The 141,141-nt window shown below is 30.7% G+C and overlaps 12 protein-coding genes across 21 annotated transcripts in view; 5 read left to right on the forward strand and 7 right to left on the reverse strand.

The window, feature by feature from the left end:
* Positions 1–14,536: 14,536 nt before the first annotated feature.
* Positions 14,537–19,509, forward strand: LOC100809539 (uncharacterized). Of its 6 annotated transcripts, none has more exons than XR_001388232.3 (6): positions 14,537–14,792; positions 15,684–16,124; positions 16,501–17,114; positions 17,949–18,161; positions 18,849–18,935; positions 19,118–19,509. XR_001388232.3 is itself a non-coding variant. In XM_014775391.3 (4 exons), exons 2-4 carry the CDS (start codon positions 15,723–15,725, stop codon positions 18,007–18,009), a joined length of 1,077 nt encoding a protein of 358 aa, XP_014630877.1. In that variant the 5' UTR covers positions 14,537–14,792; positions 15,684–15,722; the 3' UTR covers positions 18,010–19,509. The 6 variants fall into 6 exon arrangements, 2 of the variants coding, with proteins under 2 accessions (XP_014630877.1, XP_014630876.1); XR_001388233.3 differs by having other exon boundaries at positions 17,949–18,060; positions 18,707–18,935; XR_001388234.3 differs by having other exon boundaries at positions 17,949–18,060.
* A 6,930-nt stretch (positions 19,510–26,439) lies between these two features.
* LOC100775843 (cytochrome P450 734A1) lies at positions 26,440–29,815 on the reverse strand. The gene is made up of 5 exons (XM_003524483.5): positions 29,265–29,815; positions 28,087–28,310; positions 27,742–27,983; positions 27,274–27,661; positions 26,440–27,200 (listed from the first exon to the last, which is right to left on the reverse strand). The coding sequence occupies exons 1-5, from the start codon at positions 29,539–29,541 to the stop codon at positions 26,772–26,774; spliced, it is 1,560 nt and encodes a 519-aa protein (XP_003524531.1). The 5' UTR covers positions 29,542–29,815; the 3' UTR covers positions 26,440–26,771.
* Positions 29,816–45,635: 15,820 nt separating this feature from the next.
* Positions 45,636–47,745, reverse strand: LOC100775298 (GTP-binding nuclear protein Ran-1-like). The gene is made up of 8 exons (NM_001253990.2): positions 47,731–47,745; positions 47,547–47,616; positions 47,364–47,420; positions 47,106–47,223; positions 46,328–46,417; positions 46,049–46,228; positions 45,881–45,958; positions 45,636–45,762 (listed from the first exon to the last, which is right to left on the reverse strand). The coding sequence occupies exons 1-8, from the start codon at positions 47,731–47,733 to the stop codon at positions 45,693–45,695; spliced, it is 666 nt and encodes a 221-aa protein (NP_001240919.1). The 5' UTR covers positions 47,734–47,745; the 3' UTR covers positions 45,636–45,692.
* A 5,046-nt stretch (positions 47,746–52,791) lies between these two features.
* Positions 52,792–55,102, forward strand: LOC100820016 (uncharacterized). The gene is made up of 4 exons (XM_003524481.5): positions 52,792–52,945; positions 53,015–53,097; positions 53,177–53,267; positions 54,812–55,102. The coding sequence occupies exons 1-4, from the start codon at positions 52,917–52,919 to the stop codon at positions 54,840–54,842; spliced, it is 234 nt and encodes a 77-aa protein (XP_003524529.1). The 5' UTR covers positions 52,792–52,916; the 3' UTR covers positions 54,843–55,102.
* A 2,066-nt stretch (positions 55,103–57,168) lies between these two features.
* On the reverse strand, positions 57,169–57,851 carry LOC100306235 (uncharacterized). Its single transcript, NM_001248875.3, has one exon. The coding sequence runs from the start codon at positions 57,785–57,787 to the stop codon at positions 57,416–57,418; it is 372 nt and encodes a 123-aa protein (NP_001235804.1). The 5' UTR covers positions 57,788–57,851; the 3' UTR covers positions 57,169–57,415.
* A 20,617-nt stretch (positions 57,852–78,468) lies between these two features.
* Positions 78,469–85,395, forward strand: LOC100819491 (potassium channel AKT1). The gene is made up of 11 exons (XM_003524480.5): positions 78,469–78,769; positions 79,813–80,178; positions 80,267–80,324; positions 80,416–80,733; positions 80,817–81,062; positions 81,168–81,266; positions 81,409–81,441; positions 81,528–81,713; positions 82,245–82,439; positions 82,541–82,616; positions 84,311–85,395. Exons 1-11 carry the CDS (start codon positions 78,606–78,608, stop codon positions 85,249–85,251), a joined length of 2,682 nt encoding a protein of 893 aa, XP_003524528.2. The 5' UTR covers positions 78,469–78,605; the 3' UTR covers positions 85,252–85,395.
* Positions 85,396–86,299: 904 nt separating this feature from the next.
* Positions 86,300–90,868, reverse strand: LOC100818950 (C4HC3-type ring finger domain-containing protein). Of its 2 annotated transcripts, none has more exons than NM_001361508.1 (7): positions 90,669–90,868; positions 90,340–90,541; positions 89,306–89,391; positions 89,072–89,218; positions 87,682–87,805; positions 86,754–87,040; positions 86,300–86,625 (listed from the first exon to the last, which is right to left on the reverse strand). In NM_001361508.1, the coding sequence occupies exons 2-7, from the start codon at positions 90,530–90,532 to the stop codon at positions 86,533–86,535; spliced, it is 930 nt and encodes a 309-aa protein (NP_001348437.1). In that variant the 5' UTR covers positions 90,533–90,541; positions 90,669–90,868; the 3' UTR covers positions 86,300–86,532. The 2 variants fall into 2 exon arrangements, with proteins under 2 accessions (NP_001348437.1, NP_001241911.2); NM_001254982.3 differs by having other exon boundaries at positions 90,340–90,576.
* A 2,114-nt stretch (positions 90,869–92,982) lies between these two features.
* Positions 92,983–93,942, reverse strand: LOC100306194 (uncharacterized). Its single transcript, NM_001248298.2, is given in 3 exon segments — positions 92,983–93,231; positions 93,384–93,684; positions 93,808–93,942. Coding segments are annotated over 3 exon segments (435 nt in total). The 5' UTR covers positions 93,935–93,942; the 3' UTR covers positions 92,983–93,224.
* Positions 93,943–97,961: 4,019 nt separating this feature from the next.
* Positions 97,962–104,337, forward strand: LOC100818422 (serine-threonine kinase receptor-associated protein). The gene is made up of 7 exons (XM_003524478.5): positions 97,962–98,588; positions 98,932–99,067; positions 99,645–99,726; positions 103,035–103,210; positions 103,414–103,551; positions 103,634–103,773; positions 103,849–104,337. Exons 1-7 carry the CDS (start codon positions 98,471–98,473, stop codon positions 104,115–104,117), a joined length of 1,059 nt encoding a protein of 352 aa, XP_003524526.1. The 5' UTR covers positions 97,962–98,470; the 3' UTR covers positions 104,118–104,337.
* A 7,388-nt stretch (positions 104,338–111,725) lies between these two features.
* LOC100817884 (3-ketoacyl-CoA synthase 11) lies at positions 111,726–114,989 on the reverse strand. Its single transcript, XM_003524477.5, has 2 exons — positions 114,653–114,989; positions 111,726–113,971 (listed from the first exon to the last, which is right to left on the reverse strand). Exon 2 carries the CDS (start codon positions 113,963–113,965, stop codon positions 112,433–112,435), a length of 1,533 nt encoding a protein of 510 aa, XP_003524525.1. The 5' UTR covers positions 113,966–113,971; positions 114,653–114,989; the 3' UTR covers positions 111,726–112,432.
* A 13,278-nt stretch (positions 114,990–128,267) lies between these two features.
* Positions 128,268–128,814, forward strand: LOC100500399 (uncharacterized). Its single transcript, NM_001364525.1, has one exon. The coding sequence runs from the start codon at positions 128,358–128,360 to the stop codon at positions 128,568–128,570; it is 213 nt and encodes a 70-aa protein (NP_001351454.1). The 5' UTR covers positions 128,268–128,357; the 3' UTR covers positions 128,571–128,814.
* Positions 128,815–133,292: 4,478 nt separating this feature from the next.
* LOC100808457 (protein argonaute PNH1) overlaps positions 133,293–141,141 on the reverse strand; it is an 18,065-nt gene continuing 10,216 nt past the window's right edge. The window contains exons 1-23 of one of the 4 annotated variants that reach the window (XM_041015845.1): positions 140,759–141,135; positions 139,997–140,281; positions 139,651–139,859; positions 139,362–139,508; positions 138,982–139,115; positions 138,716–138,825; positions 138,234–138,340; positions 138,005–138,143; positions 137,801–137,917; positions 137,463–137,570; positions 137,299–137,370; positions 137,066–137,188; positions 136,742–136,901; positions 136,302–136,423; positions 136,010–136,147; positions 135,798–135,940; positions 135,404–135,466; positions 135,185–135,248; positions 134,973–135,108; positions 134,557–134,630; positions 134,259–134,353; positions 134,143–134,174; positions 133,295–133,877 (exon numbers count right to left, since the gene is read on the reverse strand). In XM_041015845.1, the coding sequence (XP_040871779.1) occupies positions 133,711–133,877; positions 134,143–134,174; positions 134,259–134,353; positions 134,557–134,630; positions 134,973–135,108; positions 135,185–135,248; positions 135,404–135,466; positions 135,798–135,940; positions 136,010–136,147; positions 136,302–136,423; positions 136,742–136,901; positions 137,066–137,188; positions 137,299–137,370; positions 137,463–137,570; positions 137,801–137,917; positions 138,005–138,143; positions 138,234–138,340; positions 138,716–138,825; positions 138,982–139,115; positions 139,362–139,508; positions 139,651–139,859; positions 139,997–140,263 (2,727 nt within the window). In that variant the 5' untranslated portion in view covers positions 140,264–140,281; positions 140,759–141,135 and the 3' untranslated portion in view covers positions 133,295–133,710. Of the gene's footprint in view, positions 133,878–134,142; positions 134,175–134,258; positions 134,354–134,556; positions 134,631–134,972; positions 135,109–135,184; positions 135,249–135,403; positions 135,467–135,797; positions 135,941–136,009; positions 136,148–136,301; positions 136,424–136,741; positions 136,902–137,065; positions 137,189–137,298; positions 137,371–137,462; positions 137,571–137,800; positions 137,918–138,004; positions 138,144–138,233; positions 138,341–138,715; positions 138,826–138,981; positions 139,116–139,361; positions 139,509–139,650; positions 139,860–139,996; positions 141,136–141,141 lie in introns of those variants that run through there. The other 3 variants (XM_041015848.1, XM_041015844.1, XM_041015847.1) reach the window with 3 other exon arrangements.

The following is a 141,141-nucleotide window of genomic DNA, read 5'->3' on the forward strand; positions in this document are numbered from 1 at the left end:
AGTGAGTTCCTGCTTGATCTTAAGATGGCAGAAGATGACTTGCCAATACATCATCACTCTGTGTCCGATGTTAGCAAGAATGATAAGCCACCTGCACAGAAAGCCATTCATCTCATACCTCTTGTCCTCATCTTTTCTGGTTTTATTCTTTGGATTTTCTCTCATCAGTGACCACATGTACCGAAACGGGGGGAAAGGAGAGAATTATATGAACAAGTTCAATTTTAGCTCTTATTTCTTAATTCTTATGTTTTTCATTGACAAAAAGGTTGTTTATGGATAAGATCGATCACGGTCATGTATGTTACGTATTACTTTATATATACCCAAGGAAGGAAATTTTCATTGGTTTTCATCAAGATTATATGATTTTTATATATATCATTGTCTTACTTAATCATGGTGGTGTGAAATATGATTGATAAATAATTTAAGTATATAATTTGAAGTTTAATTTTCAAGCTTGTATGCATAGAAAAACATTTGTTAGAAAAAATAAATAAATCCTAGTATCTCTATATGTGAATTCACTAAAAAAAATCTTTTATTTAAAAACTTCCCGTTCAAAAAAGAGATAATAAAATGTAAAAGATGCGCTTCAATTCATGTGAGAAAAATCATTAGGTTATTATGCCTCTGTCTCAATATTGTGTCTTACATTTAGATTAGTACTCTTAAAATCATTTGATATGTGTGACTAGCAATCCCAAATGAACCCTGTTTAGCGACCCAACCAAATCATAGTTCCATTAAAATTCTCATAACAATACCTTTCACTCTAAAACTTATTGTGTTAGTTGAATTTTGGATAGAATTAGAGAGTTAATTTATTGGATTGATTTTGAAGAGAAAAAATAGATCGATCTTGTAGATTCTTTTTATTTTGTTATCTAATCGATTTAGTTCTAAATTTAAATCCAATTCAATCAAATCTAACATAAAGTATTTTATATTTGGCTGATTTTTAGTTTTTCTTTTCCTTAGAAAAAATATAATAAATAAATTTTATTGTCCATTTCATATTTTTTACATTGGTTTTCTAATATAAAACACAAATTATTATAATAAAGAAAAGCATATGGAATCAAAACAATTTCAAGTTAATAAAATTAATAAATTTATACATACAATAAAATAATTAGATATATAGAAAGCAAACAAATATTGTAATTTCATAAGTGTATATATATATATATATAAGTATGAATAACTTATTAATTTCATAAATAAATAACTTTATACACATTTATATAAATTCAGACATGGACTGAATTATATTGACTTTTAAATGGGGTGGAAATTAGATCCTAATAAAGGATATTTTTTCATTTGCAGTTTATTTTTTATGGTCTACATTAAATTAAATCAGTTTATGAATGTATCTAGATGTGGGCGGGGGGGGGGGGGGGGTATTGAGGAATTAAATGAGAATTTGTTTAGCGTGGAGAAGAATAAAAGCAAAAAAATAGTAATAAATTTGTATTAAAAATTGATCCATAAATATTTTAACCTCATTTTTTTTGGGTATATTTTAACCTCGTTGTGAATTGATTACATTTGAAACTACATTATTTTAGGACAAAATTTAGCTACATTTTTACATGGGGGTTTAATGTTAATTTTTTAATAAAACATACATTATGTACAATTGCTACACGTGTTAGATTTTTCTTAATGAACGGTCACACTTGTTGCATTTTTATTGGCAAATAAAATAAAACATATATCTGATTTTTTTTAATGTTTTACCTGCTAGATTCGAACTCATTTTCTTATGAAATTGACTTATGACAATTATCATATGGACCAAGACAATCAATAACAAAATATATTTGTGTAACTCTATATTTTAGTGCTTTCTTCTATCTTTATTAGTGGTGTGTTTGAAACCCAAATGCACTAGTTTAGGTTTTATGCCTATTAAGAATTGTTGAAGCTGATAAGTGGACCGAACCCTCAATGTAGCATGCGCGTTCCAGGGCGTTGTAATACTAAAACATCATTTTGGCCCACCAGCCTCACATAAGATGGAGCTTCCCCAGGCATGATGATATTCAATACTTAATATATATATATATATATTCTGCATTTTAATTTGTACAAAGTAATTGTTGGCTATCCTTTAAAAAAAAATGGGATTTCTTAGCAATTGAATATAAATTGCGTTCCAAAATATAGAAATGATGCTTTGCTCGGAACAAAAAGGAAAATGCTCTGCGGTTTGTTTCTTCTGTGGTTCAGGATTATAACTGAATGTGATAAAAAAAAAAACAAATTGGATAAGTGAACATCAATAATGATGAAAAAAATAGAACTAAAAAGGCGAAGAAATATCAAAACAAAAAAGATAAAAAAGAAAATGATGCCACAATCAAAACTGGATTGATAAGTCGAAGGAAAATTTATCAAAAAAGGTATTTTTTGTAAGAATAATTTTTTTAACTCAATAATAAAAGAAGAGAATTCTCTCGTATAACACAGGCCAATACCAAACTTCATGCAAAACTCTTTACAAAATATTTAAAATGTTATTTATATTAACTAACAAGTTCCATTTGACAAATAGATCTTTAAGTTAAACACAAAATTGTATAAAAATAAAAAGTCACACAAAACTCTAATCTCCTGTTTCACTCCAATGTTGCATGACGTCTCTCTCTTTTTTTCTTTTTTTTCTTTTTTTCTAAACATCTATCAGAATGACAATGTAAAGATTAAACATGGGTGAAAATCAAATCAAAGCCATGATCTTCATATAATCATATTTGTTGCCCTTACAATATAATAATAAGATTTTGTTGCCCCCTCTGCAATGGAAACTGGTCATAGAAAAAACCAAAGAGGCTTGACAAATTATAGGTCTAGGAATTTGAGCCTGCAGGTGATGGGATTGAGAAGTAGATAATGTCATTCTCTTTCAAACAATTTGTGACGGTCTCTTTTGTCTGAATTACAGCTATAATCCACTAATTTACAAGTTCCTTTCTTTATCGTATTATCAGCCTATCCGGTTGGTTTAATTTTGTGTATATTCATTTGATTTGTTTATCTAATGAATGATGTTTTCATCTGTATCGATCGAGTTAATGGATTAGTTAACAATAATAATAATAAACTTAAATGTATTTTTACAATTCATGTAATATATTTATTTTATGCGGCTTTTAGTCTTCATAAAAAGAATTATGATTTTAGTCCGTGTAAAATTTTATTTAACGTATCGGCAATTTATTGAATAATAGACTTAACATTTTTTAAATAAGAAGAATTAAAATAAATATATTCCAAGAGAGGCCAATATCAAAAGCTTTTAATTTTATAAGTACTATGATATTTTATAGGAATTAAAAGCATAAAATTAAATGAGTATATTATAGAGACTAAAATCATTTTTTAACAAGAATAAAAACTAAAATCATAAAAAAAAATTTATAGAGACTAAAAGTATAAAACGGGAATATTATAAGGACTAAATACCATATTTAACCCGGAAAATATTAAAAGCTTAAAAATTATAAATAATGATGAAAATTAAAAAAAATTATATAAAACTAATGAAAATATTAAAAAAATCATGAATTTATGAAATAGTAAAATTTAAAAGAAAAAAATTATTTATATCACTTAAGCATTAAATAAAACAAAAAAATTAATATCTCTAACTTATTATACAAGAAATTATAAATATTTAAATATTAAGAAAGAGATTAATATATACTAAACACCAAGTAGTGATTATTCAAATACTTAATAATCTTAATCCACATCAAATAGTTTCAAGTATATAAAAGTATTTAAAATTATAAATAATTAATAATATTAAGAAAAAAGTATTTGTTTCACAAGTTGATCCTTTTAAGCAATGCCTTGTTCAATCTAATCTTGAACACATTGCATTCCAACACATTACCACAAAGCATCTTATAAAATTATAAAATTGACTTAATGATTGAGAAGATGATTGAAGAAAAAAGAACAAAAGAAAGATCGTTTGAATCTTTTTATTAACATTTTAACAAAAAATAATAACTAACCTTGTTTGATAAAAATGACTTTCCAATCTTCCTATAAAATGACATTCCATTCTTATCCGAAATTTAAAGAAAAAAAAAATACAACATAAAATGATTTATACCATATGATGCTTGTACTCTGTACAACCAATTGACTTTCATGAATCTATTATCTAAGTAAGCTCGTGAAAAATAAATAGTTATTTTATGTAATTTATAGGCTAAAATACTAATTATATATATATATAAACTAGCTAATGAGAGTTTCTATGGTGTTCCAATAATTTGGGGTTGATATTGTTAATTTTTTAACCATTAAGTTACATCTCATATTCTCATTAATTATTTTTTTTATTTTTTCAAATTAGTTATTGATTATTATTTTTAGAATTTTAAAATTTCAACTTTTTTAAATTAAAAAATATGATTAAAGATAGTTTTAGAAGTCCAAACCCTAAAATCATTTTAATTAGTTTCAATACTTTTTATTAAAAAATATTTTAGGATTTAGGTTTAAAAACTTATTATTTTTTCTTGAGCATAGGTTTTATAAAAAGTGTTAAAAGTAATTAAAAATATTTTAGACTTCAAAGTTATCTTTACTCATATTTTCTAATTTAAAAAAATTGTAATTTTAAAACTTTAAAAATAATGATCCAGGACTAATTTGAAAAAAAAACAAAATAATTAATGAAATAATCACATATAATTTGATTAGTTAAAAAACTAACCATATCAAAACTTCTCTAATTGGGGATACCATAGAAACTCTCGTAACCAAGTGGTCCCTTATATTGTTTGGCAATGACCGTAGTCTTTCCATTATATAAGTAACTGCAATTATCAATCATAAATTGTGAAATACTAATTTTAACTTAATGGTTTTGGCACTTAAAATTATAATTTTAGAGCCTAAAATATTAATTAAATACAGTATAAACGATTTAGATTCTAATTCTATAAAACCGGATTTAAAATTGAAATTATAATTTTAATATATGAACTAAATAAGACAATTAGAATTAGAATGTACTCTAGTTTCAATTCCTAAAGCTTTCAACTCCAATTCCATGTGCCAAAAGGGCCTCATTCTATTTCTACTTTTTATGTTTTTTCTTTATTTTTAAAATGCACATATCTTTAACGTACACTTTACTTTTAATTGAAAAGAAGACAGCAACATATGCTACACATTGAAACTTCTATTTTCATGTGTTAACCCAAAACTGAATATTGCCTTAGAAAGAAATGCACACCAAACGTTGTTTGTCCCAATTCCAAGGAACGCTGCTTCGGTCTAGCTAGATCAGTAATATGTTTGGTTTAATCAGCATTAAAATTTATTATATTTACAACTTTTGTTCTTTCCTTATAAATGTGGCCATGAACAGAAATGAATTCTTAAGTTGGATTCCGGTTGAAGAAATGCGTTGGAGCTGGAAATGGAATGAAACAGAACAGGCTGAGGGGTGTAAGCAACTTCACGGGTTTGGTTGTCTTGTTTTACAAGTTGTGTGATTGTGATATAGGCCAACCACAACATAATAAGCATGCTGAGCAAAGTAACTGAATTATTTGTGTAAGCAAAGGTGTTAGGTTTAAGCATAAGACATATTTTTTTAGTTTTTACGTGCTTGAATAATATTTTTTTATTATATTATTGATGTAGAATATTTATCGATTTTACTGATGATTAACTTTCATTAGAGAATCTAGCCGATCACATTTAATGAAATTCTCATCTCTTAATTATGTCTTCTTTTTTATCTACAAACTCAAAATTCTATTTTTTTTTAGGGAAATCTAATTTATTACTCCTCATATCAATAACTTATATGCAGTAAAAGAAATAATATGATATAGTCATATTACAGAAATAAAACATATTTTTTTATTAGATATAATTAGTGGATTATACAACTAATTTTATATAATAAATTCTTATTTGATAAAAATTATATCTTTCTTTTTCTAATATCATATTACTCAATAACACAAGAAAATCCAAATTATATACGCCACAGATACGTACTTTTAAAATTGAGAAATAAATTGTGTAAAACAATTATTAAAATTATACTTTGTGTATGCATGAACGTATGAGTGTCTATGTACGAAGTAAAAGAGTTATTGTTTATCTGAAAATGAAAAGAAAATAATATTAAAAGTTAACTATACATATATACTTAAAATTTATATATTATTAAAGTTTAAATTATTTTTACATTTTAATGTTAATCATTTATGTAAGATTTAATAATTCAAATTTACTCTCGTGTCTCTATTGTGTTGTATAAAAATTGTTTTATTCCATATAATTTTTTATTCAAAGTGATATTAGATTTGATTTTTTTAGCAAGATTTTAAATGGATGTCTTATGAATGAAAAAATATAATTAAAAAGAGATATGTTATTGGTCTACTAAATCTAAATTTTTTTACAAAAACCAATAATAAGCCAAACTGATAAATATTTGACGTCTATATTGTATTATGTTAACCCAAAAAATAAAATAGTTTTCTTCACTTGTATTGTCTTTATTATTTAAAAGGTTTGATCCATGGAGCTACTCTGCTATGGAGAAAATCTTAGGTGGGATAAGAGGATTGGGATTTTGTAGGTACCATATTACATACCGACCTGAAATGTATGGACAGAAAAACCAGCGAAGGAATAGCAACAAAATGTTCGTCAGGGAAGTGTATTTGGCTTGTGGATGGTGGTGGGGACTAGACACGAGGAGAAACCCTTGGTTTGAATGAAACAGTACCTCAAAATATATATGCAATAATTAAGAACCTTTTCATTGAGAAGAATTTCTTGATCTAACAAAATTATTTTTGTCGGGTATGTTTACCAAATTTCTCTTTCAGAATTGGATTGCTTATATAATGAAAGGCTAGCTCATAAAAATGCATAGTCACCTCAAAAAATTTAGTTTGTTAAGAATAGAATTTAGGTGTAATACTTTAAATGCTTGTGTTATTATTTTCTAGTTAAAACTGAAATATTATCTTAATAACTTTCTCATGAAAAATCAATATTAAAGGTTAATATTTTTTAGCCCTTTATGATTGCAGGACCTGCAATTGTTGTGAGTGGGGAGAATCCTAGTAGTTCATGTGAATTGGTTGAAGTTGTGCACGAAATTACTAGTAAGTACTAATTGATAAAAAAAAAAAGTAAATTTCAATAACAAAACATCTTACTTTTTTAATTCAGTGTATTTTTTATTTGATAAATTTAAGGCCCATTTTTTTTAAAAAAAAAATATTAGCTTTAGCTTTTACTCTTATGTTTTTAAAAGATTTTATTTCTTTGTTAATATGTTCTTAATTTGAGAGAAACGAGAGAAATTATGCTCCCCCCTTTAAGTAAAAACTTGGGTCCAAGTATTGTGATAAAATAAATGTAGTTGCTGGGAAAACCTCCATTAAAGATGATCTTATTAGGTTTTTCAACAAAAAAATAATAATTAGTAAAGTTGATTAAACAATATACATAAATTATTATAAACTCTTTGATACATAAGTTTAATTCTTATGAATAAAAAATTCAAACACCGACTTTAAATTAATGCCACTAATTTATTTAGGTTAAATAATATTAGTTTCTGTTTTTTTAAAATAATTTTCCCACTTCAAATCATCAATTATTGTTTAAAAATGAATGAAATTATCTAAAAATAAAGCATAATAAACATATTAGATTAATACAAATCAACGGTGATGCCATGTTACTGTTTTTATTTGAACTTAATGATCATTCTACTATTAGTGATTTAACTTTTATGTAAGCAAAAGATCTATTGAAACAATAGTTATAATTTATAAATCATTTGAAACAAAATAAATGCTAAAGGTGTCTACTTAAAGAAAATAAATAAATTTTAGAGGAGTTGTGTTTTTTTCTTATTTATTTTTTATCTATAAGAATCAAATACAAGTATCATGAGTATTTTTTATATACTTTATTTTCTTAATCACTTATCTTTTAATCTATTTTTTATTTTTATTTCTAAATTAAATTTCAATAACTTTTTCAAAAATATTAATATTTAAAAATACCATTATATCACGGTATAAGTTATTTTTATAAATTGGAAAATATAATTTATATATTCAAATATATTTATTTATTATCAATTTTCATTACAATCTAATTTATAAATTTAAAATATTTATTTATTATGAATTTTAAATATAATATAACTTATATATTCAAAAATATTTTTTTATTATAAATTTAGTCATATAAAAATAAATATTTATCCTATACATTACACAAGTTAAAATACTATAATCGAAAAATAAAAATTCCTTTCCTCAAACGTTTCTGATAAACCTTTTTCACCGTTAAAAAAAGTTTAAATTGACCATATTTTCATGAAATTAATAGAAAAGACAACGTCTATCTTTTTTATTGTCCATTAAGTATAAACGTTGTAAGGTACAAAAGAAAAATTCGTTATGGAGAGTATTTTGTATATTATAAAGTTAAAATATGATTTTCAAATACATTCTAAATTATTACAGTATTACTCTTCACAATATAGTAGTATTTCTTAATAATTTTAAATACAATACATGTTTTGAACTAGACTAGATAAATACCACTTAATCACAGTTATCCTAAAAAGAAATGAGAAAAATGTTTTTAGTTCCGGAGAAAAATAATTCCTTTAAAATATATTTTTAAAATAATAAATCAAAGTCAACCCATTTAATTTGTAAATGGTCAAATTGATTACTCGTTTTTCATTTTTTGTGAAAATTTGATCACTCGGTATGTATTATGTAGAGAACGGCATAGGTTATTTTCAATTTTTTAAATTTAATTGTTTATAATTTGTATTATACTTACTCTTAAATTTATATTTTGCACATTTTATTCAAATTAGAAAGTATAATCATAAATGCACGGGATATTTTTTTTTTGACAGAGATGCATGGGATACTAAGTATAAGCTTAAACATGTTTTTAATGAAAACGTATACGTAGTAGGATAGTTATATATATATAAAAACTTAATGTCTTGGGATTGGTTGGACTGTTGGGAACATTTGACTATGAATGACTTGTAAGAGATTGTAAGTTGAAACTTATATGCTGTGATTAAAAAAAGTAAATTTAAAGTGCATAGATGGTGTAATTATTTTAATTTCAATTAGATTGAAGAAATATATCAATCAAACTTATATTAATAAGGTTTCACATAATTGGTTGAAAATTGGATTTTTTTAAAACATACTAATATATTAACAGGAGTTCGATTTCTTGACCATATATATTAAGACTTTGAGACAAAATTTATTTCATTGATCTTTATCCCTCAAGAAATAGGTATTATGGTTTTTTACTATAAAAATACTTTACTTTTAAAAGAAGAAAAAATCAAATTTATTATATAAATTAACTCAAATATGTTTAATTATACTACTAAAACAAATAAATTGATCGTAGTAAAAATCTTATAGAAAAATATAAGGTGTCAATAGAAATTGACACATTTGGTTGAGTCTTCTGCTCACATTAACTATGGTATGTGTTTGATTCTTAAATTTTACCTATTGATATGCAATATGTAAATTTCAATATAAATTCTTGTTGAGATTTGTTGTATATCCTACTAAACACAATCATAATAATTGATGATATGTGGATATCGAGTTTACACAACAAATTAGAATTATAAATTTAGTCATGTTAAATTAATTTGATTTTATGTTGGGGGATGAACTCTATAAAAATGGTTAATCTTAGAAGTATAACTTCTCAAAATTGTGACTGAATTTATTTTACATTTGTTAAGGACCTCTACCATCTTGGATTGCACCTCAAATCATGGTGAATAAGTAGTATCACCAATATGCACATTACTATGGAGTATGGGATATTATGTGAGTTCTTCCACCACAATCAAGATACATAAACCTGGGGAAGGCTTTTAGATTAGGGTATTCACATGTTAGGATGAGTTTTGTTAAACTCATGATCTAACATAATCAAAATTGTATGGATTGAATTTGTCTCATTTTTTGTGAAACCTAACTCAAACCAACATGTTTACAAACAAGTTGGTTTAGATTGAGTCCATCATGTCTAGACATTTAGATTCATTTTTAAATTTTTAAATTTAAAGTTAAAATAAGGATACAAAAGTAAATCATGAAAATTACCATGAAACTTATGTAATACTTTTGTCACTTACAAAATCACTAATGTTTGATTTTTTTTAATTTAAAAAATAGATATGCATATATGTAAATAATAATAATTTTAATAGCATGTCACATCAAAAAGTTAAAATGGGATACAAGATAAGTGTAAGCCCACATCTTAGTATTCACCCTACCTCATACCAACACTTACATATATGTATGTGTAGAAAAATACACATATGTATATGTATGTGTGTGAGCATATAAAATAAAAATAAACTTTACAGAGATTTAATAAATATTTTTTTTATCCTATAACACTCAAACACCACTTTTATTGTGGCTGCATTAAACATGACTGTATACTAAGTTGTGGCAAAACCTATGTAACAAGCGCTACAAATTATTACATTGAAGATGCACTATTGTCCCATCAAACTTTGAAATTTATAATTTTTTTTATTACATATATTTATTGTAATGTTTTATATTTATGCATATATATTTTAATAGGTAATATTTGAATAATACTTTAATTAAATTACAAATATATTTTTAATTAATATATTTCTATTATTTTTTTCATAGTTAATTATGGTGAGAGTAAAAAGATGAGCTCCAATACAATGATTGAGTTCGTGATCAATTAATCATGGGCTCAAATTTAAAAAATGTGTCTTTGCATATACAAGATGATGATTGGTTCTAAGCTTAATCAAGTCACGGCTTCTTCATGAGAGTTGTACATAAATATTTTTTTATAATAATGTGTTTTGACATTTCGTCGTTGTTTGGGTTATATCTCTAGTTATAAATTGATGCTAAGGCTAGCATAAGTATGAAAATGGTCATTTTTGCTACTAGGGAAAATTTCTCAAAGAAATCTAACCCTTCAACATATATGCAATCCTTAATGACCACTAAGGATTTATACCTCTTGATATTATCATTTGTCTTTGTTTTAATTTTTTTACACCAATCTACTCTTAGAGGCTTCAACTCTTGTTGACAAATCAAGGGCCTTGAGTTCCTTTTGCATTGCATCAACACAACATCTACGATTACAAGCTTCCTTATAGTTGTTTGGTTCCTTTTTGGAGAAGATGGATAATGCATAAGACTAGTGAGAAGTTGAGAGCCTACATTAGCTTACATATCTAAAATTCGATTTGTGATGTTGTTGGACACTACACTACATTGGTAGTTTAGTAAGTGAGATGTTTTTTTTTTACCCAATTAGACATCTTGGTCAACTAAGTAGCTTCTTCATCCACGAGATGACCATATTAAATGTCCCATGTTGTAAAGTCCTAACACTTATGATTAACCGTGAGCAGGAACAAGTCCAAAGACATAATAAAAGGGGATAAAAAACTTTCTTCTTTTCTAATTATTTAAATGTCTAACTTTTAATAAGTAATAATTTTTATAAAAAAATATTTAGTATTTTCAAACATAAAAATGAAACTAATTTTTATTTTAAATGTTAATAACCTTAATAATTATCATAAAAATAATAAACACAATTAGTATTACACAACTTTATTCTAGTTATCATCTTTAACTATTACAGTAATAATAACAAACATAACTAATTTGATCGTAATTTTACATGAACTAACCTTAATAATTATTATAGTTATTATAATAATAACATAAATAATTAATTTTATATTAACTAACTTAAAAATATATATTTATGTATATGAGAAGTGCCAAAGGAGGGAGACTCGAGCCCCCAGCCCGCCCCCGTGGAGTGAATCCATGTTTGGATCTTGTAATCACTTTCGTAAAGTACTTTATGAAGATTATTAGTAGGATCAAAATCTTGATCCAAGTATTCCCATTTATGAGAAGTTGTTGTCCTTTCTTCACATGGGTACACTAATAACAAAATCAAATGTTTATGGAATACAAGAGTTCCTTTTTGTCAAGATCATAGGCAACCCAACCTTTAACTTTAGGCCTATGACCCAAGTAGATGCATTTCCTGAACATATTACTAAATTTATTCCTTTATGCATGTAGACAAAAATTAAACACAAAAAGCTAAACACCCTTAACTTTTTGAAATATAGGTTTGATCCATGCATGGGAGTATAAGGAATTATGCTCTAGGATAGATGTGTTCCATACATTTCAAATATTCGATCTCCCTAATACTTAGTTGAAAGTAAAGAACAAATTTGGCCAACACAATGTACACTTTCATACATCCTTTTTTACTTGCTCGTTTGCAGCAATGACATCAAGGATTTGTATTCCTCTCAAGTAAGTGTTGCAATACTTGAGGATAATTACTTTTTATCACCTCTAATCTTTGACTTGCAATCTACTTATTCATTCCCCACATTGTTTGCTACGAAATCACTACCCTTATATATAGAACCAAGTTGAAAACCATGCTTATGATAGCATGTCTCCATCGTGTGTCCCAATGTCCCACAATAGGTGCATACTTTTTCCTTAGAACTACCTTTACCTTCATGTTGAACCTTTTCCCATATAAGTATAAGATTTTCTTCGAAAGTGTGCACAACCTCCTGTTTTTAATTGCTAGACTAGGCAATAAGTTCACGATGAGAATTTATAACTGCATAACTCCAAAATTCTCATTAATTCCCATAAGAAACCTTATCATATAATATTGTTTCTTGAATTTTATGGAACTCCTTGATGTATCACAAGTACAACTTAATAAGCATGTGCACTGAGGTATATGTCTGTATATCTCAAACTTTTCCCATAGAACCTTCAACTCTATACAAGTAGTTAGTGATTGGCATCACATTCTACTTGAAAGCATATATTAATTTCCTATTGCAATTCTCTAATTAACACTCGATATCCTTTTGAGACTCAATCCTTTTAAGTTTTTCTACACTTTTGATGTGTGTTCCATATACATGAGTCTCTCCATGAAAACACCATTTGATAGGTGCAAGATATTCTATCCTTTCACTACTCCTATCATTCTAAAAAATCAAGAGAAAAGATAAACATAAACATTTTCGAATTTTCACTGATACTTCAAGAGAGTGCAAACTTTACAATATATAATAACCGTAATGGATGACAACCATATACTTGTCATCATCTAATATTTTAGAAAAATAAAACTAATATTAAAAGGACAATATTAAAGATCACCTATTTGTGTCTTTCTAGACCCATCCTATCAACCTATCAATTTCAAAACTAAATTTACAATCCAGAAACAAACAAAATTGTTGGACTTATCATACATTTCATAACTTAGCCAAAGTCATCTAATATCTTAATGTTTTCGTCAAGAAATAACCTTTTGTGCTTTGTGATCAAAGCTCTCTTCATCGATCTGGTTCATGAGTAATAGTTACTTCCATTGAACGAAGGGTTAACAAGAATCGTCGTTGGTCTTTCTTCTGGGTGCACCAGAACCATTGTTGAAAAATTGTTGTTGTAGTGGGCAGTACCATTGTTGGTTCCTCTCGAGCTACCATCATCGTTGTTGCTAGGCATGACATGGAAGATGTGCAATAGAGATCTATGAATGAGTTCTAATACCATATTATTAAACCAACAAAATAGAAAATGAAGAATAAAGAAGACTCAAGAAAGAACAAGTTTATCCAATCTGAATATTAATGACATAATTACAAATCATGCTCAGGAACTTAACTCGATACTATTAATTAAGTTAAAATAATTTCAGTGTTTAGTGTTCTCTTTATATCTGAAATTATATCTTAGATTTATCCGAAAAAAATAAAATTATAAATAAAGAATTATGTGTGAACAATAACATATAATTTGCGTCGAAGGAATGAAATTTTCATGATAGGAATCTTTTTCCGGATGTCAAAAACATTTATATTTATTTCTATCAAATATCAATAAAGATATTGGCATAGTACTTAGTAGTCAGTACCGTCTAATTTCTTCTCTAAATAAACATTTCTTTTGCAATGTTTGAATTCCTTTCAAAATGGCAAAGTAATAATAACAATAATCTTGCACACTTAGGTCAAACTACACTCACACCATTAATGTAAAATTAGCCCCTCAAATAATGTCGGTATTATGAAGTAGTAGTATTTTCTTATCCCATAATCACGTTTGAAATTTCTATACCCTTTATTTTTAGTTTTTTATTCCTTGAAAATCTGCATCGATAAACCCAAATAGAGGATTTTAGTTTAAAAACAAACAAATGGAGAATGTTAGTAGAGAAAAAGATAAAGATAGAGACATAGAGTCAGTTCGGTATTCTTTTAGAGTTAAAATATGAAATTAAAAAACAAATAAGGGAATAATAATTATGAAATTGAGCAACAGAAAGAAATTAAGGGAAGAAAGAAGATGCATGACACAAGGAATGTTTACAATAAGATGTAACAGTTAATTCCCACCTCAACAAGCTATTCTTGGGCAGTTGGCAGCTTGGCAATGAAAATTCCTTAATTAAAAAATAAATTAAAATGGATTTTAATTTATAGGAAACACACAATAAATATGATAATTTTACAAATAAAAACAAAAAGGAAAAATTCTACAACAACCGTAATCACAATAACAAGGAGGAAGAGAGAGTGAAAATCACAGAGACGAAAAGATCGTCTTCTGAATCGAAACAAGGTCAGTGAATTTTCTTCTCTTCCCTTCTTACAATTTCCTCCTCCCGTTTTCATCTACTAATTCACTTTCTCTGCATAATTAATGGGTTATTAATATTGCTTAATTTTTTCTCAATGAGCTTTCAATTTCAAATTTCTGCACGATTTGTTGTTGCCGAGGAAACAGAGGGAAGGGAAACAGAATCAGAATTCTTCTCTGTGGTTCTGTTATTGCCCGATTTAGTATTATTATTGAGTTTTATTATTTTTCTTCAGAAAATAAATAAAATTTAGAGAAAACGAGAGAGATAACAGAATATCAAAAAGAAAGAACCTTGAAACTCAGCAAATCACTGCACACTCGATCGGTTTTAGCATTTGAATGAGATGAAAATCGGTTTAACGGCATTTGTTCTACTTCTAATCAATTGGACTTTGTCGTGACTGATTGGTCTGTTTCTCCTTCTGTTTGTGCGTTTTTATTTTAAATTTTACTGTTATGTATCGTCGTCTATTTTGAACATAAACTTGCAAGGAGTTCTGTATTTAGCTTTGTTTGGCCTCAGCTTCGTGTTTTTTTTCCTGATCAAAATTTTCTTACTTTATGATTGGCTCAAAATTGGTTTTTTTTTTTCGATTTTAAAAGTCAAGATCTAAATTAATTCGATGTAAGAGTTTCAGATTAATTTTTTTTGTTGATTCTGTAACCAGTTATCTGTTTATACGTTATTATGTTCTATTTATTGATTGCTATCACCATCCATTCCGTGGTTTCTACATGTTGAGATGATGGGATGCTTTTAAATTTTAATCCTTTTCCTGTTCTTTTCTGATTCTGAGCTGCTGGCAAGTATGCTATTTTTAATTTTTTTTTGTCATGTTTTTTATTTTGATTTTTGTTATTGAACAACAGGTGTTCAGGTTGAAATTTTAGAGTAATATACTTGCAATCATGAGATTTAAGAAAGGGAATAAGGTGGAAGTGTTAAGCAAAGTTGAGGTGCCGTGTGGCTCCTGGCTATATGCAGAGATCATTTGTGGTAATGGCCACCACTATACTGTGAAATATGATGGATATGAAAGTGATGCTGGTGAGGCAATTGTGGAACAGGTGTCCAGGAAAGACATAAGGCCGTGTCCGCCTGCACTTGAACTCACAGATAATTGGAATTCAGGTGATGTTGTAGAGGTCTTCCAGAATTTCTCATGGAAGATGGCTACAGTTTTGAAGGTTTTTGGGAAAAACCACATTTTGGTCAGGCTACTTGGATCTTCTTTGGAATTTCAAGTGAGCAAATTTGACATTCGGGTGAGACAGTCTTGGCAAGATGACAAGTGGATTATAGTTGGAAAGGTACTTTTATTCTACCTTGTGAATTTTTGTTTCATCTTCTTTAGCAATTGCCTAGTTCTGTTGGCTGTAGACGTGGATACTGTTACACATCATCTGTTGAGTTGGTTTTAACTTTTGATTGAGCTTTTGAAATTTCATTCATTCAGCATATCGAGTTTGCTAAAATAACTAATCAAAGTTTAAAAAATTTGGGATTTGCTTTTTCTTGTTATACTTTCAATATTACCAGTTTCTTACTTTCATATTTTCTACAGTTTTCCTGTTTTCTTTTTGTTTTAATTAGCTTTCATGAATTTTTCTTTGTACTATTTTTTTTATGTCTGGATCCTCTGCTGTTTTATGGTTGTATAATTATTTATCCTTCTCCCATCTTCAGGGTTCTTCCAGCCATGAAAACAGAAAACGTTCTAGCGCCCAACTTCAGAAGATGTATACAAAGACAAAACTGTCAGGTTCCGCTTACTATCGTCCTGAAAAGAAAAAACTGAGTATTCTGGAATCCAAACTCGTTTCTTTTAAAACATTGAAACGAGGAAGCAATTCACAAGTTGACGCATATGCTAAGCCTCCCCCAAAGTTTAGAGCACGTGAAAATGAAGGCAGATGTCACAGAGCAAGACTTAGAAATCCACCCACACCACTCAAACAGGTACAGGGTGTCAGTTTTCCAAGAGAAGTGATCGCTGAAGAATGCATACCTGCTTCTGTAAACAACAGAAAAACTGGGATTTCTAATATGGTTGACATGGAGAGGAGGAAACAGACAGGAGAAAACTTAGAATCAAATCATGCTTATAGTGTTACATGCTCTGTTGGTAGTTGTAGTATCACTAGCAGGAATTCCTATAAATCGCAATTTCCTGTATATGCAGGTCCTTTTGATGATGTAGACAGTTCATTTAGTGATGCTGAGTCTGTCTGCCAGAGGAGTGATGAGGAAGGGAATTGTTCCCCTCCTACACAAGAGGAATTGGCGGCAGAAATTCATAGGTTAGAGTTGCATGCCTATCATTGTACAATTGAGGCATTGCATGCATCAGGACCCTTAAGTTGGGAACAGGAAGCATTAATGACAAACCTCCGTCTTTCGCTCCACATATCAAACGATGAACACTTAATGGAGCTAAGAAATTTGATTTCTTCTGAAAACAGCATTCCTTTCAGATGACAGGAATTTTTTTCCTCTTCAATTTAATACTTTTTCCCTAGGATAGAGTTTCGGAATAGTTTGATCTCAGCCTCATTCAACTGTAAGAAGAAAGATGAAATATTTCGGTCCTTCATTTATGTTTTATGACTTAGTGATATAGTTTGATGTGAATGTACATGCTAAACTTCGTAAATAAGTGATCATTTCTGAACTCTTGTTAATCAGTTCATCTATGATATATCCTCTTAATTTCCATTAGGCTTGTTCTGGTAGACATTCTATACCAGGATCTTTCTGAAACCTTTGTTACATTCTAGATTTTGCAGACACTTGTAAGACATGATCTGATTACTGAGATTTGAAATTAAGTGGTATACTAAAATGCTGGTTTATATTGAGGCTCAAAAACTAACATGATTTATGGGACTTGTGTTTGCATAATTTGTTGATATTTTATGCTGATTTTAAAAGATTGTTTTGCATTAATTTCATAGCTCTTTAATTAGAACAGATAAAGAATCTTTTGTTTGCTTTCTAAAATGGTACATACAATGATACAAGCAATGTCATATAGGAGACATACCTTGTGTAATACTTGTCTCTGTTCTCCATAATTTGGAAGTATAAACAAAGTCATTTGCATTTACTAGTAATGCTTCCCCTGCATTTTCCAGGGCTGAGAAGGAGGCATATAGGTGTTGCTTCCAGATTTCTACAGATTCTTTCTTGCTCTAGACAAGGGATGGCTTTTCTAGTGTGGCCCTTGATAAGCCAACACATCCATAGGTTTGTGGAGTTCTCGCATTCTTCCATTTCAGGCCACCTGTGAGCCTCAGATATCTGTTTTGCGGAGGAATGCATGCTCAGAGTCTTGTAGCTACAATATGGTGACTTGATATGTGAATGTCTAATTGATAATTTCACCTTATTAGCTTATTCAATTGTGATATCTTCTGCATGCTGATGCATGGCTCACTATCAATGTGTTGCTAATGAAATGATCACTGATATTTTCTTTGCACACATACAAAGGTTGTTTACATGTCAAAGCCTAGCTAATGGTAAAAATGTTGAATGTCCAACTTTGGAATGTTAATTTAATTATAACTAGAGGGTAGAAGAAGCTTGCACTAGGTATGAATTTAATTGGCCATTTTCTGTATAACTGAACAACTGATGACCACATATATTAACTAATTAACTAATAGTAACATCATTAAGCTGCCTGAATGCTTAAAGAAGCATCTGTTTTTCAGACAATTTTAACAGAACCTTAGAACCCAATGCAGTAGACATTGCAGCTGAAAAGACTTTAGTTTCTGATGAGGATACCTAACTATGGAAAGTATTCACTTTCTTCCAAACTATTAGCAACACCTCATGCTAGTTTACAATTTGTGATATTTATTGATTGATTGGATTAACCTTTCAGATCATCCAGTACCTGCCATGACTGCTTTGAACAATGCTGTTCCAGTACTTGTGCATTTACTACTTTACAAGTTACGTGAACATTGTTTTCAATTTTATGGTTGTAAGCTTACACATGAAAGTTGTCATTGCTTTGTGGCTAGTGAATCAATGCTCAGCAATGATCAATAGCACAAGGTCCAAATGGCTCTTGGAAGAACATGGCCACATTAAAGCCGAAATGACACAAGGTATGGTCATCCACGGAATATACGTTTTATCCATATATTCCCCAATTCCAAGCTTTGAACCAAACATAAGTAAATAGATTTTATGCTCTTTATCGGCATGTTATACTTCTTTTTCTGATTGAGAATCTTATTAATCCTTATTTCAACTGTTATCGGTGTTCTTTACATCACCATGTCTCTAGAGCTGGAGACCTTGGATATCAGTTTTGGATGGCCAAATATCTTTCAGTTGGTCAAAGATATGTGCGTGTTCTGTGAAACTTTTTGGCTTCAGTCTGATGTTTAATCGATGTGGAATCCGGTGCTCATTTGAAGCATGTTCCTCGCATGTCAAAACCCTGGTCTTGAAAAGCTGAATAGCTTGCTTAACTTATGATTTTTTTTCCCTTCCATTGTTAGTACATGTTTAGTTTGACATTTACGACCTTTAAACCCTGGGCTAGTCTGTTTCATTTCACTCATTTTATCAAAATCTCTTAATTATCTGGTGCAATATGTGAAAGTTTGTGTAAATGGCACAGCTTAGCCTGACTAAACTTTTGATAATCAAGGTCTTATAAACTTTTATGCCTCAGTACAATAGCTTTTCTTGTGTTAGTGTGCGTGTGTTACTGTTGACTATCTTTAACTGATAGTATTTCATAATGCAAACGCAAAGGTACAATATTGAAAGAAAAAAAAAAAAAAGAGGTTCCTGATATACATTTGGATGGAAATTCTTCGTATGCTTTCGACTGAGGTGAACTGCCAGTTATCTAAACTCTAAATATACTAATTTTATGCTGCATGGAAGATTATAAAAATTTGCATCCTATTGTTTCTCATTTTTTAAAGCCGTTTTCCTTTCTTTTTTTAACACAACAAAAAATGGTTTGATAAAATTAGTTTTTGAAAACAATTTTCAGAACTAAAATATATTTTTTAGTTTTTAAAATTAAAAAACATATATTTCTAAGTTAGTTTTCTCTTTGAATTTAATAGGCATGCACTAATGTAAAAGTTTATATATGAACCAATCAATTCTTTTTCTTTACCTCTATTTTTTAAAAAATAGTTTTTGAAAATTCTTAAAAACTAATTTTTAAAACTTAAAAAACAAAGTCAAACACATTGAGTCCAACATTTTAGGAAACAGATAACAGTCAAATTCTATGGGAACAACAGACAGTTTTTCCTACTCGCCTAAGGAGAAATGTCCATAATTGAATCCACTTCTATGGAAAAGGCGACAGTTTTCCTCCCAATACTTGGACGATTTATATATGACAATGTTCGACATTTTTTAAAATAAAATCTTCAGACTGATATTATATCAAATTTAAACGATTTTATCAATACTGAAAATTAATAATGTCAAATAAGAAGTCTTATATACTTCCTCGATTGCAACAACAAAAAAGAAAATACTGACAATGCACCATGTCGAGGGCATAGTATGCTATCGCTGCGTCTATTACAATTATCTCATCAAAACCATGCTCATTGTATGGTTATTTTCAATTGTTACTGTTTTGGTGGTCTTGCTCCTAAAACTAAAAGTTTATCAGAAGATAAGCGACCCAATCCTAACCGTGTTCCTGCAACTTTTTTTAGTGGACCAATATCCTACGAAAAAGAAAGTGGGTTTGGGCCATGCCAAGTGGCCCTGGACCCCTGGTGGACCTTCGGACCCCAAAGTCTTGGACCTGACATTTATTAGGTTTTAAATAAAATTGTCACATGGACCCAAAAATAAATCTGATCCATAACAAAACAAAATTGTCCTTTTCTTTCTAAGTATTGATCAAATAAATAACTTCTTCATATTTGGAGGACATATTTAGATAAGAGATGTTTTATATTTGGAGTTCTTGACATTTACTCGTCCATTTGCATAGTTGCTTGACCTGTTTCTGTTTCCTGGTGCTGCTACACTAAATTTTCATTCAATCTATACTAATCGTGTTTAAAGAGGCACTCCAAAAACGAATCACGTATTAGACAATTCATTTAGTACTAAAATATTACAGTTGCTTCTTAAAATTAAACTCCAATCTCCAAAATTATTTTGGAGTTTAAATGTATGATGAAAACCTAAAAATCGTTTTGGGTATCAAAAGTAATCACTGACCAAGTGGCCTCTCTGAAAAATAGAGAGAAAAAACTTGTGGTTTGTGTGTGTAACTTTGTGATTGTGAGTGATGACTATCCTTCATAATTTCTTATTTTTTTAGATATAGATTGTCATTTTTATTAAATTTTATAGTACAACAAAGACATTCGAAAAGTCATCTTAAAAATCGATTCATAAGGGGGTGCCTACCCAACTATATAAGCACTTCTCAAGTTTGTTAAACATTCTCAACAATTTTATTGAAAAGCAAATGTTTTATAATTTCAATAGTACTAAATTCAAAAAATAAATTGAATTGTACTATTTAACATTTGACACGAACTTTACCCGATTATCAATCATAACGGATGCGACATGGTTTGGCCTAGAAGACGGGGATACCTGCTTTGATGAGAATGGCATAAATGTTTGGATAAATGACTGAAACTGAACCTATGCTTAAAATCTGGATGTGCGCAATAATGTATTTGTTGCTCATCTTTGGTGGGTGCTAACGGGACTTGAGATTTGATTTGATGATTGGGGGCTTCTGGCTCTGAAAGTTTTGGTAGAAAGTGACCCACTTATCAAATTTTTTGGTACGACAAAGCTTAACTAGGGAAGATAGGCAGATTATTAGAAATATTACAAAATCATGATTGTCCCAAAATTGAGAAACTCCTTCAACCATTGCTATAAGGTTAACGGGTCACGCAATTGCATGTTGATCAGATGACAACATTTTGACCATTTGTAATATTTGTAGTCTACATTTATTTCGGTAGTCTAAATATTTCTTGTACAATGAAATTTACGTAAAAATTATTTTTACCAATAAAAAATATATTATGTTTTTTCTCTCTATTATGATAAATGTGAAATTTTAATTTCTTGATATTTTATACTCGACCTCAGTTGTTGTTTTTTTTAATTTTTAGTTATTATAATAATTTTAATTGGTGAAATATCCAAATGCAACTGCAATAAGAGAATTCTACCAATTAGTTTTGATGGGATTGCTTAACTCTATTTTTACTTGGGGTAAGTAGACAACTCCTTAGGATAAAATTTAGAGTTTAGGGTTTGAAGGGTACAAAAGTTTAAAGTTTGATTAAATTTAAAAGATTTTATAGCATGCACAATTAAAATGGCAAAGATCTTGAAAATTGGGTAAAATATAATATATTGATTCCGTAAGTCTTTAAAAATATATTTTTTAGTGAAGTTCACAAATATTCTTCATTCTAATCGAATTAGGTTATTAATACAATTTTATATTTTAAATAAAAATTTAAAATATGTATACAAAGAAAGATCACTGCACGTTTTATATCACTATTATGTTTGAATTATAAAAAAAATGCTTTAAAAGATGACTACAGGACATCACAAGTGAGCTTGTCACCAGTATCACCAACAAAGCTTAATGTGAATTGTGAAACTGTCATTCCTTTAGGCAGGGCCATTTTAAGATTTTCTTTTTACAGCCAGTAATCGTGTATGCAATGTTGCTTATCAAATGCTCTATGATTGAGTTCTGGATATTTTTATCCAAAAAAAAAAGAGAATGAGTTCCACATTTCTTCTAAGACCCTTATAGAAAGAGTTGACGGATAGGAAACCTACAAATGAGTTGTGCATTAATGTGGCTCCACCAAATCCTCTACCATTGTCTCATATGCTTCCTTCATGATTGGTATTCCCATGTGATGCTGCCTCTCTCTCTCGTTATGAGAGAAAGAGAATGAAGCCTACAAGTTTTGAGTTAGCATTTTAGGATCACTCTCACCCTCAACATCTGTACATCACATGAATATGTATTTTCTGAACACCAAAGTTAATTGTGAGAAATAATATGGGACAGGTCTTTTCATATATTGGCCCCAATATACACCCCCATTTCAAACATGAGGCGCTGTTGAGGTTGAGCAACTTCTGAGTGTTATTACCACCTTGCCCTTATATATATCTTGCTTAAAAGAAGAATAAAAATGTAAACAGAAAAAGAATCAATGACATATATGTTTGATTGTACGTAATTTGTTAATGACGACATATTTATCCATCTATTGCTGTGCTGCCTTCAATTCTGTTTTTTCATTGAGAATTTACATCAAGACTCTGAATTCATGTAACATATATATAAACATTTTAAAAAGTCTTATTCTTGGATTAAATATTGTATTCCGTTGCCATAGTTTTTTTTACCAAAGGTCTTAATAATTTACATCTTATTCCCATTACATATCATAAAAAAAATATAAATGTCTTTTTTTTCTTCATTAAATACAAATGTCTTTCCCTCACTATTTTGGAGTTATGGCAGGCAGATGTACCTAATCCATGAATACTACTGAAAGGAATTCTTGATTCCCATTTCTTGGTACTAGCAGGTAATTTAATTAAGGGATGGAAGATCTCTCTGCAAAATTGATGCACTCACTGAGATATTGATCCTAAGGCAAGGTTAAATGGAGAGAGGGTGGCTTGCTTCATGAGACATAAAATTTTGGCAATCATCTTAAAGAAGAGCATTGCTATTGCAATTTGGTTATTGGTACATGACAGACCGACAAGGTGTAATTAAACAAGGGCAGACATTAGCCAGCTCAATTGCTTTGGCATCAGTGCCTAATTAGGGGACATTCAGGATTAATTTAGTACAGTTTTTCTTATAATTGCAAAAATACTGTGCTTACCAGTGCCCATAGATCTTGAGCATTTACTTGGGATTTTAAAAATATTCTCTAATTTTTGGCAGAGAAGCAAAATAGTTATGAAACAGCAGGTTAGGTTTACTAAAATAACATGAGCTGTCCATTTACTAAAATAAAAAATTATATTATTGAGTGCCACCTGGTACTAGTATCCCCCCATTAAGAGCAAACACTCATGAATAATAATGGAGTTTTTATTTTTATTTTTTGGGGGGTACGTACTGAAGACAAGCATTGATTCAAGTGCAAATTTCGATACATATATAAAGTACTACTAGAAAGTAAAAGTAGAAACATAAATTTCAAAGCCATGCAGAGCTAAAATTTAATTGGAATGTAGATTTTGTCATTTAGCAAACCATAGGGGGACACTGCTTAGATGTTAACGCGGAAGAATGCTCAGACAAAGCACAAATTAACGAACAGAAGCCTCCAGCAATATAGAACCGATAAAATTAGTTCGCAGATTACTAGGACTATTAATGAGAGCGATGCTATAAATAATAGAACAAATATTGTACTATTAGTATAAAAAATATATATATATCAGTACGTGAAACATTAGTTTCTTGTTTTATGCAATTGGTATGCTCAAGGCGTAATCTGCGATTCCCATGATTCATAGCAAAAGCGTACTTGGATTATCATCCACAGCAACACAGTAGCATAGCTTATATAGAATGCCAAATCATGATATAAAAACAATATAACAAGAGCAACGGTAGTAGTGCTAATTATATTGACACAATTTTCAAGATTAACACAAGAGAGAGAGGGGAATAAATGACTTGCAATAAGCTCTAGGAGTGTAGGTGTACAATTTTTGCAATTGAAAGTTAAGGACATACAAGGTAATTATGCAATGGGGCCACATGCTGCATGGCATGCTTTGGTTGCTTTAATAAAAGCTAAAAAAAAAAAAGAAAACTCAAATTAGAGGACAAGAAGATTTCCCCTAACCACATGCATCTTGGGGACCAGCAAATACTGATAAATTAGAATTCTTTCCCCCCCACTCCACGGAAGGGGATCAGAAGATCCCAAAAAGCAGTACACAAGGTGTTGCTCTAAATCTTACTTCTTACTAAATTACAACTCAAATGCCGCAAATTCCATAAAAGAACACCAATAAACAATGTGCTGCATGCTGGATTATGGTCCCCTTTGCTTCAAAAGAACATTTTATGTCTTAAAAGTACTAGTTCTTACTTTAAATCCTGCAGGTAACAGAAATCTTACTCTTCTGCATGGCCCTGCAAACAGCACTATATAATAAATACAAGGAAGCTACTAGGGAGGCAAGCAAGGCAACGAGTTTCTCCTAAACTATATATCATTTAATAAACAATCAAAAAATAAGTCAGAAAGTCCAAATACGTCCTTATCCTAATTCTTCATTATGTGCTTCATGCTAGTGACTTGTATTTTTTTTTTTATTTATTCTTCTTGTCCATCATTTAAATCTATCTAATAATTTGGATTTTTTTGGGAAAAAAAAATCAACAGTTGGGTTTATCTTAACTATTATTTGCCAACACATTAGAAACAACGTTAACATGTACTACCAAACTGCGTGGTGCTGGGAAACGGGGGTTGCACAAATGACAAGTGTAAAGCGAATAAACAATGGGATGAGAAGGAACTTAGAAACCCAACAACTATGGGATTTCGGAATCTTACCTGTATAGCATTTACTCTTAATTCAAGAAAGCTTCAATTTGCTATACTACCACTCCATGCAATAAGAAAGGGATATTATGACATGTCTTTCTTGGAAAGTGAAGAACAGTAGAGTTCAGTGCCTAACAATAGTCATGAGTTTTGTTCTAGAAGTCGGCAAACTACATCTATGGAGATTGCAAAAGTGCAGAGGGCATTGAAAAGCTCATGATTCTTCATCATGGAGGGTGAGATTATGAATAAAATCTTAACCAATGCTTCTTCTTTGGGGTCAACCGTTGATAAAGATTTATTGGTCTTGATGTCAGTGGCAGATAGTATTTGTTTAGAAATTCGGTTTCCAATGTTCCTTCATCTACTTCCTAGCTACTATATAAATATAACCATACCTTCTCGTTGCCTGCCATGAAGCTTTTTTTTTTTACCCTTTTGTCCCTACAAATTAAATCCATTCTAGAAAAAAAAAATTGATAAAATGTGTGATCGATCTCTTTTGATATCATGTGCTAAAATAATTATCTTTATTTGTTGTGTAATATCCAACGCGAACCACCATGTATTATTTGTCAGCAATAGTCACCAATTATATTTACTAATTAACACCTTGCATCAAATTGCTTCTTTCACTGAATAAGGCGAATATAGATTGCAGTTTACAAGTTCATGGTGGAGTTAAGTGTGACAGGGGAGCCTGGTTATTAAGTTCCAAAACTTTTCCAATTTCTGGAAATTAAATGAAAAGATAAATTATGTTGTCTCAAATGTAAGTTGCTAAAAAAAAATAGTTATATTTAATGATCTTCTATTCATTTGTCTTGTTAGAAAAAGTTTGGCGTGTGCCTCGTGATTGTGCTGCGTTTGGATAGAGGTAATGAAAAGATGAGTTATTTATTTTGGAGGTACAGGTTACTGACGATATATAACTTGAAAAATTAGAGACAAGAAGGGAAATAAAATTGAAATAAGAAAACCCTCCTAATAAAACAAAAGAGCAGGGGATTAAAAATAAAGAATTGAAAAACAAAATGCGTCAATTAATTAACCACTCAATATTTTTTTTTTCTTGTTTTTTCTAACCCGTGACCCTTCCCAAGGGGTCCTTCATGGGGTACACAATTCTGTACTTCTCACGATCAGTTATATAATGTAAAGGTCGAGATATTGTAACGGAAGAATTCCATTTCTTACAAATGAAATGATAAGAGATATTTGAATATATAGTACAGATAGAGGGTACAGATAGAGGGAGAGGATTAAAAAAAAGAAGAAAGAAAGCAATGGTTAGAGTGAACAAAGAGGGCAAAAAATGCATTAGAAATATAGACAAGTGAAGAGTTAGGCATATAGTTAGTGGATGAGTTGGAAAATGATAGGTGCGCCGTACTGAGGGTAGAGAAGCATGAGGACGGTTGGGGCGTGCTGATAAGTAGGGGCCAAGCAGAAAGTAAAACGCTGGAGTATGATTGCAAGGGCGAGTTTGGTTTGTAGCAGCGCCAGGTTTTGTCCGATGCATGTCCGCACACCTACTCCAAACGGTATGAAGCCCAATGGATGCTTGCCCGCTCTTGACACCCCTTCTCTGAACCGCCCCGGATTGAACTCGTTCGCATCCTTCCCCCATATCGCTTGATCGTGATGAACGGCCAGGATTGGAATCAGCAGCTCCGTCCCTCCTGGTATCTTGTATCCCCCCAAATCCACGTCCGCTTTCGCCCTTCTTATCGTCGCGATCGTCGGCGGGTACAGTCTTAACGACTCGTTCACTATCATGCTCAGCTGCACCAGATCATTTCCCCATTTAAAATTTGAAAAAAGACATATTTGAATATTTGCGTTTGCGTTTGCTTACCGTCCTTAGCTTTGCAACATGGTCTTTGGTGGGGTGGTCACGTGATCCGCACACCTTGAGAACCTCCTCACGTGCCCGCACCTGCCAGTGTGGGTGCATAGCAAGGAGAATGGTCGTCCACGTCAGCAGGTTGGATGTGGTCTGTTTGCCTGCAAAGAAAAAGCTCTTGCACTCTTCCACCATGTCATCCACTGTGACATTGGACATGTTCATGTTCATGTTCGATGCCTGAATCATTAGTCCCAACAAATCCTTTGGCCCTTTTTCTTTTTCCTCCACCCCACACCCTTTCTCATTCTCTCTCCGTCGTGAGATCAGCTTCACCAGCGATTTCTTAATCTCCTTCTCCAATTTCCAAGATCTTATATTCCTCCTTGTGGGAAAGAATCTATGTATATTCCAAATGTTTCTTTTCTTAATCAACACACCCTTGGAAATCAAATGAAAATGCGATTATTGATCAATTACCTGTAACCTGGGATGAATACTTTTTGGAAAGCATCGGCGGCCAAGTCCATTTGTTGGGCCTGTAATCGGAAAATGGCTTTGCCATCTTCGTAGCTGCTTCCAAACGCGGTCCTCGTAATGACATCTTCTGTTAGGCTTTGAAACCACTCCGAAACTTCGATTTCTACCTCGCCCTTCTCACCCATTGCCGACCACTTTTCCAGCATCTCTACCACGCTTGTTGCCATCACCGGTACCAGCAACTAATTAAATAACCATAACACCAAATCTTAATTATTTATTTATTTATATATATACCATAATAATAATAATAATCAAAATGGGGGTGGGGTTCGAGTTATTTACTTTGAGATTTTCCATGTGAAAAGTGGGAGAGATAATTTTTCTGTGGTGAGCCCATTTTTCTCCTTTGAGGCTAAGGAGCCCATCACCTTCTAGCTGCTTCACAAGTGGTGGAGCTTCGTTTTTCTCGTAAAATTCTGACTTGGATGTGAAGATTTCCCGGATGAGGTCTGGCTCAGAGACGGTGAGACGAACAGTGGGTCCAAACCAAACTAGGAATGTTGCACCTGGAGATCAAATATTAATTAGTCGTGAGTGTAGCACTAATATTAAAATTTGTTGTATTGATAAAGAAATTAAGAGTGAGGTGAAAGATGCAAGTAGGAAGCACAGTCCCGCTCCCGCAAGTAGTAAGTGTCAAGTTTGCAAAAGAGGGAAGGAGCAGGAAACATCACAGCCATTAGTTTAGTGTAGACCCTACAGCACAGAGACATTGAGAGAGATAACATAGGAGATGGGAAGAAGACAAGTCAATTTTTTTATTTTTTTTAAAACGGTTACCAATCATATACAACAACATTGTCACATTTCAATTCCTCCCAAGGAGGACAATGGAAAACAGATGGCAACTCCGCAATGCCTTCAAAGTGCACTTCAAATCATACAAATTATGACTGTTTACATTTGAGAGTACTTAATCATTTTAATAATAAAAAGAACAAGTTAAGAATATGGACAATATTTGTATTACTGACATCCTTACAGAGCACACAGTCAGTTGTCTGATTGCAATATTACACATCAAGCTGAAGCCTTGTTGGATTTTGAGGCAAGGATTATTAATTCAAGGAGGGTAGTGAAGAAAAAAAGAAAAAAAGGAGGTGGAGCTAGCGTCCCAACTTGGAACTTCAACATCATGCATCAAACAGCTAGGAAGTAGTAACTGATGAGAAAAAGAAAAGCCTGAAAAGTTGCAAAAAGAAGCACCCTAACTCCGGAGGCTTGAAAAGTCTTAAATTCTGATGGAAGTAACAAAGAGCTTGCAAAAAGAAACATCATCATCATGATGGCACTGAAGAGCACCAACTTTAATGATGATGAAGAGGACTGTTCGTTTAGAGATAGATAATAAAATGGTATAATATGAAATACATTTGTTTGTTGGTTTTGAAATTAAGAAAAGGAAGCTAGAAGGAATTGTATATATTATTATATATTATGTGAAGAATGGATGAATGTACCATAAATTTTCTTCCAGTGATGGTAGAAGGAAAGGACTCTGGGGAGAATGTTATGGGAGAAAGGCATAGGTTGAGAAGAGGCCTTCAACATCATGCCGACAAGTTCCTTAACGTTTCCAATGAAGAAACGATAAGGGGGGCCTCTGATCCCTTGCTTGGAGAAATGGCCTTCAATTTTTCTGGGTCGCCACCAGAGCAAGACAGTGAGCTTGAGGAGGAAGAGAAGGAGCATGAAGGTAAAAGAGAGAAGCTTGAGGGAGGAGAAGAGTTCCTCCATATATGAAGTTGTTGTATGTATGTCTTAGTAGTAGTTAAGAAGAGGGAAAATCTTGCTTTGCTTGGTTTCGATCTCCTTTCCTTGGTGTGGACACAAAACAACACAACAGAGAGAGAGAGAGAGAGAGAGAGAGACAGTGTTGCAGAGAGAGCAGGGTTTGGGTTGGGTTCTTATCTGCTTTGTTATGTTGGTTGTTAGTGGCTTGGCTTTTTAATACTAGAAAGAAGGACATGGACAAAGAGAGAGAAAGAGGAGTTAACCAAGGCCAACGGCGTAGGGGCCGCCACTGGAATTCTAAGGGTCAACGAATGTGAACCTTATTTAAAACATAACAAGACGATGTTACCCTTCTCTTTTGGATTTTACTAGTATTCACATATATATCCATCCCTTATTTATGTACATCTTTTCTTCTTTTTACACCCTATTTTTTTATACAAGCTTAACTCACACCTTTTCTTTTAAATTTATATGAAAGTCTAAAAAGATTTATATTATTAACTAATAAAAATTATAATCAATATCAATATCACTTTTAAGATGATTATTATAAAAATAAAAAATTATCTTATATTTCTTTAGTTTAGATTATAGATATCTTTTATTAGAGACAATTTTAATCGAATCAGATAGAATTATTTTAAATCATAAAATTCTTCTAATATTTAATATAGTTACATATTCAACACTCAAATTAAATATTCACATGCTTGGTCTTAAATTATATTCACTCCCTTTTATATATATATATATGTGTATATTTATGTCATTAGTGTACAATATGTGTATGTGAGAGAGACAACAAGCCTTAAAACTTAATGAGTGTTTATAGAGATATTTATTAATTATTCATTAATAAAATTTTCATATCGATAACAGGAATCAAACTCTTGTTCTTGTGGGATATGAGTTCCTTCTTTAAGTAACCTTTATTGATTGGACGTGTGTGCGTGTAGTATTTTTTAAAATAGGAGTTTCTAATATTTTATATCTCATTCTTTTTGTCTTTAAAGTATTTACTATTTTTTTTTTACTTTTTTCTACTAAGGTAGGATTTGATTATTTTTATCCTTTTACTAAGGTAGATTTTCTTATTGTTACTCTTTATTGGTAGTGAAAAATAACAAGTTTTTCTATTTATTACTATTATTATCATTATTGGATATTTTTATATTATACTATTTGTTTTAACATTTATAATATTTACAATATTTATTTTCTTATTTTAGTATTATATTTCAAAATAGTGATATTGATAGGTGATAGATTTATTTTATTTTTAATATTTTTATATTATACTATTTTTTAATCATTACATCATTTATTCTTTTATTTTTAACAATATACTTCAAGATATTCTAACTGTTATACTAATTAACATAATTAAAGTATGATATTCACTCAAGTGTATTTTTTATTTTATTAATAGAAATCCAAATGCAATTAAGGTTCTATTCAGACATATTTCTCTGTGAGTATTTATAGGGGAGAAAATAAAAATAAAATAAATTTTTGTCATAAATTAAAATTAACTTATATACTTCCTTTGGCATCAAATATAAGAAAAAAAAATATGTTTTTCTTCATCTCAAATATAAGAAAGTTTTAATTAACTTTATCTTATTTAATGATATTTTTTTCTAAAATATTCTTCATTTAATTAGATTTTAGTTCTAATGACTATTTTTTATTTCAAATATCAAGTTTCAATAAAAGATAAGTAGGAGAAAAAAATTAATATAATTAAATGTAATTAATTAATTTTCTTAATTATCTTAATTAGTTTGTTTTTCTTATATTTAAGACGGAAAGAATATAGGTCAAGAATCAGTTTTTGAAAAGAGAAAAAAAACTACTACAAAATAATATATATTAGTTAGCTTATGAATAATATATTTTTAATTTAAGAAAAAAAATCTTCTTATTTTCTTATGAAATAAAATTTCAAATATTATATTTAAATTTATCCTTGCCACCCATCCCTTTCAAACTCTTCCTTGTTTCCATCTAATCATATTAAACCCCTTGAATTTTTGTTGTTGGAATCAAGGTCAATCTAGCATGAGAATGTCCCCTATTTTTCACGACCATGACCGGTAATATGCCGCAAGCAACATTGTTTGCCGCCAAGGTTGAATCCATCCAATTTTTATATAAAACATTGAGCTGATTCTATTGTACTACGGGTCGGGGCAATGCGAAATTACTGTTAGAATTTTTTTGGCCATTGGATTTTTTTTTCTTTCAAATTATTCAACCACGATTGGCGGAGGAAAAAAAGTGTAGCTTATTTATATTTTTATGAAATTAATATTAATGAATAAAAAACAATGCCATAATATTAATTTGGGTTCTATATCATTGAATCGAGTATGACTAGAATTTACGCCCATGTTCAACACGAAAGGTCATTTTTTCCGTTCAATAATAACTTATGTTGGTAAGTGAATTGAATCATTGGCAATGGTCGCACTTAAAAATAGAAGGGCCCCATTTTTTTCAACAATAACCTATGACCAGACGGTTTTCCCCCCAATCAAGCAACATAAGCAGCAGTTGCATCGTTTATGTAAACTGTCACAGAGAAAAAGGGAATTTGGTTATAGATATATGTCACCTTGTGTACAACAAAATCTACAAATTGTTTATGACATTCTGTGTGAATGTAAAATTTTCTTTTTGGACTCCATATAAAATGGAGAAAAGAGGGGAAGAGAAAGTGACAAATGGGGATATGTCGAACCAATAAAATTTTCTTTTTGTTATTTAATTTTGATAATTTATAAATATAATTTAACCATTAGATCAATAAAATCATATTATTGTATCAAGTTATTAAAATAATATAATAATTATCAAATTTACCGATATAATTTGATTTTTTTCTTTCATATATGTAGTGAAGGTAGGCAGAGGGCTTGTCGACTTGTCGTAGATAGAAACAATTAAGAGGAGATTGTGCAGCTAAAATTGCACGAATCAGTCTGCAATATTTTATTTGTTTAATGAGCATTAGGAAACCACAAACTCAACTTAATTACGCATTCAACAATAATAATCAAAACATGTTAAAGAATTGAAGATAGTTGTCACGTGTAGTACGTACGAGAGATTCCAGACTAATTAACTATGTTTCGTATAACAATATATCACTGGTAGATTTATGCCCCAACATTAAAAACATGCACATTTTAAATTTTTGTGGTTAACCCAGGTGTATCACGGTTGGGAGGAGGGAATTAATTCTTCAAGATACCGATAATTCATTTAAGGAATTAACCTTCGCATGCTTAAAATACAAGATTATATGTCAACTATGTCACACAATATTGATATGCAACATGAAAATTAGATAAATGATGATGAGATGATAACTAATTAACTTATAATAGATATTTAGGTTGAGGTTCCATGAAAATGGTAAGGATAGAGTGTGGAAGACACCGGTATTGTTCTTAGCTTGTTCCTTGATGTCCAAAAGATGATGTTATGAGAATCTGAGGGTGAAGAGAAAGAAAAGGGGAGCACAAAGGAGGTTGTCGTTTTTGAATGTTGCTCTTAAATTTGTGCACATGGGAACAACGCTGTCTAGCTTAGGGTATCCTTCTGTGCATTAGGTGGGGAAATATGCTCTAGTTGACCCAACATTGGGGTGCCCACGCAAAGGAACCCTTCCCTAATCTTGTCCTAATAGACCCAAGACATAATGGGGCCATGTGCCCCTCATGGGTCCTACAAATTTATAACAGAACTCAACGGCTTAGGGGATTATACTTTGTGGACAAACACTGGCTCATGACTTTCATTCCACAAATCAATTTATGTTTCTAAGTCAGATTGGACAAAATAGTAAACCCCTTCATTCACAACCGACCTCTGTGATTTTGTTCATTCTGTCTACTGATTTCATTTCATCAGAAAGTTAAAGCAAATTCTATCTTTCTCTCTGTCAATGATTAATAATTATCCGATGATTATTAACATTGCCATTTGCCAGTTAGACATAAATACCATCATACAGGACAAGTAAAATATAAAGCTTTAGAAAATCAATTCTGAGGTCAACATATGTCATCAATTTCATTTTTTATTTTACAAATCACCTATTAATGAACGTTGACTCAGAAATTAAACTCTAACCTTTGCCAACATTTTATGATGCTATTAATTTATAATTCACAAAATTAAATTACACAAATCTTTTTTATTATATTAAATTACACAAATATCCTTTTTGAGGTATTATGAAATTACATAAACTTTTCTTACTTTTTAAATATTTACACTAATCTCCCTTCAAGGAAGTTTGATGTAATGTTTTCAAACAATCAAGGAGATGTCAATGCATATTTTTAAATAACTAAAGAGAGTTCATATACTATAATATAATATTATATATATATATATATATATATATATATATATATATATATATATATATATATATAAAAGGGAGTGTTAATATATATTTTTAAATTACGGGGGATAATATAGGAGTAGATAAAGGCAATAGGTGTTTACGTAATTTCATAAAACTTCAAGGATATTAATATAATTTACTTTTTCTATTAAGAAGTTTGACTTAATTGGTTGGGGAGTATGATAGGTTGTTGTAAATTTTTTTTATTTAAATTTAATTCTTATGAATAAAAAAAATTACTCTTTTTTATTAACTTAGGATATCCTTTGATCAAGTCCATAGACTAATTTTTGAGGTGGCGAGATTCATTTAAAAATTGATTTCTTCTTTTTTTTTTAAACTCCATATTGATTTCAAATATGTGATTAATTATTTATGATATTGTGATATAAGTTAATGAAAAAATTAAAATATAACAAAATATTTTATTCTTAAGATGGAAAATAATTTAAAATAAATTAAATTATTTAAAGTAATAACTATTTCAGAATAAATCATATATAATAAATAAATATAATTTATAAAAAAAACATAAACATAACCTTTGATGTTATTTTATATTTATCAACTGGTTGAACCTCTAATTTCATAAAAAAAAAAAATTCAAATTCAATATGCTAATTAACTTATCTACTACTCCCTCAGGACTAAAACTATTGATTTTTAAAGATAATGCACACCACTTTAAGAAATATCAATATCACTCACAAACTACATATTTAGTCTAAAATACACTCACTTAATATCTAGACCATGTTAAATAGAGGTATATGTGGGGGAAAAAATTAAAGAGACTTTAAAAAATAGTAAAACATCAATGGGATTCGAACAAGAAAAAGAAGCTAAAATATTAATAGTTTTTCTCCGGATGAGGTACAAAATATCAGTTGTGTTTGTAAGTTATCATATAGAAAATAAACGACAGACTAAAAATAAGCAAAATAATGATTAATTTTGAGTAATAAAAATAAACAAGAGGTTAAAAAAATTAGAGGGGTGAAAAATGTTAACATAAAATTAATGAATGACTACTAAAAGTTGTAAAAAAAATTTAACAGACTAAAAACTTAATTAATTCTTTTAGTTATTACATTATTTATTTTAATTTCAAATAAAATATTCTATCATTATAAAACTTGATAAAAAAATTCAATATTTGTGAAAAAAATAAAAAAATATATTTAGAAAGTATATATATTTTTTAAATAAATTTTATAGTAAAATTAAATAAATATGCATTTTACGTCATTTAAACAAATTAAAGCTAAAAAAATGTATTTTGTGAATATTTTTAAATTCATATCAAATTTAAAAATATAATTTATCATAGTAGATACCACGTTAGCTTTCTCATTTTCTCTCTTCCCACTAAATTTTAAAATCAAATGGCATTTTTTTTAAATAAAAAAAAAGTCATTCTCTCTCTTTTCCTACAATAATACATTGTAAATAAAGAAGAAGAAAAAATTATTATTGGGGAAAGCAACTCCCCTAACTTCTTGAGCGATAATCAACAGAATGGAGGGTGGAGGGGACTCAATTCTAGAAACAGAGAAGGGCCCAACAGAAAAATCGTCACTTTTATTAGCTGTTAAATGTTCGACCTGACTAAGTCTGTAGATTCGAGTGTGATCATTCTTTGCCTTATTGGACTTAAATTGCTAGATTTGTATAGACAAAATTGTAGAGAGCAAATTTTGAAATTTTATGCTTTATTAAACCCCAAGTGACAACGCATGCACATATACATTTCATAGGCAGTCAATTGTCAGACATCACTTAAAAGCGAATGACAGGATTACTTATAAAATAATTGAATTAATTCATTTCAGTTTCAGACCTGGTATGTTATATCTTTCTTTTTGTAAAAGGGAATATTAGAAATCTGATCCGAAGATCATTACTAAACCATCAAATGAACTATAATGATGATAATACCCTCATCCACCCCCCTAAATTTATCTATGTTACTTTCAAACTCCAATGGTAACTGTGTCTAGAAGTTCCAATTCCGAAGAAGTTGTTATATCAATATGGTATGGGGTAACCCAGAGCATCTAACAAAATATGTAAGGACAATGAGGAATATACAACCGAAATCATTATCAATAGACCACTATAAAGCAAGCATCGATCTTTAGATTAAAAATACAAAAAGAGAGTACGCTGACAAGAAGTTTTGGAATTATTAGACAAAACAAATAATTGAAATCAATGATAGACTAGAACCAAAAGCCATGAAAAATTATTGACAATAATTGGCATCGATACACGAGTTATGTAATTTTCTCCCATAGCTATGTCCTCATTGAACAAATAGGAGAAACTTCAAAAGTTATGAAAAGGATTTAGTTGGTAGGAGACTAATTAAAGAAGCTATAATTAAGAGCGAATGAAGGGATATACACATATGATTTGGTAGCAAACCTCTGCCCATTATATTTCATATCTCCTATTTGTCATTATGGTCATTGAAAAAATTACTTCCCTCAACCCCATGATATTTTTTACGTTTATTAGTGGCCATGCCAAGGATATGCAGCCACTTGTCTTTCTATATTTGGCGTTTTCCGCATTCAACAACTTTCATATGGGACAACCTTTTTGACCCTTAATAAAATAGAACGATTCAAATTCAGTTGCAAGGAAAAACAGTAGGCCTTTAGAAAGATTTTCATCAACTTTGTTGAGTGATGATGATATTAGGGATGGCAGTATTTCTTATTCAGATATGTTGTTGATCGATCTAGAAAATGCGCACTTATTTGAAGGGTCAATTGGGAAAAAATTGAAGTTGGATTTCACGATGGAATGGCATGCGGTTGCGCATGCCTTAGCAATTGGCAATAGATATAAAAAAAGTCCACATCTCTCAAATCAGATGTTACCAATGCAGCGCAATATATGTATTTTTTAGCAATAATATACTCTGTAAGGTGTTGTCAAAAGAGATTTCTTTCAGTGTAGAATGGTCAGAAAAGAAGGTCTCATTGCAACATTAATCCACAAAATAAAAACAAATCAAGACCAAACACGAGTTCACAACTTTCACATGATTTATGGCGTGTTTGATATCACGCTCCAGGTGTAATTTTTAAAAACAAATAGCTATACTTTACAATCAACAAATTGAGGGAATCAAAATTATAATTTAACTTATATAATCAAACAATTTTTTTATTTTATTCTATTAGTTCTTTGTATTCTGTTAAACAATAAATTGTTGCTTATCGAAGAATAATTATAACCAAACAATAAACAAATCTTACTCTTAATAAATTTATAAAATATGACACTTTTTATAAATTCTTAAAATTATTTTTAAAAACTAGCTAAACATGCAAATGGAGACAATCTCATTTATTATCGTACATGTATATACATACACTCTGATTATAAGTATTAAACATTTACATTATTCAATAATTCTTTATAAAACACTTATTTAACGATAAATTTAAAATAAATAAATTATTCAAATGTGTGTAATAACATTAATAATCGATAACCCTGTATATAAAAATATTATATATTAAGATAAATAAGTAAATTGTAAAAAAATATTTTGAATATACAATGAACAATTTGAATCTATTTATATATAGACGCGTAAGAATATATGCTTCTTCGGGTCACCAATTTTTCATTTTTCCTTGCGTGCATTATAATTTGAATACTCTCCTCTCATAAATTGGTTTATTTCACTTTCCTAACATGCCTCTTATTATCTTTTGATGTTTTTAATATTAATTGAAATGGTTTAACAAGTTATATACATATATATATTATGTTCGAAATTCAAGTATGTTCCTAACGCATATGATATGTCATCTTATATTTTTAATCAAATGAAGGATTTACCTTAATCTTTTATCTCTCTCAATCTAATATTATTAATATCTTTAGTTATCATTGAAATTTGAATTTTTTAAAATAAATGATCAATAATTAAAAAATTATAATATATCACAACATAAATATAAAATCTAATTTATATGTTAAAATAATAGTTATATACTACGGATTCTAATTATAATATGATATATATATATATATATATATATATAAGTATATTTATTATAAATTAAAAATTTTAGTTGTAATGTACAGGCTACAATTATTTTGAAAGAATAGAAGAAATATTAACATTTACTTATAGAAAAATTCTCTTTGATACTAGGAGAAAAATCTTAAACAGCATTACAGCAGTTACTTAAAAATTACGCGAGCATGATTTATATGTGGTATGTGGGTTTTGGGGTGCGGGGTTTTGAACATTGGAACTGGAAAAGTTCTGAACTTCTGATGCATTGTAATTCATTTAATATCGTGTACAAAATTAATTCATTCAATCATTTAATTTTAAAGTCCAGTGTGTCCTTTTGCGGCATAAAGCCGTTCGTTGCATCAACTCAGGCCTGCCCAGCTGCGCAGCTTGCCCATAACTTGTTTGTTTCTTCGGTAAGCAGGTTTACCTCTTCATAATCCCCAAAGATCATTTTTTGAATTGAAATCATAGCCTATAATATACCAGTGGGATCAGGTTCAGTAAAATCTCAAATGTAACATATTACACTTCGAATTCTCAATAATATTTCAAGTCACATGGTCCCAAAATGTTATATATATATATATGTATACGTATTTTCATGGCATCCACATCGAGAGAGAGCAGCACAGCGTAGCACGGCAGGGTCAGGTTTGTTTTGGAGTGCACAAAGATAACAACTTCTGGCAGTAGAAGTGATATATGAGAATCACAGACACAAGGCAAAAATCCGTACTTTCAATGCTAGCATATTTGTGCAGATAATATAGACAAACAAACTATTAAATATCAATAATAATATATAAAAGGGAAAAATATTGCTGTATGTATTGTATATTTCGACTCATCTTAACCCTCGTGAATCTAGGGGCAGTGTTTGCACTTTTTCAGTTAAAAACAGTTATCTATGGTGACCAACTTTACTTTTTTCTCCACCATCCCCAAGATTTCTTCGCGGCAATACATTAATTTATTATTGTGGTTGTTCATATGCATGTCTGCTTTTATGCACAAATGAAGAAGGCGAACACAAAGTACGACGTTTTTTGCTGTGTGTGTTTTGTCCCATTAAAACCATCCTTGTCCAATTATGTCTCTTCCCAATGGCTAACTCGTTGCATATGTTTAAGATTTACTTTCACCTAACTTTGGTCCCTTTCTAAAACATAACCAAGCTTTGAGTGCACAAATTCGATTAACCATTTCATTCTTTGTTTTTAACTATGGTTGGGTATATTTTGGATTCTTGTCCGCCAGATAACCCGTTTAATCCGTAATAGGCACGGATTTGGACTCCGTGAAAGTTAGTCTATGCAAATTTATCCGTTTAGCTTAGGTTTGGTTGTCGGATTCGCGGACCAACCAATTAACTCACATAACATAATTTTTTGTGTTTTTCTATACAAATCTTTAAAAACAAAAAAATTAGGTGAAATTTATGTAACCAAAAAATAGAAAATAAAAGCATAACAAAAAGAGTGAAATATAGAAGAAAGAGGGTGAAAAGCAAAATTGTTTGGTTGAAGTGAAAAAGAGAAAAAGTATTTGAATTAAAGTGGTTTGATAAGTAAAAAAAAAAATTGACCATTAACTCAATTTCCATTTTACCCCTTATTAAAAACATATTTCTCTTCCTAAAAAAACAGAATTCTCCTATTTTCTCTACAACACAAACTTATATATATATATATATATATATAAATTGATTATATGCCTTTGGTGACATATGATTAGAAAGAACAATTTTTTTAATAGAACAGTCACAAGCACAACAAAAATGAGGAGCAATAGCAAGTAATCCAAGGTTAAATTGGTTATTAAACATTTAAATGTCACTCTCACTCATACTTTTCATTTCAATCCCTTTTTTTTCTCATTTTTGCATGAATTTAATGTAGATTTTTTTTTTCTAAAACTTTTGTACACTTACACTTCCACCAAACACCATCAACTCTCCTCTTTTTGTTCTTTTTCACAAACTTTCACCCCTATCAAACACAATAAAAGTTTCAAACTAACTAATTAACAACTAGTAAATGTACAAGTGTCAAGTGATAGTGGCACACCACACATGCATTGTTTCATGATTTATTGATATAATCCCGTAAATTTGAGTTGATTTTCACAATAAATACTACTTATCATCAAATTATTTAAAAACAAGCTATGTAATAAAATGAGTAATAGAATTACAATAGAAGTTTGATAATGCAAGATGAAGCATACTCATTTTTTCTTATTAGCTTTATTATATCATGTTTGGTTCCTATTGTAGTTCTTGTTAGCAGAACAACTGTAGAACTACTTATTCAACACTACTTATCAACTAACTTCTTAACCGATTACTCACCATTAATTTTTGTCCTAGTATGAATCAGCTTGCATCTCACTACATCGATCCCTTTCATTCAATTGCATTGTTACGTACATCATATTCTTCATATAGGGATGATTAGACTACACGCTTCATGTTAGCTCAACTTGTAATAACTTAACAGTATTTGAAAAAATCTATGCAAGATCAACGGTATTCTTCTACTAGTAATTATATTACTTGACGTGATCCGTATACTTGCCAAAGTGGTGTGCTTTAGCAATCGGCCATCAATATTTGACTGTGATTAACTTGTATTCAAAATAATATTTAATTTCTTCCAAAATAATCTTTTTTAAATTTTATCTAAGGAATATAACTATTTTACTACAAGCTTTTATGTGAAAATAATGTTAAAAACATTAATTCTAAAATAGTTAATTGTAACTTTTTAAACATTAAGGGTTATAATTAACAATATTCTTACACTTTAATTTTAGAATATTTTATATCTATTTATAGATAAATATTTTTTTATAAGAAACATGATTTTATATTATGTTTCATCAAATTTATTTAGCAATAACACTTTCTGTTAAACTTTTAAAAATATTATAATATAATTATTTTTATTTTTTATAGTTTAATTTTGTCATGAAATGCATGAGTACTATATTACTTATATACAACTGAAAGAAACAACAGCCACTTTATTTTTTACTTTATAATTTATTTATCTTACTTTATTGGTAACAGAAATTAAGAAATTTAATATGTATTTTTGTAACTGGTTTTTTACATCCTAAAATCCTACCCCCTGCCGCCCTCCCTCTTCTTGTGTACATGTGTGGCAGAAGACAAAAGATAAATTATCCGCTCATACACCAATCGGCATAATGCTGTTCTATTATAATTTATGGTTTCCAATTTGAATCTTTAATAGGTAACTGTATTATTTATTTAATAAGAAAATTTTTTCATTTATAATTATGATACTTGACTTCAACATAATTATTTCTTACAGAGAATTTTTATGGATCATAAAAATGATTTGTTTTATGCTGTATATTTTATGCTTTACGAGGTGCAGGTTTGACCCTAGTTTGGCTGTCGTGTCTATTTTCCCCCACTTTCTTAATAAATTAAGAAGTAACTTTCACCAAAAGTACTTTCTAATTCCATATTTTGGGGGGTTAACCTTTTGAATTGCATTCTAGCTTGTAACAACCAACTTTCAGCCCGCAAGTTTTGACAATGGAATCTTCTATCTGTTCCGTTCTTATCTGGCATAATAATATATTAAATAAAGGAGGACGAAAAGTATCCTGCATAGGTTCTTTGATTTTCTTATTCCCTTAAATGACAGCTTGAGCATGGATAAGGACATACAAAAAATACATGAATTGTAATTAATTTACTTTTAAACTAGACTATACTTGATGATATGTATATTGTTAATTATTTGTTAATGTAGAACATTAGGCAGAGCAGTGAGTGTACATTAACAATAACTGTGTATTTGATGAGATGAAAAATTAAGGAAGACCAGCTTGAATAGAGTTGTAGAGATGAGATTAGAACAGTAGGGAGCGATGCAAATCAGTTTTTTAAAGTGATATGAGACTGAAAAGTACAAGAGCAAGAGAATCCAAATCAACACAACCAGGCTGAGAGCGAGAGGCAGAAATGAAGTGGGTAGTGAGTAAGTAGGTGAAACTTATTGCCAATAAATTCAGGTTTCCCCCTAGTCTCTAATTCCCATCACCACTAAGGGGCATATGGCATAGACAATGACACTTGCTTGCTGTCCTCCTATTGATGCCCCTATCGTTTATTTGTAAGCACATGCTTCTTTTGCAGAACATGTCCTGTTACAAATTTACATGAAAACAAGCTATAATCAGTCTTATTTTTTTCCCTTTACCATCCCCCCTTACCCTACCATGAGGGGCTCCCCATATATATATATATATATATGTTGTAATTATGTATCCTCACTTGATAGGCCATGTGATGATAAGTCACATTCTTTCATTACTAATCTATTGCTCCTCACACTCACTCTATATATCTAGTTTTCCCACTTATAAAACTTTCCTCTGATGTTGGGGGTTAGGGTAAACGTGGGACTGCTGCTGTTATATATATCATAAACAGGAAAATTTATGACAACTTAAACCAGGATCTTATGTCTATCCACAATCAATTCAAAGAACATGCAAGCAACCACAAAGCTTTCATGTTGCATGGATATATTTCAATTTAGGCACACATAAATCAGATTTCAAAATTAGACCATGTTCCTATTTCCTAAAATAAATCCCTCACCCCTCACCTACTAGTGGTATATGGATTCCACTGCTCCAGTTTTCAGTTTGCAGTTCATAGACTAACTCATTTGATTTAGATACGTTGAATGATAACATAGACGAACACATGCATGGAATTTATAAAGAAGGGTACACGTAGTCACATACATGAGCCCCGCATGCATCTCGCTCATTCTCTGGGCCTTGGTTACATTAATTGTTTTGAACATATCCATATCCATACTGATGAGTGATGACTTCTAATCAATTGTATATATTTTGATTTGAGGATTAGACTAAGACTGCAAAAAAAAATATTGAAAGGTAGCTAGCTGTAAGCAAGCGTATATTGCTATTTAATGGGTATGATAGAGAACAAAATCAGGAGACACAGAGAACAGGTGCATATGGAGAGCATTAACAGGTGAGGAAAGAGGGAAAAAGAAAAGGAAAGAATAGTCAGTTCACTAAAAGGGTGCAAGACAGCATGGGCCACATGGCAAATTAAAGTGAGCCCCGCTCAGGAATAGCAAGAGAAGAGAAAGATGACTAGTTCCAAAAAAAAAACAAAGGGAATGAGGAGCAACAGTATGGGGCCTGGCTGTGATATGAGATAACCACTAAATAGGCCCTATAGCCCAGAGCAACACCGACATTGAAAGCCACCCTTTCTGAGTCTGCCTTTTAAAGATGAAATTTTTCACATATGGGTCCTAGTTAAATAAGTTGTTAGTGGTAACCACTAACCAGCTCCTGAAAATTTGGACAGTGTACTGCTCGCTCTAGTCTGGTGGGCAATGGTCAAAATTCTCTATTATGATGGTGGGCTCCTACCACATACTGTAGTAATGGCAAAATGAGACTGTAGGTGTGGGTTAGAACCGACACTGAAAGGGACAAGACCTGTGGCAAATGGAGCTCAACAGCCTCAGCTTCGGACGCCATCAACATCCTTGGCCCATTAGGGCACGCCTACCTTGCACCAGGTAACCAAGTTATGGAGACATGGCAATTGGCAAGTTAGTGTGTGTGTTCATGAAACTACTACTGCATCATAATAATCATATAGTGACTTGTGTTGTGTGGTGCCATCGGTCATGTGGTAATTGGTGTTGCACTGTTCAGATTCACGTGACTATGATAAGGCACGTATTTATTGAGCATGTAAAAGGCTATATAGCATATGGTACACGGATGAATGGGATTTGCCACTTCAGCCCTGCTTTTCACCAAACAACCTAAAAAGGCTCATGACTAGTTAACTAAATAAGGGAAAACTGTTTGTTCTTCTAGCCTAATGGAGCGCATTCAAGTTAGGAACCCTTTTATGCTTCTATTCAAGGTTCAATGTATTCTGAGACTTGTAGCTTTTCATCCTAATGTACATGGACCAGGCCAACTGGCCAGCACCTAAAAATCAAGTCTTGCAATGCAACTCAGTCAGGACCGCAAGTATGGATCACTCATCAGTCACCACCAATACCACTACTACCATAAGCTACAAGTTACTACTATTAATTATTGCCTTCTAAGGGTTTAGAAGTTACCTTGAAAACACTTTTCAACAGAGAATAGAAGGTGTTGCCGTACCATATAAAAAATAAAAATAAAAAAGGGTTGATCCAGCAGATCAAAAGCTACCAATTGAAAAAAAAAACACATCATCAGCTTTTTTTCCCCCTTCACCAACCAAACCAAGTGAAAGATCCTACAAGTGGAATGTTTTGAATTACATGCTGCAACGGTTAGATGCCTGTTGCTTTCATGTGAGACATAATAAACTGTTCACTGCGCTGTTTGGCTTAGACTACAGAGATCTTTTTTTCTTAATTTTTTTTTTACATGTAACCAACATAGTAATGCTAAACAATCTAAGCATCAACTCATAAGAAATGTCCCACAAACATTGATAATAAACAATGTGCTTAACATCAGAACTGCAAACTGTGTGCAAGGAGAAATTATTAGATAAGATAGGAGGACCACCATTTGTCTATGGTTTCAATCCATATCTATGTGACACATATTCAAAATTTTCAATTTATGAAGAAAAAATAGTAACATTTAATTATGTATCATATAAAGAATAATAGAAACTACTATAGTGATACAAGACCACCTAATAATTTCTTGTGCGCAAGAGTAAAGGAATCATAATCGTCTCTTACCTATTCGAACAACAGAAAAATTAAAAATTTTCTTTGTTTTACTATGTTGTGCTCAAATCAAACATGCCATTAAGTTTCTTCAAATTTAATTGCGATTTATTTGTAGGTCTATAACCATGATTCCATGAATAACTTATTAACCCATTTAAAGAATAATTTGTGATGCAAAACTTGCTTCTTCAGTGTTGTACAGATACAGATATCATAATAGGCTAATTACAGTTACTGTGTAAGATATGTATGACATTGAATTAATCACACTGGACTAATGGAACATCTCACAGGATCTTAATAATATGCGTGGAAAAAGAATGGCACGGGTAAATCATTGATTATCCTATGTTGTTGTTCTTATGATCTTGACTTCAGTTGTGTCACCAACGAGGTGCTTGGCAGAAGCTACATACTGGTAGTAGTATAATACAATATGTATTAATATTATTGTCGCAAGAAATTTGTCGTGAAAACCGGCGATTATGCTTTAATAGAGATGAAAATCATTGCTCGGTAAGAAGTGGATTCATTTACCCATGTCCATTTAACATTTAATTGTAGACTAAATAAGTGAAACGGTATAATTGATGAGGTCCATTTCATCCACGGGACATGTGGTAAAAATTAGCAAGGGGAATCTATATTCAGTATGACACCACTCCAAAGTTTAATAACAAAAGAAGTCAATTGATTACTTAATCCCATGGCATAACTGCAGGAACAAAACTATGAAATACTGCTTATGGATGTGCTTAACATATCCCTACCCACCCCTTACTTCTGCTTTCTATTCTCCCGCCAAGATTATACAATGCATCAAAAGCAGATGAAAAAACATTCTTTTTTATCAGGAAAATTCTGGAAAGCCTAAAAGTTTATTCAAATGTTGCCTAAAAGTTTATTCAAATAAATCATCTTCGTCATCAGGAAGAGGCTGAGCAGCCGCTCTACATATCTCTTCTTCATTCCTGTAAAGCACATAAATAACACACATAAGGTTGAATCAACCACAGAAAAATTTTAAAAAGTGAGGAAGAACACCCTAATGTGGCTAAAAGCACATAAATAACAAATAATAGTCCTTACAATTGTTGTGTAGCTATATCAATGACTACGTCCGGGGGAGCAAGAGCAGGCATTTCCACAAAATGAAGGCCCTGATCCCTGGAATCACAAGACCAATAATTTCGGGACATTGGCATATGAGCAATTAACAAATAAAATAAACAAAGAACAAAGCATTCTGTTACGTACCCTGCAAGTTTCTTGGCAAGGTATAGAAAGGGTTTTTCGAAATTGTAGTTACTCTTTGCAGATATCTCATAGTACTGCAGATTCTTTTTCCTGTGAAATGTAACCTGCTTTGCTTTAACCTGTCTATTCTTCACATCAACCTTGTTTCCGCAGAGAACAATGGGAATGTTCTCACACACCCTATGATCAACAAGAGTCACATACTTAGCACGGAAATACATTGCAATTTGCAAGAAAACGCCAAAAATAATTTAAAAAAATAAAAGATAATCAACTCACCGACAGAGATCTCTGTGCCATGTAGCAACGTTCCTGTATGTCATGCGAGCTGTTACATCAAACATAATGATAGCACAGTGTCCATGAATACTGCAAACAATTCACAGGTTTTCATTAGGACAACATAACAATCTTCCAATAATTTAAGGTAGGAATTTTCTTTTAGCCATGAAGCCAAATAACCAGGAATCTATTGGACAAAGTAAGAACATATGTACTCAATTCACAGAAGACAAGGTATGCAAAATGAAAAAACACAATTCGGGGGCAGGGTATGTATACTCAAATCACAGAAGATAAATACAATTATACAAACATAAGCTACCATCCCATGAGAGTTGACATAAACCAGTAACACAATTTTGTGCTAGTCCATTTTCTTCTATTCATGATTGATGTTAAAGACCTACGTCATCTTCATGCGTACAGTATATGGGGTTACAATATATACTTTCTACATGCGTCACACCTAGAATCGAAAAGAAGGAAATTATGCATAACAAAACTGTATACTAAAGCACGATAAACTTCACTAAACAGAACAGCAGGAATCAATAGCAATACTAATAGTACTAGGTGGTTAAAAATATACGATAAGTGGATCACGTATTAATGTTATGATACATACAAGAACATGGTTGAACAACTGCTAGAAATGCAATTTATATACAATTAAAACGAATTGAAATTTGTTAGAAATATGAATAAATCACGATTAGATGAATTAAACAAGCACATCCAGCCGTAGACTAATTGTATAAAGTTTATTTAGACTTACTAATAACCATCTCTAAGACCACCGAATTTTTCTTGGCCAGCAGTGTCCCAGCAGTAAAAGCGAATTCTTCCACAATTGGTATGGAAGTCTAGTGGATGAACCTCCACACCAATGGTTGCTACATGTAAAATAAATAAATAAACTTTAGTAAATGAAATGTTAGGCATAGTAAAAATTAAGCCAAGAGGAAGAGGGTAGGGATGTTTATGCTGGAAAGGAAGATAGTAAATAAAAGTTTAGGTGTTAAGGAAATATTACGTTCATATTTCTTCTCAAACTCTCCCGTTATGTGTCTCTTGACAAAAGTGGTTTTCCCTGTGGCACCAACTCATGTAGATGTAGTTAGCAATAAGTTTCATTCAAAAGCATAAGTTAAATAGAAAAATAAAGCGTGTGTGTGTTGGATAATAGAGTGAGTTGAGAGGGGAACATAATATTTACCAGTTCCTCCGTCGCCTACGATGACAAGCTTGAAACTGGGATAGTCAACCGTATGTTGCTGTGGCAAAGCCTATATATATAATATAGGAGATGGAGAAAAGTAAGAAGGTAATTAAACATAGAAAGTGCAAAGGAAAACGAAGCATGCAAACTCCATAATCCATATAGAGAGAGGCTTACGTACCATATGAGTAACGTTAAATTAAGTGTGAGGATGGAGGGGGAGGTTGGTGCTTATAAAGTTTGCTATTGGAGGGGTGTGGACTTAAAATTCACGCACAATTAAACATTGGCTTTAATCTCAAGCTACCATTATTGCATATTTGCATTAAAGAAGCAACTCGCGGCTTAAGATTAACGCGCTCCTTCACCTTTCAAACTCTCATATACTTATTTTATTGTCATCCTTACGTTCAAATCCAAATCGAATATCAAACTTTATGATTAAAACATATATATTGTAAAAATATATATGAGGAAAGATGATTTAGTTATATCTTATTACCGATAATTATATATGAGGTAATATTTTGATCATTATGGAATATGATCTTATCTTTGAGAATTACCAGATATGATCTAATCTTATTTTCTTATAACAAAAATCATATCTTATTTTTTAAAAACCATGGGTATATGATCTAGTTAAATATATCTCTGAAATTACACATATATTAAATCATGTCCATATAATTTTATAAAATTCTTTTGAAAAAATTTTAATATATGGGTTGATACACTCCATTAATGAGCGTGAATTTAGATGATTATTCTAATTTTTATATATAAAGGATTTTAATATTTTTAAAATTTATGTTCAATTTTTATATAAGAAAATGTCATCGTATTATGATTTATGTTTAATTATAATTTATCTAAATTTCATTATCCTTGATCTCATAAATACCTTTTAGGTGGTTTCTTATGTTATTCAATTGTTTTTACTTAATTATTATACAAGTCAAATTTTCTTAATGTACGTGTAGAATGTCTACAAGACCTTCCTCAGAAAATTACTAGCTCCATCGAAAATTCCTCTACGATGATCTAGTTAAAGAGACCAATATTCAAGCATCTTAATAATTAAGATCCACATTCCATTGGAATAAAATAATCCAAAATACTCACATGATAATAATTTTTTTTACAAAGACATGCTTGTGGCATTTCATTAATAATCAACTAAACAATTCATGAAGAGTGATGAAAAATATGAAGATTAGATAAAGAGATGATGTCACTCTAGCGAAAGTATGATTGTCTTGCCTTCTCATAAAACCCATATGATAGGTATAATTACTTGCAAACATTTGTTGGCACTATATGATGATAACCCCTAGTTCTGAAATATCTGGAGCTCTCTTGATGATCTTGTTATATACCCATCTGCAAACTTCAAAGGCTCAAAACCAACAAACCCCAAGCCGATCTCCTTCTGTGACAGGGAGACATGGATATCTCCATTCGATTTTGGCAATGATGAAGTTCCCTGAAGCATCACGAAAACAAAGATCAACCCCAGTACAGTTTGATTCACTACAAAAAGAGGCATCAATACTCCAGAACAACATTGTTGTTCGGGTTTGCTGCTGCACATCTAGAACCTTCATGAGATTGAAAGAGAATTGAGGCCGGGAACTTCTCAACTTGATCAGTGACATCATCTACTTTCCTCCTCAGGTTGATTATGTTCCAGCAACCAGCATTCACCGGACAAGTTGCAAAAATGTGGCATTATTAACGGTATCATTATTCCAACATAAAAAAATACATTCTTTATTATGTGTTTATCCTTAATAAATATCTAAATTTTTTTATTTATTTTCTATTAAAATTTTATTTTGGATTGAATTTCTTATAAAATAATACTTTTATTTTTTGTCATTGATATTTTATTTTAATCCCATAAATTAATGAATTTTTTGTTTATTACCTGATTAATTTTTTTTATTTGTTATCAGTTAGAACTAAAAATAAATTTACTAATTTAATAAGAAATAAATACAAAATTAATTATTTTATTAGGAACTAAAAAAATTATTATTTTATTAAAAACTCAATACTAAATAAAAAAATTATTAAAAAACAAAAAATATTTATTCATCCCCCCTCTTTTTTTAACATAAAGATTGTTACATGTTTTATATTGACCATTGAATTTTATTATAAATAATCAAGATTAAAATAAATAAATAATGTGAAATATTTTTTAAAAAAATCATATAACTTATTTTAAGTGGTTAAAAAATATTAAATATTAATCATCCATGTATAATAGATCTAAATTTATTCCTTTTATTTTCATATATCTAATATGTACTAATTTTCATTGAAATAAAAACATCTTTTATTCATTCTTTAATTTATAAGAATGCATAATTAAAGTCATTATAACAATTAATAAGTATAATTTTTATGATCTAAGCATTCAAATTACTAACACGAGTATATATATCTTGATTCAAATTATTAATTCATAACAATAATATATATATTCTAATTCAAATTTATAACAAATGTCACACAATAAATTCATTAAAAAAATTAACTTCATAATATATAATTAACAGGTTAATTATTGAACTCGATATTATATTAAGTAATCAATTTTGATTTTTTGTATATTTCTTCATTTGTCTAATAAGTTTCATTCTTTAGGCATATATCATTCATTGCTTTTTAATTTATCCTTTTTTTTCCTAAAGTTTTAATATCTTTTACCATTTTGGTCTTATGCACATTTTTTCACACATAAAACAAGCTTTTATGATTTGTTCATCACGTGTCTAATATTATTATTGATTTTAACTTTCACCCTTTGTTTCTGGTAAAAAAAAAAAAAAGAAGAGATCAATTTTGGACATAAAAAAAAAAGGTAAGAAAGTCTTCCTTCCACACCAATTTTAGACAGAAAGAAAGGAGGCAAGAAAATTTCTTCTTCTCACTCTCATATAAGTTATACCTTGTTCATAATTTTATTTTTGAATTATATACTACAAGATAAAGAAAAATCTAATTTAATTTGTAAAGCGACCTACATGAAAGTGGAGGGGCAAATGCAATTGACCACTTCCATCTCTAAGAACAACCAAACATTCTGGGTCATTCCACCATCTTTTCTATGTTTAGTCTGATTTAACTAGCCTTCTATTTTGACCATTTCCCCTTCTCTGCATATTTTTTTTTGAAATATTAATAAATATTTTTAGAAATATTTTCTATCACAAAAAAAAACTATTTTTAGCATGCATCTTTAGCAATTCATGATTTAAATATGAATTTTTAAGTACTTTAATACTATTATAATTTATATTAATCCTTAATTTAAATCTTTATTATACATATAGTTGGAAACAAGCATTACATGTCTCAACTACAAATTTCTTCTATTTTTTAGTTTTAAATTAAATAAAAATAATAATAATTAAAAGATGTAAATAACTATCAGATTGGGGAATTATTATTTTTAATAATTGTTTGATTAAAAAGGTGATTTTTAGAATTAGTTAGAGAATAAAATAATCTAAAGAAAAAAGTACATTAAATAGGAATAATTTTATTTGTCTTCGATTTAATTTCAAATTAATTAGATGATCCTTTGGGAGTTGCTAGGTGCGCCTAACAATAATGCTGGTGCACCCAACATTTAAGAGTAAAAGTCAAAAAATATCCCAGCAAGCTTAACGTGGATTAACTTGATCCGTAAAAAACTTTTAAATTTAAAAAGTTTAAATTAGGTTATAATTAATGAAAAATGGTTTTTAATAAGGGCTTAGAGTTATTTTTGAAGCTTTTAGCCTGAAGTATGATATTGTATAATGGTTGTTTAAGTTATTGTTTTGAAATTTGGTTTTGAGGTTTTTTGGTTTGTATTAATGTATGAAAGTATAATGTTTGTTTAAGATATTTTGTTTGGTGTGAATTTATATTTTGAAGGTTTCAATGGTTTATTACTTTATTTATATCATGTATGATAGTGAATATGCAATTGAAAATAGGAACACAAACTAATGGTTGTAACTTTACTTTGAACACAAACTATTAATTTTTGCTCAAAGTTTCTCCTACTTATGTGTTTGAAACCCTTAAATTTAGTGACTCATTAGAATCCCAAAAGGATGCTAAAAAAATTAGAACCCTGTAATCCTTTTTAAGGACTGTCTAGAGCATTCCTACTTCCCTTGTTTGAACTTAAAAAATGGACATTGGATTCAATGCAAGAGAGCCCAGTGAGTTCTCAAAAGTGTACATGTACACATAACCCAACATATGAAGAGGTTGTTTCCAACTTTTAAACCCATGTCCTACAAGGCATAAGGAAGCAACCTTACAATTGCATTGCACCAAGGCTTAACTCTCTTGTTTGAACTCGAAATCCTCCAATTTTCCAAAACTTGTCACCCTATTAAAATCTTCACTCTTGTAATTTTTCTTTTCTTATCAATATCAGTAAAAAGCATTAACTAGTTAGCAAGTGCTTCACATCTTTCTCAGTGACATGATACCTTCTACCTCTTTATTCTCAAAAACTTTAGGACCCAGGCATATCATTAAATTTCCACGGGCAAATTTGGCTTGAATCAATTTAAAAAACAAAAATCATGATTTCAAAAGCTCTATGTGTGTCTGGAATTGGATTACTTTATTTTTCCTTCAAAACAGCCTATAATCAAAATCCTAACTGAGAAATTAAAAAAAAAAAAAACAATTCCACCCCTCCCCCCAAAAAAAAATCCAAAGCAGGCATGCACTCTCATTGAAATTTTGCTTTGAATACCAAAAATCTTAATTTGAACGATATTTTGTATATTTTAAGTTATTTTGATTAATAATATTAGTGTTAACGTTTACATGTTATTTTTCAATTATGTTTAAATTACTTGATCCGAAATTTATTTCAAATTCATTCGAAATTCATCAAAATATTATGAATAGAAGTAAGTAAATTAGAAATGTTATATTATTATTGCCTTAGTAAATTAGAAATGTCATTTAAAATTTAAAACATATCTACATTATTTATTACTAATTAATTACTTTAATGATAATCCATTTTTTAAATTTTAAAAAAATTAATTCTCCTACGGATCAAGTTGATCCGTATAAGACTCGCGGATCAAGTTAATCCGTAAAAGATTTTATGGATCAACTTGAGCCGCAAAAGAATAAAATGCAAGGATATTTATGGAATTTTCAAAGGATGCTGGTGCACCAACAATAAATAGATGCACCTAGCAACAGCCCTATTCTTTTAGTCGATGATCGGAGGGATTAAAAAAAAAACCTATTCTCCTGATATGGTCTACTCTTGTGGGTGGTGGGTAGGAACAATTCCCAGTGTTCTCAGATTGGAATCCCATTGACTCTACCATGGCCACGCCCTCTGATCCTTCCAACCAGTAAGTTCCTCCCTTCCCCTTTCTTTACCCTATTAATTGTTATTCTCAACTTCGTCCCCTTCTCCACAGAGAAGCTGTTGTAAGAAGGAGAAACAACGGACCCCCTATTAAGTTCCTCCTTCCTCTCATATATGCCCCTGTTCTCCCTCTAAGTATGTGCCTTTCAAATACTCCATTTCTTCTCTTTTTTTATTTATTATTATTGGCTTATTTCAATTTTATTTTTTTCAGTTCGTCTATCGCTGCGGCATAAACCCGTCTTGAGAGATCGCTTGTTTACTGCTGTGTTGGCTGGGGCCTTTGCTCATGGCTTCTATTTGGTGTATCCTTTTCTTGTTGCGTTTGCTTTTATTACTTTTACTTTTACCAGATCCCTCGTGATTTCCGTCTCACTTAATCACTTAATTTTGCGTCATTGCATGCTTGAAAATCTCAATACGATATTTGTAGTTTGGTGTGTAGGATTGCAAAATAGGGTTGCATATGCTAGTATTTTTAGATGATGCATTTTGGGCTTTAACTGTGTCTGTTTTTTTATTTATTATTATTATTAACTGAAGTTGTTATATCTTCTCTGAGGCTCTGGAGATTGTACTCGTTGAGTCATTGTGATTAATGGTTTAGGGTGTGTTTGGATAAACAATTTGAGTGTTTTTATTCAGTAAGTTTTTATCTCATAAGAGCTTATGTCAGAAATTTTACAGAAAAGCTTGTTTGGATTACTCTTTATAAAGAGGCTTATCAAAATGATATTATTATTAGATGTTATAGTAGTCGTAAAAGCGTGTTTGGATACCATAGAGAATCGATTCTATCCACAAAAATCACAGTGGATAATTGAAAAATCAGAAGCAATAAAGAGTAGCTTCACTACAACCATGAACAAAAAAATGATTATGGACCACCGCACCACATATCCTAACACACACTAAGTCATTTTCATAAAACCAAATAAACTCTGTAAAATCTCTTCTAAGCACTCCTGTTGTGTCTTATAAGACTAATTAGCTTTTAGCTTTATACCATTGGTTTGTGGGAGTGAGAAGACAGGGAAAGGGGAAATGACCTGATAGGGCTCCTTCATATTATTTGGTCATAGTGTCAACACTTGACACCAAACGTAAAGGTGCCTTATCCATAAATTTTTGGGAGACTTGGCTTTTGGGGTGTTAGGAATTTTTCTAATGTTCGATCCATGCTATTGAATGAAGCACTATCTAAGATTAGATTTGGTTGGAAAGGAGGCACGGGATCAGGAGTTAGGACCAATGACTTTCCTTGACTTAACAAAATCATTTTGATAAGTTGACTAGATGCAACTGAAGATGATTGATTTTAATTGAGTGTGAGGACAATTGCTTCCAACATCAATTAATCTTCATTTTTGATTTTAATCTCATGGTTAGAGGTAGTAGTAGAAAGTTTAAGATCAGTTTGAGTGTTTAGGATTTTGATTATTAGGGCTGCCAACTAGCTTATTTGTATTGTAAGGGCATACCCAATGAAAGGCAAATAGTATGCTAGTTTTTCATTCTTACTTTAAAATTCAGGATCAATTTATGAATGTAAAATTTTGTTATTAGAACCACAAAAAGTAATCACTAATAAATAGCAATATATTTCGGTGGAAAGCTTTTTGTTCTCCACTTACATGTCTTACCAAAATCCTAAGCTATAATTCCTTTCTCAATTCTGTTAGTAGTACTATTGAATTGTTTATTAATTATACTAATTGTCAGTTAACCTAAAATGTAAGGTACTATAATAGAATTTTGGCCTCGTAGTTGTTCAAATTCGAGAATCCTACGAGGACCATCCTCTGTTGATTTTTATATTTTCTTGATTTTCCCTAACGGCTATACCCAGAACAGATCTGTATGATATTGAGAGCAAGTGATTAAGCAGAGCATGTTTCAGACATTTCTTCGGCATCATTTACATCACAACCTCAGGTCTTCAATAAATTTCTTCGACCACTATTTACAGCTAAACATTCTGGTAATGCCTTAAATAGCATTGGTCGATTTTCAAGATGTAAGAATATTTTTTTCAATTATATTGACAGATTATTATGTTATGTACGCCTTATAGTTGCATCTTGTATTGCGGATTTTGCTTTCTCTAGAATAACTATGGAATTCGGAGGCTGTTCTTTGATCTTTTTTTTCTCTCTTGATATCAATGCTATTTCTTGTCAGCTTGATGTTGATTTCTGTAATAATTAGATGGTCTAAGTGGATTCAGAGGATCAATATGCATGTCCTTTATCGCCATGGATAATCTTGTTCATATTTTATTTGTAGTTGGATCTGATGTATACCTTCAATGGGGGGAAAATGCTTGATTAGATGTCTTGTGTCTTCATTTTACATGATGCCGGATTAGATTAGATGATATTCGGATTTAAATGTGGTTTGTGTTTCATTTACGTGGCTTCACATCTGTCTTTAGCAGTGCATTGCTCATTTCACAAACCACGGTATACTAGTGTCTAGTATGACTATAGATCACTTGATGTTTCAGTCAAGTTGGTTGACTGCCCAGTTATGCCCCCTCCATTTTCAATGAAATATAATGACTTGCAAGAATAGCTGTCCTACGAGGAATTAAGCATATTAAGACAACTTAAGATATTTCCGTGCATAACCAGTTTTTTCATAAGTTTTGGTTTTAATGGCTATGGCACTATCAGTTTTAAAAACTTTTATACTGGCAACCAATTATAAATTATTATTGTTGTAATTTTTGAAATAATTATTATAAAAGTCATATAAGATTATATGATAAATTGTGATTAGATAAGAGTGTAAAATTACATAAAGGAAACATGATTTCGTTGATCAAATATACAATGAAATTACACTTTGGTTGTGTTTTTTGCATTCTCCTTTTACGCACTAGAATCATGTTTAATGAAAAAGGATTTTTTTAGGAAAAAAATTTATAGCACACGTGGGTAGTGGAAAAGGCAAATTTGGTAGTGAGAATAGTTGCTCCTTAATTATTTTGCCCCTCCTAAACTTCTCTATCCGAAACATAACATAAAGTGGTTGCTGCGTTGCTGGGTCTTGTCTTCCATGTTTTCTTTCTTTAATTAGTCTTTTTGGGCCTATGAAGTATTTGTGCTTTCGACTCTTCGACCACTTGCTACGGCCCACAAAGTTTGTCAGCAGAAGCAGCCCCGAAAGTTTTGGGAGTTGATATTGACCCAAAATTGTTATAATGTCAGTGCCTTGCTAGGGTCCAATAGCAATGGAACTGAAGCCAATAGCAACTCTTACAGTGTTTCTGAAAAAAAAAAAAAACGATTTATCTCTAGTATGCGTCCTATATGTAGTTTTTGTCCCACTTTGGTCCGCGATTTTTATATCGTCTTGTTATGATTCTAATACACATTAACATCGTGAAATTTTGCTCGTCTATGGTTTTCATCATTTGTTTTTTGTTTTTTCTCTTTTGCATTCAACGATTTTGCTTGGCAACTGCATGCAAAATGGTAAGCTGAATATCACAAGATAAATACCCCCGCCCCCCTAAATGTGAGTTGAAAATACCCCCAGCCCCCAAAAAAATGACATAAAAATTTCAAAATATTGGCCTGCAACTGTAACGTTACAGCGTTGTTTATCATTGTAGCCAAAAACAATAATAATGTAAGTTTTCTACGAATACTTTTTTCTTTTTATTATTGGGTGGCTAACGGTACAAAACTAAAAGAACTCGAGGAACCCAGGTTCGATGGTGGGTAAACTAGATTGAGTTTGTGACCTATAGAACGAACACATTGTGGACTCAATTTTGGTCATACAAATGTAAGTTAACAAAGCAATTGCAAATATTCTTTTAAGATTCGTAGCGCAATTTGCAGCTACGAGACAAGATTAATTTGTTTTTATGCAGCATCAACATGACAATATTCTTAGACACCCAGAGGCAGAGCCTCTGCATATTCCCCATCGGATCCTTAAGGCAACATTTTAGTTAATTTTTAAAAATATCTGTAATTAATTATGTTCTCAAAGATTCCACGCGTATCAGATACTGTAATTTGTACGTGCGCCTTCACGCACACCGTTGCGGCCAAGTAAGCAATTAATTATTTATTTATCAGCAATTAACGCTCCTTCACCCAATTATTGTCTGCGTCAGATGGGACCCACCAATGACAATTAACGAATAGATAATGCTGCTGATGCATCACACTACGGAAAGGGAAAAGCAAATCAATCGAACAATTCAAATTGAATTCGAAACAACAAAATCATCGTTCATCAATCGTCAATTATATTTATATTTTTACTCCTAAATCCTTCTTACATACACCATGATTGATTGTATCATCAATTGATAACCTAAATTATTCTAAATGCTAATCTATTATACATCAACGGTTACATTTGAAACCCTAAAAATTTGGCTACAAACAATCCGCAAAATACAACAAAGAAGGAATAGTTAACTATTCAAGTGCTACAGATCGGAGCGAGACTTGAAGTCTGAGGCCAGTCGAGAAGCGATCGCGGAGTGATACATGGTGTCGTGAAAAGACTCGCTGGTCATCATCCGGAGCTGCTTCGCCTTCTCCTCCGTGAAGCCGCCGGCGAAGCGCGGTCTCGGCGCTTTCGACTCCGTCTCCGCCGTAACCGGTTCCGGCTTTGCCGGTTGAAGACTCGATGCTTTGTTGTTGGAGTCAATGTAGTCCGGCTCGGAGGACCAGCCGAACAGCGGGGTCCACCAGTTGGCGGAGGAGGCTCTCCGGCGATCGGGATCGGCCCTTCGGCGGCCCGAGGTGGCGCACGCTTGGATTCCGGCGACTCGGATGGGGATCGAAGTCGCAGCCATTTTTGAGAATTTTATCTTTCTTTCGTTTTTCTGTTTGGGAACGGTTTGAGTAACGGTTAGGGGTACAAGATGGTAAAGGCAGAGTTTTTTTTTATAGCGTGTGGGAAGAAGAAAAGGATAAGATCGAACACGTGGCGCTGTGAGATCGAAAGGAAGGTGGCCGGTGGGGTTGTTTCCTTACACGCTTTTTTAATTACTTTTTCTACGATAATGACTTTGCGTGTGATTACCCAACGGAATTATGACAATAAGACGAGAACCTCACTCCACTTGGCAACAATTATTCTTAGTATCTAAATTGTTATTCACAGTATTAGTTCTAATAATTTTATCATTTTACTCTCTTTCTTTTTCTTACATTCCCAACCTTTCTCCCTTCCTCTTTCATAACAAATCCAATTTTTTTCCCTTCCTTTCTCACTTCTCCAACTCTACTCTTCTCTCTCATCTCCTTATGCAGTTGGGAGGTATGCTTCCATTGTGTATTTGCACGAGGGAAGTGTATTTCTATTGTGCATTTTGAAATACGAGCAAAAACACACATGTGGATAGTACTATTAGCAAAAACAGGAGTGTCAATATTCCTCTATCTGTCCTTTTTTATCAAAGGAGGATGGTTCAACGATGAAGATTGAATTGCTTGCAATTGCGAATTTGCGATGCTATCACGCTAGTCTATTCAAACGTACACATGTCTCAACTTGGAATGCAAATTGACAATTTTTGACTAGATGGCGAGAACCTATTGTTGCCTGCATAAGGAATAATTAAGGAATATTCCTCAAACCACTGCGTGTGAGGAAGCTGATTAGTGATTTCCTTTCTTTCTAAATGGCACGTGCAACCTTATCTTTGAACCCCAACCCAAACCATTTTGTCTTCAGTTGAAACTTGAAAACACTGCCAATATTGTCTTCAACACGTAACCATCCCATATATGACTATGGTTGCATCATTGCATGATGCCAATCTCGTGTCAGGAAATTGGAACACATCAAACTCCCCAGTCCTTAGACTTTCATTTGTATGTTAGGCCCCTATGTTAATAATCTTCTTTAATTCGAGAGCAGGAAGAACTCTCCAATGAACAAAGATAAAATTCAGATATTTCATTCATTCCCCTAATAGGTAAGGATGAGTATATTTATATAGTCCTAAATGATATTAATCAATGGATAATAATTATTCAATTGTCAATATCATATTATTCTTAAACAAGTAAATAAAATTATAGTTATAAAATACATATTTAACTCCATCCTATATAGTTATTGGACCATTTAATTTTGTCCCTAGAACCCATCCTATCATCTTATTTGTGTTCATATCTGATATTTCCATTTAATCAAAATAGGCCATCATGTTCTTATGCAAAAGCTTGCGTCTCCCTCTCCCATGAAGCTCTAGCTATTTTCTAAAACTAAAAGCTAGCTAGCTACCCTTGTTAGGACCACTGTGTTGCTGGACTAGGTTCCAAACTAATTACGCACACTTTTTCCATTTTTAATATTAATAATAATTGTGCTCAACGGGTTATTGCTATTGGCAGTAGCATAGTGTCTTTGGATACCTTCAAAATTATAGTAGTTATCCTGAAACCCCGTAAATTATAACAACTGTGTGTTATTTCACATTCACTTGGGGAATTGAAATTGACTTTCGTTCACCTAAACACGTACACTAATCTTGATGAAAGTTGATATCGCTATTACTTCCAAAGAGGCTTTTCTTTGCAGTAGTAAAATTCCCACAAGTCGCAACCACACATGATGTTGCGGGAACATGTCTCAGCCTCCACAACCATAAGATACGTAGTTAATTATTTTTTTCATTTTAGAAAAAGTCAATAATATGCAACATAAAATAAATCAGGACCATGAAGTTCCAAACTATGTAATATTAATCCTTCCATACCCTATTTAGGACGAAATATTTTGGGCTAACTAGACAGACAATCGGTTTCGGTTGAAATGTTTTCTCTTCTATTCTATTAACTTTAAAAATAAAAATAAAAAACGAAGTTAAATGCACACACCAAAGCATATAATTTACGATGCCGCCATTTTGCAACAATTGAGTAGATAATTTGATTTGTTTTTTCTACTAGTAATTTTTTAAGATTCTCTTGCATAGTTTAAACAACAATTGGAAATTTGATTGTAACTAATGAAAACTGCTGAATAAAATTAAATTGGCGGTTTTATCTTTAATTTTCGTAGAATTGTTTCACATCTTCAAATTTCAACTCTGTTTGTGGAAAGTTACAAATCTTATTCTTAAATATACAGTTTTACTGCTGAAAACTACTGTAAATAAAAATATCTATTCAACGCCGCCGTTCATGCTTTTGGACTGTTAGCCCATTGAATAATGAGACTTCTTTTGTTTTTCTTAGTCCAATTTTCAACCCAACGTAAGGCCTCATTCAATTGCAAAGTTTTAAATTCAACCCAAGCCTTTTACGTCTTTTAGGCAAGGCGTACCACGGGACCAGCTTTAATTTGTGCTTTGCCTTTCATCCTCCTTTTCTTAAAGAAAATAATTTCATTTTTCTTTAGAATATTTTTAGCCTTAATTAGTATAAATCATTATAGCATTTTATTTTAATTTTTAACAAAAGTCCAAATACATACATAAGCATGGACGAATTGAGGAGTGTATCAAAGGTGTACTGCATGGGGCTTGTGGGTAGTTGGCACCAACCAACCGACTACCACTCCCAACACAATATCTTAGTGGACATGTTTGGTTCCCTCTATCAAATAAGAGCATCTCCAATCTAGTAGTATTTTATTTTTTTTTAAGGTAGAATTCTATTTTTTGCCTTTAAAGGGTTATAATTGTGTAATTTTAATATTTTTATTTTCAATAACATCAATTATGTCTATTTTTTTTCATTGATAATTAGGTTTCTGGGTCAATGTGTCGCCAATTTTCTAATGAATTTTACTTATGTGATTATTAAAGTTATATATGTATATATGTTACATTTATTCAGTTGGTGTATGTTTTAAGATAATGTTTTGTGAGAGGCAAAAATTTATATCTTTGTTTTTAATGTCCGTTTGAAGGGTCCTAAATACAAAAACAAACACACACTAACATGATAATCATATGTTGAAGTAGCGATTGTCATGATATAGTAGTGACGTATTGCTTCAAATAGAGTTTAAAAATTGAGAAAATAATGTGGTTTATTAGAAATGAGTTGATATTGGCATAGTTGTCTAATGTGAATACTAATATGGCACTCACAAACTGACATAACAACACTAATGTAAACTACTAATGTAGTGCTGCAAAATAGAATTGATTTTTTTTTTTTTATAAAAAAAAACATGTTTAAAGTCAAATTTGAACTCCTTATCCTACATGCTTTAACATTATGAGTAAGAATAACTATTACACTTTGTTTTATTTTTTAAAGGCAAAGTTGTATTATATATATGATTGTAGCAAAAGTTACATGCACAAGGTGTACATATACAAAAGATCTAACAATCTAAGTTAGATGTATTTCAAAAAGTCAATAAAAAAACCTCAATTTTCCTTCTCCCAGCACAAAAGTCTACTTATATCAGAAGGTTTTCACATACAAGAAGTCATGCACACAACTAGTACAGTTTGTTATTTCACTTGTTTGGTATATGTATGAATAATGTATTATATATAACATAAATGTGTGAGAGATCGATACACATATATTTATTACGGCTAAATAAATAATAAAATATTATAAAATTAAAAAAATGATAACTTATACAATTTTCATATTACTTATCTTAATTATAACTTAATTGCTCTGTATTAAATATTTTTTTCTTTTATAAAATTGCGTGGTTTTAATTTTTTTGCGATACTTTAGTAAGTGAACTAACATATTGTTATTAGTGTAATAATTTTTATTGAAATACAAAAAAAGGTTATTATAATTTTTAAGATATTATTAAAAAAGGATATTTCAATTTTAATTACACTATTGAAATACAAATCAAATTTTAAGATATTATTAAAATATTTTTATTTTACAAATTGATTTTAATTATTTGAAAAATTAAAAATCAATATATTATTAAAAGGTTATTTTAATTTTTAGTGAAATATTAAAAAAAATATTACATCAATAATACGTAGGAATATTTTATTTCACTGACTAATGTACAAATTTTTTTTATAAAGAAACCATTATTTAATATAGAATGACTAAGTTATAATTAAGATATATAGTATTAGAATGTATAAATTATTATTTTTTTAGTTTCGCAACATTACATTTTAATTTAATAGTAGTAAATATATGTGATTTTTTTATCCTCACATTTAAGTATATATACATATCATATAGGTTAAGTTTCTTAGTTATTTTTATGCATGTTGTTAAAGCACGGGATAATGGATTCAAACCCCATTTTACTAGTGTGGGAAAAATATTTGTGTATATTTATTAGTTTAAGGGATAAAAAATATTTTTTTTCTAAAATTTTGAGTTTTATGTAAATGAAAAATAGGTGTTAAGAAAAGAATTATTCACTTAAATAAGTTTACTTAGGCAATTTAAATCAATTAAAGTATAATATTACTTCAAAAATACTAGGAGCTTAAGAAATAAATATTTTTTCATGCGAATAAAATAATCAATGGTTTATAAATAAGATTCACTTACATGCACCTAGACATATGACAACTTACCCAAAACAGATTTTATTTATAAATTAAAAATAAGGCTCTTACTGAATAGTAGTATAACATTATTAACACGAATTAGTGAGTGGAACGGAACAGTAACAGCCACTTAATGCAGGCAGATTTTCGTAAAGGGCCTTTCGAAACGGGTTTTAGTTATTTGTTCGTAATGGTAGTCATAGCTGAAATTGCATTTCACATGCAAAAATGAGACAATGGATCCCATTACTTTCGTGACTGAATCTTTGCCAAGGATGTCCCATTATAAATATATCTTTTCTTTTATAAAAAGTGTTCATTCACTCCCTATAAAGGGTAGAAGAATACGACCTATTATGCGACATACAATAACGATATATTTATACAAAACTTTTATCCTAAGCACACGCAATGAAGCCGTAAACAGTCAAGTAAAATCCAATCCACCAAATCATTTGATCTATGGACAGCATCGTTGTGATAACTAAAATAATTTTAGGATTTAGATTTTTAAAATTATCTTCAATTTAAGAAATTTTTAATTTTAAAATTTTAAAATATAATAATTAAGCACTAATTAATTTGAAAAAAATAATAAAAATATTAATTAATAACAAGATGATATAATTTGATTGGTTAAAAAACTAACAATAGCAAAATTCCTAAAAGTATTGGGAGTACCGTAGAAACTCTAGGAGTATTTTGTAAATATTCGGGGATTTTATTTCAATTTATAAAAATATTAAATGACATTTATAATTTATTTATTTATTCATAATAAATTTTGGATTTATTAAAATAAATAATTTTCATCTTAATTTAATGAATTTCATTGATGAATTTATAACATAAATTTTTGAATGATAATAATTTATTGAATAAATACTTAACTAAATATGCCTTAAATACGGAGAGAAAAAATGCCTTAAATATTATTGAAAAGGGTTGTGTTATGTTCAATTACAAATTATAAATTTATTGATTTTTATAAATTTATCTTAAAAATTATAAAATGATGATTTATAATTAAATAATAGTATAAAATTATTTGATATATTTTCAACATTTTCATGGAGTTTTCCTTGTAACTTTTGTTTATACGTGCATCAATCTAAACTTAAATCAAAACAAGAATCAACACAACCACTTTTCTTTCTTCTTTCCTTATTTTCCAATATTGAAATCCAATGGCAATTTATATGCAAATCATCTCAATAGTTGCATAGAAATTTGATCTCTTCCTAAAACAAGTAGATGGAGAAAGTCGTCTATTTACAATAGGAAATTATATCTGTATAATTTAAAATATATATTTAATAAGAAGAAAAGAAAAAAGATGACACCTAAAAATATATTTGTACAAAAATTTGTTTATATAAATTTATCAATGTGATAAAAAAAATAACAAATAAAATTATAAAATCTAATATTACATTTATAAAAAAATATATATCTCGCTACAATATATATGTTGATTCCTTTAAGTATAAATAGGATATATAGCAATAGTTTAAGTATAAATGGATTGTTTTGTATTTTTTTTAAATATATTAAAAATACAAATCATGTATAGCATTCGTTAAGATTTAAAATTCAGCATTTCTATGTTCTCCTTATCCTTTTAGATTTTGGCATTTACTCCAATTTCCCTTCATTTAGTTTTGGACACGTGATCTGAAGCAAGACTTTTCTTGCTCTAGAATATTATTAAAAGTGTGTGAGATTGTAACATTTCACATAATTAAAACGATACACGCAGAATTCTATATTACATATCAAGAAAATATCTTTCTTTGGAAGCATTTCAAAATATCTATTTCTTGGAAATAAATCCTTTCGTGTTGAATAATGCCGTGCAGATTCACGCACACACAAGTTGTATATGAACAGTAAATAAAAATGGGGCTTATGAATTTAGATTTGAATAGTATATATATAATAAAACATAAGTTTAACAAAATGAATTGATCATTTATTTAGTTGAAATTAAATGATTTTGTAAATGACTCAAATAATTTATATTTGAACATAAGAATAGCTGAGACTCAGTGTACATGGCATGTTTGGATCTACTGCTAAGTAGGTGAGGAACAAGTGGGTCAATGGAGCTTGAGAATTAGGCATGTGTTTTCGTAACACAAGGCGCATCTCATGCCTTTATGATTGATTAACCCTTCACATCATTTTCTTTCTTAAGAGTCGCCATTATTTTGCTTCCGCTTGTAGGTTTTACCTAATGGCCGCAGTACTTCTTGTGTCTGATTTATATAATAATTTTAATTTTTTTCTTCACTACTTTCACCAATTTTAACCAAATTTTGATAGAGTCAATCTTAATTTTAATTAAATTTTTTTATATTTTGATTGTTTTTAAAATCATGATAAAATTATTTATAATGTATAAAAACCATGATAATATTCAAATAAATAAGAACAATTTCAACATTTACCAAAATCAATTTTATAATAATTAATTATATAAAATTAATTTCATTTGAAATTAATTTTTTCTTACTGTCAATTCAGACTCACACTAATTATGTTCAAACATAATCGATTATGAAAATAAAGTAAAAAATTATCTGTGTGGTGAGTATAAAACGAGCAGAGGTGATACATTTTTTTTTCTTTTCTATTTACCTTCTCTTTCATTCATTTTTCTCTATCTCATGCGTAACAAACAGAACATTAAAAATTACTTATGATGTTTTTCCTGTACCTAATGACTGCACTATGGTAGCTAATTTCTATAGGCTTTTGTTTTTCTCCTCCTAATTACAGTCCAAGATTGGCAAAAAAGTGCCTAGTCCAGTTCACATGCAGTTTTCATGTTAAAGTAATCATTAGTGCATCTCACATGGTCTTGTTAGTTAACTCTCTGAATTTGTTAAATACGGTTTGTCCAAATAATTCCTTCAATAATGCTAGTTTTGCTGCCAATGCGCAGTTAGTTTTGAACTTTTGTTTCCTGGTTTAAATTCAAGATTCGCTGGACAAGTTATATATATATATATATATATAAGCTCATTAACAGAAAAGTTCTACATTGTATTAATTAATTATGCCCGCACAAAAAAAAAATTATGCTGATGTTATAGTAATTTAAAAGATCCTTTCATTTTAAAATATTTCAGTGGGATATTGTAAATTATATTTGACTTTAAAATATTAATTAATCATTTTATATAAATTTTACTCTTATTTTTTCATATCTTTACTAATATAAGTGAAAATGGAAATATTAATGAAAATATAATTTTATTTTTTAAAGTTAAATATTCGATAACTTGATCTATTAATATTATTATAAGAATTTAATTAAAATGTAGTCACAATATAAATATATTTTATAATATCATTCGAGCAGAGGTTATTATGTATAATAGAATTATTGATTTTGGTTTTTGTAATAATTACTTAATCAATAAAAAAATATTTACATTAACATTATATCAAATTAAGCTCTTTTTTATAGAAAAATCAGAAAGAGATGACACTCCAGTCTCCATAGTCTACAACAGAAAAAATTTCCAAACTGAAAAAGAAATTATAGAAATATTTGCATTTATTTCACCTTACACAGATGCAAGATGCTGTATTACTATAATGAATCAACAAACCCCTTAAATAAATTGTTTTAAAAACAGTCAAGTAATAAGTAAGCAAAACTTTATTTGATTCGTTACTTACTACTCACTTCTCTGTTAGGTCACCCCTCTAGGACTAGAATCCTGACTTGTACAGCAAAGGTGCATTTATCCCATGGGCAATAAAACGCAGGCATCATTCTCCCTTTGCATTGGGGTCCCTAATGTCATTTTCCTTCCACACGACTGAATATTCATCATTTTATACGTTATTATTATCTGGTTTCATATTCAGATTCCAACCCCACCTCAAGTGGTTCCAAGAAATTCTCAGCGACGGTCTTCGTTTTTTAGGAAATGGTTTCTCTCGATTTCTTTTATTTCATAAGCTTTTAAGATAATAATAAAAAAATTAAAATAATACACACTTCGTGAAAAATGACATTTATATTATCTCAAAAGTTTAATAATGAAAGAAACGGAGAGAGAAAAGAAAATAGAGAGAATCCAAATTCCGTTTTTTGGGGAGTAAAAATAGATATATAGTACCACTTTATTCCACAGAAAAGAAAGCCGAAAGAAAAAAGAACACGGCACAAACGAAAGAACGAGAAACAACCAGGATTTGTAATCTATTGTCATGGGAAGATTCATGAATTCTTTGGTAGCTATTCAAATTGGGAGCTTTGTCTTGTCTTAGTAGTAAAAAATTAAAAATAAAAAACCTTCATGAGCACAACTACTTTCAACGAAATGAGTCATTTAGACCTACAAGGAAAGATAACTCTTTTTAAACGCTTTCAATGTCCATGGACCCATGAAATCAAGTTGTGGCCCATAACTTGCAACTTTCCCTCCCCCTTCCTTTTTGCTCTAACTCATTTCTTTCATCGTGTTTGTTAAGTCTCATTTCATTTCATTCCATTCATTATCGGACTTTTGATCTTAAAAAAATCATTAGCGAACTTAACTTCATTAATTTGTAAAATCACGATTTAAACGTTGAGTTTTATCCACCCCTGGTAATCATAAATCATTACAAGCATTTGTGCTGTCATCATTTTATGTAGTGCCGGCACAACATTTGCTTCGATTTAAAACGATTTTTAAATGAATAAAAAGTTAATAAAATGTGGTCAATTTTGAGATATATGAGATCTATTAATTATTAAATAGAGAGAGAGAGAGAGCCAGCGAGGGGGAGGGGAGATTTTTCACATAAGGTCATTTTCGTTGTTACTGTTTCAGGTTAAATAATATTACTTAAACAAAATTTACTGTTAGAGATACTATGGCATTGCTTATAAAAATATTGTTTAACTAATTTCAGACCCAATTAAATAACTCATTTGGTGTTTACTATTGAAGAAAAAAATAATAAAAACTCTTAAGTTCTTGCAATAAAGAGAAAGTTTATTGTTTTTAGTCCATGCCTCACCACATGCAATACCACTTTAGATGATTTGCACCTTTAAGTTAGAATCACAAAACAAAAGAACATTAAGGATGAAAAAACTTATTATCTGAATTGTTTCGACTTTTTAGTTTTTAAAATAATTTTCAAATTTTAATAGATTTCGGATAAGGGATTGATTGCTGAGTAGCAGGAAATTAGCATGGAATTATTTTAGAAAATAGGTTTTAAAATAAAATAAAATAAAATAATTGAAAAGGAAACCCTTAATATCTCCTTTTCTTTTCTTTTTTTCTTTTTGTGTCACAACTCTAATAATAATGAAGAGGATTTAGAAAAGAGTAGAAAAAATAGTTTACAACCTACTTTTAAAATGTACAGATTAAATTGATATAAAGTTATACTTTACCTCTTATCTTCTCCATTACTATTTATAATAAGATTGCATCATGATATTTACTATAGTTTTAGTTTTAGCTCTCTTTGTCTTGAATTGCACCAAATGAGAAGAGTTTTCTTTTCCTCAGTCCTCCGATAAAAATCTCTCTCCTTGTCAAATGCATTATTTTACAGACTGTTTTTGATTAAATTTCAAAAAATTGCACTGTTTTAATAGAAGTACTATGGAAAATAACACGACAACAAACAGGGGCAAGCTAAGGCAAATGTTCAAATTCAGAGAAGTCATTATGTTGACATATGATCGTCAACGTCTTCATGAATAAACTTTCCGTGCACTACGTAGTGGTGGTTAAGGTAGAAAGAAGAAGGATTGGAGGGTTTAGTTTGAACTTTGACGTTTAAGCTTCATGGACCACTCTCACTTCCTCGACTGAGGGACCAATGATGATGTTGAAGTCCACCTTAGTTATACCCAACACCTTTAGTTCAAGATATCCTTTCCTTCTGTATGCATCCTTTTCCCTTTCACATGTGATGGTTGAAATATAGCATAATTGGTAGTGAACAATTTTAATCAAATATTGTTATTTTTGTTTTATCTCTCACTATCCTCTCCTTAATTTAAAGATGCATTTCACGTAATATTCTTGCAACTAGCTAAAAATATTTTTTTTTCTAAACTATCATTCTTTTGTTTTTATATATCACTTTCGATTATCTTCTTCTCTAAATTACATTTAATTTCAAAAATATTTTTTTAAAAAATAATATTATATTTTAATAAGAGATATTTATAAATAAATTATCAATAAATAAAATAGCCATATATCATAATTTAAATTATTTATTATAAATTTAAAATATAATTTATATATTTAAAGTTATTTATTTACTTTAAACATTTAATTATAAATAGTAATTGTAAAAAATTATTATAACAAATTTTAATTATATAAAAAAAAAATTATCATGTGCACAAATAAAAACACTAATTATTATCATGGGTAACACATAAAGGAGTGATACCAGACAAATATAGATCGTTCAAGATATCGATCAAGCTAAAGTTGATATTGTGTGGCAAACAAAGTGGAATCTGGATCTACGGAGATTTATCCGATTCCAATGTTTTTTTCTCTTTTAATTATGCATGTATACGGTGGATTTAGTTAAATCCGTGACTCAATCTTTTAACTGTGTTGATTTTTTAAGGAAAAAAAAATATTAAAATTCAATGCAAACCAATTTGATTATAAAGATTTGAATTGGATTGAGTTAAATATTTAAATTTATTTATTAATTTTAAAATTAAATATTTTTTATAAACTTAAATTTTTATTAAATGAAATATCAAATATATTACTTATAATTATTACGTTAGGTGTTATGTGTAGTCAAATATTAGGAAAAAAAATAAGAGAAAGAATTGCATTATTATCTTCATCGTTATTACATAAACTAATATATCATGTTAAATATAATTTAAAAATAAAATAAAATAAACAATCAGTACACCCACAGAGCACATAAAAATCTAAAAGCTGCAACTATTTTATTATAATTTTGTAATTTTAATATTTTCAAATAATCAAAATGAGAAGTACTAACGGAAAGTTCAACTAAATCTAAAATAATTTAAAATAAATTAAAAAATAGAGTTAATATTCTACCACCAGCCTTGTTGTAGTAGATTTGAAGCAAAAAATTTGAAGCATAGTAATTGACTTTTTTTTTAAAATTTATAAATATATTATATATGTTATATATAAATAATAATAATAATAATAATTTAATACAATTTAACGAGTAAAATTAATGGATTCATATATTAATATCCATGATTCAATTTAAAATTCAGCTGATTTTTATGAGTTAAGTAGAGTTTGATCCAAACATGAAAGAAATATTCAATCTAAAATTTTTAAATTAATTTGAGTCAATTTAAATTCATAATTGATCCATACAGATTAACACTTCTTTTTAATTACACTTTCTTGTTTATATTTCGTATGTTTTATTTTATCTACTTTTAATTGTTTATATTTGGTTTTCGTAATTTTAAGAATATTTTAACTTATTCCAAATATTATTTTATCTAGTTTTAGTCTCAACAAATTTTTTTTTTGTTAATTTTAGATCCAGGCATTTTACTAGTGATATTTTGTAGTCATTATCTTAAATCTAGTAATTTTAGTGCAAATATGATTAAAATGAAGAATACTCAATAATTAAGAAACTTAAGGTTAAATAATATATTTTAAATAAAGATTATTAGATATTTTTAGGTGTGTAATTTAATTACGTAACATATTTATTATTTTATATAAATAAGATAACTACATACAATTTACTGTTACAATTATTTTTAATTTAAATATAATATGAACAATAATTTTTATTTCCTTTAATATAATTCTTATTTTTCAGCTCACTAATTTAATTTTAACATTATACTTTTCTATTTTATATATATATATATATATATATATATATATACATATAATTTACTTAGATACTTATAATTAATTTCCTTTTAACATATTGCTTTTAATATTATTTTTACATTTTAATTCATTAGTTTTAATTGTATGTAATATAATTTAACTTTTTAACATATCACATGTAATGACTTTGTCTTTAAAGACTAATATTGCACTTTTATTATTAAAGTAGTAATAATTTTTAAAAATGAAAGTAAAATATTTTTAAAATTATTATTATTAATAATAAAAAATCACAGTATTTTCTTTGTATAAAATCACTAGTGATATATTAAAAAAGATTAATTAAAATAAAAAGGTCAAAATTAATAAATTGAAATATAAAATAATATCAAAAGTAATATGTTAAAAATAAATTATAAGTGTCTAAGTAAATTATATTTTTTTAAAAAGTACGGTGTTGAAAGTAAATTAGAGATTGGTAAAATAAGAACAATATTTAAAGCAATAAAAATAATTTTTTCGAATATAATAAAAATTTAAAAAATATACATCTAATTAACTTATTTATATAAAATATTAAGTGTATTACTTAATTGAATTTCACACTTAAAATAATCTAATTATATTAATTTAAATATTTTTATTACCTTAATTATCTTTGTTAATTAATAGCCATGTCAACATTAAACTAACTATAGAGTTAATGATAGTAAAACTTTAGGAAAGAAAGCACTTAAAAATGCCAACGAACCTAAAAGCATTACCAAATTTTGCAAGGACGTCATATTTGTAGGAGTTAAAATATATTTAAATCATATATTTATATCATAGTTATTATTAAAATAAATAAATTTTAATGAAAATTTTGCAATGACGTAGTAATATTTTTTATTAAATATTAAAAAATAATCTAAAACACTAATTAAAAATAAAAAGTGGTCTAATATTAACTATTAGAATTTTAAAAAAAAATTACTGATGTGCTTTTACGGATTCTTCAAGTTAAATATTGATGGAATAACTATAAAAAAAATTAAATTACTCTTTATGTGCTTTAATTTATTTTCAATGTTTAATTCTAACCTTTAAAATAATTTAATTAAATCTTTTTTGTCAATTAAGTATAAACGTTTTATGGGTGAACTGTATGAATGTATAATGTATTAATATTAGCAACATAAAATAAGTATGTGACATCATATTACACCATTAACGTTAATACTTAATTAATAAAAATAATCCAATTGAATTAAAAGACCTAATTAAACATTAAAAATAAATTAAAGTACCTAAAGAGTAATTAAAAAAATGATGGAGGTTTCTGTCCATTAAATAAAAAAAGGCTGGTCTAGAGGCTTAATCCGGGACATAAATGCGGAGACTTTTATGAATTATGGGCAGTGTCCATGTCCATGCTGATGACATTTTTAGTGCTGAATTAATTACCTTATACCATGGACTAATGCATGCTTAGACATTAAATATGCCACAACTTGGTTGTGAAATTGACTGTGAGAAGGTCAGCTTTTAAATTAAATAAATAATAATGTGCACGCTTCCTACCTACCCATCAACATACTCGATTTATTTCAACAATTATGTGTTTGCTTGATGGTAATTGGATCAGAAATAGGGGTGTGCAGGACCTTTAACAGAAACTAAACAACAACAAAATAAGGTATCTCAACTCCGAGGGTATTCATAAGCAACAATTGGGACAAAAACTTTGTTGGGTGCTCCAAAATCACTATGTCCTCCTTCTGGTCATGATCTCGATTAGCAAGCAAATCATCATATATATTGATTCGCTTCTCAAAAGGTATGACTAATCTTCACCTGGTCCAACTCACTCAACAACTTCCTAATGGCAACAATAATACTCCTACCAGTAGCACAACCTTGACTATCTCCTTTAAGCACAGCCACTACAGCTTGTAAGTCAACATTGATCTCAAGTAGTGCAATCCCTCTCTGTCGAGCTATGCTGACACCTTTAAACACTCCCCATAAGTCAGCCACAAATTCCTAGCAAAACCCACAATCCATCTCCCATGCTCATCTCTAATCAAACCACCACTACCAGCTCTTCCATTAATGCTTAGGGCCGAACCATCAGAATTCATATTGCACCATCCCGGCTCAGGAGGCTTCCATTTGATCATAATCTGCTTCTTGCTCACACATTGACTACTATCCATTTGAACTAAGATCTTTCTTTAACTTGTACACAGTAACATAATCTTATATTATCATTTAATACTTTCTCTGTTCACAATAACTATCGGATAAGAAAAAAAATTATTTTAAAATATTTATCATTATGGACTACAAAAATATAAAAAAATGAATTAATGATCCAAGGTTAATCTTATAAAATTATTATTCTTTTTTATTTATTTATTAGTTTTTCTAAGTGCATGTATATAATATATGACGATAATTATAATAAGATATATGAAATAATAAATTACATGTACGATGAAATTATTGACTTTTATATTAACTATTTTAAAAATTGTACATGTATATTTATGATGAGATAAAATTTTAAAATTATTTTATACTATTAATATATAACTTTTTATCTTTACAAATTCATTTTTTATATATAAAATATGAAACATTAGGCCGAATTAGAAGGACGCAAAATATAGTCCAAAGTTGTCTTTAAAATATAGGGAATCTAGTTTACAAACTGTCAAAAAGATGTATAATAGATTAAATTTGAGGCAGATTAAATTAAAGATGTATAATAGATATACACTTTCAAAGTAAAAGATTTTACATTATTAATCAATTAAAAATTAGTTTTAATATAATTTTTAGAATAATTATGATTAAAGTCGGTCAACTTTTCATACACATACACGAAATTTTATAATTAAATGATAATATAAAATTTTAACAAATTCATTAAAAATCACCAATTTTTATGACTTATTTTTCATCATTTAATGATTTTTTCTTTTTCTTTTAATAAATTTTTTATGAGTCTCACTTGTCTCCTTCTTTAAAAGTGAGACCTACTAAAATTATAAATTTTAACTAATTATAAAAAAAGAGTATGGGAGAATGTGGCTAACATTTCTTCCTTTCTCTGTTCAAACTACATTTAATTTTTACATTTTATCAATACTATTTTATTCGTTCAGTAAAATCACCGACTACTTTTTCTTATAATTTTGTGTCAAATTAATTATATTAAGATTTTAAAATAAAACATGTTAAAAATTAATTTTCAAATTTTCAAATAAAAAATAAAATACTACACTAATAGTATGTGGGTTATACAAGCACGTAGTAACTAAGTTTGCCTAGTATTCTATAAAAAAAAGTATGAAAAAAGAAAATACATTTAATGTGTTTAAAACAATCTTTTTAATTTAACAAGTATTTTAATATGTGCATTACATGAGATGAATATTTATTGTTACATAATTAAAAGTCATAATGATTAAATAAATATATATTTTTATATATAATTTATACTAATTAATTTTATTAAAGAATAAAGTACTTTTAATATGATTTGATAATATCCTCAACATAATTTTTAATAAAAATATTTATCAATTACTTGATTTTCGCTTACTTTCGTGAAAGAAAAAACAATACGCTGACTTTTTAGCAAGAACACTCTATTCAGATTGTTATGAAAAGTAACTGGCATTCATTACCGATGAGGCGTGGGAAGCAAAACCTCAGTGCCACACAACAAAAGAAAAAATTAAAATAATAAAAGTCAACTATCGAAGCTTAGTTAAAATAGTAGTAGATGAAGTTAGTAATTGTATATCTCATTTTTTCTTTTGGATAAAAAGGGGGAGAAACCATCATCAAGTGCCTGAGGCTCAAGAGAGTTGACTGAACTCGCAGGGGATGGAACCATGGATTGAGTTTGGGGCAAGTTGGAATTTATTGGGAATTGAAGATTTCGTGTTTCTTTCCTCATGTTATAAATAAAACTTATTCAGATTTCTAGTAACCAGTTAGTTAAAATGCAAGTTCTTTTCTAATATGCATAAAATAATTTTGCATATGCTTCTATTTTTTATTATCTGCAAACCGTACGCCTAGGATTTGGCTTGTGCTTAAGAGATGAGTTTGTTTATATTTTGTCAAATCAAAGTCTTTTTTTCTGTTGCTGGTATATTTCTGCCTGTAAAGGCAAAAGCTTTAGCTTGTTTGGAGGTTATCAATTAGGTCAATGAGCTTGGATATCACAAGGTTATCATAGAATTAGACTGCAAAGTTGTTGTTGATGGGATTAGGAGTAAATGTATAACTATATTTGATTTAGGGGTCATTATACCTATATGTAAATATAGGCTCAAGTTTCTTGCAAATTTTGAGATATGTCTTGTCAACCAAATTTTGCAGCTCATTGTTTAACTTGAGGGACAAAATTTGATTGTAGCCACCAACTCTTTAATTACATACAATAATGTATTTATGATATTATTAATGTTGAAATGAATTAAATTTTCTGTTTTTTTTTTAAAAAATACATATTTAATACTCGAACTTGATATACTAAGATAAAATAATTTCATGTTAATTAATTCTAGCGATTAATAATATTTTATATACATAATTAAACCAATCAATATTTTAATATGTAAATGGAAAGAAATAAAATTTTATATAGCATTATTTTTCTTTGAACTCCTCTACAGGATTCAGTCTTCAACTCTTATGTTAAAACGTTTGATGAAGGTATTTATTGTCTAAAGTTTGGCATTTCACTTTTCTTATCCATTAATTATATTTCACTATATTTTGGTTTGCATAAATTTACTTTTTGCACTCTTTAAATAGTTTAGGTTAAAATACACATTAGTCTTTTATGTTTTTTATTCTATTCAATTTGATTTTTTATCTTTTAAAAGATTTGATTTAGTTTTCTGTAAAGATAAATTTTAATTTAGTTTTTGATGTCTTTAAAACGAATCAAAATAGTTATATAAAATCAATGAAGTAATTATTTAACTCGTATTAAATTTTTTAAAAAATATAATATTAAATAATTACCCATATAGAAAATAAATTTATAGTAATTATTTAATATTAGTACTAAACTCAACATTAACTAATAAATTTATATAATTGAGTACACAAATTTTAATATTATAATGTAAAAATTTAGTTTAATTTGAATTAGATAAGCTTTGAATAAGACTTTCTTTTACCTTTTGATTTAATCAGTTTTTTTTTTGTTCATCAGTTTTTTTTTTTGTCTTTTAAATTATAGTATAGTAATCTGTATTAAATTGTATTAGTTTACAACATCAATTATAACTATAACTTTTCATAGAGTGATAAAGATAGAAAAAATTAGGTGTGCTTGCTTATAATTTGGGTATTTATATAACTATAACTAATAAATAACTAAATTATAAGAGAATATTATAACTACAACTAGTTATAACTTGATATAAGCAGTTATCATTTTTAAAATATTAATATATAATTGGTTGTGAATAAATTAATTATATAACAAGTTATTTTTAAAACCAATTATATAACCAATTATGAAGAATAAAAATAAGTTATTTGAAGTAATTATTTCTATAAAATTAATTATAGTTTTATAACTATAACTATTTTTAAAATAGAAATAATTTATTTGAAATAACCATAACTATAAAAGTGGTTATAGTTTTATAACTAATTATATAAAACTAATTATAATTATAGTTATAGTTATTTTTTTAAAAATAGTTTCCTTTAGCAGCTATAGAGACAATCTTATAAATAAAGCATCTTAAACCTATTCTTATGCATTTAAAATTAATAAGGTCACCTTCAATACCATTACTTATAAGAGTTATTTTAAATTAAACAACATTGTTTAACAAAAATTACTATCATAACATTTTTTTACAACAAATTATTACCATTATAACATATGATGACATAGTATTGCTTAACATATTTTAAGTAATAAAAATATATTTTTGAAGTCCATTTAAGCAACTCATTCAGTGCTTACTATTAGAGAAAATAAAAATAAAAACTATTAAATATGAATTAAAGTGTAGGGCCCATGGAAAAAGCTCTTAGACAACTCAATCAGTAATTATACACTGTTTATCAGTAGCAATTTTTTTAATGAAAGTTTATCAGTAGCAATTATACACTTTGAATGCAAAATTTTTGTTTAAAATAAAGTATTTATTACATAAAAGAATAAAAATGTAATAAATATGTTGTTTGGAATAAAAGTCCACCACTTTAAAACACTCACAATACATAGTAGCTTAAATGGATTAATTATCTTAATTTTTTGGCCTGCAATGTTACTCCCGTAGATTTAAATACTTTACTAAAAAATTCACTTTAATATTAAGTTTATTAAAGTGAATAATTAACTTAATTTGATAGGCTATACAATCCGTTAATTTCTCTTATTCAGAGTATAAAAAATTATTTTTATTAATAACAAAATTTTAAGCAATTTTTCTTATATAAATAGCAACGCTTGTATGAGCAATGATAGATCGTATGCTTCAACTTGATAAAAAAAAAAGATCATATGCTTCAATGATAATTTTTTGTTAAACAATATTGTTTAACTTGAAACAACTCTCATAAACAACACATTAGAGATGACTTTAAAATGTTAAAATCAATTCTGAATATCTACATTTTAAAAACTAGACTGTAGTGAATGATTGAACTGAAAAATCATCTAATGTACAATTCAAATAAACTACATAACTGATTTAATAAAATATTTTAATGAATAATAAAAATCGATAAAAAAAAATGGAAAAATTGGCTAACATTTAGTTCATAAGCCAATGAAAAATGCTTTCATGTGATGTCATTTTAATTTTTTAAATAATAAAAAATTAAATTGAAGTATTTGTCACTTTTTTATTTTAAACATAATCATGTTATTGTTAATTAATATTGTGTATGGTTGCACCACCTAAAACATGTTAAAATAGATTTTTGCTTGTATTTTAAATATTAAGAAACTATAAATTAGTGTTTTACTTTAGTTTTAAGTGTTATAAAATTATTATATATACTTTTAATATTATTTATTATTTTAATAATCCTGATTTAGCCTCAGTTAAATCATTAAATCTTGGATTAATTTAACTAGTTGAATGAACAATTTAATTTTAAAAGAAACTGATAAATACCAGTGTATATATTTTTTTTACTAAGGAAGCTTTTTAACTGTATCTTTTAAAGTTAACTTTAAATAATTAAAAAAAAATTATTTATTAAAAAATTTATTACATTAAATACATAAAAGTTCTATAAATGTTACTCCACTCACCCATTATCATTACTTAATAAAATCCTACAGTCATTACTTAATTACTTAAAGAATTGTTATCATCCACTCACCCACATTCTCTTTCACAACATTCATGGTATATTTGATTATGATTTTAAAAGATTATTTTGGTATAAATTTTTTTATGAATTTTAAAAAAATATATAGGAATGTTATAATTTATTATATTTTTTAAAAGACTTTTATGAATAAGATATTTTAATTTGAATTTTAATAAATGTATATCTAAGAGTTTCCTAGATTTAAAAGAAGAATTTTGTAGATTTTTAAAAAATATTTAAAATTAGAAGAGTCAATGAAAATAAATCTTACAAAGAAGTATGAAAAATTCTTAAAGATTTAAATGAGATTGTTGGGTGAAGGTGTTATTTATATTTTTTTTGTTAAAAAATTATATGAAATCCATCAAAATTTATTTTAAAAAATAATCTATTAAAAACTAATGATTTTTAATATCAGAATACTTTGTTTAAGTTTTTAAAAAAATTTAATTAAATATTACTAAATTTTATTGTCATAACAAATCATCTTAAAAATCTTAATTTAAACATAATCATGTTATTGTTAATGAATATAAAAAAATGTTAATCAAGTGTTCGATTAAAGAACTTAAAAGGTAAGAAATTTTTATTTTTTTCTAAACAATCAAAAGATTTTTATTAAAACACATGAAATTTTATTGTTTATAATTTATTTTTTTATTTTATTATAATTTCACAATAAATACTTGGTTATTTTAATTTCTTGTGATCTCGCTCCTTAACAAGACTAAAATGATAAAGAAAACAAAACGAAACCATGAAGCGGGGGCGCCTACGGATTTGCGTTGGACTGGTGTATATATAAAGGACACGAGACTCTTTGGTTCGTTGAGAAAAAAAAGAAGAAAAAAACACGTTCAGAACCGCTTCATCAATAACATGCCGACCGAAACTCTGTAGTAAGAGGACATTTTCTGCATCAGACACACACATAGATAGAAAATAAAACAAAAATGTTGGTGTCCATGTCCGTGTGCGGCCAAGATGAGATTGAGTTGTCAAGAGATGGCAGCCACTACAGTCTCTCAACTGGAATACTACCTTCCCTTGGAGCCAAAAGTAACCGCAGACTCAAGCTCAAACCCTTCATTATATCTCCCTATGACCGCCGTTATAGGTTCCTTACTTTCTTCTCTGTTGTCGAGCTTGTAGCAAATATGTCAATATTTCTCATTTTCTTAGTCTTATTTGCTGCTATTGCTTTGATTCTGACGGATACTTACTTGCTGCTGTTTCTTTGTTTCTCACGGAAGGAACCTTGTTTTTGTTGTTGTTGTTGTTGGTTGTTATGTTACACTTTTTTTTTTCATTAGATGCTATTATCTTAATTTTATTCTATTATCGTATCCTGCTTTTTTGAAAGTATTTTAGCCGTTCGTTCCTTGCTCAATGCCGACTAATGAGGATTGATAATCCTTTTTCAATCTCGTGTCCTCCTCACAGTTCAGGAATTTTGCTAAATGCTAATGTTTGGCTGTTTTTTGTTTTGACGAGTTTCCGTGTTTTTTTTTTTATTCCTTGCCGGTTTCTCCACTGTTCACAAACCAGATTGAACAGCTCTGGATCTCTTCTTTTCCTTGTGATCCCTGCTGATTTACTAAAATAGCACAACCACCCCCCCTTTCACTCTCTTTTACGTTTTATCATTTTTTAATGATAGTTTCATTGCTTAGTTTCTCTGAAAAATGTTCTTCCATTGAGATCTATCCATCTCATTAAAAATCATACACCAACTGCAATAACCTTATCTCATTGGAGGTCGTTTACATAATTCGCACGCTCTGACACACGGAGTTAATCCATTAAAAAACACATAGTTACATATTTGGTTTTGGTTAACTTTGTTGGAATTGAGTTTTCAAAGGAAGAGTCACGAGCTTCCATCTGGCAGTAGTCAAACTATGAAGTTTGACTTTGTTTCCTTGGATATGAAACATCCCGAGTTTGGTGGAGACTGTGCATGCAATGGAAGAATTTGGCTTGGACTCCACTGAAAAGAAGCGTCAAAGGGATAATTCATAAATAATTCCAAATAAATGTTTTGTTATTGACTCTGTAACTACAACTTAAATTTCGTGTAAAAAAAATATACTTTCTTTTCTCTGTTTTCTAACCCAGATGAGTACTATTAAGTAATTAAAATTTGTTGGATTTTTGCAGGATATGGGAAACTTTCCTTGTTATTCTGGTGGTTTACACTGCTTGGGTTTCTCCCTTTGAATTCGGATTCCTGAAGAAACCACAAGCACCCCTTTCCATAACCGATAACATTGTCAATGGATTTTTTTTCGTGGATATAGTTCTGACCTTCTTCGTGGCTTACATTGACAAAAGCACTTATTTGATCGTGGATGACCGAAAACAGATTGCTTGGAAATATGCAAGGACTTGGTTGGCCTTTGATGTTATCTCCATCATTCCCTCAGAGCTTGTACAAAAGATATCACCTTCTCCTCTTCAATCTTATGGGCTATTCAACATGCTTAGGCTTTGGCGTCTTCGAAGAGTTAGTGCCTTGTTTTCTCGGTAATATTGACCACTTTTCCAATCAAATGATGTTTTGGATATTTTATTTTGCTTCTCATTTATGTGGCTCGTAACTGTTTTTTTATAGGCTTGAGAAGGACAAAAACTATAACTATTTTTGGGTTCGATGCGCAAAGCTCATTGCTGTATGTTTCCAAAGTTATTAATCTTTTAATAAGGAAGATGAATTTAACAAGTTGAACAATAGACTGATTGTGTGAGTGATGTTTTCTATAGGTTACCCTCTTCGCTGTTCATTGTGCTGCATGTTTCTATTATCTTATTGCTGCACGTTATCATGATCCCAAAAAGACATGGATTGGTGCAACCATGGATAATTTCCTTGAACGCAGCTTGTGGTCAAGATACGTGACATCTATTTATTGGTCCATTACTACCTTAACAACTGTTGGTTATGGAGATTTGCATCCTGTGAATTCAAGGGAGATGATCTTTGACATTTTCTATATGCTCTTTAATCTGGGGTTAACTGCGTATCTGATTGGTAATATGACCAACTTGGTTGTCCATGGCACAAGTCGAACCAGAAAATTTGTAAGTATTAGGATGTAGTCCCAGTTAGTGATTTTAAGTGAAGGAACATGTAAAACTTATATATGGCTTTACTCAATTCTCAGAGGGATACCATACAAGCTGCCTCAAATTTTGCCCAAAGGAACCAATTGCCGCATCGGTTGCAAGACCAAATGCTTGCACACTTGTGTTTGAAGTATAGAACCGACTCAGAAGGGTTGCAGCAGCAAGAGACACTTGATTCTCTTCCTAAAGCCATCAGATCGAGCATTTCACATTATCTTTTCTATTCTCTGATTGACAAGGTCTACTTGTTTCATGGAGTTTCAAATGACTTGCTCTTTCAATTGGTAATTGCAATTTATTCTTTTTTGTCCCAGCTCGTAATTGTTAGTTAAATATCTATTTTAATCTTCAACTTGCACTGAGGGCCCTTTTTTGACTAACTATAAAAGGTGTCAGAGATGAAAGCAGAATATTTTCCACCCAAAGAAGATGTTATCTTGCAAAACGAAGCCCCCACTGACTTTTATATACTGGTCACTGGTGCCGTGGTAATTGTCCAACTTATTTATGTAAATTATGTACATGCTTTTCAAATTTTGACAATATTTGATCGTGACAGATCATGACGTTTTACTTCTTCTGAAACAATCTTACAAACTGTGGTTTCTAATGCCTTAATTGTTTTGACAGGAACTACTAGTTCTTAAAAATGGGGTTGAGCAGGCAAGTTCATTTATGAGTACATTATAAGAAAGAGTGATGGAATATACAATATGAAACTAAATCTGAATGTTGGTAACTGATTTCAGGTTGTTGGAGAGGCCAAAACTGGTGATCTTTGTGGTGAAATTGGCGTGCTTTGTTATAAGCCACAGCTTTTCACAGTTCGAACGAAGCGACTAAGTCAGTTGCTCAGGCTAAACCGTACTTCGTTCTTGAATATTGTTCAGGCCAACGTGGGAGATGGAACCATAATAATGAATAATCTCCTTCAGGTCAGCATAACATCATAACCACTCATTGAATGTTGGCAATGAAAAAATTTCACATTTTTCTGATCTAATTAGCCTTGCAAAATTATAGTACATATCCTAAGCCTTGTACATGTTTTACAAAAATATATTTTATGTTATTCTTTTAAAAGATCTTTGCCAAAACCGGCATCCTTGCTCCGTATGGTAATTGTCCTTAAGACACTCCCATAAGAAATTGGGTTCCATTCGTGCTCGTATAACCATCCAAAAGCAGATCTTTTCAAAAGTTAAATGTTTAGAGGTAATATGTGAGAATACCTTTGTATGTTTTTTGATTAATTTTTGACAACCATTCCACGGTATATAAAAAAGACCTTTGTTCACAAGTACAAAAATTTGGCCAAGTGGTTTAGCTCGTACATATATATACAAGACTTATTCAAACTTAATAGAATGTAACAAAAATATTTCTTAAAAAAAAAAGGGTTAAAAAGTACACTCAACAGAGCACTCAGTAATTTTTATGTACGTGGACTTAATTATGGTGTGCAGCATTTGAAAGAGATCAACGATCCAATCATGGAGGGAGTTTTGGTGGATATTGAGAACATGTTAGCTCGTGGTAGGATGGACCTACCAGTGAGTGTGTGCTTTGCGGCAGCAAGAGGAGATGACTTGTTGTTACATCAATTACTCAAACGGGGCATGGATCCAAATGAATCCGACAACAATCGAAGGACAGCTTTGGTGGGTGAATTAATTATAATTTTCATTTTGACCTTCTTTTTGGATACTATTTTTTGCCTCCTTCTAATTCATAGTGCTGTTTTCTGTTTTTGCAAAATCAGCATATAGCGGCATCTCAAGGAAAAGAGAACTGTGTTTCGCTTCTGTTAGATTATGGGGCGGATCCCAACATTAGAGGTAGATATTTCTTACCTCTTCATTAATTTCTATTAGTTACACTATTAGAAAAGTTATTAGATCAAACGATAAGAATTAGTATAAGATTATATACAACCAATTTGAAGGATGATGGAAGATGAAGACTTCTAGGCATGACAATTACTAGTATTCTTCTCTATTATTTTAAGTCTGCCACATTTAGACGTTAGTCCCACTGCTCGAGACTCGGTATGAATAATTATTTAAATAAAGGATTTTTTAACATTAGATGATACTAGTAGTATTAAAGAGGTATGAATGGAAAGTTTTCATCGAAAAATGAAATGTTTATTAGATTAAAAACATAAAAGTCGTTTATTTCTTTTGTTTTCCAAAACTTCCATATCTTTAGCATCAGCCTGATCTTAACAAATACATTTAATTAAATAAACAATGGCTTATATCTGATGAGGACGTTAGTCGTTACTCGTTAGTGTGTGTGTGTGATTGCTTTTCTTGTAGAAGTAACATAACTTTCCTGTATTAGGATTTCCACAAAGTGTATCTTCTTATTTAATTACCATAAAACCAATCAAGTTGTGCCTGATGAGGCCGCGATACTCTAAATTTAATATCATTGAATTTTATACAGCCATGTGCAGTTCTTTGGATTCGTTTCCAAGAAAATTATTAATTAACTAGCATCATATCTTTCGTGTAGTATTAATTAATAAACTTAAACTATTAACCCTCACATCGGCTGTCCTCATTGGATTTGTTTATTCCCGTAGCAAGACACATGGAACTAGAGAGGGAAAAAAGTCGTGGCCATGTAATAACCAATAATAGAAGATGATGTTATTCATTTGTTAAAAATAGGGCAGTGTCTCCATTATGCATAAGTCTCCTAGTTAAAAACTGAAGTCTCTAATGGTCGGCAGCCAAACTATTTAATAAACATTCTATAATAGGAAGTTGGAGAGCCATATGGTCACCAATGCAGACTTAACCATGCCGTATAACAAATTTAATTAAAAATATAATTATTTTTTGGTGTTCATGTGTACATGTTTTTGTTTTTAAAAATAAAAAGTATATAGAAGTCTCCGTCTTAGTTGGATCAAGTTCCTGGATATGAGAGAAGTTGACAACTTATTTAATATTAGTAATATACTAGTTCACATTCTCGTTCTAATACTTTATTCATCATTAAGTGAAATATCATGTTAGTGTTATTAATAAAGAGTGTCTTCAAATTATTTAAATAACTCTTTTAGGGGAGGGGGGTGTTCCATAACTTAAAAACAGAGTGGAGACCAATCTTGTCCATTTATTATATATTTTAGTCAAATTAATTTTTAGTAATTAAAATGTGTTTAAATTCTACCACAAATTTTATATTATAATAATAATAATGTTATAAGAAAAGAAAATTATTATTGATGTAAACCAAACGAATTCTACGTTGACTTTGTAACACACTCATGATGTCTGAGTCCCCCCAAAAATGACACTATAAATATCTCCATCTTATCTAGAAGTCATTGTCACATGCATATGCATGGCGTGCTTCAATGGTAAGTTGCGCTCATTTGGATGACCGTGGTTTGCAACGTGAATAAAATATTAAACCAAGAAGTTGCTTTCTGTTCTCTTAAACCATATAGTATATTAAATTACTTTCTATTAGTCATACTCATAAATAAAAACTTAGTAGGTTGTTCTACGTGCAGATTTGGAAGGTAATGTGCCACTATGGGAGGCTATAGTGGAAGGACATGAGTCAATGAGCAAGCTGTTATCAGAGAATGGAGCAAACTTGCAATGCGGGGATGTGGGTCAATTTGCATGTAATGCCGTTGAACAAAACAGTCTCAACTTGCTGAAGGAAATAATGCGCTATGGAGGAGATATCACGCTTCCAAACAGCAACACAGGGACCACAGCCTTGCACGTTGCAGTCTCTGAAGGCAACGTTGAGATTGTCAAATTCCTTTTGGATCACGGGGCGAGTATTGACAAGCCAGACAAGCATGGCTGGACCCCAAGAGATCTTGCAGATCAGCAGGCACATACAGAAATCAAAGCCCTTTTTGATTCCACTGGGGAGCCTAAGGTTCAGTCTTCCTTCGCTATTCCCGAGAGGAACAGCAAGATCAGGTACCTTGGTAGGTTCACAAGTGAGCCAACCATGCCATTGCCTCTTGATGGCTCGTTTCATGAGAGCCAGAGCCAGAGCCAGAGCCAGAGCCGGCCGAGGCGTCGGAGCAACAACTACCATAACTCACTCTTTGGGATAATGTCAGCAGTACACAATGGGGAAAAGGACCTGCTTTCAGCTGTTGACATGAATAACAATGCAAGGAATGGTATGAAGAGTAGTAGTGCTAGTAGTAGTGCACTTGGTCCAACTAGAGTTATCATTAGTTGCCCTGAGAAGGGTGAGGTTGTTGGGAAGCTTGTTTTACTACCTGGAAGCTTTCAAGAGCTAGTTGAGATTGGAGCCAAGAAATTTGGTTTCTATCCTAATAAGGTTGTATGCAAAGATGGAGGTGAAATTGAAGATCTGGAGGTGATTAGGGATGGTGACCATCTTGTTTTTCTTGGTGCAAGTGGGGTGCTTGAATCCAATTGTCCAGCTCCAGCACCACTAACCAATGGTGTGCATATATAGTATGCATATAAGGAACGCTTACTATTAATTGTAATTGTTTTACTTTTTCCTGTCTCTTCTGTGTTCTCAATTGTAAATCTTTAGCCTTCTTCTCGTGGTTACTTTTATTGTAATGCGATATAATATATTTTGGCCTTGGTCTTATGGTGACCTCCCCCTATTTCTTTCTCAGACTCTACTTTTTAGTTTTCCCTTCCATTTCTTTTCGGCTCAAAAGTGTCTCCTAATTACTTGATAGGTCACTAAAACTCAAGTTCTGGACTCATCGATAAAAAAAAAAAAAATTACTGTTAGATTTTATAAAACAAAAAAGATCACACGTGTTAAAAAAAATACATATAATTGATAAAAAGATCTATTGTATAACTCTCTTATTTAAATGTATAGCTCTCTTACTTAAAGAAAAAAAAATCTTAAAATTTGATTTAGATCACACATATAATTCCACAGGTCCTGTTACTTGGCACAAAGCTTTACTGACTTGGAAGTTAGCAATTGCCAATTACTGTCAAGAGGGAAGTGTGACGCAAGGGAGTCCTCCCAGTCATAATTGAGCACATTTCTAAATTTTGTGTACGCAAGTTCATCGGGCCACGAAAGATACAGCACTGTCAGTACCATGAATTGTGTGAAAAAGCAAGAGAATTACATCAGTAATTCAGTACACTCTTTTAGCCACTAGCTATGTCCTCCCCCACCACAAAATAAAAAAGGGAATAGGCGAATCATCACAACAACATACTAAAATCATACAAGACTTGTAGATATTTTGTTTTTCGTTTCCCCATTTATTTTCCGATAACATTAATGTACAATTGCCTTGGCCCTTCACCCCAAAATCATCGGCGGATACCAAGAAGCTTTTTGACATCTATTGAGAAAAGGAGGGGAAAAATGTGCGAATATAAGTTAAGAACTGATACGATGTGGTACAAAGAATGAGAGACAGAAATTATATGTATTGATAAGGTGTTTGGAGTGATGAGGTATCCACTATTCCTTACTCATGACAATTGTGATGGATACATTAAAGGTAAATCATGGTGCATGGACAAGTATCAGCATATATTTTCATAATTTTTCCAGTCAGATTTGTAGTATACAGAATCTGGCAAGGATCCAGACTCTTTGTTTAAAAAAATAAAAGAAAACGATGATATAAACCATTTCCAAGCACTAGCAAACAAGGTTGCTGAGCACGAGACCGTAACGGTCAAATAAAGAAACAACTTGATACTCAAAATTATTCAAAAACATTTCTACAGGTGCGTGCTCCCTAATTTACAAGAGCTTAAGCATTTTCAAGCGACCTTCATGTTCTGGGTCCAACTTGGGTGGGAAATAACAGCCACCAAGATCCTCTACTATGTATTCCTGTAAACATATTTATAACAATGAATGATCAAATATAGGAAATATGAAAACCATTTCAGACAGATGATTTCATTTAGTAGAAAGATAAAACAACACGGACATTCAATATAGCACTGGGGTATTATTACCTTTGTAAGCTCCCTCTTGGTGAGGATATGGTAGTGCCTCTGCCATATTCTTTGAATGGCCATGGTGGCAGCAAGAAAACCATAAGCTATACCAAGAATTGCAAAGATGACAACAAAAACAACCACAAGGGCAAAGCATGCCTCCATTGACGCAGGAAAGCAATCCAAGATGCCCCAACCATAACAACAGTTTTGACAGCCAGCCATTCTGGGGTCATTGCTATTGAGGGAGGAGCAATGCAGTATGAGACCAAAAAACCCAATCAGTACAAAGAAGGCCAGCACTCCTGACATACAAATATAAACCATCAGAGAGAGAAATGAACAGGAAGCAGAAGCTAGAGCTTTCAAACAATTATTACCACCAAGGATTAATTAACTAAATGTTAAAATAGATCCACTGAATGAAATTTGATTAGATATTACAATCAACTGTTTAAGAAACATGCAAACAAAATAGCTCAGAGAGAACAAGTTAAAAGTAACTTTTAACCATAGTGTGCTTCCTTTCATCCCTTCTAAAAGCAAAAAACATGGATGGATTTCTACCTTTACATATTAATGTTTTTTTACTAATAGATTTGGATTCTCTCGTGTTTTTTGTTTTTTCAGTCTAATTCAAATCAAACTTAACTTGTCTTGTGTGTCTTTTTTCTCTCCAACATGACGTCTAACATGTGTGGATCCAGATTCCACTCAGATATACGTTGAACAATAATCTCTTTGAAATATTCTTCAGGATTAACATTAAATATTAAGGATGAGGCAAATATCAAAGCAGATTACATGTATCATGGATAATCTAGATAAATATGGTTCCCTAATTTCACAAAAATCTGACAGCAAAAAAAAAAAAACCCGACAAATATACAGAAGAAATTCAGCCATTGGTTAAAAGCAAATAACTTCCATAACCATAAAAGCTTACCGATGCAATAATAAAATGGAATAGGATGCCTTGACAGTATCCTATCCCAACCATCATCAAATGAGTTCCTGAAGGAACCATCTTTGTCCATGATGTATGAAAAGCCACCAATAGCTGCAATCACCTGGAAAAATCAATAAAACAGATTAGATATACTCGTAAATAAACATTACACCATATGACAATATATGCCAAACAAATAGACAGATGCATCACAAAATCAGTTTTTACAACATTTCAAATCAAATCAAAACTAAAAGTGCTAATAAAAACTAATTTACAAGGCCTAAATTATTAATATTGACACAAGCAAGGGAAAAATTGCAAGAATATGAATTGAAGACTGACAACCAGGCTGTGCAAAAAAAAAAAAGACTGACAACTGGTCCCCTAGTTAACTATGCACAAGGTTGTCAAACCGAAAGTTTATATAAACTCGTGGAGCTTCTGTACACTCAACTCGTAAACTTGTAAGAGTTTACTAATATTAAAAAAACTATTAATGACATATATGCATAACATAATACTTTAATACAACAATAATTCAACATTTCAACTGCATAATAAAACAAAGTAGCAAACCACAAAAATAAAGAGTGGTTATTAAACAAGATCAAACTACATAAATTACCAAAACAACCTAAATTCATAAAAACATAAGTTTCTAGCACGAATTTTTTTTGAAAAAAGAGTTGATTTCTTCAAATCATGTGAGCCCTAGTAATATGTTGCATTTACATTGGCTTCAAAAACAATACATGAGAAGCATAAAACACTGCCACCGTGGGGTCAATGGGGGGCAAAAACTACATTTGATTTCAAACTTGTTGGCTTGCTTCTTGACTCGAGAGTTTATGTGAGTTTATATGAGTTTATCCAGAAAAAGAGTTAGACAATGAGTTAACTTGTTTTTACCTAGAATCATAAACTCATAAGAGTCTACAAGTTTACTCAAGAGTTTGACAACAATGGCAAAGCATTTCAATATCACCACAGCAAAATTCCTAATAATTCAAGGACTAATGAAATTGAAATGCTCTCATCTTATCTCAATTGGTGTCTCCTTACCATTACTGATACCAACACAATCATAATGTCTATATCTAATTGTTCCTAGGCCAATGAAAAATAAACATTTATGGATACTATTCTGACCAAATACCAATATGAAAGCTCAATTTACTAATTCCACAGGATAAGCAGCATCTTTCTGAAAGAAGAGTACTTATAAGTTATGCCAATTTATTAATCATCATGATAACAGATGTAGGACTGAATTGGAGCTGAGGAGCTTCTAAACAAAAATAAGATCTCTTTGGGATAGCTTAATAAAAACAATGAAAACATAAGCATTACATATGAAGGATAAGGAAGGGTTAAGAAAGCTCACAGTTTGTACAGCCAAAAAAACAAGGAAAACATCCCTTGCCACAAAAAGTCTGAACTTTATTTTACGCCAAGAGTTGTCCTCAAACGATTCAACTCTAAGATGAAATTGGGCTTTGCAGGTTGTGCAGTGTGAGAAGGCAAATCCTTCCTATGAAGCACCAAATTATCATTTGATCTCAACAAGTTAATACTAGCAGTTAAAATTATGCATCAAGACCAGCATCAAAATATACACCTTTACTGAGCGCCAATGATCAAGACATGAACGATGGACAAACTGTTGGGTCCCTTTGCACATGCACGGAGATATCAATTCATCCTCTACAAAATCAAACAACAATTAGCTTTATGAAGACTACGACAACCCAAAGAATAACATCCATATTGTTGTTTGCTAACATCATGTAGCATTTATCTGATGAGTTAATGGGTTAAGTATCATGGGTACAGGAAATGCCCAAGTTTCAATTATAAAAATCTTGATCATCAGTTTATCTTTTACCAACTTTTTGCCCAACGAATAAGATCATCTGGCTTCTTCTAATCACATTATTGATTTAGTGCTGAAAATGAGAAACTTCAACATATAAAATGTTGAGTTGTCAATTAAGTTTAATCAACAAGATGTTGAAAAAATAAAGCATATGGGAATGGGAGGTAAGTGCTGCGCCATGCATGCATTAAACAGAAAATTTTAAATAAATGACAATGGTTTCCTGCTTTCCTTAGCACAGTTTATTTTAACACCAAATGTTCCCTTTCATTAACCAAAAACAATTCAAATGTTAATGATTTCAAGAATCACGTTATAAAAATACACCCTTAGAAGAACTAAATTTTCCAATCTCAGCTTCCATTGTCAGCCAAGGTGTGTTGAACAAACAATATCAAAATACAATCATCTAGTTTGACAGCAGGAAAAATAAAATGGGAATTTGGAGTGGCACAACATTGGCTTTCTATTGTTAGGAAGGAACAAAAGCACTACAAGGACCAATTTAAGACACTACAATTCTTCAAATAAGATTCACAAGGGGGAGGGAGTGAAGACCAAAACAACAGTATCTGATCACAATGTGACTAATTTCGATGCTGACAAAGATACACTGGTTCATATTTTAAGGACTCTAATTGCACTCTCCAAAACCACTACCTTATTAAGTCTTTATATAATTTTACAGGGAAATGCCCATATTTCGCAATTTAATAATTCCACCCGAAAATGAAAAAATTCGGCGCAAATTTGAAATCTTTTGCGGGAATTTTCACCTGGGTCGGAATCGCTTTCGAGGCAAATTCGACAACAGGGGAGTAATCCAGCCTCAACGTCTTCTTCCTCATTCTTGATCTCACCAGAGCTTCCCGGAGACCCATCCTCTTCCTCCTGGTTATGGAGCAAAGGGTCCGAATCACTAGGGTTTTGCATAACCGCTGGAGGCTGAAGCTGCACTTCCCCCTTCATTGATGGTTACTGTTCGATCAAGCAGGTTTAGAAAATTGAAAACCCTAACAACACAATATCGCGGAACCTTGATGATGCAATGAATTACAGTATTGAAAATGAAAAGGGTCAATTGAATTAATTTGGAATCAGGTACCTGAAATTCAGAGGGGTCCTTGGTGAATCAGTTCTTAAGAGTTAAGAATGTCGATGATAACAGTAACAATAGAAGGGCAATGCTATCCTGTTTGATAATAAACGGCAAGGTTCAAACTTCAAGGTACTGTTTTGGACTTTTTTGTGCTCGATTCTTCCATTTCACGAGGTAAACCCGAGGCTGATGGTGATAGCAAACCTACTTCTTGTCTTGACGTTTGACTTTGTGAAGAAGAAAAAAAACTTTGTAACCTAATCAAATTAGTTGGTATGAAGTTGATTTAAAAAAAAAAGAATAAACCAATTAAAATGGCTTGGTTTATTTTTTTTATGCGAAACTTAAATATAATAATGTAATGAAAATGGAGTAGTTTGCTTACAATATTATGATGTGTATTTTTTTACAATATTGTGTTGTATATATAAGCAATAATAAAATAAAACCAAAGAGAATGTTTAATTTGATTACTTCAAATGTCCAGTGTTGTCACTCTTCTTCGTGGTGATCAAACAATAATTCTTGTATATAATTTTGTGGGTTTAATATTTTTTTTTAGTTTCTAAATCTTTTTAAATTTTTCTATTTTAGTCTTTAATTAAAATTTTGATTGGTGTTAATTTTTGAATTATTTTTTATTAATATTTTTATTCTTATTGTTCAATATTATGGTTAAATGAAGATATGACATGTTATAACTAATCTAAGGTAACATCATATAACTTTTTTGGTAAAATATGTTTTTAATCTCTTTTCTTTTCAAAAAAATCATTTTGGTCTCTTAATATTTTTTTGTACTGTCTTAGTTTCCCATTTATTTCTATGAAATTCGTTTTTAGCCCTTGAATAATTGTTTAACTGATCTTAATCTACAATTATGTTAGTTGTTGTTTGATGTGACACTCTGTAATACAACTACACACAAAAAACTCCATTTTAATACCACTCAAATAAGAGAAGAGAAAAAAATCTATTTTTATTATTGTTCACTTTCTCTCTTACCAAACAACTAAAATATCATTTTATTTTTTACTCTTACTTTCCTTCTACTTTTTTTTTTCTTTGTACTTACTTTTGTGAACTGGAACCCAAGAAAATGTTAAAAAAAGTTTTTACATTAATCAATTATTTTACTTTGAGTGTGTTTGTTTCACGGACTAAAGTACATTTTCAAAAATATAAACACAAAAATGTGATGTCTCGAAACACAAATGCTACATTCCTATAATTATTACAAGCTTTGGAAATTATTATGGATATTGTATTATTCTTTGAACCAAAAGAGTTATAACTTCCATTTTTATCTTGCCTTCTTACAATTTTATTTTCACGTGTCAGAAAGAGAGATAGAAAAGTGATATGTCTAAAACACCTGTAAGTTCTATTTTTTATTTATTTTTTAAAATTTTAAAAATTATTTTCAAGAATATTAAAACTTAGTCAAACATATTTTTATATATATTCAATAAAAACATTCTTAATAACAATATTATCGGGAACGATTCATAAACACTCCATTCGTTCCACTTTATATGACTTTCTAATATATTAAGAATGTAATTAATATTTCAGATTTCAAAAAATATATTATATGTATCTTTCTAATTAATTAGACATTCTTTTTTTTTTTTACTGAACTAGATGTTTTCTTATTTATTACACAAAACCTTCTACTCTCGCCAAGAATACTCCATAAGAAAAAATATTTAATACATTATTATTTTTCTAAAACAATAATTTATATTTCCTCTGTCTCATTATAAATGTTATAATAATAGTAAATAAATAAAAAAGAATAGTAATTTTATAAAATTAATTTTATATCATTATTAATTTATTTATAAATTTTGTTGTCTATCTTTAATATTATAAAGAATATAAGTAAAAAAAGATAATTAATGATATTAAAAAATTAAAATAATAATTATTTTAAGATAATTTTTATCTCTTATACAATAATGATAAACATACGGACCATACTACGTTTTACTAAATAATAATTTATCTTAAAAGTGGTGTTTTATGAGAATCACTCTCATAATTATTTATTTCAAGAAAGGAAACGAAGTAAAGAGCAAGTAATTATAGGAAAAAAATTAAGTCTTACATCTGCTAAAAATAAAATTAAATTAAAATATATAAATAAGGTAACCCTCATTCTCTTAAACTAAAACTAGCTTATCACACAGCAATTAACATGATACTAATATTGGTCAAGAGTGATGGGCATCATGGAATACTACGATCAAAGAATCATTCAAAGCCAGACAGCATCCAGGAAATTTCCCATATGGCTTTTCCCCGAATACTTCCTTCGATTCAATTACAAACAGCCAAAATGCTGCTGGCTGTCGGAAAATTCACAAATACTAAAAAAAAATAAAGCAAAACCACCGAATTTGCACACCCACACACACTTTCACAACGTAATAACAACAATAATTGAATTAACCAACTCCACACACAAAAACAAATCATTCACCCATCAAATTGAAGATACAACTTCTGGATGATATGGAATGTAGCACCTAATTACCAGATATACATGTTGCATATTTATCATACCCTGCAACCAAAGATATATAACACCATTTTGTCAAACTATACATGAATAGAATTAATTCAACTTCCATATAAAAAAATAAATTAATTCAAAATTTTAATTAATTCCTTCACACATAAAAAAATAAAATAAAAAGGGAGCAATTTGGAATTTACTGTTGGAACTCTATGTTGATCAAGGCGGCAGATGTATTGGCTATAGTCCCGAAAGCCTTGTCGGAAAGAACCATGGTGGTGCCACCGGCGGAAGCCGGCGACACCGCCGTGGCGGCGTAATCAACAATCTTAATCTGAATGCTCTGGTCTGGAATGCACGTCCTAGGTTGCTCCGCACTTATACATCTCACTAGGTATTGCCTCCCACAGGCAGCTCCGTTGTCCCATATTCCATCTCCCGCCGCCGCAAAAAGATTGCTCGACGGAAACTGCGTGGCTTCGGTACCGTAACACCCCGATGCTATATAACAATTAATTAGTTATTATACACATATGTATATATTTACTTATTCAGTGATGACTTTATGTAACAACAAATTAATACTGCAGAGCAGGATTGATATGTAATAATATATATACTTACGTAAATATGGAGGGGAGTAGCGAGAAGCGGTGCCAACGTCAGCGTTAGAGTGGTGAAGCAGAACTATGAAAAAGATGAAGAGTGTAGCTGCTGACATGATCTTATACATGGATAAAATATGATGCATCTTGTGAGGTGTAGGAAGCATCCATATGATTCATTTATAGTTACTCTTTTTTTTTTTTTTTTTTTATTACCGTTGGTGGAAGTCGATGTTTGCTTAACAGAATTAATTTAGAATGGTCCTCTGGGACCGATGAGGACGCGGTTGCTTAACAAAATTAGACATGTTTCCTTTTTTCTTTTATAATATTTATACATGTCCTTTTTGAGGTTTTAAAAAATTATATATTTCTCTTTTTATTTTAAAAATCTACACAAATACTCAAAATACCGTCTAAATATCTAACAGTAATAAATAAGTTATGTGGTTTGATAATTTTGATTAAAAAAAGTTAAAAAATATTTTTATCCTGATAAATATGAAAATGTTTAAAATCTGTTATTATAAAAAATGTTGGATTTTTTCAATTTTTGTATATTGATTATGCATATAATCAATGTAGAAAGGTTAAAAACTAAATACATTTTACAATAACATACACATTTATTTAAATGTAATTAAACCTAATTTCAGACTAAAAAATAATATATTTAGATTTTGTGAATACAAAAACTAGATAATTTTTTTTGTAATAATGGATTTCAAATAATTTCATATCTACGAGGATGAAAAATATATATTTAGTCTTTTTTAATCAAAATTGTTAATACATGTAATTTGTTATTGTTAAATATTTAGACAATATTTAGTGAATTTGTGTAGGTTTTAAAAACAAAAAAAACATGTATAATTTCTTTAAATATCAAGAGAGACATATAATTTTCTTAAAACTCATAAAAACATGTATATGTTTTTTTTAAAAAAAAACATATGTAATTTTTCACACGAGAGACATGTATGTATAATTTACTATATATATTTATAATTTTCAAAATTGTAAAAAAATAGGGCCACCAATGGATCATGAACATGTAGGTCTGTCTCCAAATATTGTTCATAAATTGTTAACGAGTGATAACCTAGTTTTAGTTGTATGTGTCGTTGGGGACGATTTTTGCTTACCTTGTCCCTCCCCCCGAATCTCATAACCACCCCGTCCTTGAAAATCGATGGGACTAAAAATTTGCCCTTGTCCTTGCACTCAAAATACACATAAAATATCTTGTGAAAATTTATATATAAACAACAATCATAACATAAATACAATTTATATATATATATATATATATATATATATATATATATATATATATATATAATAGTTTTGTGATTTAATAAGGACGGGGCAAATATCTATATTACCAAAATCGTCTCCATTCCGAATTAAAGAATCGAAGAAAATACGAACTCGATTAACTTAATTTTTCTCCGTCAAAATTAGGGCTAGTTTGGATGAATATTCACGGGTGCATGTCCTATTACCATGTCTATGTGTTGAAGATAAAATATGATTTTCTTATTGTATAATTATTTATGTTGAGAAAAAAATTGTTAAAACCCATTTTAATTTTAAGTCTATTGTATTGTTAGGGTGAATTCCGTATTGGGACAAAGGTAACACAAATGTAATAGTTGATGACTTTTCTACCACGAAACATCATACATACAGATTTAGTTAAATTTTATTTAATTATCATGTATACCTTTTAATCAGCTCATTCCTTAACCAAAATCGTGGCACGTTCATTTGAGACTGCTTACATATTTTTTTATTAACATGGACCTGGCATTCTGCGTTGATGGAGGCGCAACAACATTAATGCGACCTGTCGGGCGGCCCCATCCCACAATTTATTATATAACTAGTTAACTCAAAATTACATAGACAATATTTCATATTAAGAGTATGAAGTAAAACTTCGATTGGAATAATATTTTGTAAATATAGATGAAATTTTAGTTATTAATAAATTTTAATTTTTTTACATTAAAAATATAATTTTTTTACAGTATTAATTGATTATGAATTATTTTATATGTAGCATTTTAAAAATAAATTGACAGAAGGAATAATATAAATTTTAAAATTATTATTATTAAGTCAAGAATGTATTTTTATCCATAAAAATCAAAGAAATTTTACTAACTCACATATTATATCAATCAACTCAATTACACTTCTTTAATACAAAGTTAATAATCTTACCCTAAAATGAGAATTTATAATTAGATAATAATATAAAAAAATTTATATTATCAAGTGTAAAATGGAGGAAGACTTTTTGATACTTGAGCAATTACACCTTTTTATACTTATATATATATATATATATATATATATATATATATATATATATATATAATTTTTTCCTTGGACTTTTTAGCCCCATTTTTATTAAAAAATATTTCAAGAAATGATAAGTAGTTACCATATACTTTTGGTGAGTAAAATAATTCTACTAATAATACTTTTAGGAATATCACTCCATGAAGAGTATATTTATTCTATGAAATATTTTAATGATATTATCTATATTAATTATTACATTATTTTTCAATTTAAAAAATACTTTATATTCAAAAGTGTTAAAAATTAAAATTAGTAAAGACTAAAACTAAAAAATATATCTAAATAGTTTTTTTATCATGTGTTTTAATAACTAATTTTGTGAAACCCTCTAACTAAATTCACAACCTAATCTTATGAGCTTTTAATTACCAAATCCAGAAGAGATTTTTTTTTCTTCATTTTTTATGGATCTAGAATGAAAAATTATATTCCAAATTACCTAATGTGCGGAACAAATTAAAAAACCATTCCAAATTAGACACTCCGGATTAACATTAATATTGAGAAGTTAAATTATCTTCCCACCGCTCGTCACAAGGACGAACCCACTCGTCTGCGTTCGTCCAGTGGAGTGCCGCTTTCGAATCGTCAGCGTGGAGAACCGTTCGTCCCGACGAACTCGATCGTAACAATAAAATAATATTTTTCTTGATAGCAGAAAAATGAGGGAGAGTAATGGCCATGAAAAATCAGATGAAGATAAAAAAAAATAAAATCATATGAAGAACACGGTGATGACAAAATCATGCTCAAAACCCCAAATCATTCTCAATTAATTCTCCAAAAACACAACAAAAAATTCAATTTCCCAGAATCAAAACTCAGAATCATTTAATCCGAAGCAACCCGGCAAAAAACAGAATCAATACTTAATCAAATCGAGTTTTGAAACATTGCCTTCGCATGCGCATCATCCTCGACGGCACCGGCAGAAGCTTTCGAGTTGAAGTGAAGAGGCATGCGGGAATGGTAAGCAATAACCGCGAAAGGGGAGCAAACCTTTTCGATGGGGAGAGTGAAACATGCTGTCATGACCGCCACGAGGAGGAGAACGATGATCTTGATGAACTCTAGGAGGATTACAGACTACAGAGTAATAAAAAAAGACTAGTTGAGAAGATCACCATTGGAGATGCTACCGGATACATTACAGGATTAGTTTAATACATTGTTTTTAACACGGAGAAGAAGCTGTGTTATGGAGGAAGTTATAAAAGGTAAGGGAAATTTTGGAATTTTTAAGTTTATGGTAGTGCAGGTGAAAATTCGTTTGGTGTAGAAAGCAATGGCCTTGAAGCTTAAGCCTTCCTATTTTTTTTTTACCTTACCGTTATACATCCACTTTCCCTCTATGTTTATCTATTTTCGTAAAAAAAAAAAAGTCCTCTTTAGGAATAATACACTCCCCTTTTAACATACAACATTTCCTCTTTAGAAAAAATACGATCCCTTATTAAAAAGCACTACACTCTGCATGACTCTTTAGAAAAAATACGCTCCAATGCTTCTTCCTCCCCTCGATGCCATGAGGTCCTTTCTCCTCCTCTTCAACTTCATCGATTGCAATGAGGAGCTGCTGATGTTGGTCTGCGAGGCACATCCAACCATGAATAATACGCGAAACCACACTGCAGCTGTAGGGGGTGTATTTTTTTTTAAAGATGATGTTTTATTGAAAAGGGGAGTGGATAAGCAAATAGGGGAAGTGGATATAGTAGATAGTTGTTGGGCCAATGCCCATCTGTAAAACCCAGGTCCATATGGGAGTCTGCGAAAGAAGAAAAACAGAAAAAGAGATTGGCTTTGGGGTGGAGTGGGGTCCACAATCCACCATCTCCATCAGATCCAAACCCAACGTAACCTGGCTTCGTGCCTATCCTCCACCCTCAACACAGCCTTCCTTTCCTCTTCTCCTTTTCTTTACCAATTTTATAATAATATATTTATATCTTTTCTTTTCCTTTTTACCATTTCGATCCCAATTCTTCCTCACACCATTTTCAGTTCACAGGGTTAGGTTTAGGTCCCTTGTCTGGTCTGGTGTGCAATTCTCCCCATACAATAACAATACACCCACTTTATCAACCAATCAATCAATATACCTAGTAGTGATTAGATTTAGTGATCGATCCTCTCCTTTCGTTCTCAAACCGTAGATTTAGATTTTAGGGTTTCTCTCTTAATATAATCTTTTGACACTTCCGTAACAAACAAAAAAATTACATAAATTTTCCCTTATAATTATTATTATTTGGCTTTTATCTTTGGATTAACTAGGCTTGAGCTATCACAAATAATTGTTTCGGAGAATGGAAAAGAAAAAGGTGGCAGTTCCCCTCGTGTGCCACGGTCATTCTCGCCCTGTGGTTGATCTCTTCTACAGTCCCGTTACGCCTGATGGGTTTTTCCTCATCAGTGCCAGCAAGGGTACTTTTACTGTTTCAGCTTTAAATTCGGAACAATCATTGTCCTTTTGTCTTTTTATGGATCTGAAATTATTCTGGATTTGTTTTGGTGCCTGCTCCTCAGATTTTGATTCCTGAATGCGTATCGATGTGTCAGTGGATGACATAAGATTGCTTACTGTCATTTTTAGCTCTCAAAAAATGGAAAAAAAGAATAAACATTTTAGGGTATTATTACTGCTACTGTGAGACGCAGTTAAATCATGTGTTTATGCACTGAGTGTCTTAGCTTGTTGCATTGTTTTTTTTTATGTATGAGTCTAGTGGAAGATTTGATGGATGGTGGGTTTTTGCTTGGTTTTCAGATTCGAGTCCTATGCTCAGAAATGGAGAGACTGGAGATTGGATTGGAACATTTGAAGGGCACAAAGGTGCTGTGTGGAGTTGCTGCTTGGATACCAGTGCCTTACGTGCCGCAACTGCTTCTGCTGATTTCTCAACGTATGTCATTGCTTTTTTCTTTTCGATCCTAAGCTCACTCACCGTCCTATGTGTAATTGGTGTTGCTACTTGGTGATTTAGCTCACACTGACCTATCACCTGCCTTTGCAGAAAGAGACTGTGAAGTTGATTCAAACGGCAATGGGATTCATCCCATTTATTTGAGTTCATGCTACTGTGTTTACTTGTAAACTTGTTTCCATGCTTGTTTGTTCTCTCTTGCACACCTTTTTTGTTGGCCCTGTTCGTGCTATTAACTTTATAGCTTATTATTTACATTTGGCACATGATCATAGGTTATGGCAGTTTTGTTGAAGTATTCTTGTGTTGATCAGTTTTCAGTAGTATTGGCAGCTAGATTCTCCGAGCAACATATCTGACGCTTGCATTAGCTTTTGCTTTTCAGCTTTCAGTAGTGTACATTAGAGTCACTCTTCTCTTGGCCTTTGTTTCTGCATTGCTTGTTACAACATACAAGTAGCATGATCAATTCGGCAATTAATGCAATGCATTATATTATCAAGGTTATACTTCATTGATTAAAAGCTTACAAGTTTATCTTTGGTTTAATGTGCAGGAAAGTTTGGGATGCTTTAACAGGAGATGAATTGCACTCTTTTGAGCATAAGCACATTGTTCGAGCATGTGCTTTTTCTGAGGTAGTTTTGGCAATGTTAATTTTATACTGATTGATTACTATGATTTCTGTTGATATCCATTTCTGGAGAATGAAAATCAACATATAAAATAAAAGCATAAAATAAATAAACCATCGTAGACTGGTAGTTAGAATCTCATGAATTGTGATTCAATTCATGTGATTTGGTTCAAATATTAACACTATCCATACAGAAGACATGGAGATTTGTTTTGTTGCCAGAAATGCATGCTGAATCACCAGAATCATGCTGGAAGTTTAGGAATTTTGATTCTGTTGCAGTTCCAAGTTCCAACTATACAGATCTTGTAAACTTGTAAGAGTTTACCAAACACTAAAACAATATTAAAATGCCTAAATACAGTATCCAAACAAAATATAGAATAATAGATATCCAACATTCCAACTTCATAATAAAGCAAACCTTAATAACAAAGTATGACATTGCAATTTAAAATAACACATAAATGACCAAATCAAAAGTTCATAAGATGAAAACATAGAGTTCAGATAGAACACATTTGTAAACAATTTAAGCTTAATCAAGTTGTTAATCAAGCTTTTAAGTGGTCAATCAAACATTCAGTGTTAATCAAATTTTGCTAAGCTAGTGAGGGGAGGCACAACACAGCACAATCGGGGGTGAAGGGTAGTAGGAATAGGAACACTACACTAATACCACACAACACTAGTTTCAGTTTTTCAAAATGTGGTAGGCTTAGTACACCCACAGCAGGAAGGCACAGCACAACACAAGGGGATGAAGTGTGCCTTGTTGAAAATTTGGCAAAAGATTGTTGCTGGTGGCTTGCAGTCTTTGAATGTTTGTTGTTGCAGATTGCCACTGGTTTTGGTTGTCAAAGGTCACCCATTAGGTCGTTGAATGTTGTCACACAAAATGAACATGACCTGATGCCATTGTCCCTCTAAAATGTGCAGGAAACGCATGTGGTTGCAACACAAAAAGTAGAGAAACCCTCCCAATGAAATGCTGTTGATTCTGGCTTCTATGTGGAATATTTAAAACTTTTGTTGAACTCGTTAACTCTTCCACAACTTTGCAAGTTGATCTAAGTCTATGTGAGTCTAATACAAAACGAGGATTCAGGTTGATTTCCAGGTAGAGAGATGTTAACTCCTTGGCATGTGTATCAATTTGTTAAAGTAATATTAAAATGGTAAGATCGAGTGTTTAGTCTATAGGGACTTTGATTGTGCATAGAGATTGTATATACCGAATTTTAAGCAACGAAATGATTAATTGTGGAAAAGTGGATATATTTCAGAATTAAAGTGCAGAAATTTAAACTTCAACAATGATAAAGGATAGAGAAGTAGAGCAAGATGCAAGAGACAAGAAAACAAACACTTGGAGGTGGAAATTGATGTTTGGTGCAGATTTTTGTAGATGTGTTAGGTGTTTGGCCTACCAAAATTACTCTTGATACAATGTTAAGGATTTTTTCACCATTTAAAATTATTCCAACTATTACTTTTATCAACTAAACTACTCATACCCTGATTTCTCGTGTGAAAGAACCTAAACAACCTAATTTCACTCATAATCCCTTAAGAGTTAAACCAGGTAATTTGCTTTAAGACTATCGATGCATAAATGAGGCTAATTAACATCATTCTATCCCTAGACATTGGTTACCTAGAAGTTCCATCAAGTTCTTAGGGTAAAAACATTTCCCAATGATTAAAACCCTATAACATACATGTGAATAGATGATCAAATCATAAACAAGGCAATAAACTTAGAAAAGAAGCAATAATATTGAAATAACATTAAATGAATAGTAAAGATCATTACGTGAAAGAGTGTTTGGTATTCAAGTCCCCAAACAAAAGATGAAACAAAGGAAATGGAAGAAAATGGAAGAAGAGCTCTTTTGTGTCCTTGCTCACTAACTCCCTCCAAAAGCACAGTACCACCCTTTTATATTCTTCAAAACAAAATGCTGCACAGTCATGTTTGTCGAGAATGACTGTGTGCTAAGCCTCCATGTGCGTGCAGAGTGCACATGCAAAGTACAATTGTCTTAAATGACCACGTGTTAAGCCTCCAAACGTATGCTTAGCGCCCATGCTCGATACAGTTGGCTTCCAGCTTGGCTTCATGCGTTGAGCGTACACTAGTGTGCTAAGCGCATTGCTCTAATTTTTCAACATCTTTCAGATCTCTGCTGTTGTGTCAAAACTCTAAAAAAAATAGAACCAAAACGTTGTACATTCACTAACTTTAGCATTCTCGGGATAAAAACTTAGAAGAAGCTAAATTCCTATCTTTTTAAGTCAAAAGAAACATTAAAAGAGAAGAAATTAGATAATTGCTATATAATTTAAATGTAGAAATTAAGTATGCAAAGCAATTATCAAGAAACACCACGAGTTAATTTGTGAGTTTTAACAACCATGCTTAGAGGGACAGGTAGCCGAAAAGTCACTGTAGGGGAATGATCAGGCAGGGATGGGTGAGCGTGGCAGGATTCTTGTTGGCACAGGTCTATATGAAAAAGTGCTCCGATATCATACAGTGGATAGTGTCGTGGACAAATAGCAGAAGTCACTTAGCTTTCGAAATATATGATATTTATTAAAGTGGGTAGGTGAATAGGAGTTATAGATATATCTAATTTTTTTAGTGAAGTTTTTATATGTCTCTTTATTTTAGAATTTAGCATTGACTCCAAATTTTCTTCTTCCACTGACTTATATTTGGATGGGGAATTGATAGAGGAATTCAATTTTTAAGTGAATATAAATTATCATACATCAAAATGACTTGTTTGGATATCAAATCCAAAGAATTTATAAAATGATGGGAATTTTATTTAAATTTTTTTTTTCCAAACAAAATGAAGCAATGCCAAATAACACCTAAAATGAAGGAATTTCAAATAACACAAAATGAAGTTTACATAAATTACTTCCATCTTAATTAAAAATTTGAACTACAAGAAATTTCAATTGCTTTATTCAAACAAAGTATTTTTGAAAATGAAAAGAATTTAATTGAAGTAATCAAATTCTCATGCACTTTAAATTTCTTGAAATTTGAAATCCGTTATCTAAACACTGTATCTTTTATCTCATTTCTTTGTTTAAATGTAATTTTTACTATAGCATACCATGCCATTGCTATATAAATTGTTTATGCATGTCTTGCAAGTATTGTTTTTCAACCTTATCTCTATTATAGATAATGATGAAATTTGGGGAGTAATCGATGTTTCTTCTTTATCTGGATTTTTCCTGCAAATGCTTGCATTTTCAAATTCACTGATATTTTATACCTGGGAGCAGGATACTCACCTTTTGCTCACTGGGGGAGTTGAGAAAATTCTCCGGATCTATGATATGAATAGGCCTGATGCGCCACCCAGAGAAGTGGATAAGTCCCCTGGTTCTGTCAGAACTGTTGCCTGGCTTCATAGTGACCAGACAATATTGAGTTCATGTACTGATATGGGAGGTGTCAGGTATATCAATCATTAAGCCGTTTGATACTGAAAGCTTGTCTGTGTTGTAAATTGTGTGTTAGCTTTCTTGTTTTTAATTTTATATATATATATATATATATATATATATATATATATATATATATATATATATATATATATATATATATATATATCAGCATTGGATACTATATATTGCACTGAATCTAGTTGATGTTTCACAGGTTATGGGATGTAAGAAGTGGTAAAATAGTCCAGACACTTGAAACTAAGTCATCTGTGACAAGTGCTGAAGTGAGTCAGGATGGCCGTTATATAACCACTGCTGATGGTTCTACTGTAAAGTTTTGGGATGCGAACTAGTGAGTACCAAGCCATGTTGGTCTTTCTCTTTACCCATATCTGTTTGTATGGTTTATCATCTTAGTTACCTTTGTTTTCCAGCTATGGATTGGTGAAGAGCTATGATATGCCCTGCACTGTGGAATCAGTTTCACTGGAGCCTAAGTATGGGAACAAGTTCGTTGCCGGCGGAGAAGATATGTGGGTTCGTGTGTTTGATTTCCATACAGGGAATGAGATTGGTAAGCAATTAGCCCCATTAGATTTTGATCTTGTATTGTGTCTGTATATCTTTTGATGATCTATCTGTGTGGCAGCATGCAACAAGGGGCACCACGGTCCTGTCCACTGTGTTCGTTTTTCTCCTGGTGGAGAATCCTATGCCTCAGGATCTGAGGATGGAACCATCAGAATATGGCAGACTGGCCCCTTGACCCTCGATGACTCAGAGACTGTGTCTGCAAATGGTTCAGTTGATAAGGTGAAGGAAACTGCAGATGAGGTTTCACGCAAGATTGAGGGTTTTCAAATTGCAGATGAGGGGAAATCTAAAGAAAAGGATGAGGCTGTGGAGGAATCAAGCTAATATAGTCTCGCATTTTGTCTGGCAGAGTGTTAGAATTAACTAGATCAAGTGCCTACTACTCATGTACGTGATTAGTAAAGTAAATTTTGTAAATTTTAGTTTGTTTGAGATTTTACTGAATTGAACGAGCTTGTTGCATCTGGCTTAAATAAGTTCTATGTTTGCTTTTATTTCAATTCTGACATTGGAGTTTATGGAATATAGGAAGTGACTTGGTATACTTCAAGAATCATGGCCACTAAAGCGGCTTTAATCTATAGATTCTGGCCAGTTCAATTTTGGCCGGGGCTTGCGGTCTAGTATATCTTTTTGTTAGTTACATGTTATCAAATATAGAATAGAATTAGAAAGGGAGGGTAAAACGCTAACATTTTCATTTACGCTTTTATTGCAAACTTAATAATTTATGTAGAAATTTGAAATGTTTAACTATTCAATTACTCGAAAACAAATTTTCCTTGTCTTAACCATTTTCTAATTGTGTGCTACAAATGTATGTAGATTGTCGTCATTATGAGTAATTTATTTTAAGAAATAATTACGAGTTAGTTAATTTTTGGTTATATTTGAGAGAGAAAAAAAAGTGAATTTTGTTGCTTATAACAGAGAGAAGAGGGAGCAACTCAATCTTTTTCCGAACATACATAAAAAATTAATTAAATAATAAAACATGCATATTTCTCCATTATTTATCAAAGCATACATGCTTATTATTCACAGTATAAATTTGGATTTTGGATTGAAGGAACTTGAATTTATATTGTTTTTCCTAAAAGTTTTCAAAAATCTATTGAGAATTCGGGTCCCTCCAACCTGAATTTTGAATATGATTTTTTTTTAATTTTTATTCTTAAGAAAAATTATTTTTTTAATAGATTTAAAAATAATATAAATAAAAGAAATTAATCCAAATAATAAAATTAGATAATATAATAAAGAAGATAATAAAATTAAAGAAAAATAGTTAAAAACAGTCTCGTTGAAGAATATTTTTTAATTTATATATAGTGTGAAATTAAATACATTAATAATAAGAAAAATGAAAATTAATTTGCTTGACTAGAACCTCCAAGACGATGAAAATGCCTATTTTTTGAATGACCTACTAGTTTGTAGATTAAATAATGTTTTGGTTGATCTCTTTCTCTTTCATCAAATCTACATGTAACACTATACACTATACATTATACATTATGCATTATATAGAATAATGACATGTCTCAATCAACATTGAATTCCAGACAAGCCTCTATCAAAAATACAGTTCTAATCCTATGAGATTTCAATACACATCAACGGGACAAATATTCAAACAACTATAAATAACATGAAACACCTTTAATACAACCACACACTTCCACACAACATATCTTCAAAAACCAAATTGAATCTCAATACTATGACATTCTTGGGAGAAACAAGCAGTTAGACCATTACTAACTCAATATTAACATTCATTTTTTCAAATGGATCAATCATTCACAGCCAAACTAGTGTTTATTTTCAAAGTCCTACTTCAATACCAATGCGAGTTTCTAATAAGTGTTTTTTTGAGACACTCGAGAGTAGATTGCACAACACCCTTCAGCTAATCAATGACCAATTTATGGATGAAATCTACTACCGATACTCATTCATGGATGCAGATGTTAATTGCTATTCATGAGTTATTAGTGTATTGAAAAATTGTAAGAAAATAGCAATGTGCCTCCAATTTATGGTTATTTTTGTGGAAATTGTAAATATTTTCATTCTTGTGTGAATTTATAGAATAGAAACTCCATTTTTGTGACCTAATGTTGAATTCAACTCAATTTGTAGGCTAAAGAAGAGAAGGTGCAAAAAGCTGCAGATGAACTCGCTTAGCAAGGCAGAATGGCTAAGCGAGCCTTCATGTGCTAAGAAGTCCAAGAGCCTTTAAAATACTGAGTTGGCGGAAAATCAAAGGAGGGCACCACAACCACAGTCTAGCCAACCATCTACTAGGTGAAAAACAGAGAGAAGAAGGGTAGAGAGGCTGGAGAAGACATTCTCCCTCATCTTTTTCCATTTTCTTTCACCAAAAACATTTCTTTGTTTGTTTGTTTGAAGCTTTGCTTGTAATGGAAGGCTAGAATTTCTTTGTTGGGAAGTAACTACTGAAAACTCTTGATGTAATGTTCTAACTATCTATTTAATGTTATTTTCTGGTTTTCTTTGCCTCTATCTATATTTATTTTACATGCTTGTGGCTTGATCAACCATTTGTATGTTTAGTTAGGTTTTTTAGTGTTGAAAATGCTTTAAAACCTTAGAACTTGATAGAGCAAGCTAGAAGTCTGTATATCTAGGAATAGAATGCAGTAATCTAGTATATTTTACACTGTGTGCTTATTGTAATTCTTTTAGAACGAGTTTGTTGAGGAATTTAGAACAAAAGCTAAGAGAGTTAGGCTTATTCATGTAAGGAATCATGGTCTGAGTATTTTCTTAGTGTAAGAGCACTAGAATAATGTTAAATAGAGAAAACCCTTTTTATACGACAAGAGAAATTTCAGTAGGAAACTTCCCGACGCTTTTATCTTGATATTTATCGAATTTTACAACTTTGAGCATTTTACCATTATCTAAGTAGTTTAATCCTGCAGAAAACTTATTCACCATTCAATCTTTACTTTATTTCAAAGTTAAAAAATGTTTACATACTGAATATAAAAGGGTAAAGATTGAGTATGTAAAACGGTAAGACTGAGTATCTTATCCATAGGGAATTTGTTCGCCTATCGGCAAGTGTACCAATTTAGTCATGATGCAATGTTATATTACAACTGGACGTGAAACATACCACGACAACATGAGTTTTTAGGTTACTCTTTATTATATAACTGAGACGTAATAATTATTTATTCATTGTGTTTTTAATCAATTTAATTTTTTAAATTATTTCCCCTTTTTAAATTTATTTTAAGACTACTAATTAATTTTTTCATTTTTTTAATTAATGTATATAAGGAAACAAAACCGTTGACGAAACAAAAATTGAACTTCAAAAAAATTCACAACATGTTCAAGTACCTTAAGTTTACAATTTACTTAAGTACCTATATGATAACTAAAAAATTATATCATGATATTTTTTAATTTTCTTAATTTCTTTTATTTATATTATTTTTAAATCTATTAAAAAAAATTAATTTTTCTTAAAAAAATCATGCTCAGAATTTAGGTTGGAAATAGGTTTTTGAATTTTTTTTGGAAAAATAACCTATAAATTCAGGATAATAATCATGTATGTTTTGGTATTTAATTAATTTTTTTTATGTATGTTTGGGAAAAAAATGGATAAATAGTTACTTTTATCCCTCAATGTGTAATTTGCTGACAAATACGTCCCTCAAAGATGAAAATACAAAATTTAGTCCATGAAAGTGTAAAAAGTGCGACAAATATATCATGTCATTAACTTTCGTTCGTCATCGTTAATAAAATAGCCTACGTGGCACAGAAGGACAAATTTATCACTGAAATGATTGTCAACGTGGATTACCATCATAGGAGCATATTTGTCATGATATTTTTTTGACTTTTCGTCTTCCCACTCCATTGATAAATTCGTCCCTGAAAGATGAAAATGTAAAATTTAATCCCTGAAAGTATAAAAAGTGCGACAAATATATCTGGACATTAATAATAGATTGTAACTAATTATTATTATTATTATTATGTGTTTATAATTTACAGCTCCTATTCGTTTAGTACTTATGCAATATATTTTTTTAGATTTCCTTTTAATATATATATTTTTATTATTTTGATTTTCTTGTCAAATCTTAATCTTTGCTATTAAAAAAAACTTTATCTTATATCTTATAATTTTATCAAATTTCTACTAAATTTCTCACTTTTAATATTTAAAATTATTTCATATCACAATTCTAACTTAATTGCCCTTATATTTAAATTGAAAATAATATGTTGAGAGTTTTGAGTAGAAAAAGCACAACCGATCGCAGGACCAAATTTACTAAATTTAAACTAGATAAAACTAAAGTGAAATTATATGTCTTTTTCCTTAATCAATAATTAATATATATATATACACATACCTCAAATATGAAAGAATCCATTACATAAATCTTATATGCTTCTATTCGCGACAACACTTATTATACATAATGAATGAAATGAAAATCGTTACTAACAAATAAAGAACTCAAATAAATTTAAATGAAAAATACAATAATACCCAAATTAATACATATGTTAACTTTAAAAAAAAACAAAAAAAAAACTAATAAAGAGGTTTATTTTTTGCCTTCAGGACATACATACAGTTGTAGAGGCTGCAACAACCTTACATTTTATTTGACATAATAAAGATTGATAATTAATTGAAGAAACAAAAATTTCAAGAAATAAAAGACTTTCATTTTTTAAAATGGTAACTTAATTTTTTTATATCATAAAACTAAAGAATTTTATTTTATTTTGGAAAATAAGTAGTTATATTGATTAATTAAAAAACTAATTAACAGTTTGATAGATAGATGAATAAATAGATGAATAATCAAAATATAAAAATTCAAATTTTAAGTTGTATTTTACTGTTTTTAATCTCTTTTTTCATAGTTTCTCTCTTGGGAACTAAATTTTGCATTTTCATCCTTTATTTGTCAACGAAGTCGAAAGGCGAGCAATATTTCGGTGACAAATTTGTCCATTTGTGCCAAATAAACTATTTTATCGTTGATAAAAGATGAAAATTAATGACATGACATATTTGTACACTTTTTACACTTTAAGAATAAATTTTGTATTTTCATCATTCCTAAACACATTTGTCAAGCAATTTACATGTTGAGAGGCAAAAGTGATTATTTACAAAAAAAAATTCATAAATGAGATTCAGTAAAACTTAAACAATGTAGCGCATAATTAGATTGATTATACCATCTTCTTCAATTCACCCCATCATCTTCAAACAGAACATGGACACCATCGTCCTTCGATTCATTATTATTTTTTTTCTTTCCTGGCCACCTCCATTCTCTTTCTCTTGCACCGCCAACAGGCGTTGGCCCACCACCACCCCTCTTTCCCCTTTCTTTACCAACAACAAAAGCATAAACACACAGACAAAAACAAACATAAAACGCCCAGAAACACAAAACATAAAACGCACTATTTACTCAGATCTAGAGTTACAGATTACAAATCCAGGATCAAGGAGAATAAGAGAATTCAGATCTGTTGCATTTCAACATAAAAATCTAAAAAAACAAAAGCTCTTATATGTTGCAACAATGGCGTTTTGTAAATCGTCGCACCAGAGCTCCACCGCCGTTGGAGTCATAGATCCAGACTCAACCACGTTTTCTCACCAATCTCAGATCTAAAAAAAACTCAATAGACAGGGAAAAAAGGAATATGACAATAAGGAAGCTTAGGAGAAGAGGTTTCTGAGAGGTGGGGTTGGTCCAATGAGATGTGTCTTTGTGCCTTCAGGAGGTGTCCTCGGTATATGTTGATGTCGGAGGATGAGGTTATGATGCCTTCAGGGTTACTGTTTTTTTAATCTGTAACTATGGTGGATTTACCATGAAAGACAAAGATATTAACAGGTTATTAAAGAAGCCTTTGCTATTCCTGGTTATGTTGCTGGTTAAAACACTAGGACTAAGACCTTGCTATACCTGGTTATGTTGCTGTTGATTGTGGCTTATGTTTCTCAACTTAATATGGTACTAATCTTAATTGAGAATAATTTCATTTTCCATCAAAATTGGAATTGCTATTTCATCATTGCATGCTAAGAAAAGAATCATGGCATATCTCATCTTGTTTGTACTTGAATTCCTTTCCTGGCAAGCTAGTTGGCTCGTGTTTGGTCACTTTGGTGCTTCTCAAAAGTGGGAAGTAGTTGAGACTATTTATTATTTATTGGAGACATTTCTGCATCTGGGGTAAGCTTTTCTTCATAGACATGCCAGACCATCTTTAAATTTAGTGGGATCCACTGTCTCATTGAGAACAAATGGTAGAAAAAACACTTCCTCCAATGAACAGCCAGGTTGTTCTTACTTAGGGGTCTAACATGAAAATTTCTCCTTCCTCCTCACTACCCTTTGATTATTATGATGGGCTTTTTTTTTTTTTTTTAAAAGGGAATAGTACTATTAAGCTCCCATCAAACGGGGAGAAGTACAAGCTAGCATCAGCTGAAACAAGCAAGGCTAGCATAGGGAAAACAGAATTAACAATTGTCATAAAAGAGTAAGAATCATGACTCAAATTTGCCAAAAAAATCAACCCAACTAGTTGCTTCCCTATGAACACGAGTATCCCTCAACATAGAAGACAGCTCCCTGATCATAGGCTTAAGCGACTCAGAATTGATCTTCCCTGATTTAATCATGTGTACCACGGCCAAAAAGTCCATTTCAAACATGACATGACTAAAGTTGATACTCCTTGTTAGTTTTGATTCCATGCTTAAGACCCCATAACTCTGTCCATATAGAGTTACGCATGCCAATATTTGAATGGAAACAAGATAAAATTCTCCCAAACGAATTTCGAAGGCTTTTTTTTGTAATTAAACTTAAAATTTCACTTCAATTATTTATATAAAAAGATAGTTAACATTAAAGGTGGATATTAGTTCCTACAGTAAACTTTAATTTTAATTAAAGGATACTATTGAAGACCACATAAAAAAATTACCCATATTGTCTTTTTTTATGAATGCAGAAGTATTGATTCTGATGATATGATGATTTAAGTGATCAACGTATTGTTGATATTGTTATTTATTTATTTATAGATAAGCAAGAGATGCAGATGGATTAAACTATATGTTCATATATAACTGGGATGTAAAATACTCTTCCATTCAAAATAATTGTAAAAGTAAGAATAAATCAAGTTTGTGAGGATTTTTCTTTAGGCTTAATAATATATCACTTGAAAAAATCATTGTTAGTAATTTTTCTTTAATTCTGTGTTTTCTGATTTTAACGTGGTGAGGATCGTCTAAAAAAACTGTGGACTTAAGTTTTCAAGGGTTTCCATCACATCTATTTAGATTCTTTTTGAATTTTTTTATTTATAAACTCTTGTAAGAAAAAAAAGGGAAAATGAATTAAATTTTTCTCAGAAGTTAAAATCAATTTATGCATTTAACTCTGGTAGAAATTCTTGCATCCAACTTTTTGAAAAGCTAAAATGCATAAATTAATCTTAACATGAGAAAAAAAAAACCAATTCATTTGACTTTTTTCTCCTACGAGTACTTATGGTCCAAACATGATGTTAGAACACTGGCATCGGCTGAACCAAGAGTACCCCTTTTTCAAAGTCTTTGGGAGTCTAAACAAACACGCCACCCTGGACAGGGACAAAAACTGGAATTGTTCCTTTGCTTGAGAAAGACAGAATAGTAGTTGGAGAAAGAAAGGAAAGAAGACTTTTCTATCATTTTTTTTTCACGCATAAATGCATATTACTAGAGGAAAGGGAGAGTTATGCAATACACTAATGTAAGAGCTATATATTTCAGATACCTGGTATAGCCATGAAGCTAAAAATCACCTCATATAGATCATGAATTGTTACAGATGGTGATACAAATTACAATGCAATAATATACCTTGGAATTTTATTTTCAGCATCAACACACTAAAGAATTGAAATGGAATTGTTCAATTCCAATTTCATTAGAGAAATTTGGAAATACATTTTAGATGCGCTACGCATTTTAGTACCACAGACCAATGGGAAACACACCTCCCGGCAACCAAAGATCAAACACCCACCATTGACTAGATTGGATTTAACAAAAACTACCCACAAGTTAGATCTACTAAGTGTGTGTTTGGTTATCCGTTCAACCATCCCAACCGTCTGTTCATTTCAAAGTTCTCTCTCACATACTTCTCCGTTCAATGGTCTCGGAGTGCATGCTGCCAACAAACCAGACACACACTAATACGCAGGATACCATAATAAAAAGGATAAAACTTAGAGATGCACTTTCTAAAGTGTTTTTGGTATTGTTTTCTAATTAAAATTGAAGTTTAATCTCGGTAATCTGCATAATAAAGATTTGTATTGAATATCAACACAAGTTACCGAGGTGAAACTTCAATTTTGATTAGAATATAATATCAAAAACATCTTATGAACTGCATGGCATCTAAGTTTTGTCCTAAAAATAAAATCCTACAGTACTCCGAAATTAGCAATGTATTACAACAACTTTGCAGGATAATTTCACCAGTCCAACAGCTACCACCTAATGCTGATAGTGATACACAAATATTTAAAAAATTCATTGTTTAAATGGAAGATACCCTAGGAACATCGACTGGAAACTGGTCAATCTCATCAATCCAAGGACTCTTCTCCTTAGAAGGGTTGATGGTCCTGAGAGCCTTCCACACTGCACTGTTACACTTGAATCCAGAACCAAATGCAATTTGCCATGTTCTATCTCCCCTTTTGATCCTCCCTTTGGCTTCAGTGTAAGCCAGTTCATACCAAAGTGAACTGCTGGAGGTGTTTCCAAAACGATAGAGCGTCATCCTTGAAGGCTCCATATGCCAAGGAGATAGCTGCAAGTTTTTCTCCAGTTCATCCAAAACAGCTCTACCACCAGCATGGATGCAAAAATGTTCAAAAGCTAGCTTGAAATCTGGAATATAAGGTTTGATCTTCATCTTGAAAATCTTTTTTGCAACTAACGTGGCAAAGAATAGCAGTTGTTCAGATGTTGGAAGTACGAGAGGCCCCAGTGTAGTGATATTGGTTTTCAAAGCATCACCAGCAACAGCCATCAGATCTTTTGACAAAGTAACACCAACCTTGCCATTGGCATCTTCTTCTTGGGTTACACAGCTAAAGCACTTGTCATCAGCACCCTTATGAGTGCGAACCGTGGTGACCAATCGGTATTTGGATCTTCTTCTATCCGAGCTTTTATTGGAGAGCAGAACTGCAGCTCCTCCCATGCGAAACAAACAATTAGAGACAAGCTTTGACCGATCGTTTCCAAAATACCAATTCAACGTGATATTCTCCATGCTAATGACCAATGCATAGGAGTTGGGATTGGCTTGGAGAAGATCTTTAGCAAGATCAATTGAGATCAGCCCTGCACTGCAACCCATCCCACCAAGGTTGTAGCTCTTTATATTTCCCCGCAGCTTGTAATGATTGACAATCATTGCCGAAAGTGATGGAGTAGGGTTGAACAGACTACAATTTACAATCAGAATTCCAATGTCTTTAGGCTTTACAGAGGTTTTAGCTAATAGTTCATCAATGGCACCAAACATCACAGCCTCGGCTTCTTTTCTAGCTTCTTTCATTGAAGGGTTGGGAGGAATGTTGAGGACAGCCTCAGGAAGGTAAGTGTTCTCCCCAAGGCCAGATCTCTCAAGAATCTTCCGCTGGAATTCAAGATTTTCCTCTGTGAACGAACCGGTCAACCGGGACTGATCAATAAATATCCTTTTCGCACACTTCCGAGATTCTTCAGGCTTGTAACAGGAGAAATTGACAAGGAACACTGGTCGAGGACGAGTTAGAAAGTAGAGGGTGGACAGGAAAACAAGGAGAGTTGAGCAAAGAATAACAGATATCAAGTTGTATTGTAGATGCTCCCAAAGATCATACAAGTCTTGGAGGGAGAAGGTGGAAAGCTGGGCTGCAATCAATACGACAAGGGGGGAAAGGCAAAGGTACATTCCATGGGTGATGAGGTAATGATAACCAAGCTTGACATACTTCAACTTAACAGACTTCTTGAAATCAGGAAGGTTTCGCGATGAAGATGCCGTTAAGGGTGTATCTGGCTTTGTATCTGTCATTTTGCCCTGTTCAAAAGTTAAATCTACTTTGGTTAGATAACTAGCTGTCTAGCTTTAACCAAAAGATGTTAACAAAAGGCTTTTCAAGCATAGAACTTCTTAGAATGGCAACAAAGTGCCACCAAAGATCCTTGTTAGTAAGAATTTCTACTAAAGTACAAGTAGTAATTGCAAAAATAAAGCAGACTTTTCTAATTTAGATGCACTGAGAGTGAACACTGAAGAACAAATCAGGTGGAAATGAAAATAGTCTGTGCGTAGAGAACAAAGTTAGCGAAATTGAAAAGGACAATACACACAAAATGAACTGAAGACAAAGCTCAATTCTATTTATTGATTAAACACATCCATGGTTCATGTGCACAAATACAACCCCTTATGCTTATTCCTTATACACAACAAACCCAGGTACTCGCTAAGAATTTGACATCATACATATATTCATCCACGTTCGTGCAAATCATAATCAGATGCGATTATGTTAAACACTGAAGAAAATAAAAAAGCATTCACTAAAAGCAAGATTTCGATTTGTCCAACAGTATGAAAAAAAAACATCATTAAATAAAACAAAAAAAAAAAACAGAAAGTGAAGCATGAGCGGTATGAGTACTAGAAGAGAATTTGCAAGGATGGGTAGAGCTGAATCTCGCAAAGAAAAAAAAAACCCAGTTCCCAAAATCGTACCTTGAAAAACAAAGCCAGCAGATCCCAGGAATGTATCCCGAAAAGAGAGAGACGTTGATGGTAGAGCAGAGGGACGAAAGAAAGAAAGAAAAACAGTTATGTGAGGAGGAATAATTGTAGTGATTAAATAAATGTATGAATATGAAGAGAGAGATGATGACAGATAATAGAGGGAGGGATTAGGATTTAATGGGTTTTAATTTTTGAATGAATGAGATTCTGAGGGTTTAAAATGAAATAAATAATGCGATTGATAATAATGGGGGCGAGAGAGGGAATCGCGAAAAGCATGGGCATAGCATGTTCACTGTCTACAGTAACAGTAACAGTAACACGAGAAACAAACGCGAGAACAAGAGACAAGGAATAAAAATCAAATTCCAATTCCCCTAGAACTCACTTGCACTCGCGAATTCAACCAACAGTTTGCAGTTTTTTTTTTCTGGTTTTAAAAATTTGTTGTCATTGTTATAAATTTTTAAAAAGTTCACTATAAGATGTGAAATACTTTATATGATTTGTGAAAAATAATGCATTAGCAAACTAAAAACAAAAGAATCTAATTTGTAAGAATTTCTACATATAAAACCCAAAATAGGACATGATTGGATTAAACTAAAAATACTTAGATTTCAAATCTTATATTTCATTAGACAAAATTGAGCTAGGTCAATCAATTCAACTCTTTTTGTCTCTGGTGAAGACTAAACAAAAGACAAAGAAGATTGACTAGAGGTGAAGAATGATAAAAGAAAGTGTTGAAAGGAATGAAATAATTTCTAGACTTTATGTTAAATTTTCTTTAGATTCACTTCAATTCCCTTTTATTCAAAACAATTTTTTTAAAATTAAGTTTTAAAATCAAACTCTAAAAGATTATTACAACCCCCAAACAGTAGCATTAGTTTCTTTTAACTCTTATAATTTTCATAAAAAATTAAAAGAATAAATAATATATTTAATGTCATTCAGTTATAAACTATAATTTATAGTTTGTTTTCTTTTAATATTATTATTTTTGAAGTCATACCATAAAATATTTTTAATTGGTTGACAATATAAAAATATTTATATTGGTAGTATATATCTATTAAATCGAATAAAAAATAGTTAGGAAATAATTTTTTATTTGTAAAGAATAATTATGTAAAGTAATTAAATTAAGAGTTTTTTTTTGTACATAATTAAATTAGAGTTTAATAAACATGTGATGTTAATGTAAAAATTTATCCAATAGTTTCGATTTTGATTTCAAGTATTGAGTATATATTTAAGATAAATGCTCGAAAGAAATTTATAATAATTCTATATTATTCAAGTAGGATTTCATCCTACAAAAGATACATACCTCTCTAAAATAATAATAATTTTTATAAATTGTTATCTAATTAGAAACTATACTTTTATGACTTTTGAAAAATGATTATTAAATATTATTATAAAAGTAAATTTTTTTATTAATAACAGTATGTAATTGAATGAGATATTGAATTTCTCAGTATTTATGTATTCGTTAAAATTTACTATTACTACTATTAACTAATGATGATGATGGTGATTCTACATAACTTTACTTTGTTTCTTAATTATTACTCTTACTTTAAATAACTAAACATATATTTGATATTAGATTATTTATTACATAAGAAATATCTTGTTCTATTCGAAACATTTATAACTTTAAATTTTTATAACCAGCACGTGGTTAGTTATCGAATTCCAAGTGTTATATATACAAAACATCTCAACCAAAACTAAAAGAGATAAAACTTTTAGAATATAATTTATACATGTTGGCTCGAATAAGATCACATTCCATAAAATATATTTGCAGTCTTACACACACAAAAAGGATTTTTAAAGTATAAAATAATAATTCCAATTCCAGTGTGGTGCAGTCAATTATAAATTTATAATTTTTAAAACAAATAGAAAGTGATTTAATTTATATATTCTCAAAAGTTAAGACGCTTGCTGTATTGGGGAAAATAAGTTAGGGTGTGTTTGGTTTGTATTTTCATTTTCTGTTTTCATTTCCTGTTTCCATTTTCTGAAAACTGTTTTTATTTTTAAAAATTTGAATTTTGAAAACATGTTTGGTTTGATTTCTTATTTTCTGTTTTCATGAAATAAAAATATTGAAAATTTATGATATATTGATTTATTGTCTTTTTGTATTTTTAGATTTGCTTAAAACTACATTCATTGTCACCGCAATTTCATTTTAACCGAAATGAGGTTTCTGTACTCTATTGAAAACACTGAAAACGAAAATTTATTGTTTTCATTTTCTAATTGTTTCCTGTTTTCATTTTCACTGAAAATGTTTTCAGAAATCAAACCAAACACATTTTCATCACCGTTTTCTGTTTTCAGTAAAAATGAAAACAGAAAACAACCAAACCAAACACACCCTTCCTTAAGTTATTGAAAAAGTTATTATATTTTCAATGTTTGTTTCCGTCTTACTTAATCTTCACTTTCGACTTTTATCTATTACATATTATCGATTAAAATATATTGTTTATTTTGCTGATAAAATAAAAAGGTTAGAATATCCAGAGAGCGAATCACTCTCTTCACTATTTTAATTACAAATTTTCAATAGCCTTTCTATTATTTCATTAAGAGGTGTGTTACATACCTTTTACATAACTAGTAAAAAAATATCTCTCTCAACTATCTTAAACCACTTTATTTAATTTATATACTCGTTTTTCTTAATTTCTTACCTATCCCATTTTAAAATTAATATTATAATACAATTTAATTATTTATTATATATTTAAAATACAATTTATATATTTAGAGTATCTATTTATTTACAATCTTAATAATAATGTAATTTATAATTTTTAAATTATTTTTTTGTAAATTATAATTACAATTCTATAAAAGTAAATATTAATCCTGTATATTATAATATATAAACTAAAATAATAATTGTACGGTACAGTTGAATTATGTAGATAAAAGCTTTAATTTAAATGTTTTTTTAGTCAAGTTTATTTTGAAAATGAATTTTTTATCTTATTTTTATTATTTTTAAAACAATTAATTTTCGAAAAATACATTTTAAACTTGTACTAAATTGATGATATTTTATTAATAAAATATTTCTAGCTTACAAGTACTCTTCATTTAATGGTGGACTTGTGAAAAGTTGTAACCTAATAGTGGGATAACTTATTTTTTGGTCTAATTAATACCTCAAGTAAAATTTTTAATTATTTGAAAATTTTTAATTAGGTTTTTAAATTAAAAAAAAATATAAGTAAGTCTTTGATTTTCTACAATTTTTTCAATTAAGTCTTTAGAGTTAATAAAACTGTCATATTTTTTTATGATTTCAAGTCGGTATAAACTAATTAACTCTAAATTCTAAATACCTAATTATAAAAATTGTAAAAGATGAAAGAGTTAATTGCAAATTTGATTAGTTAATAGACCTTTATCATTATAAAATTTCTAAAAAAGTTTAGGTGATGTATTAAACCTTATATTTTTAAACATTCACTGAAAACAAAATTTAAAAGGCAACGAGATGCGATTGATTTGAGAATTTTTTATTTTAAAAAGTATAAAATATATTTATATTTTTAAATAAATAAATTTGATTTTAATTGTTTAATTTTTTGTTAATTCTAATCCTTGCATATTACAAATTATCATTAGTAACTAATAACTTAATATGTATTTCGACATGTCACTTTAAAATAATAATTGTCATGACATGCTTAGAGCTATATCCTATCATAAAATAATAATAATAATAATAACTATTTCATTTTTATTAAAATTTATAACGATTCAAATTATTAATTTTTTTCGAAGAATAAAATTTAATTATATTAACTATATTTACATATACTACAAACTTATCTATATATGCTAAAAAGGAAATTTTAACGTAGTATCCCAGTTGCAGTAGGATGTTGGAATTATTTAGCCATTTTGTCTGTTTTCACCAATATTTTTTCGATTCTATTTTAAGCAAATACTATTTAATTTAATAATTTTTAAAATAAAAAGTATAAATCAGTTTGAAACTTTCTATTAATTTTTTTGAAATTTTGTTTGGGCCGGAGGCGGCGCAATTCGCGTTTTGACCGTTTGCGTTACGGGCACCGTTGTCTCTCTTCTGCCGCCACTTCCCACCTCCCAGTTCGATTTCGTTAGGCTGTGTTTGGTTCATTTTTTCTGGATATAACAAAACACACGTCGCTATACGATGTCGTCAATCACACTACTTTTTCCCATCGGTTATTGTTGGATTTTTTATTTCTCTCCCAAACTCATCTGATATAAGGCCCATTCTTGTTGCCGAGAAGTTTTCTTAATTAAGCTTTTTCAAAGAAAAATGTTTATACCACATATCCGAAGTTTCAATGTTTTTCTCTCTGCGTCTTAACCTTGTCATTATTTGATTTTTTTTAATAACACGGGTCATCTACTCTAAAAGTAAAATTAATACAGCTCATTAAAGATTTTGGTGTGTACTTGTGACAACGGCTTTTGAAGATGGAGCATTTGTAGCTATTAGCCTCCGTTGGTCCTAATTATATTAAATTGTTTTGATAACGAGGAAAAAAATAGGATAGGTAAAATTAAAAATATAGGTAAAGAATTAAAGTGTAAATTAAAGATGTTTAATTGAAAAAATGAATAAAAAAATAAAATAATGAGTAAAATATGTAAAAAATAATACAACAAATTCTGTCATTTTTAAAATTATTTCTTTTCTTTCTCCTTCCTACTAAATAATAATAATTTTTTTCATCTCCTTCCTTCAGTTACACTCCTTAATCTACTCACTCAATTCTCATGTGAATGTAAATTTGAGTATTCAATTAGAAATCACAATGTATTATTTTAATTTTAATGTAATATGTAATGATGCTACTTTATTAATAATGACTACAAACTTCTAAAGTGTAATATATATTAAAGAATTTTTTGTTAGCAAGCACTTTTAGGTATTAATTAGGAGCCATGTTAAAATATAATGGAAATTCTGTTGAGAGTATATAAATAATATATTTTAGTAAAAAAAACATCTCTTGAGTAATATTTAAGACAGTAAATAATAAATACTTTAAGGTAATGGTGGTTGTTGCTGTTATTGTATGTGTTAGTCGCATGTTGCATTTTATAATATTTGCAGTAACCTATTTTTTTCTTTTTATTTTATTTTATTCTAACTAGAAGGTTTTATTTGGTTTATAATTAGTCTTTTCTTAGAGCATCTCTATCCTAATGTCATTATTTGGTTGGGTCTTACACGCACATCACCTATTTAATTTTATTTGGGTTCTTAATGGGATCCCAAAAAGAAACTCGTATCTTTACATTTCTATTTTTTAACCAAAAAATTAAAATGTTCCCACCATTTTCAATTTGAGAATCAATGCTAATTGAGAAACTCCAAAGAGAACCAATTCCATTGCATTACAAATCGACTCATATGTAAGTAAAAAAGTAATATTATATGTTGGATTTAAATATAAGCAAATATAATGAATTTTATTCTATTTAATATTATCATTTTTAAAACATTCTTTATTTAATTTTAATTATATTTTCAATGATTCATTTTTATTCATGATAACAAGTTTCAATGAATGATATTTTTAAAATAACCTTATTTTTTACTTGATATTAAAAAAATTAAATAATATCAACTAACTTTTTTAATTAGTCTGAAATTAATTATTTTTACTTATATGAATTCAACTAGAGTACTAGTTTGAAATCAATATATTTTTTTTCTCAAATATCGCCCACAAATTGTCAATGCAGATGGTCTTACTGGGTCAACTCATTCTAAGTCATGACTTCATGCTTTAACTAAAGATGAACTCAGGTATTGATTAAGAGATCCAAATATCAAAGTCAAATCACATATATCCAAACCTATGAAACATGAACATCAAATCCATGACACAAATACAAATATTGAAACATGACAAAAGTTTACAATATAAGATATGAGAACACCATACACATGTATAATCAACATGATAAAAATCTAAATTGATAATTTTTTTCAAATCACATGTATCGTGCAGTGAAAATAATTCTATTCGAGTTAGATATAACTATTATATGTGACACAACTCTCTAGTATTTAACACAATTTCATATTCATGATTTGAATTTAAGATCATTAATTAAGTTAAAACAATTTCATATCAATTGATGTAGGTGATTAATGGTTTTTAACATTTAATATTTATATGCTTACCTTAAATTAAGTTGTTAAGGTTTATAATTTTCAAATGATAATAAGTCTAAAATAAAAATTCAAAGAGACATTAGTCTACAATACAAGAACTTTTTATAATACCAAAGAACACCTGATTTAAGGAACATAAAGATGTAATTAATATATACATATTGATCTAAACATGAAAATGAGTTTAAATGTCATATTCAGATCAAACATCAGAAGCTAAAAAAAGAGCACAAGTGTACCTCCAACCATTGCAGATCAAACACGAAGCAACGCAAACATGAACCCAAAGACAACTTTGTTTTTTCAGACCCTTATTCACTTTGAATAAATGATGTATTTTTCTGAATAGAGAAGTAGACTTGGTGATACAAAACTGAAAGCACCTCATCTTATTTATAGAGTCTGTCCATCACAGAGCTCAACGAATTTGTATCAGAATGTGGGTTTGAGGATAAGGACGTGCGTTTGTTACTGAACGTGACAGCGATAAGGGTTGAACATGGGAGGAAAATGGACCAGATTCAGAAAATAAATTTCTGAAAAAATTGCAACGGGAAAAAACAGTGGAAGGAGAACGTGGACCCATCCAAAATTCCATCATTCTTCCACTTGATTCATTTAACTCAACATCAACCATAACAAGAAACATAATATATGAGTCATGGCGATAGGTCCTCTGATGATGAGTAATATCTTTCATGTACCACAATATATCAAGTCTCTCGACACTAGCTCTCAACTTAATGAATAAACCATATGTTTATTCTAGATCTAAACCGAATGATTTTTCTCGAAATAAATAAATATGTGCACAAATCCATATAATAAAATATCTAAGTGAATAAGAGTTTCATTGAAAATAACAAATGTACATACAATAAAATTACATCATGGAACCAAGTCCCATTCGTACTACATGATCCTTAAAATTCTTTGGTGGCATGCCTTTAATTAAAGGATTAGTAATCATCAACTCAGTGTTGACATGTTCAATGATCACTTTCTTCTCTTTAACACGTTCTCTTATGGCTAAGTACTTGATGTCGATGTGCTTACTTCGACTTCCACTTTTGTTGTTTTTAGCCATAAACACCGCAACAGAGTTTTCACAATACAACTTTAATGACCTGAAAATAGAGTCCGCAACTCTAAGGCCAGACATGAAACTCTTCAACCACACACCATGCGAGGTAGCCTCAAAATAGGAAACAAACTCAGCTTCCATAGTGGAAGTAGCAGTTAAGGTTTGCTTGGCACTTCTCCAAGATACAGCTCCACCAGCTAACATAAAAATATAACCAGATGTTGATCTTTGTATCAACGCAACTAACAAAGTTTGAATCGGAGTAGCCAATCACTTCCAGACAATCAGTCTGTTTGTACATGAGCATGTAATCCTTTGTTCCTTAAAGACATCTCATCACTTTCTTTGTAGCTTTTCAATGGTCAATACCTGGATTACTCTGATATCTTTCCAAAACTCCAACAACATATGCAATGTCAGGTCTAGTGCAAATCTGAGCATAAATAAGGCTTCCAATAGCTGAAGCATATGGAGTATTCTTCAAGTGTTCCCACTCAAAATCATTTTTCGGGCACCGACTCAAACGAGTTTGTCACCCTTCACAATGGGAGCTATACTTGGTGAACAATCTTTCATGTTAAATCTCTCTAAAACTTTGTTAATATAAGTCTCTTGAGACAAACCCAAAATGCCCCGAGATCTTTCCCTATGGATCTTAATGCCAATGACATAAGATGCCTCTCCCATATCCTTCATATCAAAGTTCTTCGAGAGAAATTATTTCACCTCATATAGAAAATCCTTATCATTAGTTGCAAGCAAAATGTCATCCACGTATAACACAAGAAAGCAAATCTTACTCTCACTGACCTTTTGGTATATACATTGATCCATGATGTTCTCTTCAAAGCCAAATGAAGTGATGGCATTATGAAACTTCAGATACCATTGGCGGGAGGCTTGTTTCAAGCCATAGATTGATTTATTAAGCTTGCAAACTAAGTGCTCACCTTTAGTAGAGGAGAATCCTTGAGGCTGTTTCATGTAAACCTCTTCCTCTGGATGACCATTAAGGAATGTTGTTTTCACATCCATTTGATGTAACTCAAAGTCAAAATGAGCTACTAATGCCATAATTACTCGGAAGGAATCTTTCTTAGATACAGGAGAAAAAGTCTCTGTGTAATCAATTCCTTTTCTTTGAGTGAACCCTTTGGCAACAAGTCTTGTCTTATGTCTCTCAATGTTGCCTTATGAGTCTTTCTTGGTTTTAAAAACCCATCTACATCCAATGACTTTTACACTACTAGACAACTGTACGAGATCCCAGACTTGGTTAAACGCCATAGAATCCATCTCATCTTTCATGGCATTGTGCCATAAGTTTGATTCTTTAGAACTCATGGCCTGTGAAAACGTTTCAGGATCATTTGCAGTTCCAATGTTGTAGTCTGATTCTTGCAGATACACTACATAATCACTAGGAATTGCTGACCTTTTGACTCTAGTAGATCTTCTTAATGTTACCTCATCACTTTCTTGAGGAACTTGTTGCTCAACTGGTTGTTCAATAGGTTGTTCAACATTATCTTGATCTTCCTCATTAATAACTTGATCTGTATGATTGTTTCCAATAATTTATGGATTTTCAATCATTGGTTGTCTAACACCTGTTTGTACTTGAGGGCGTGAATGACAATCAATCTGTCACTTGAGCTAGAGGGTTGAGCTTCATAGTGATCATTTTCAAAAGTAATGTCCTGAAATTAATCACTCCTACTAATCAAGTCATTCTCAAGAAATTTTGCGTTTCTTGATTCCACAATCCTAGTACCATGTGATGGACAATAGAATCTATACCCTTTGGACTTTTCATCATATCCAATGAAATACCCACTAATAGTCCTTGGGTTTAGTTTCTTCTCTTGTGGGTTATAAACGCTCACTTCAAATGGGCATCCCCAAACGCGTATATGTCGCAAACTCGGTTCTCAACCTTTGAATAACTCGAAAGGTGTCTTTAAGACAACCTTGGTTGGAACTCGATTTAATATATACATAGTCGTCTTTAATGCTTCAATCCACAAGAATTGAGAAAGTTTTCTATTACTTCTCATACTTCTTACCATGTCTATTAAAGTTCGGTTTCTTCTTTCTGCCACACCATTCTGATTCGGAGAACCAAGCATAGCGTACTGGGCAACAATCCCATGTTCCTGAAGAAACTTCGCAAATAGACCAGGTGTTTGTCCATTCTCCGTGTATCTACCATAGTACTCTCGACCCTCCGTGTATCTACCATAGTACTCTCCACCTCGATCAAATCTCATGATCTTAATTTGCTTTTCACATTATTTCTCAACTTCAGCCTTAAAAATTTTAAAGGCATCCAAAGCTTCATCCTTAGTACGAAAGCTGAGAACACCTCATCCTATTTATAGAGTTTGTCTATCACAGAGCTCAACCAATTTGTATCAGAACGTGGATTTGAGAATAGGGACGTAAGTTTGTTATTGAACGTCGTAGAGATAAGAATTAAACGTGAGAGAAAAATGAACTAGAAAACAAATTCTCAAAAAAACTCCAACAGAAAAAACTGGAAGGAGAACATGGACTCATCCAAAATTCCATCAAAAGACACATAAAAAAGGTAGTGTTGGACACCCGTGGTGGGTTGTTAATCCAGCCTTGCTACGTATATATCTTTTTGTTTTCCTAGATTTAACTTCATACCTTCCTACTTCACACTGTTTTCTACAAAAGGGTACCTTTTTATTTTATTTTGTGGGGATAGTATAGTCACAAAAATATCATAGCACGCGCGGGACAAATAACTACTAGTAATTGGTAAGAAAAATATCATAGCACGTATATGCGTAGTGTGGCTTGCGATCTTTTTCGTTGGGGACCTTAACCTTAACCCTTTCTGCTGTAGATGTAGACTCAAATGTCCTCACGCTTCTTCTCCCATTAGCTCCCAAACCATTTCATGTTTACATAGATTCGATATGTTAACTTTATTAGATTTAGCATGTGCTTCGTAAGCTGCCACATAGGTATCCACCTAGGATTTATTCTCTCGTGTCTGACGCATGCTCATCAACGTTTGGCCGCATATATCCACGTACCTATCTCCTGCATCCAAAAGCATCAAAGCATTTAACCTTAACCTTAAAAGCTTCCAATCACTATATATACTATAACAGCCTCTGCAATTTCATTCATCAATTAATTAACAAACAAATGAATTCATATTTTTGGTACATTAATATCCTTTTTTATTCTAAACCATCCTCTTGTTTCTACTTTTGTTTTCTTTTCTTTTTTCAGTAGGAACTCAAAATAGGGCTTCTGATTCACACAAATTTGCATGAGGAAAATGTTTATTATGATCAAGAATGGTGTGCTTACCAACCCATCACTCTGTTCAAAGGAGAAACCTAGCTAGCTTGTTTCTTTAATTTAGATCGAGTTAGGTAGAGGAAGAACTAAGAATAAACATATATATATATATATATATATATATATATATATATATATATATATATATATATATATATATATATATATGTATGTATAGAAGTTTTCTAAGATTGGGTTTGTAATTCTAGTTATTGTCATAGCTTATTTTATAAAAGTGCCTTAATGCAATTAATTATACACTAATCATATTAGATTAGTGAGTGATTTCGCCGAGAAGGAACTATGTTACTTGTAAACTAAAGTTGTACCAATATAGTTAGTACTATTTAGTACGTATATGAGAAATAATTACAAATAATTGATAATGCATGCATGTTTGACTGCATAAGAAATAATTTGAAGTGTGGTGATCAATTACCATGATATCATTGATCTAACAAAAAATCACGAAATCACACCTGCAAAACATTATGGACATAAGGTTATCGACCTTTTAAATTTTTAATTTTCTTATGCAGGGTAATTATATAAACTAATTAATAAACTATAAATTGTAAAAAAAAATCTAACTCAATTGGTTAAACTAAGAATACATGAGTTATTATAAATCTCTAATTATATAAGCCAATTATACTACTTTGATACTATGCTTTAGTTTATCGAATCATTAATAATTTACTCGTATAATTTTTCAAGAGTAATATTATATAATTATTAATCGTTGATATGATATATTTAATAAATTCATAAATATTTCTAAGAAAATCAACAACTAACGAATGTTTGCAAATTCGTTTTATAAAGTTGCCTTTCGTTTTATTTATAAACTAGTAGAAGACCCCACAATCGCAGTAAAAAAACAGAAGACACCACAATCTTTACTCACAGAATCATTGCTTTGGGTGTCGTAAGCTAGCTTTCGTTTATATATTATGTATAAATCTAATAGCTAGGACTAATTAGTTTAATAATTAAACCGTAAGTGCTCATGTGTGTAAGTTCAGCTGTTCAGGTACTTGTCTTTTTCGACGAGAATCGTCTAGTCAAATGTACTTTAAGTATAAAATATTTTTAGTTTATCATTTAATTTTGTTTATAATAAGCTTTACTTTACTAACAAATACATAAGATATATACTTAAGAGTAAAACAATTTACACTAATTTAATAAAATGAGTTTCATAATTAATTAATGTTAGACACAAAGAAATAATTATCATCAATAAAGACATAAGATTCTTTTTAGTCACAATATTTAAATAAATTTGATTCTGGAAGTATTCCTACGAACTGTAGTCCTTTTAATTAATTACGAAACTAGTCATCAATCTAATATTATAGACTTAACATTAAGGATAAAATACTTAATTAAACATGTTTGTAATTAAGCTGAACTTATCCTCAATTTCTATTAAGATAATGTGTTATTGATGAGAACATTTATTAAAAGAAATAGGTATTAATGACAATTTTTTTTTCTTAGGTTACAAAATGGTTTAGAAATTTGAATATACAATATAAGTTCTTCCCATGTGTTGTGCCACATTAAGTGACTTACTGTTATCCCAAAGTTTGTAAAGTTGTTGGAACAATTAAAAGCTAATTTGCCATTTAGATTTTTTTTTTCTTTCAAATCAACAATAGGTAGTCTAGTTAAGTTCCCAATTCTTTCTAGTGGGAAAGGTATTGTCAATGCAAGAAACACTCTGAAACAGGCAATTTGCTGAGTTCGAAAGAACAGCTTAACAGGCACAAACTTACCAATTAGGAAGTCTCGTTTGATGTCAGTAGTAACGATCGTTAGCAGGTTAAGGTTATTTTCAAGATGAATTTGATTGGTAATTGCCTAAATTTTCTATGTTTGTGGAATGCAATTATTACAACCTGCCGTTATATTCTCTTCAAAATCACTGTTTAATTTCCACCATTATTCTTCATGCTGTCCTTTACTTTTTGTATCATGGTTGAATATGGAACTTATTTTTGTTCTCTGTTTTCCCCGGCCATCAGCAACACGCTAAGGCTTTTTCTAAGTTATCTTTGAACTTACAAATTAAGGAATGTAACACAAATTCAACATCAAGGTAGGCAGATGAGGGTGTTGCAATTAGAGGTGTTAGGAACCGAATAACGCCAACATGATCAAAATAGTCCCTGTTTTGTATATATATAAATCCAAAGTCTAATATTGTGTGTTTGGAAGCCATTGAGAAGTAAAGAATCATGTCTGAAATTAAAAGTTATAACTACTAGCCCTCCCTTCAGTAAACATGAAAAACTACATCTTAGATGTGGAACCAAATAAGTTGTAAATATCAGGTGATGTACCTTTCAAACGCAATTAATAATTAGTAATAATAATAATTTGCTAATAGAAGCCACTAGGATAAGAACCATGTTAATTAATTCCAACATGATACTTTTGGTATAGATAACAAATGATCAGATCGAACTAATTCCCCTTGTCGCCGCATTCCATTGGCTGCAGAAACAGGCCGAAAAGGGAGGGAAGGAAAGAAACTATAAAAATAAAAATAAAAAATCCCACTAATTCACCTAAAGAACTATAAAAGATTCCATGCTAATTAATTAGTATAGGCATAGTGCTAGTTACAACATTAAAAGCCAAACCACTTTACATGACCCAACCTTTCACTGAAGGATTCGCTATGCCATTGCTATTGCTACCCTCCAAGGCTCCAACAACACCAATTATGTTGACATTCCTGGCATGTATCTCCAACAATTTTGCTGAGTTGTGTCAATTGGATTTCCTACGTGGCTGGAAAATATAGCACCACACATCCTGGGACAGGGTCATGCTCACACCCCATGCATAAATCCACACACTTCCCTCGTGCCTTGCTTGTGCCAAAACGAGGTCCACACTTACCCTTCCCCTTATATAAACATCGTCTCTCTTCCCAACACTCTAACTCAACTTACACCACTAGTATCTTATAGCTTCCATTTCTTCTCTCCTATTCCCTCCTAGTTCCAATTCTTCACCCTAGTCTAAAAATAATGTCATTCACTTCCAAGGTCATTGCTCTGTGGTGCAAGAAACATGGGAATGATGATGGTGTCGATGTGTATGATGCTCCTGCTGCCACTGCTTGCATTGAAGGAAATGTTTGCAATTGGCATGGAGATTTTGTAAGTTTTGTCCCAGTTGCATTGGTGGAGGGTGACGATGACGACGATGACGGAGGTTATGACTACGCTCCCGCAGCATAAACTATAAATGTTTGGTTACCTTGTATACTATCCAACTTGTAGTGACCGACATATTAGAATGTCTGCTTCTATTCTTAATTTTTAGTTTGGCGCCAATTGAAAGCGATTAAGCTACAAAATTATGTGCGAGGTGACTTTATGTTGATGTGTAGGCATGCACTATCAATTATTTAGCAGCTAGGTTTGTTATCCAGAGTGAGATATCGATTAAATATGCATGTTTGCTAATGAAATGTAGTTGATTAATTTATGTTTTCCACCATAACTTGCATTATCATCTTGAGACTAGTGACGTTACTGGTTGTCTTATGTGACAATCTAGATGTCACAAATTAGCTAGTTTAGTTTCTTTTCGGTTTAAAGTTTCTAAACCATTAATTTATTTTTCATTATGCATGAAGTTGCTTTTAAAGGAACTTGTACATTTATTTCTTTCCTCGTTTTCTTCATTATCTTTCCTTTAGCTAGGTGCTCTTTGAGTGACCAGTCCTTGTCTACTGAATTCCTGATTAATTTGAACCCATAGTCCACATACATTTTTCACGGGTGATGCTAGTTAATGACTAACTGCATGTTTGAATTGAAATTAAAAATATTATGTGCGTATTTCAATATAAATTTAATGGATAAAAATGAATAAAAAAAATAAAGATTCCGATTCTTTGACAATTATTTTTGCTTTAAAAGTTAAAAGTATTTTTTTACTTGAAAATCAAACATACACTAAGACTTGTTATATACTACATTTATTCCTTTTTATTTTTTATTTTATCCCTTTTTTTCTCATTCCACAATAAATACATTGTAAATTAATTAATGATTAAGAGATAAAATAAGGATATAATTAATAAAATAATAATTAATTAGATATTGAACTTTACAAACAACCGATAAATAAAAAAATTCCAAATTCAACAATTAAAAAGAAAGAGAAAGAGTAACCCACTAACCATATGTGTCAGTTTAATATCTGCATGATTTCTGTCAGTTTGGGTCCTTCACCTTCATTCAAACTGCTTCCACCACGTCCTGGGCCTTCGCCTACCTCATCAACATCACCACCGAGATGGTCTACATCAAGTTTGAATGAAGGTATAATTGAAATTGGTACAATTAGATATGATTAACTAATTTTTTTAGTTAATGGGAATCAGTTTTTTTTTTTCTTTTATAATATTTGAGGCAGGAGTAGTAACTGCTATTTGTGAACTCAGTAAAACTAGTTATTTGCCCCAAGGACCTCAACTTACAGGCCCCATTTCCCATTTTCTTCTTTTTATTAGGCAAAATGTGACTGTATTTGGATCATGGGTCCTGTTAATTACTGGCCTGAAATTGTCTGAAAAATCTTTGTTCGTGATCTTCGAATTTCTTTCTGATTTCAGCTAAGCCAACTATTGTGATTTAAGTTTTGTTTGGATAAATTTCTAAACAAGTACTTGTGAGAGAAGAGAATAAAAAGGTAAAGTTTATCCATTAAGTTAAAATTATCTTGTGTATAATAAACTAATTTATAAAAATTTTCTCATTTAGCTTCCCCGAAAGCTAGTTTTAACTAATGCATAAACTAATTTTAATTTATAGGAGAAGTTTAATTCATTTTACCACCTTATTTTATTCTTCTATGTGTTTATGTGGGAGCTTTATCCAAATAGAACCTTAATATACTTTAACCAAGGTTTCTACTTATAATTACATTCCTTGTGAGTTTCTGTTACGTGATTGAACACAACTTGAAGCTAAGGTGCAATCCTACAACTTAAGAGAAGTACAACCATCTTTGAAAAGGAAAATAGGTGGTCTTTCTTTTTTCCTATTGTTAAAACAAAACACAAAGAAGTGTAGTACAGTAGCCCAATTGCTCAAATCTAAATGCTGGGATTTGGGAATCTATCTGAATAGTATGTCACATGGTTTAGGGATTATATATAATGACATGTTCAACTCATGTAGTTTAAATTTTTGCTGTCTTTTGTTCTACCCTGTAGCCAATGCCAATGGTTTCTATTGTTGCTCCTGACTTTTTACCATTGAAGTTGCTACCTGCATCTTAAATTCTTCTTAGAATAGTGTTTGTTTGATCAACTACTTGGTAACCCAGTTGAAAATATGCTATTCATTTCCCATATCACGCACGACAAAACCTTTTGGCAAGTGCTTTTTCATCGAACACCTTTTACTTTTCTAGTCATTGGACCCGTGAACTGACACCCCAAGTACTTGTTTCATTTTTTTTTATCTCTTTAAATTTAAAAACCATTTCTTTAAAACATTTTAACATTACCCATCAATCAATATCTTATTCAGGTATATTAAGTTTTGAAAATTTTCCACCAAAAAAAAAATGTTTTGAAAATGATTCTAAAGCAAGTGTTAAAAAAATTAGAAACAGACAGGAGTTTTTTTTTTCCATCCCGTGAGTGAATCTGTGTTTTGGTGGTGAAAGCCTTTATCACTCAGTTTTCATAAGTGTTGAATTACAGAACCTCATGGCATTAGATTTTACTTTGCCGTGGTCCAGTACTTCTTACAAAAGCTTGGTGTCATTTCATGAAGTGCTATTCAAATTTCATGAGTAGTTTGATGGAAATGTAGCCCCCCATGTCACATGCCACTGGCTGCTGTCCTATTCTCTTGCGGTGTTGCACTGGTGACGCGGAAATAATACCACGAAATTCTCATTTTGATCATGAAGGCTTTCTGATAAGAGGCTTCAGCTTCAAATTATTTCTGCTCTGTTATCACATTTCACTCACATTCGTAGTTGCAGGCGCATGAGAGAGAGAATGTGATTGTCATTACAACAACATCAAACTTCAGTTCAATCAGTAGGACAGTTTAAACCAATTCAAGTATCACTTAAAAGAATAGGTTGAATAACCATTAAAGCAAATGGTAAGCTCGACTCACATCACGCAGACTATAATTATTTAATAACTAGTATTTTAACTTTGTGCATTGTATATGATAAATATTTATTTTAAGGAGTTTTAGCACAAGTAAATATTGACTAGGATTTGGTTGAGACATTGGTACAACCTGTTGAAAATGCTAACTGGCTTTACCAAGAAATTCAGTTCAATGCAAAAGCCAAGTTAAGGATTGAGAATACAAGTTTTGAGTTTTGGGTAGTGAGGACTCCATATGAGATTCAATTTGATCTTAACACATTGCAAGATACAAAGTAAAAATGGACAATTTAAAAGTACTCAAGACAATTGTCCATTGGAGTTTTAAATAGTTTCACAATTTCAAGACACCAAGGCAAAATGGAAAAATTTTAAAATTAATTACCTGTTTGGATGAATAAATTCTCATGTTAATTTCTACTATTTACTAACCTGGATAATTTTCCAAATTAGATCCATTGCAATGTTTTGGATAATTTTATTATTTAAAATTTTCTGGGTTAAAATATTTTGTTTGGATGGTCAATTAAAATAAGAATTTGAAATTTTGATAGTTTTTAGGCGTATTAACTTACCAAAATTGCGATCTGATTGTAAATTGATTATAAATTCTTAACTCATTTGTTGATGAACTTTAATCACTGTTGTCAGTCTCTACTCAATTCTTTGTTCAATCCACTCGTTTGTTCGACTCAAATCCGCAATCGTGAATCCATTGCTCCTTCAATTGTTAGCTCAATAGTTCAAAGGTAAGGCCAATCATGCCAATTTAACTTAAACTTTCTCTTCAAAGAATAAGATATGCTTTTGTAAGTTCGACACAAAAGTCACTATGATCCGGAGAGAGTTCAATTTATTTTCGCTTATAAATAATAGATTAGTTTTTTCAATTTTGTAGCGTTTTTTTTTTTATAAAATCATACTTTCTTAGAATAACTTATTTTCCTTAGCGTCCTTTTGAGAGTGTTTGTTATCGTCGGTGGTGTATATGCGTGGTATGGATATACATTGAAGTTCAATGGTTTTCCATCACCGGAAAAGAAGAGGTGCGTAGTAAAAAAAATCAAAACATACGGATTGACAATCTATATAGCTCATACAGATTAACAACAATTTGTATGTTTTGAATTTTTTTAAAAATTATGATTTTTTATAATTTTTTTATACATTTAATTTATTTACAAAATTTGATAATTAAACAAATTTGATATTTAACTGAATATTGTATTTAGATGTTTAATACAATAATTAATAGTTAAACAAATTTGATATTTAATTAAATGATGTATTTGAATGTTTATTACAGTGATTAAAAATTAAACAAATATGATACTTAATTGAATGATGTATTTAGATGTTTATTACAATAATTGATAATTAAATAAATTTGGTATTTTTTTTACATATGTAAATTTTTATTAAACCATGATTTTTATTTATAATTTATATATGTAAACAAATTAATTATTAGATAAAAATCAATTATCACAAAATTTATTATATAAATTTACATATACATTAAAAATACATTATAAATTTTAGTGATATATATAATGAAATTAATTATTTGATAATATAATTGATCCGTTAGCTCAGTTGGTAGAGCATGTGCTGATAATGTGAAAGTCACATGTTTGATTTCTGCTTGGATCATTAATTTTAAATTAATTCATAAATTATATTTTTGAAAAAAAAATTTAAAAAAATCCTATTGATCACTTAAGGATTGACAATCTGTAGGCCCATTATTGGACTTATGAAAGGACAAAACTGAAATTTCACATATTATGCATAATATACCAGCAAGCAAAAATGTTGGGTGTGCCTAGCAGTTTCCTTCAGTTTAAAGTCAGGTAGAATTGTGGGTTTTGGGCCCATGGTTTGATTGGGTAGTCAACGCATGTGCATGATTCGATTGGGCTATGGACGCCATGAAGACCTTGATTCTGATTGAAGAGACTTAATTTAATTAGGATTTAGGATGATTTGTATTAATTGAAGCTAGAAAATCGGTACACCAATAATTTCTAAATAAGAGGTATTACCTTCCTAAGCACTAGAAATACTGGAAAACAACCTAGACTTTGTCAAAATTTTCCATGCTGAGAATTATGAATTATGAACAGGTTAGCTTGTAACATCTGGAGCTTTCTCGCCTCTACTAATTTAATTTCCTTTTTCCTACACATGCTGTTGTTTCTCTACTTTGATGTCTCTCTATTGTGTCTCATTCAACAGTAAAACATTACATTCTTCACCTTCTCTTTCAGAGCTGGCAGTGGCCGAACTGACTCATCTTTTGATCTTCCACCTCGAGCTTTAGCAATTTCATGGACATTAGGTTCCATGTAGAATCGAGCTCTGTAAGCTGCCAAATGAGCATAGTACGCAGGAGGCACTGTACACACAGACAAATTACATTTCATAGGCGTAATTAATGATGACTTTCATACATCTCATAAATATTTTCTATAGATTAATTAGTCATTTTAAATTTATACCCGAATTCCAATATTTTCTTTTTGTTAAAACAAATGTGTATGTGTTGTATAAGGAGTGTTGAGTGGCTCCTATTTGAAATTAACATTATGTACGTGCTAGTACTTGTAAAAGGTAGATGACCATACAAGTATCTTATGTTAAGCAAGATCCAAAAGACTTACCTACAGAAACCGATCGTGTACATCTTGCATAGCTACAATCAAAATAATGAGGGGGTTATTTCATCACAAGAATGGAGCAAACAAATTTTAGATGATGTGTGAGAGAGGCTATTTACGTGTAGCACAAGTTGTTGGTCAGAGATTGGATCTCATCAGCAGTGAAATTGTTCTCGTCCCACAGAACATGATAATGAGCTGGTCTACTTGTACCCTGTAAATAGCATTAATGTAAATCTGATACAAAAATTATTCTTTTAACATCTTAGTTCTTTACACCCTATCCCAAGTCACCAATACCCTATTTGTATGGTTATGAGAAATGAAAATCTCTTTCCCCTTTTATACATACAAATGGGGTGTAAGTAAATTTTGTAATAAAGGAACAAAATCAAAGTTTAAGCCGTAGAATCATACCTGAATTCCTGCATGACTACATAAATAGAAGTCGAATTCCGTAGGATGACAGATCTTAGAATCCACCACAGTACCTACATTAACCAATCACAGATGTTTCAACTCTCTGGGACTAATAATTACATTGCTGGAAGATGCAATTGGAGAGTAATCCAAATAGAGTATTAATGTTATTTATACTTCAAAATTTTACAACAAATTATACACTACGGAGAGAGATAGGAAGAGAAGAGAGAGAGGAGTGTGATAAGATCATAAGATAGGTGAGTAACATTATTCTTATAAAGTATTCTGCAATTCTGAGCTGACCCTTTGACAAGCTATCTAGGTATATTTCCTCTTGGATTTTCATATGTATCCTTAGGTTGGTGACATGCCCTAATGATAGAAAACGACAGAAGTTAAAAAAAATTTACCAGGTAAGATATTCCCACTCTTATCAGTGCTATTTCTGTCGTCATGATTGTTTGAGAAGAGTCTAGTGTGATGCCGCTTTTGAACCACAACAAATGTTACAGGAGGTTGGTAACTAGGTTCCAAAGATGCACAAGCCTACACATTGAAAATTTAAGCATCGGGAAATGTCATAGTAAACATAAATAAATATAACTGTAATTAGTCAAAGTACCTTACGGATGGCATCAAGCTCATGCAACAAAACCTGGTAGAACTGTCCTTCACTTACCCCATCCCTGTAAATATTGGACAACATTATAAATAATAAAGACACTCCTCCATTATCCTATTTGGATAACTGTAATATGCCCAAATCACTGTCTCTCATCTCAACCCTAACTTCCTTTGCAAAAACAAGTTAAAAAAAAATACCAGAACAGATCACTCTTACCTGTAAAATATTATCCTCAATGGTTTTTGTCCAGTTGCCTTCTTAAAAGAGAGTAACAGCTCTCTGCAGTAGCACAGAATAGTATGATCCAATAAGGCATAAGGCATATGATGTTGAACAAATTACAGGTAATAAATGCAAAACCATTATCCCTTCCCTTGTAGTCAATAATTGAACACACAAGCAATTACTCAAGGAAAAGGAAAAGCTTAAAGCAAGCAACACGAAAACTTTCTCATTAGGTAATTTAAACAATGTCAACAGGAGATATTTTTAATACCTAAGGGAAATTTATATTATTCTTAAATAAAATAAAATAAAGACATAAAATTAAAAGGCAAACATGACCTTCCATTTAATCCAATTATTAAAATGGTAGGCTGCTACTAAGTACCTGATCATGCCACCATAAACTATACCGTGATGAGGATTCTTCCAACATTTAAAAAGGTCTTGAATGAGTTCCTCGCGATGAGGCTGAGCACATACCAATCCTGCATATTTTGTCACTTCTGGCCAGTCCTGGGAGGCTACAACCTGAATAACAGTAATCAGAAGACCAAATATATGGCCAGCTATAAGTTAAAGGACTTTGGAAATACTTACAGCAGCAATGGATGGACAAGGGTCCTCTCCAGATTCTGGATGAGTTACATCTGCTCCAAAAATTATTGTTGGAATGTCACTAACCAATGGGATTCTCCAACTTAGCGCATCCAAAAGTACTGTGTTCCTTCCTCCCATCTAAAAGTATATTTAAGGAAAATTAAGGGAAAAATAAAAAAAAGGTGGGAGAAAATATAGAAATGAATATTCCTGAGTAGCAAGTAACCATTCTCTTACTTTGGATTGTAATTTTGAATGATCATTTAAATTTTGTAAATAGTTAATAACAGACCTTAACATTGATCTTCAGCGCCACATTTGCCAAATACTGTCTATTGATCTTGAATACGTGTTTTGTAAGACAGCACTGAGAAATCAACCCCAGATCTGTTTCACAGATTCTTTTGAGATCACCTGAAAGAAGAACTTGTTTATCAAGTGCGAGTATGAAATATGGAACTATCCTCCGCAGAAAAAGTGGGATGAAATAAGGAAAAGATAAATGCTCAGTATCTTTGTTGGAAACATGAGAAGAAGTAGTTCATCAGGAGAAGAAAAAAAGAATCAGAAACAATGAAGTTGAGAAGGAAGTAGTAGTAAGATACTAGAACTGAAAATGTAGTAGTAATGTACTAGAATCTTAACATTTCTAAATACGCCTCTATCATGGTAGCTATGCTCATGAAGTGATGCTTAATGGACTGGACATATTGAAATGACTTGGAATCATACCATACAGAGAGCCATTGTTGTCTGGAAGAATGGCAATCAGCAACTCTAGTTCTTTCCCACTAAGTTTATCAAGTACAGCAGAATGTACGTACTTCAAGGCTTTCTTTACCAGATCAGGTCTTGCTGAATATATAGGAATCACAGGGTCTAGACTAAATTCCTGTAAAAAGAAAACAAAAATGTATACTACAAGTGTACATGATATATAAATATATATTTTTTTATAAGCAGCATGATAAATTTGAAACTGCTAGTGCTGTTCAAACAAGTAGTCTCTAATATATAACTTCTTAATAAAGTTATAACCAAAATTTGAAACTTTACCATGCCTGAGATTTGGCACATTTGAACTAACTGTTGGCAAAACCCGCGAGCAATACTTTCTTGGATACTTCGGGAGAAATTAATGCATGCCCAATATCTTACAGTGCTTCCGTTTATAACTTTCTGCATTGAAATAACTAGAATTACATTCGGCTGGGAACAAGTAGTTTTCATTTTTTTTTTCACTTAAAAAAATTATACCGTAACTATAATCTTTTAAAGTATAAGGTAACCTTGTTCATCATGTTCCATTGACCAACTTGTGGCAAGTATTCTTTCTCCCTTCCAGTCTCGTGATATTTCAACTATGAAGAGAGAAGAGCCAAAATGTACTATCAGGACTAGGAGAATGCTAAAAAGCTATCAATGATTGACTAATTTAACTGAAAACAATTACCCATGGAGCAGGAAGAACCCGAGCCTCAACTGATGCAAGCTTGCTGTCAATGCTGATCCCAAACTCCTTTGCATAGGGATTATACTCATAATCAGTTTCGTGAATTGTCTGCTAGTATATTGGGAAAGCTATAGATTAATTAAACTAAACCAAACCAGCAATACACACTATATTTCTGTTTGTAGATAGAATAAATACTGAAAAGGACAAGTTAAAACAATTGCAATTTATCACACATGCCATGGCTATTCAGTTTCCAATTGATTCTCTGACAAAAATAAGAATATAAAGAAGAAAATAAAGGTTGGAGAGTGATACAAAGAATCCATGATGATGACCTGGAGAATATCTGTCTCTTGTTCACGTGGTCTCTGGCATGAGACCTTTAGCAGAGAAGTTATCTGCTTTTCGTTAAGCCCTTTTGTATATCTCTGACCCCCAACTATCTTACATGCCTAGGACAAGATTCACTAGAAGTGTTCATTGAAAAATAAAGTACTTAGTAAAAAATGGGTTGAATAAATTGAATGAGAAGAGCTTACCTCCATAGGCAAATAGTTCACCTTCTTTTGGCTTCCTACTTGAAGGCAGGGTAGATGAGAATATATGATTGTATATCCATACATTTCTTGAAAGTAATCAACTACTGATTTCATGTTCATTTTCTCATCGACGGGGAAACTGTTAGGAGGAAAAGAGAACAATTTCTTGAGAGGTCATATCTAAAAAATTTAGAGTTCATTTTGTAATGCAAAGTTTACAAAGCCATACCTAAGCTCCCTTGTAGGCTGTGATGTCAATCCTGTAATCCTGTACTTCCTTCGAAAACTTCCTCTATGTGTAACTTCTACTTTCACACCTCTTAAGGCTTTCTTAATCTGCATTATTGACACCACTAAGATTATTTGGTTAGATATTGCTTAAATGTTTCTGATGATTTAGGAGCTTGAAACATTACCAATTAAATTCTTAAGTAGCCTAGAAATGGCACTAGGAGCAGAATAAGAAATCTTCTTTGCATACATTTATTAACATATCATTGGAAAACAAGGGCTCTTGACCTTGCAGGATATATTACTTTCCATTTTAAATCCAAATTTGGAACCCCAAAATTTCTTTACTGAAACTATCACTGTCCAGACTTAGTGGAGGCCATAGGGCGCGCAAGCATAACCTATTTAACTTGTTAGGACTTTGGATAATAGTGTCTGTAAATGCGACTGCTAGCTGTCGTAGTCAAATAAACTTCATACCTTGACACGATCTGCATCTGACAATGGCTTTGAGAGAACATCTTTTCCCAAAATTTGAGCAACAAAGTCAATTACAGGAAGTGGTTCAATAAACGCCATTGATGACATGTCTGAGAGAAGAACGAAGAAGCATAAATCAAAAGGAAAAATGAAAAAGAAAAGCAGCTTTTTAGTATTAACTGTTGACATATTAAAATGAGAGACAGTATAAAAGAATCTTAACTCAATAAAAGTAAAAAAAGATGAAGATATGGTAGAACTCTCACCAATATTAAGTGACAATCCCATCTGAGTTGGCCTTATACTCTGGTAGAAGCCGCGCCATGATTCCAGGCCACCACCTAGCTGCTGTGGTTTTCTTAAATTCGGAGAATAGAGAAACCTCCCAATTGACACGTAGCTAAACATGCAATGCAAGCAAATTAACGTGTAAGAAACAAGAACCCATGACTTCTCCCCCTCCCTTCTCCCTTCATCTTTCTCCAACCACTGGACCAACCTTATATATCCGTAAGAAACAAGAGCATAACCAGTAGCAATAGCCTTATTTTTTTTTAATAAAAAAGGCATGAACATCATCAATAGCCTCATTCAATTCAAAAGGAGGCAATGGATACAATGTTGAAAGAACAACTACAAAATGCACCTCTGAGTCGCAAGCTCCCTCAATACAATGTCAATGACAGTAAGCGCCTCTTGTGGGGTGTCCACTTGTTTCCCACTCAGAAGCTCACGTAATTGATGCATGCTAACACGAGCTGCAAACTTGATCACCACTTCAAATTCTTTTTCCCTGCCAAGAATGATTGAAACTCATTTCATTTGTTTACATCAACCCGAAAGGACCAGTTTCAAAATCCAAAACTTTGGGGAGCATTTAGGAATAAAAATAATTTTGAAGATAACAAGACACAGTTACTTGAACAAATCATCACCTGGTAGAACCAGTGCCCTCATCATCCTTGCTCAGTAGTATGGTGAACTCTTTGAATGCAAAAGGAAGCAAGCCAGCAGTGTAGAGATTTCTTCCTCCATCATAAACAGGAAGCCTCATCCCCAAGTCAGTGTTCCTGTGAAGCCTCACTAACTCAGCTATGATGGCTTTGCTTGTCTTACGAGAAGTAACCTCAGGTGTTATTTTAACCTTCACAAAACACACATGATGACAACTTAAGCAAAAAATCCTCGACACAAATCAAATGATTAGTCTGTCTACTTTGCATGATGAGTTTGTTGTTGTAGATTTTCGTTTGTAGCAAAAAAAGTTGGACTTAGACTTACATTGTAATGGCTCAAATCAGATGCTGATATATCTGCCAGGAAGTGGTTGGCTTTGACCAGACACTTTGTCCCCAGCTGGCCATAGCCAGGCCTTGCAGGAAACACAAGACTTTTGCAAGCAGAGGAAACCAATTGTGTGTCAAGTCCTGTTTCTTGTAATTTCTCTTGTTTGCATTGGCTTCTTCTTCTTCTATCTCTTCTTCTATGGTCTTTGGGTTTCTGCAGTGCACTCCTAGATTTCACTTGATCCTCCACTGGATCCTTCATTGCACTTGTCAAGTAGTTCTGAAGAAAATAAGGAAACAAACTTACTTAACTTTATCTCAAAGTGGAGTGGGAGGACCTAAAGATAAACTGAAAGAGTGAAAGGTTTTATGGCAAAACAGGTTCCACGTTTTTACTGAGAGTGAGAAACATAACTCTCAACTCATGTATGCACTTGTCCTGAAGAAAGACAAGAGTTAAAGAAAGTACGAGAGTGGGAAAGGCAGGAAGAGGCCTTGTAACGGCTGAAAGCTGAAAAGAAGGGAAAATAAATTAAAAAAGAAGAAGAAAGGTATGGCATGGCATGGCATCAAATCTCGACAGTGTTTCATCTTCCCCTAGGCGCTGTACATTCTCTGAAACTGAAAGTGAAAAGATGGGGAGAAAAATAAAGTGACGTGCATACATGCAAAAGAACCAACAATAATCTCCTATAAAATTTTCTAATAACCATCGTTGTCCCCATTGGAACAATGTCATGGCCTAATTTTGACTTACCAGTCTTCCGTGTTTATGGGCATAATAATAAAAACTTTGTCCTCAACACCACCAATACCACTTTCCTTAAAAAAATTAATGTTCCATAAGCTCAAAGCCACATGATAGGGTAGCCAAATAAATTCTACAGAGAATAAAATGCTTGTGCTGGACTATGGTTAATTATTTGTAGGGGGGGGGGGGGGTGGATACTATAAGTCCAAGGGACCTTTAAATTTGGTGGTCCCAAAAGGATGTTTGAATATTACCCTACTCCAAGTTCTTGGCAGGACAGTTTGTAAGATTGCATGTATAAATACCCTTTTCAGCGACCACAAAGGAGCTTTAACTCCTTCCCAAGTTGAATTACGACGACAGAACGGGACCCTAAAGCAGATTCACTC

This window comes from Glycine max, chromosome 5 (assembly GCF_000004515.6).
Source record: "Glycine max cultivar Williams 82 chromosome 5, Glycine_max_v4.0, whole genome shotgun sequence".
Classification (NCBI taxonomy): Eukaryota; Viridiplantae; Streptophyta; class Magnoliopsida; order Fabales; family Fabaceae; genus Glycine; species Glycine max.

Coding starts and splice junctions, on each gene's coding strand:
- LOC100809539 (XM_014775390.3), top strand. CDS start 15,723: ATGAGATTTAAGAAAGGGAATAAGGTGGAAGTGTTAAGCAAAGTTGAG. Junction 16,125..16,500: donor AGTGGATTATAGTTGGAAAG/GTACTTTTATTC, acceptor TCCCATCTTCAG/GGTTCTTCCAGCCATGAAAA.
- LOC100775843 (XM_003524483.5), bottom strand. CDS start 29,541: ATGGAGGAACTCTTCTCCTCCCTCAAGCTTCTCTCTTTTACCTTCATG. Junction 27,662..27,741: donor GTATTCATCCCAGGTTACAG/GTAATTGATCAA, acceptor GAATATACATAG/ATTCTTTCCCACAAGGAGGA. Junction 27,201..27,273: donor ATGTTGCAAAGCTAAGGACG/GTAAGCAAACGC, acceptor GATCTGGTGCAG/CTGAGCATGATAGTGAACGA.
- LOC100775298 (NM_001253990.2), bottom strand. Junction 47,224..47,363: donor GTTTGAGAAGAAATATGAAC/GTAATATTTCCT, acceptor TTTTACATGTAG/CAACCATTGGTGTGGAGGTT. Junction 46,229..46,327: donor TGGCACAGAGATCTCTGTCG/GTGAGTTGATTA, acceptor TGTTGATCATAG/GGTGTGTGAGAACATTCCCA.
- LOC100820016 (XM_003524481.5), top strand. CDS start 52,917: ATGGCCACGCCCTCTGATCCTTCCAACCA. Junction 52,946..53,014: donor CCCTCTGATCCTTCCAACCA/GTAAGTTCCTCC, acceptor CCTTCTCCACAG/AGAAGCTGTTGTAAGAAGGA. Junction 53,098..53,176: donor TGCCCCTGTTCTCCCTCTAA/GTATGTGCCTTT, acceptor TATTTTTTTCAG/TTCGTCTATCGCTGCGGCAT.
- LOC100306235 (NM_001248875.3), bottom strand. CDS start 57,787: ATGGCTGCGACTTCGATCCCCATCCGAGTCGCCGGAATCCAAGCGTGC.
- LOC100819491 (XM_003524480.5), top strand. CDS start 78,606: ATGTTGGTGTCCATGTCCGTGTGCGGCCAAGATGAGATTGAGTTGTCA. Junction 80,325..80,415: donor GATGCGCAAAGCTCATTGCT/GTATGTTTCCAA, acceptor TGTTTTCTATAG/GTTACCCTCTTCGCTGTTCA. Junction 80,734..80,816: donor CAAGTCGAACCAGAAAATTT/GTAAGTATTAGG, acceptor CTCAATTCTCAG/AGGGATACCATACAAGCTGC.
- LOC100818950 (NM_001361508.1), bottom strand. CDS start 90,532: ATGAAGGGGGAAGTGCAGCTTCAGCCTCCAGCGGTTATGCAAAACCCT. Junction 89,392..90,339: donor CGAAAGCGATTCCGACCCAG/GTGAAAATTCCC, acceptor TTGATTTTGTAG/AGGATGAATTGATATCTCCG. Junction 87,041..87,681: donor TCCATTTTATTATTGCATCG/GTAAGCTTTTAT, acceptor TTTGTATGTCAG/GAGTGCTGGCCTTCTTTGTA.
- LOC100818422 (XM_003524478.5), top strand. CDS start 98,471: ATGGAAAAGAAAAAGGTGGCAGTTCCCCTCGTGTGCCACGGTCATTCT. Junction 98,589..98,931: donor CCTCATCAGTGCCAGCAAGG/GTACTTTTACTG, acceptor CTTGGTTTTCAG/ATTCGAGTCCTATGCTCAGA. Junction 99,068..99,644: donor GCTTCTGCTGATTTCTCAAC/GTATGTCATTGC, acceptor TTTAATGTGCAG/GAAAGTTTGGGATGCTTTAA.
- LOC100817884 (XM_003524477.5), bottom strand. CDS start 113,965: ATGACAGATACAAAGCCAGATACACCCTTAACGGCATCTTCATCGCGA.
- LOC100500399 (NM_001364525.1), top strand. CDS start 128,358: ATGTCATTCACTTCCAAGGTCATTGCTCTGTGGTGCAAGAAACATGGG.